At 32.7% G+C, this 144,179-nt stretch overlaps 10 protein-coding genes, 3 long non-coding RNA genes and 4 other non-coding genes across 28 annotated transcripts in view; 9 read left to right on the plus strand and 8 right to left on the minus strand.

Annotated features, from left to right (window-relative positions):
• Positions 1-1,528, plus strand: part of LOC133704765 (uncharacterized) — a 2,179-nt gene extending 651 nt beyond the window's left edge. For both annotated transcript variants that reach the window (XM_062129733.1, XM_062129742.1), the window contains exons 2-4: positions 1-348; positions 584-1,099; positions 1,199-1,528. The exon at positions 1-348 is cut by the window's left edge. In XM_062129733.1, coding sequence (XP_061985717.1) covers positions 1-348; positions 584-1,099; positions 1,199-1,342 — 1,008 coding nt within the window. In that variant the 3' untranslated portion in view covers positions 1,343-1,528. The remainder of the gene's footprint in view (positions 349-583; positions 1,100-1,198) is intronic.
• A 153-nt stretch (positions 1,529-1,681) lies between these two features.
• On the minus strand, positions 1,682-8,558 carry LOC133704758 (mitogen-activated protein kinase 19-like). Its single transcript, XM_062129721.1, has 10 exons — positions 8,118-8,558; positions 6,360-6,768; positions 6,033-6,160; positions 5,885-5,944; positions 4,057-4,206; positions 3,804-3,959; positions 3,381-3,592; positions 3,172-3,273; positions 2,880-3,001; positions 1,682-2,309 (listed from the first exon to the last, which is right to left on the minus strand). Exons 1-10 carry the CDS (start codon positions 8,139-8,141, stop codon positions 1,882-1,884), a joined length of 1,791 nt encoding a protein of 596 aa, XP_061985705.1. The 5' UTR covers positions 8,142-8,558; the 3' UTR covers positions 1,682-1,881.
• A 31,610-nt stretch (positions 8,559-40,168) lies between these two features.
• On the plus strand, positions 40,169-41,044 carry LOC133705146 (probable protein phosphatase 2C 80). The gene has a single exon (XM_062130296.1). It carries the CDS (start codon positions 40,169-40,171, stop codon positions 41,042-41,044), a length of 876 nt encoding a protein of 291 aa, XP_061986280.1.
• A 1,839-nt stretch (positions 41,045-42,883) lies between these two features.
• On the plus strand, positions 42,884-52,015 carry LOC133692140 (SH2 domain-containing protein A-like). Its single transcript, XM_062112863.1, has 12 exons — positions 42,884-43,262; positions 44,180-44,347; positions 44,557-44,763; positions 44,859-44,948; positions 46,619-46,696; positions 46,797-46,961; positions 47,956-48,300; positions 49,098-49,381; positions 50,247-50,409; positions 50,887-51,236; positions 51,484-51,561; positions 51,693-52,015. Exons 1-12 carry the CDS (start codon positions 43,098-43,100, stop codon positions 51,718-51,720), a joined length of 2,121 nt encoding a protein of 706 aa, XP_061968847.1. The 5' UTR covers positions 42,884-43,097; the 3' UTR covers positions 51,721-52,015.
• A 1,488-nt stretch (positions 52,016-53,503) lies between these two features.
• Positions 53,504-56,022, plus strand: LOC133702048 (receptor-like serine/threonine-protein kinase At1g78530). Of its 5 annotated transcripts, none has more exons than XM_062126241.1 (6): positions 53,504-53,649; positions 54,031-54,223; positions 54,307-54,645; positions 54,848-55,102; positions 55,191-55,324; positions 55,740-56,022. In XM_062126241.1, the coding sequence occupies exons 2-6, from the start codon at positions 54,085-54,087 to the stop codon at positions 55,956-55,958; spliced, it is 1,086 nt and encodes a 361-aa protein (XP_061982225.1). In that variant the 5' UTR covers positions 53,504-53,649; positions 54,031-54,084; the 3' UTR covers positions 55,959-56,022. The 5 variants fall into 5 exon arrangements, with proteins under 5 accessions (XP_061982225.1, XP_061982233.1, XP_061982209.1 ...); XM_062126249.1 differs by having other exon boundaries at positions 53,511-53,649; positions 53,939-54,223; XM_062126225.1 differs by having other exon boundaries at positions 53,525-53,649; positions 54,079-54,223.
• A 4,010-nt stretch (positions 56,023-60,032) lies between these two features.
• Positions 60,033-61,039, plus strand: LOC133680893 (glucan endo-1,3-beta-glucosidase). Its single transcript, XM_062103920.1, has 4 exons — positions 60,033-60,177; positions 60,400-60,428; positions 60,534-60,768; positions 60,855-61,039. Exons 1-4 carry the CDS (start codon positions 60,120-60,122, stop codon positions 60,878-60,880), a joined length of 348 nt encoding a protein of 115 aa, XP_061959904.1. The 5' UTR covers positions 60,033-60,119; the 3' UTR covers positions 60,881-61,039.
• A 2,075-nt stretch (positions 61,040-63,114) lies between these two features.
• On the minus strand, positions 63,115-65,986 carry LOC133697906 (uncharacterized). The gene is made up of 2 exons (XR_009842953.1): positions 63,771-65,986; positions 63,115-63,670 (listed from the first exon to the last, which is right to left on the minus strand). It is a non-coding gene; the product is annotated as an uncharacterized LOC133697906 (long non-coding RNA).
• On the minus strand, positions 64,339-64,436 carry LOC133681252 (small nucleolar RNA Z161/Z228). The gene has a single exon (XR_009836486.1). It is a non-coding gene; the product is annotated as a small nucleolar RNA Z161/Z228 (small nucleolar RNA).
• LOC133681258 (small nucleolar RNA R21) lies at positions 64,616-64,692 on the minus strand. Its single transcript, XR_009836492.1, has one exon. It is a non-coding gene; the product is annotated as a small nucleolar RNA R21 (small nucleolar RNA).
• LOC133681257 (small nucleolar RNA R21) lies at positions 65,346-65,421 on the minus strand. The gene has a single exon (XR_009836491.1). It is a non-coding gene; the product is annotated as a small nucleolar RNA R21 (small nucleolar RNA).
• On the minus strand, positions 65,786-65,870 carry LOC133681254 (small nucleolar RNA R21). Its single transcript, XR_009836488.1, has one exon. It is a non-coding gene; the product is annotated as a small nucleolar RNA R21 (small nucleolar RNA).
• A 12,602-nt stretch (positions 65,987-78,588) lies between the features above and the next one.
• LOC133702927 (solanesyl diphosphate synthase 1, chloroplastic-like) lies at positions 78,589-83,262 on the plus strand. The gene is made up of 6 exons (XM_062127263.1): positions 78,589-79,197; positions 79,694-79,818; positions 80,561-80,688; positions 80,769-80,872; positions 82,089-82,216; positions 82,410-83,262. The coding sequence occupies exons 1-6, from the start codon at positions 78,966-78,968 to the stop codon at positions 82,956-82,958; spliced, it is 1,266 nt and encodes a 421-aa protein (XP_061983247.1). The 5' UTR covers positions 78,589-78,965; the 3' UTR covers positions 82,959-83,262.
• Positions 83,263-83,652: 390 nt separating this feature from the next.
• LOC133702936 (mitochondrial ATP-independent inner membrane protease subunit 1a) lies at positions 83,653-87,627 on the plus strand. 7 transcript variants are annotated; one of them, XR_009843806.1, is made up of 6 exons: positions 84,552-84,863; positions 84,944-85,168; positions 85,289-85,399; positions 86,349-86,412; positions 86,641-86,702; positions 87,303-87,627. XR_009843806.1 is itself a non-coding variant. In XM_062127317.1 (5 exons), the coding sequence occupies exons 1-4, from the start codon at positions 83,963-83,965 to the stop codon at positions 86,385-86,387; spliced, it is 441 nt and encodes a 146-aa protein (XP_061983301.1). In that variant the 5' UTR covers positions 83,653-83,962; the 3' UTR covers positions 86,388-86,412; positions 87,303-87,627. The 7 variants fall into 7 exon arrangements, 5 of the variants coding, with proteins under 5 accessions (XP_061983301.1, XP_061983280.1, XP_061983259.1 ...); XR_009843808.1 differs by having other exon boundaries at positions 85,289-85,382; XM_062127317.1 differs by lacking the exons at positions 84,552-84,863; positions 86,641-86,702 and adding an exon at positions 83,653-84,028.
• A 923-nt stretch (positions 87,628-88,550) lies between these two features.
• Positions 88,551-91,379, plus strand: LOC133697820 (uncharacterized). Its single transcript, XR_009842934.1, has 2 exons — positions 88,551-89,020; positions 89,104-91,379. It is a non-coding gene; the product is annotated as an uncharacterized LOC133697820 (long non-coding RNA).
• Positions 91,380-93,663: 2,284 nt separating this feature from the next.
• On the minus strand, positions 93,664-96,682 carry LOC133690073 (large ribosomal subunit protein eL20z-like). The gene is made up of 4 exons (XM_062110235.1): positions 96,239-96,682; positions 95,796-95,871; positions 94,867-94,981; positions 93,664-93,923 (listed from the first exon to the last, which is right to left on the minus strand). Exons 1-4 carry the CDS (start codon positions 96,468-96,470, stop codon positions 93,864-93,866), a joined length of 483 nt encoding a protein of 160 aa, XP_061966219.1. The 5' UTR covers positions 96,471-96,682; the 3' UTR covers positions 93,664-93,863.
• Positions 96,683-97,943: 1,261 nt separating this feature from the next.
• On the minus strand, positions 97,944-102,067 carry LOC133686265 (persulfide dioxygenase ETHE1 homolog, mitochondrial). The gene is made up of 9 exons (XM_062106960.1): positions 101,678-102,067; positions 101,092-101,220; positions 100,885-100,992; positions 99,741-99,875; positions 99,363-99,404; positions 99,227-99,286; positions 99,076-99,129; positions 98,288-98,312; positions 97,944-98,204 (listed from the first exon to the last, which is right to left on the minus strand). The coding sequence occupies exons 1-9, from the start codon at positions 101,891-101,893 to the stop codon at positions 98,122-98,124; spliced, it is 852 nt and encodes a 283-aa protein (XP_061962944.1). The 5' UTR covers positions 101,894-102,067; the 3' UTR covers positions 97,944-98,121.
• On the plus strand, positions 98,198-99,881 carry LOC133686281 (uncharacterized). Its single transcript, XR_009839665.1, has 2 exons — positions 98,198-98,841; positions 99,720-99,881. It is a non-coding gene; the product is annotated as an uncharacterized LOC133686281 (long non-coding RNA).
• Positions 102,068-144,179: the final 42,112 nt, after the last annotated feature.

Here is a 144,179-nt window from a genome sequence, read left to right on the forward strand (position 1 = left end):
TTCCCACCGGAACCTGGATTTCCATGCTTCGGCCTTGGCTGTATGAACATGCCCTTGATGTACCATAACTATACCAGTCTGCAAGGGGATAATGACAGTAACTTGAAGGGAAGTTTCTACGGGACGTGGGACTTAAATGCCGATCATGTGTCGAAGGCAGCAGTGAGTAACGGCACTTCTTACTTCAACATCACTTGGGAAAAGGAGATTGGTAAAGGGAGTTGGGTTTTCCATCATTTTTTAAAGACATCATCAAATTATCCATGGTTGATGTTATACCTGAGGTCGGACGCCACAGAAGGATACTCCGGTGGATATCATTACGAGACTAGGGGGATGTCCAAAATAGTAAGCATTTTCCCCTTCCAATTTAATCTCTAGAATCGTGGCAATCAACATCCAACATCTTACATGTACCTAAAATTAGCATGGCTTGCTAGTTTGGAGTTGTGAGTTGTGGAAAAAAACACCGTGGAACTAACGGAAAATGATGCTGACGATATAAAATTATAAAATGGCTAGAGAACATTATGCTTATGAAGGATACCAGCTTATTTTCATGCACATCATAAATATCCTTCAGGTTCCAAAATCACCAGATTTCAAAGTGAAGTTCAGACTAGAAGTAAAGCAAGGAGGTGGTCCAAATAGCCAGTTCTACCTCATGGACATAGGAGGGTGCTGGAAGAACAATGGAAAACCTTGCGATAGGGACGTGACCACAGACGTTACACGATACAGTGAGATGATCATAAACCCTGAAACAAAATCTTGGTGCAAACCAGAAAGTCTCAAGTTGTGCCCACCTTATCATTTCTTTTCAAATGGAACCAAGATCCACAGAACCGATAAGGAGAACTACCCTTATGATGCTTACCACCTCTGGTGTGCTCCAGGCAATGCTGAGCACGTTGAAGAACCATATATTCTATGTGATCCACATAGCAATCCTCAAGCACAAGAGATACTGCAAATTCTCCCCCATCCTATCTGGGGGGAATATGGGTACCCTACAAAGAAGGGGGATGGTTGGATAGGGGATCCAAGAACTTGGGAACTCGACGTGGGCAGGCTGTCACAGGCACTGTACTTTTACCAGGTACATTCTCTCGTCTTTCTTCGAAGGTGGCCTCTGGTCTGGGATGCCGCCAAGTTAGGAATTGCTTACTATTTTATAGGCGTCTTTGATGTAATGCAGGATCCAGGCACTACGCCTGTGGAGAGACACTGGACATCGATTGACTTGGGAACCGAAATATACATCAGCAGCGATCAAGTGGCAGAATGGATCGTCAGTGACTTTGACATCGTTGTTCCAAAATTAAGAATGATACACGAGTAAGAACGCAAAATGCCCAAGCAAGAATATTATAGTAAAGCTTCATGAATTTCCTGAATTTTTTTAGCCTGTTTCTTTAACAGTACTGCCCTCGTTGGCAGGCACAATGCCACTCACCCACTCATATCAGCCTAATATTTTCCTTTGCTGAACCATGGTAAAGGAGAAAGAAGCAAAGTATAGTCGAGGCAAATTGTACAGACAAACAAGAGGCCTGAGTGCCTAAATTCAATCTAGTTGACAAGTACAGTTCTCTTCTAACCGCCCAGGCATCATTTCCCATTTTGTTGCTTAAACGATAATAGTGATTTACGACTAGTGTACTCATCCAAACCACAGAAATTCCTAGGAATGCTATTTTTATTCTGATCAACGAATTGAATTACATAAGATGTCTAATTACACAGCATGACTAGATACAGGACGTGGACTAAACCCTTAAAACCTATCATTCTAGAAAGATAAAACAACTACTCCACCTCGAATTCTAGACCTAAATGCATTTGCATAATTCATCGTGATACCAACTCAAATAAAATAGACTAAGTTAATCCATACTGAACAGCACCGACATTCCTATGAGCAGCTACAGCTACAGCAGCAGCGCCAACTGGATCAAACTGAGATTGTGCCTGCAGCAGTTTTGCATCAATAGCAATTCTCTCATTTAACTGTTCCATCCTAGCTTGTGGTTGGCAATATGGGTTGGCGTTCACATCCATGGCCATCCCAGAGGATGGCTTGGCAGCCATATTACACAGAGGAGGTTGCTGTTTGGTTTGTGAGTCTTTTTCAGGCTCGGAGATAGACTTCTCCTGCACCATCGTGTTTGTCCTGAAGAAGCAGTGCGGAGAGACAGTCTGGGGAGGCAGAACTGAGTTTCTATAAAATATCCTTGAATCATAGGCATCTTTGACATTTCTGCCATTGTCATAGGGTACAACCGATCCCACAACTCTCCCCGGCTTTGCTGTGCAACCAAAAAAAAATAAAGAAAATAAGGAGATGTTTAGTTGCCTTAATGGTTTCACAAAGCAAGCTGGAATCCAGCCTGGGAAAACCAAAAATTCCAGGAAGCAGGATAAAAGGTCTACATCTGGCGAATCAGTTCACAAGACGAATTAGGAAACTAGTCCTTGCTTCTAGGCTTCAAATGAAAACTGCTTTTTGCAGCAAGAAAATGGCATATATCTGCCAGGATAGGAACTAAATTGATCATGCATGGAAAAGAATGAAAAAAAAAAAAAAACAAGAAACCAGCTCTTCCATAAGTCACTATGTTATGATGATGACTCAACAATTCCCTACAGACCTTGATCATTCAAGTGAACCATATATTGCTGTAGTTATCAAGTAAGTCTATGCTTAAAAACAGTAACTGTTGAAAGATGAAGCCCTCCAACATCCAATTGACAGAGAAAAAACTTGCTGAGGCTTTAAGAGTCAAATACAAAAGTTTTTCACACATTTAGCCACTTGGCTTGATTCACGAAAAAAATTGCCTCTTTACAGAAAACAAGCAAAATAAGCAAACTCATACCTGATGGCACTCGTGGAGGTACTCTAAAATTTTTAGAAGTGTCTTCTGTAACCTGCCTGTTGTCAAATGAGGTTGAAGTTGATTGCATATTAGGAGGGATTGTGTTTGAGTGAACTGTAGACCTGCGAGCAAAAGAAAAGATTAAAAAAGAGAAATGTAAACATTTATGGTGGAAGATCACAAGCATTCCAGATAAAACAATACTCTATAGCCTCAAAACAAATAAATCAGAAACCATTTTATCATATCAATGACTCAGAGAGCAAAGGAAAAAATAATTGCAAAGTCATACCGTGGAAGTGAGACATGCTTCCTCTCTGGAGGTATCACTGGTCCACTTCTACCACTGTTTTCCTCAAGATATGCAAACTGCTTTCTAAATTGCCCTATGGCACTGCATTTCAAAGTATAGACAAAGTAAACATAGAAAGAATATGGAAAAGGTAATTCCTACTACTCAGAAAAGGGAACGATAAGCTATACATGTGAAGAATTTAGTACCTAGGATAGAGAAAATTAGTGCTTTCATTTCCATTCATGTAGTCTTTGAGTAGCTGTGGATGGTATTCCAGTATTTCACGGTATAGCAGTTCCCTAACATCTTCCTTTGTTACCCTTCTCCTTTCAAACTCAAACTCCAACTTTGAGATTGGTTGACAGGATGGTTCTCTCTCAACTTTAGCTAGGCCCTTAAAGTAAGGGTCGGCTAATGCCTATTATATAAAACTAACAAAAATCAGGAAAGCAGAAAATAAAGGTAGGGAGTGACAGATGAAGCTCCATTCATCTATCAACAAGAATTGAATGCCAGGACACCATTCTTATACAAGTAAATAAGACAAAGAACAGACCTCTTCAGCGGTCAGTCAAGAATTGAATGCCAGGACACCATTCTTATATAAGTAAATAAGACAAAGAACAGACCTCTTCAGCAGTCAGTCTATCTTTTGGATCAAATGCTAGTAGCCTTTGCAGTAGCCTGAGTGCCAACGGATCTACATTTAGAAATTTCTGTGCAAATGGCACAGGCTGTTTTTTCCTCATTTCAGTCAGGTATTTCCTTGCCTTGTCATTCCGTACCTGCATTTTAATCCAATACAAATTACCATCAACAACATGAAAGGGAAATGTTACAACTGACTGGGAAAGAAGGGAGGGGAAGAGAAATGAATCATACTCCAGAAATGGTTTCTGATGAGGGCGTCCCAAGAAGGTCGGTAATTAAATCCAATTGATGAACAACACTTTTACCCGGAAACAACGGCTTCCCTGTCAATACTTCAGCAAAGATGCAGCCAATGCTCCAAATATCAATTGCTGGAGTATACTGCGCACAAGCACAAGCACGAAAAAATTAACAAGCAGCATAATAGAGCTTCATAATGCAATTAAACCACTCCAGAGAAACAGACATAACCTGACACAGTTACCTGAAAGACAGATATTTCAACTTCCAGGAGAGTTCATAGTCCTCCCTGAACAACAATTATTTTAATCTAGGCATTACCAAGGTTGTCAAAAACGCTTTTTTGACACGACACGAAATATACAATATAAATTTAGATCGTAAACTCGAATCGTAAAATCGCAAAAAAAATATTTTAACTAATTATATACTGACAATTTCATTCAAGTAGTAAATAATAACATAACACAATTAAAATAAAAGTGAAATAAACAATACAAATGTCCAAACACCTTAAAATACATAATTCAAATAAAAATTCATACATGGTTTAAATAACTTAAAAATATGAAAAGAAAAAAAATTAGATTGAACAACTATGTTTTATTGATATGTTTTATTGATAGAGTTTTAGAACATTTTCTAGAGGACAGGTCTTGAAACACACTGCAGACAACTAGTGAGATAATACAACATTCTAAGGTATATCACCAACTTAAAAAAAAAAATTAATAGAGACCACTACAGTGAACCCGCGATAATGAGAACAAAAACGTACAAAATGACATCAATTTAATCTCATGCCACCTCACCTTCCACCTTTTTTATGTTAGTAACAAGTCCTAGAAATAATGTCCAAATATCCCACCAAGCAAGACATGTATTTCAAGTTCTCTATGATTATTTGTCGTCTCTCTTTGTAGTTAACAAATTGTTAGTCTAAAACACAATATTTCTCTCTATATAAGTATTCTTATCTCTTATTTTACTCATTTTATTCCTCATCATCTATCTCTGTCTTCCCATGGTTTCGATCCTCCGATCATGCCTTCCCGGCCTAAAATACAGTATAAGGCAACCATACTCAAGATCCTCTAATGCTGGTGTTAGTCTACTAAGATTGAAAATTTGAGATTTAGGCAACAGGGAAAGGGGAGACTGGGGAGTGGGGACTATATAGTGGAGTGTCAGGGGACTCGGACAAGGAGGCAGCAAATTTTTTAACTTTTGTGGGTTAAAACTCGAAATCGGTCAAACTCGGTCAAACTCGTAAAATCGGTAAAATCCGATTTTACCGATTTTGACCGAGTTTGACTGATTTCAAGTTTTAACCCGATTTGACACGTTATATACATGTTGACTCGTAAAATCATAAGATTTTAAGAGTCAATTCGCGATTTCAACAACCTTGGGCATTACTGCTTACTATAAAGCACTCAATCATTTTATAGATAGGTAAATATTTTGCTTCAATATTATGTCGTAGCTCATAACAAGGACAACCCATTGTACTATATTTTCCTTTAGCTTAATATCCCAAAAGCTTCTTGTGAAAACAAAGATATACCAAAAGGCTATTTTTTATGCTGGACAATAACATAATAAACAGAGTTTTATTCAACAAAAGAAATAACCTTAGCATTAACTGAAACAAGCTACCATTGTAAAGCAATACTTATTAAAAAAGTATCTAAGAACCAAGCACCAGTAAATTACATGTGAACCTATTCCAAATTGTTGGTCCACTATAGCATATACCATGTTCCAACCAAGTTGGCTCTGGAAAAGAAAGGCTACACGTGGCAGATATAAGACATACCTTGGAAAAGAAAGATCCGCACAACTCCGGCGCTCTATACCATCTTGTAGCAACATAGTCCTGCAATATGTATTTATTAATGCAAACTTATAAACTGAGAGATACTGGTAAAACTGATATTTGTTATAAAAAATGCTGAAATACATACCGTCCAAAAAACAGTTGTTGGTGTATCACTAAATGCTACTCGTGCCAGCCCAAAGTCACATACTTTAAGTTTGCAATTTGCATTTGCCAATATATTCTTGGGTTTAAGATCTCTATGATACACATTTGCTGCAGCCAAAAAACCTTAGTTCAGAACAGAGGTAGACCAAATTTACTTCAATTTAAAATTTAAAAAATTAGGGCAGCATTTACATAAGATACTGACTAGGTAGATAGGGACCCTTCTGCTACTTGAAAGGATTAGAGAAGGCAAATTTTGACACAAAGGTTGAATGAAAGACAGAATAGATAACAAAGACAGAGTCACCTGTGTGCATATATTTCAGTGCACGTAACATCTGATAAAGAAAGAACTGATGGTGTTCCCGTGTCAAGTCATCATTAGCTTTGATGACTTGGTGAAGATCAGATTCCATGAGCTCAAAAACAACAAATATGTCTTTGAATTCTCTCTTTGAGGGCGGCAACATGATTCGCTTGATCTCAACGATATCAGGATGCCGCAAAAGCCTAAGTAACTTTACTTCTCTCAAGATTCGAATAGCATCAGAAATATGCTCAAAAACATCATTGATTTTCTTTATTGCCACCTTGTCTCCAGTATGAGTGTCAATTGCAGCACAAACAACTCCATAGCTTCCCTTTCCAATAACTTCTAGAATTTTGTATCTATTGGCATCCCCATACTCGGTGAAAAAGTCAATCTCTTTTAAGTCCTGAAACAACACAAAAAATTTCGAATCTAAGCATGCAATGATCTAGCTGCAGGTATTGAGTATTGAGTAGGTAAAGAGCATCTAGAAACAAATTAACAAAATAATAGAAAACATGTACACCGATGGATGTACCCAAGAGCCTCTGGTAAAAAGAGGAGGAGAGGGAGAGGGGGCCTCTGGTAAAATGATGGTATAGATAAAGCATTTATTACGAATTATACATCAGATTACAATTTAATACAAGGCTCGCATAGCACTGAAAAATTTCTTGAAGAAAGAGCTGAGAGAAGATTTCACTAATCAATTCACGGGAAAAACAATAGGGAAGAAAAGCGAGGGATGAATGGCAGAGAAATTGCGCAGCATCAACTTTAGGGAACAGAAACAGGTTCCAGAGTAAAAATATCAAGAAAAACTCCTTTATTTTCTGAAGGGAAGCCACATCAGAGAAAATCAGAACCATTTACCTAACCGATAAGGACTAGGAACCAAATTTTCAAACATCAAACCTAAAATCAATCAATTAGGTTTTTCAAAGTTCGGAAATGGGGAATTTCAGCTTGGATTTGTTTCAATAAGTATTAAGACAGAACTGAAAACACGTTATAATCCCAAAGCAGAAAGGCTAAAAACAGATCGTACTTTTGTATATAACTAACATAAGCAGGTAAAATCCTAGTTAAAATTGATCTAGAACATCAATAACCTAATCTCCCCAGGTACATATAAGTGGCTTTAATTTTCAAAATTTAAAACATATCATCAACAAATCCAAAGAGTTAAATTAGTTAACTAGAAGTAGTATCTAACCGCATTTTAAAACCAAACCAATGGACCATGAACTTAATTCAAATTGAGTATAATAACCCAATCTTACACATTAACTTCCTGATCAAATTAAGCCCAATTTTCTCAATTTTCAAAAATAAATTCATTTTCCTACAGCATCTCACCAACCGAAAAGAGATTATCTAGAACCTAGATCGTAATTCAGAAGGATTATTTCCCACTTTCCCAGCCGAACAGATCACCATTAAAAAATCAGATCTTCATCTTCTCTGAAATTAAAAATTGCTTGCAAAAATCCTAAAACTCTTTTTTTTATCAATAGGGTGGTTGAATTTGAAAAAAAAAATCATTCAACTCCTTTCCCTTTAGTTTCTATGCCATCCCCAAAAAGAAAAAAAAAAGAACCCACAAATTTAAGAGTAAAAAAAATGGGCCAAAATTCAAATTTCCCAAATTGAATCAAAGAACCCAGATCCCAAATTCTTTAAAACAACAGAACTCAAAGTACGACACCAGAATCAAGATCAAGAGGGGGGGAACAGAGAAGAAGAGAAACTAACCTTCTTTGGATGATCTTGTTGCATCTTTTAGATTTTCAAAAATCCACCACAAAACAATAAAAACAAACAACAAAAGAACTTGTTCTCTTTTATCTCTTGTTTTAAACAAAAAACAAAGGCTTTATATTTATATCTCCTTCAATTTTACGGTTTTACCAACTGCATTTGCCTAACAAGCACCACAAAATCTATTGCCTTGTCCCTCTCTGCTTCGAAGTTATCTCCTTGTCAACAACCATCAAACCCCCACTTCAAATTCTTCACTATCTCTCAAAACCCAGCACTAAAAACTCAAAAAGACTTGAACTTTGAAACAAGAACCTCCTGAATTAGTGAGAATTTAGGAGTTTTAGAAGAGATCTGTGAGAAAGAGAGCAAGGGTTGCGGGATGGATCTGACTTCTGAGGGGAAGAGAACAAGAGAGAGCAACAAAAAGAGATTCAAAGGGGTGCTGCAGTGATTGTTTAAATAATAAGGAGAAAAATAATTTGTCTTGTTATTGTTTATTTACCAAATAGTAAATATTCCTTTATTTATTTACCCTTTTTTTTTCATTTTCCATTTTTGCATACAAAAGGAAAAAGAAAACTCTTTTGGTACTTTATGTCTGTACGGATTCTCGATACGGGTAAATGACCGTATATTTTTAAATAAATATTTAATTTGTTTCTAAACATAAAATTTATAAATAAATATTACAAACAAACATGATAATTAATATCTAATGTCATTGCATCAAATTTTATAGATTTTTTTAGAGAAGGTTATTGTTTACAAATTTTAATTAATATGATTTAATTATAATTTTCACTATATTGTTATTTTTTTCAAATTTTAATCAATTAATTTTGTTACTCTCTTTTCAATTCTTTCTTTGAGGTCAAGATATTCTTTTTTCATTGTAAAAAAAGATTTTTTTCTATTATTAAATTGAGTGTGTATTTAATAATTCTATTTTAATATATAATTATATTTATTTTATATGCAAGATCCTAAAATATCATATTTATATTTTGATAGTTTAATACTTTTTAGTTTTATCATATGATTTAAACTGATTTAAATTCTAAGATGAAATGTTAAAATATTGTTTTTTAATAAAATTAAATAAACAATGAAACAAACCCTTTTTATCTTTTTTATTATCATAATGTAGGATAAAAAAATCATTTTTAATTAAAACCAAATATTTTGATTTTATAAATTCTAAAAATAATTACTTATAAATCATTTAAAATAATCTAGTAAAAAAACTATAAAATAGTTGAATAATACTCGTGGAGAGCACATTAATGTATTTTCTTATCAATCCATAACTGAACTATATGTTGAAACAGTTATTTTGATAAAAAAAAATATTCTTAAATTTTAAAAAAATAATCACATGTATTAAGAGAACTTCGTTGTGAACACTAAATATATTTTCTTATCTTAAAAAAATTATACATGCAAAAATTAAAATGACTTTCATGAAATATTTATTATTATTTTTATATCACGATACAAAATATGTGTGAATACTAATATATAAATTCAAATCTATCTTTAATTAAGAACTAGATTAAAATATTAATATAGTTTCTAAAAAATTGGCTAATCTTGTTTTTATATTATATCCCTATTTATACATCACATAAACTTTAAATAATATAAAATCAAATTTTTAAATCACCTCTAACATATATATATATATATATAGCAACTTATTAATACTTTATTTTGACTTTTAAAGTTTTTTAAATACATAAGAATAGGTCAATAAAAGTTAACAATTAAACTATTAAAAATAATCAAAATCTATCAAGTTATTATTAATGTTTTATTCAAATTTGTATTTTATGTATTTGTATTGGATGTAGATGATTTTATTCAAAGTTTATTCCTGTATAGTATTTTATTGATTTTATTATTTTTTAAAAAATTATTTTTAATATTTTTTATAAAACTTTTAGTAATACACATGCGCCTTGTGCTAAGAATACTAATAAAAAATAAATTGTGGCCCTTTAAGGTTTTCAAGGCTAGATTGATTTTTTTTTTTTAGAGAGAGATTAGAGGCTACTTTGAGGTATAAAATTGATTTATTAAGATTTATAAGATATTTTTAAAACATGTTGAAAAATAATATTTTTTTGTTATGATTTGAAAACATGAACTCTTATTTTCAATGACTAAAATTTGAAATAAAGGATGATAGGTTATCTGTCACAACAGACAATCTGTTTTTCATTAAAAAAACTAGAGTAAATTACATATTATTTTAAAAAAAATCAAAAAAAAATATTTAACTAGACGCATTGAGCTTTTAAATATTTGACTAGCAGGTAAACAAGGGTAGCCTGCTCGGTCTAAGACTGCATAACTTTTTTTTCTTAACTTTTTTATTTAAATTTTAATTAATATAATCTTTTTATTTTTTAAATTATCCAGCTCACCTTTTTTAAAATAATAATTAATATTTTTTAATTTCATAATACTTTTAATAGATTATTATAATTTTTACATATTTTTTACATAAATAAATTGTATTTATATGATTTATTTATAAAAATAAAAACCATTTATTCTTAACAACCAAAACTAACTTCTAAGATAAAATAAATGAAAATATATAAATAAAAAAGAATAATCAAAGTTAAATATAGAATTAAAAACTTTTTTTATTAATTTACATGTTTTTTTATTAATCTTAAATAAAAATTAGTAGTCACCAACAAGAGACCGGTGGCAACAACATCACAACAGTTTCTGCGTTAGCTCCACGGGATGACACACTTCTGTACGCCAACCACAACCTGGTCACCTGGCATGGACGCAGATATTTGTCTATTTTATATAGGAATTAAAAACAAAAACTTTTTAAAATATTTTTTATTTAAAAATATATTAAAATAATATTTTTATGACTCATTGTCTTTGTTTATCTAAATTCTGCCTCAACCGTTCAGTGCAGAGAAAAGAGTCCACGTGGGTAATGATTTCCTCGAAATTTAATGGTCTAAGTGTCCAATTTTGTGACTCTCAGGCCATTTTGCAGAGATATTTGATATTTGTATTATGATAATAATTATTTTTTAAAATATTTTTTATTTTTAAATATATTAAAAATATATTTTTTATTTATTAAAAATTATTTTCAATACCTGTATATTAAAATAATATAAAAATTTAAAAAAATATTAATTTTTTTAAAATAAAAAAGAAAACGGAATATTCATGTGTTAACCTGGCGCGAAGAGCTTTAGCTAGGTAGCAGGATCGCAGCATTTTCGAGCTTTTGTTTGTGGATATAGTTATAACCCTGCCTAAATAATAAATACATATAATTAATATATACTATTGAAAATGAATTTATATCGAAAATGACTAAAATTTTATATATTAGATAATACATATATTCGATATAATGAACAGTAATTTTACCATTAAAACATATATTATTTCGAAAATGTATTTATTTTTAATATAAATATATTAAAACAATTTAAAAATATAAAAAATTTTAATTTAAAATAAAAGTTTCTTTTTTAAAAAATACTTTTAGCAAAAACAATCTCATCTTAGGTAACGTTTGGGAACGCGGTTCAACCCGCGTTCCTAAAAAATTTGATTTTTTTTTTTGCTAAAATTTAATATGATTTGTACGTTTTGGATCGTTTTAATGTGCTGATGTTAAAAATAATTTTTTAAAAATAAAAAAATTATTGGCATGTATTTTAACATGAAAAATTATTTAAAAAATACTCGCAACCACACTACCAAACAAGCTCTTAATCAGATATGTTGGCTGAAATAACCATAAGTTGGATTCTATTAATTTACAGAAGGCATCATAGAGGTATCCGATTGACCACTTATTTTGCATATGCCAATTTATTTGCCTTTTTCACTGTCAATTCAAATCTGGATTTAATCCACCCCCGTTTTGTGAAAGTCTAACATTTTGGAAAAAAATAATAATTAAACAAGCAAAACAAAATGATATTTAATTATGCTATTGACCTATGCTATGCTTGGTAAATTGACTCTAGGCTACTTGGTTGTTTTGAAATAATCAAGTGGACTACAACGCACGCGTAAGGTGAGTGGAGACCCTTTCCATGGACGGCAAGACAATGTCACTGTTTTTGTTTGTTGTTCTTATGACTGAACAGTGTGTGTTAGGCCTGAACATGGTCGGCTTTATTTTAGATTAACATGAATATTTAAGTTAATTTATATATTTTTTAATTAATTTTATAAATTTTAAAATTAATAAGTATATAAGTTTCTGGTAATCTGAAATTTATAAAATTCAAACCGATAATTTTTTAAAAAATAAATTAAAAATCTAACTAGTTGGGCCATACAATTAAATATTAAAATACTTTGTTGGACCACAGCAAGTAGAGGATTCCGTTCATCTTATTATAATATTTCTCAAGCTTACACTGATTTTTAATTCTGATGGTAATACTAATTTTATGGAATGTGTTTTCTGAAGTAATATATATAAAAAATTCCGTGCATTAAATGAATGGATCATGATTGTTTTTGGAGGTAGGTCTCCTGTCACAGAGGAGGATGTCTAGAAGCTTGTCGATGCAATTAACAAGGAAGCTTTCAAGGGCGAAGAGAGATGTTGATGACAATATATTCTTAGATATTATAAGACCTTCTCGATCTTTAATCTTTGATGACAATAAAGTTTTAACCTCATGCTCTTTGAAATATTTTGTCCCATCAATCTAGCCTGGTTTAATATTAAATAAAAAATTATGATTTTTTTATTAGGCCATCCATCAAAACTCCTCAAACCAACCATCTAGATAATGACTCAATGATAAGAGTTTGGAATTAAAAGATTTGATCTCTCTATAGTATTAGGTTCGAGCCTTGTGGTTACTCATATGATAGTCACTAGAGGGTTACATGGTCATTAACTTTAGTGCACGTAGGATTAGTGGAAGTACGCGCAAGCTGCCTCGGATACCCACATTAAACTAAAAAAAAACCTCCCCAAATCTAAAAAATCTTAATAATTAAATAAATAATATCATAAAAATAATAATACCATGAAAGCGGCCAATGGCACCACCTTCCCGACCCTCTTCTTTCATTTATTAGGGGCGAGTTTCAGAATGTGGTGGTTTATGGATTTAAGAGATTGGGTGTTTGTTTAGTTGTTCAAGGGTCATTCTATGTTTAAATGGTGGATATGTTTAGAGTTTGTGGTAGTGGTAGTCAAAATTCTTTCGGAAATGAGACAGTGTTAGTAGATATTATTCTATTTATTTTTATGCTTTAAAAATATTTTTTTAAAAAATATTTTTTTATTTTAAAATATTTTTTTATTTTTAGATTATTTTGATAGACTAATTTTAAAAATAATTTTAAAAAATAAAAAATATATTATTTTGATCATTTCCGAATAAAATCAAGCGCTACCATTATCATAAACACCCATAATTAACACTCTCGTGGTTAGCGGTAGTTCAAACTATTTCAAGCATGTGTGGAAACACGGTGCAAGTTACGTTCCTTTAAATTTTTATTTTTTTTATTGAAAATTATATTTTTTATGTTTTTAGATCGTTTTGATGTATTGGTCTCAAAAATAATTTTTAAAAAATAAAAATAAATATTATTTTGATATATTTCTAAATAAAATACACTTTAAACTATAACTACTGTCACAGTAGACTTTCACTATGATATTTTGATCTCGGTCTTTTTGTTTATTATTGTGCCTTTTGGATCGACTTCTTTAAGATGACACTCCCATATCGTCAATTGACCAGAGCGGATTTTTCATAATTTATCCAAACAATTCTCCAAAACATCCATGCATTGTGGTCATAATTGTATCTGTCGGAGCTTCTTAAAAAATGTTTAAGCAATAATTAGCTAAAATGATATAAATAGAAGAAGGGACAAATTGGGGATACGAAGCTATGGATGGAATGTCATGATCCCAGCAGCAGGGAAGTGACTTTCATTGTGTTCGGTCAACTTATTCCATGGCTTTCTACCAAGAAAACAAAATGATTAAAATAACTTAATGACTTCTTTGAAATTAGTCTTAACCTTCTTTTTTAAAAAAACTTTGATTTTTTTCCTCTTGAAATCAATTTTTTAAATATTTTTACATCATTTTAATATATTAATGTCAAAAATAAATTTTAAAAATATTAAAAAAATATTATTTTTTTATATTTTTAAATAAAAAATACTTTAAAAAATAACAATTACCACCCCTCTAAACACCACCCGAAAAAGTAGACATCAATCATTGGGAGAAAACAGAAAGAAAAATATATAATGAATTTAAAATAAAAAGAGAACAGCATAAGTGAACATGTGGGTTAGGTGCAAGACAGACCTTTTTGAAAACATTAAAGGTAATGCCACTTATCGCATCTTTAAGGGAGATAATGAACTGAAGGATACAACCTGCTTCCAAGATACCACATGCTTCTGTTTTGTTTGTTTGTTTTTTATTTATTTAACCACATAATAGTTTAATACATAAAAGAAGATATATATATATATTTTAAATTAGCACATTAATATTTTTTCTTGGTTAAAAATTTCTTTACAGATCATGATAAGTTTGGATTTGATATGATAGGCCATGTTTTTGATAAAAAAAAATATGTTTTTATTTAAAATAAAAAAGAAATAAATTAATAACAAAAAATGAGTTTTGGCTAAAAAAATACATTTTTTCTACTAAATTTAAACTTGTTTAATTTTAATAAAAGATTAATGGTTTTTTTTTAAAAAAAACAATGCATAAATAAGAAAAAAGAAATTTTGACTGAAGAAAAACATTTTTTATTCTAGAATCTAAATCATTGAGATTTTTTTAAAATATTTTAATTACCATAAAAAAAAAGATTTTAGACTGTGTAGTATCGTGTGATTATTTTCACTGGTAATTAATATCTAATTGTCTAATATGTCATTTTCTTTATCCAAAATGATAGAAATGTATCGTACTATAAGGATTTATTGAAGATTTATCCAATTATATAAAGCTATATATCCTTATTTTATTATAAAAATCTATTTCTTTTTTTTTCAAATTAATAATTGAGCTGATTTGAAACTTTTTATGCCTTAAATATTTTTAAAAATATTTTTTTTTCTGAAACATAATTAAAAGTTTTTAATGGCCAGGCGTTTTCAAAACTTTTAGTCTCAACCTTTCAAAATATATTCATTAATTTCCTAAACATTTTAAAAATTATAAGGCTTTTTTTAAAAAAATAATATTTTTTATTTCTCAAATCTTCAAGTGAAGAGGGAGGTGATCATCATTTTTATCCGAATTGTGAAAAAAAATGATTATTTGAAATAATTTGTTTTATTTAGCATTTAATCTATTAATAAATATTTTTTTTTCAAGGAGTTTTTTAGACTCATATGTTAGTGCAAGGAGTTTTTTAGACAATTTTAATTAATTTATTTTCTTGTATAATCTGAAAAACACATTAATTTTGGTATGTTTAATGGAATAGATTTCTTTTGAAATTGGTTTCAATATTCAAACTAAAAAAAGAAGAAGCGAACAACAAAACTCATTAATAACCGGATTAATTTCTTACAGTTTCTTTAAACAAAAAGGGCCAAGCACACAATATGTTTTTGCAGAAACAGAGACGAATTTACTGAAGTATAAAATGACGTATATATTGTTTTAATTCTTGAAAGTATCCGTAGCCTTATTTGTTTTTGCATTCTAAAAATATTTTAAAAAATATTTAAAATTTTTTTATTTAAAATTAATATTTTTTTTGATATTTTAATATATTAATTTTAAAAATAATTTTTAAAAAATAACAAAACATTAAGCCATTAAGCCAAGAAAAGAGAGAGAAAATATGGAAGGAAATCGTCACACTTCCAAATCCCGTAATTTGTCTTCTCTTTCAACAATGATTCATCAAGGGCTTCTTGGTCGTGCCTTAAGTCAAGTGTCGTCACTTGGACCACTGTCCTTTTCATCCGCGATTATACCTCAGTCTCTAAAACCGAGGGTGTGTTTGTGCCTTTAACTTTTGAATATTTTACTTTTGTTTAAAATAAATTAATTTTTTATATTTTTAAATTATTTTAATATGTTTATATTAAAAAAAATTAAATTTTTTTAATATATTTTTAAATAAAAAAACACTTTAAATTACCGCTCCACACAATATTCTTCTGATCAAACGAATAGAGCGCCAGCATGCATGGTCCTACACGTCTTCCACCACTTGCTCACACAGTCAACGGCCTCTCTGTACCAATAATTTCATTTTCTTCGTTGCGTGCTGCCCTCTTTATTTGTCACAGCCGTCAGTTCAATCGATCGCCGCTAAACAAATGAGAACCACTGTTGAGAAACGCCGACACCGATAGCTGTCAACATATTTGTCAGGAAGATTTCGTGGACCACGTAAAAATATGTGTTGAATTCCCAACTACGGTGACGAGAAGATGATGAAATTACGATGCAACTTATCATAGGGCCATTACAAATAATGGCCACCACCAATGAGGCAATAATATCTGGATTGCTAAAAAAAAAAAAAAAAAAAATAATATTTGGATTGCAAAGCCAGGTGGTCAATAATACATGCTAGTGCCCCACTCCATCTTCTTTCTCCTCAAGCCACAGTCCTCACCACCATCTCCTCATGCTGTGACTCGTTCTGGACAAGCTGCTCCGACCTCCATTCTCCTGGTGCTACTTCGGCTTCTCCCGGCCTCGACTTGGTGATGGATTTTAGTGGCTACCACATTGATGCGCGGGTTAAATATTTTTATGTTTTATAAAATTATATATGTAGATTTTTTTCAATGTATTTTTATAGTTCAAAAAATATAACAAATCAAAAAGTTTATACAAATATATAATCAAATAAACGAAGAGTTATATGTGTTAATAAATAAATAAATGATCATTAATAAAATCTAAAAACAAAACTTGAAAAATCAAGAGACAGATGTATATCAAGATATTTAATATTAAAAAATAGAATATTAAATTGATTGAATAAAAAAAATGAATAACATGTAAGGCTACACATATTAAAAATACCATCTAAAAATAAATATTTTTTTATTTAAAAAAACATAGTTTATCTATATAAAAGATAAAAATAAAACCATAGATGAACCAGAAAAACCTCACCAAAAATTAAACGCATAACAAAAAAAATCAATATTATTTAAAAGAGGAGGTTTTGTCCATCTTTTTGGTGTTTAGTTTTTTAACTAGTCACATCACTTTATCTCTTTTCAATTGCATTCTTTAAAGTTATATTTTTATGATAATCATGTCAGACCCAAACGTCTTGGGTTTGACAGCCATGCCAACATCAGATGACGCATTGCTTGTTTTGCCTAAATTTCGGCCATTGTGGTGTCCGAAAAATTAGAGCCTATGCTCTTTCGACCAAAAAACCTATTTTGCATCTTGTTTTTTTTTTTTTTTTAACAAAAAACACTTATAAAACACCATAGAAACCATGACAAACCCCTTTATGGCCTAAAAAACCCTAAAAAAATGCTCAAAAAACCGAACTAAACCAAAAACCAAAAATTAACATGAGCTTAAATATGTTTTTTCATGAACTTTTAAGGTATGAAAAAACCTAATATGAACTCCCCGCATCAAATGGAATAATTTAACACAAAAATCTCTTCTTTTGGTGGCCTAAATTGATGCTGACGACAAGTTTCTCTCTCCACCGCCGGAATCCAGCAACCCCTCTCTCTTTTCTCTCTCAACCAGAGACAAAAAAATAACAAAAATAAACCTTTATATCAAAATAGAATTGGAACAATTTTGAGGGATCACAATTGTATAATTTGCGTGATTGTTTAAGTTGGAGGACCAAAGTGAATGCTTTCAAAACTTATGATACGTCACTTATGTTTGCTGTATTTTTCATTTCGGTCTCTCATCTTCCAATCCCACCCTTTCATAAGGATTTGAAATCAATTGCTCCTTGAATAGGACTTGATCGCCAAAAAACAAAGTTTGAGGATCAAACTGAATTTTTTTTTTTGCATAGTGATAAATGTACAGTGAATCCCACACGTTTTAGTATATAAGTAATGATTTTTCTACCTTTTCTATCAATTCTATTGCACCTTCAACTGCAGCTCCTACCTTTTGGTCGTAAGACTATAAAACAAAGGAAAATGCCTCTCTTGCTCAACATTCTAGCTGTCCTACAAGTGCAATCCTTGTTTCTGCTACTACGTAGGACTCTTGGCTGCAGGTTTCTCCTATTTTTTAACCGAAAAATTGCAAGAAAGCCAACATATTCCATTGTTAGAGATCAATCCAGATGGATATAAAAGATTCTTATTGCAAATCAACAGTAACATTAAATTGCACCTACAACCTTGGCCTCAACTTTGTCACACCAGCTTTATCTTCACATCCTATTTTAGTTGGATTTGAAATTGAGCATTTAATTTCAACTAATTTGATCTTGGTATGTTACTTGATTTAACAAGCTTTTAAACATTTAAAGTATGTATATACTATGAAAGTACTGTTAGAGGTTCAACGGAGATCTACCATTATGGATGCATAAAGATGTAATGGGCATTATGATATAATTATTGATGATACAGAGGACGAGACAGTCAATTGTCTTATAAAGCTGGATGTTTTATAGAACTTAAGATGATACAGAGGACGAGGCAGTCAATTGTCTTATAAAGCTGGATGTTTTATAGAACTTAAGATGATACATAGACATGACTTTTATTTTTTAAAAAGTTGCTAGCTACTATTACAGTCCTCAATGATACTACCACATTGGAGTTTTTTTGCATTGTAAAAAACAATGCCATGATTTTTATTTTGGTTTTTTTTCAGCATTCTTGTGTTTCTTGGTTATAAATCAATTGGTTCTCTATCTTCTGCAGATCCTTGATCCCTGTAAATTTATTTTGGTTCTATTGTATGCCTATTATTAGGTGTTTTCATACATCTTATTGCCTATAAAAAAAAAATACATGCTAGTGCTTTTTTATTAAGTAATGTTTAATAAGATATTGTTATATTTTCTTTTCCATGTCTTATCCTTCTCCCTATATTAGTTTTTTAATCTTACTAGAAATTTATGCATAGCCAGTAGAAAAAATATAATATTTAGCTAGAACATGTGTAAAAATATGAAACCAAAATTAACTGATATGTTAATGATATGTTAAATCATTATGTTTTATATCAAACCATGTAATCAAACCTAAACCAAATATGATCTAACCGAAATTTAATGACTTGGCCACCCAATTGATTAGAATTGATGCATAAAATTTGATATGCGAATATTCAATTGAACTAGATTAATCGGTAAAACCCGAGTTGGTTTTTATAATAAATGAGAAAATTAGTATCTTATAAGGCTTGAACTTATATCTCTATATAGAGATGAGAAAAAAAATCATGATATTCAACACATTTGTAAAAACTAACTCAAAATTAACTGAGCCAAATGGCTTTGCAAAAGTGGTGGATATTCTCAGTTTGAAAATTAAAAAAATGATCCGTTTCGGTTTAGTTTTGGTTTGGAATTCTAGAAACAAAAAATCTGACTATATACATGACATTATAGCACACCCATAAGACATATCCCTAAACCTAAATTTACCTTATCCTCTCAAAAGCTTCATTCTAAAAGTTCACTGGTTGGAATCAACCTAGACAATAAATATACGATAGGAATGACAAATGCAAAATATAGCAAATAGAACTCGCTCCCAATTCGATACTTAGGACTTCACTTGGGAGCAAATACGAAATGGCTCTTAATTTGGAAACCTATAATAAATAGAATCCAAACAAGACTAGATGGAAAGGACGTTTATTGAGCAAGATATGAAGAATGTGTCTTATTAAAACGGTGTTGTCCTTCCTCCCTTTATATTATATGTCTGTGTTTCTTATGCCAAAAGGAGTTGCTAGTGTCATTACTTCAATTAGAAGGAGATTCTTATTGTGTGGGGATTTAAAAGATAATTTTTTTTGTATAAAATTGCATGACAAATGGTGGTCAGGGGAAAGAATAAAGAAGATTTATGTGTTGGTTCACTGGAAGGTAAGAACAAGGTGTTGCTATTTAAATGGCCATGGAGGCCAAGAGATAATAATTTGGGAGGCTGGCAAGAGCTTATCAGTAAAAAGTATCAGGTTTCCTTCACTAATAACCTACCAATACTTCATCCACCTCTTTCATAAACATGGCAATCCAGAAATTTTCTCATCAACATAGACTCTGAAGCTGAAAAGGCTTTGAAGAATCATTATTGGTATCAGGTTGGCAATGATGGATATATCCATTTTTAGACAAACAAATAGTGAAAAGGCTTTAAAGAATCATTGTTGGTATCAGGTTGGCAATGGTGGACACATCCACTTTAAACAAACAAATAGTTATCTAGTGAGATGTTAAAAGATCTTTATCCACGTCTATTTTTCTTATCTACAACACCTTCATCATACTTGCTAGATATAAGGGAGTACATCTTAGCTCAGTGGCAGTGGAGGCCATACTGGAAAAGATTCTTATAGCCACTAAAAAAGGAGCAATTATAGAGTATGACTCAACTGCTAGCAGGTATAACTATGTATGAAAACAAATTTGATACATAAATGCATGGAGGAGAAGCAACTGGTGCTTATACTATCAAGTCCGAAAGTGAATTAATTGATAACATTGTTGATCTAGAAAACTTCCCTTACTTTTCTTTTGTGTGGAAAGGATTTCCCCCACCAAAGATCAAAATGTTCATATGGCTACCACTACATGGCATAGTGTGCACTAGAACCTTCCTAGCGTATCGTCATTTGATACATCCCAGCCAAGCAATATATCCCTTCTGTGAATATAAAATAAAACATGATAATCATCTTTTCCTCTATTATTACCACACGTGGAGACTGTGGCAACAATTTCAGAACTGGTTTTGCATCTTTGGGTGCATGCAAATAGAATAGATCAAATCATCAACTAATGACATGACATGAAAAAAAGCAAGTTCTAGCAAAATACTTTAATGACGGTATCATATGACATTTTATGGGGGTATTTGGACTGCAAGGAATAAGCTAATCTTTAGGATAAGATGTCGGATTGGAATCTTATTCTTTATCGTCTTACACTTTGGTTAAAATGTTTTTTTATATATACATTCATTAATGTTTTGAATTTTAGTTTACCATAGCTTTAATGGTAAACTGGTTTCATCAATAATATCTCGATTATTATAAAATAAAAAGTAAAATAGTTCATTAATTTCTTGAAAGGTAATACATTTGAATGGTACACTGACTTGAAATCTAGGTCAATCAATAGTTGAGAGCATTTGAAATGTCAGTTTTTTAACCGCTTCTACAACACTTATCATGCGGTTAACATGATTGAACTCACCAATACACATCAGTGAAAGGAAGAGTCTGTCATCGACTATATTTATTGGTGGAGAAACCTTAGCCTCAACTATAGAGATTGGCTCACTAAAACTTCTGCATTAGACATGTGTATTCAAAGGATGGATTGAGGACTATGCTATATTTTACAAGGCATCAAACCAAAGTTTTGTGAAGAATTGGTTACTTGAGCACACGATATGAAACTTAGCATTATGGTAACTGAAAGCTTATTATTACCTATGCAACAGCCCAAGAGAAATAAACCTGACGGTCATAGATTTAGAAAGAGTGATTTAAAGGTCGAGGGAAAATAGTCTTTAGTATTTAAATCTACTATTGTAAAGGTACCAACTGGAGTTAAGAGGAATGATCGTGAAACACCGATTACTTTTTAAAATGATGAAAGAAAGAAACCATCCCTAAAAAAAGAGGTCTTGCTTTTCACCTTTTCACTCATCGAATATTGTTCCAGTAACATGGCTGAATATCAGGCCTTGATTTTTAGGTTGGAAATAGTGGTGAATATAAAGATACCTTATTTTAAAGTTTTTGGAGATTCTCAATTAGTCATCAGACAACTCCTCTCATTTTATAAAGTCAAGAAACCAGAATTCATCCCATATCATAAGTATGCACTAAAATTGATGATATCACTTGATCGTGTCACTTCAGAACATGTACCTCGAAAAGAGAATAAGCAAAATAATGCTTTAGCAAATCTGGCGTCAACATTAGCATTATATAGTGAGGAAGTAAAAGTCCTTTTATGTCAAAAATAGGTCGTTCCACTAATAACTTATTACGTAGAAAAAAGAACAAGTAAGTGCAGTTTCTGTTTATAAGATTGAACAAGAAGATTGGTGCCAACTTCTTATCGACTATTTGAGACATGGTAAGCTACCTAAAAAACTATACCATAAGATGAAGGTGAGGTGAAGAGCTTCTCGCTTCATATACTTCTAAGGCACTCTTTATCGACACTCTTTTGATGAAGTCTTTTTGAGTTGTCTCGGAGAAGAATAAGCTACAAAAACACTAAAAGAAACACACTCGGAGATATGTAGAGCACACTAATAAAGTCCTAAACTTCATTTACAAATCAAAAGAATAGGTTACTATTGGCGTACAATGGTGAAAGACTGCAGAGATTATGCTAAAAAATGCCAAAGTTGTTAATTGCATGCTAATTTGGTCTACCAACCACCCAAACCTTTACACCTAATAATTGCTTCCTAGCCCTTTGATTCTTGAGGACTTGATGTGGTAGAATCATTGCCGAAAAGCTCCAGAGGGCATCTCTACATATTGGCCACAACAGATTACTTCTCAAAGTGGGCAGAAAGTGCAACATTAAAAGAGGTCAAGAAAGAGACAGTTGTAAACTTTATTTGAACGAACATCATATACCGTTATGGGGTATCGAGATATATCATAACTGATAATGGAAAAGAGTTTTACAATACAACCATGAACAAGTTGTGTACACAATTCAATTTCAAACAACATAACTCTTTTATGTATAATGCTCCAACTAATGGCTTGGTATAAGCTTTAACAAGATCTTATGCAATATTCTCAAGAAGGTGGTGAATCGATCGAAGAAGGATTGACATGATAGAATTAAAGAAGCGTTATACGCTTATCGTACTTCAATCCGAATGCCAACTCAAGTTACTCTATATTCTTTAGTATATGGGGTTGAAGTTGTTCTTCCATTAAAATGTTAAATTCCATCTTTAAGAATTGCAATCCAAGAAAGACTTTCTAATGAAGACAACGTCTGTCCATGCTTTGAAGAGCTTGAAGCTTTAGAAGAAAAACATCTTGAAGCTCAACAATAATTAGAATGTTATCAAGCCCAACTTTACAGAGCTTCCAACAAAAAGATGCAACCGTTTTTATTCCAAGTAGGAGATCTTTTCTTGGTAGTGTGACGCCTGATAATCATGTCAAAACATATGAGTAATAAGTTTCTTTCCAAATGAGATGACCCTTATAATAAGTTTCTTATATGGTTCAAGAAGTTTACACCAATAGAGCTTACAAAATTGTCAATGCGAATGGATTAAGGATTGGGCCTATCAATGATAAATTCTTAAAAAGATACTATGCTTGAAATCTGATGTAGCTTCTCGCCTACACAAGCTAAAACTACAAACAACACAAAAAAAAAACAAAGAAAATTGAACTACGTTATGACTTGATCATTTATCCGCAAAGATACATAGGCAACTTGAAACTCTTTTCGAGTACAATCATGTAAAAAAAAATAATTGATAAAAAATCCTATAAACTACGTTGTGACTTGATCCTTTATCCATAAAGGTATGTAAGCAACTTAGAAATTATTTTAAGTACAGTCACACCATCCTTTAAAACTATTCAAACTCATATGATTGTTCGCGTATGAAAAAAAGGGTAAATAAACCTGACAATATAATCATGACATGGAAACCTAGGTAATAAGATGCAAATGTGGGCAAAATGTAAATTTTATTAATTGAAAAAAGAATTCTACTAAATAAAGTGTGTATTCACAACATAAAGTCATAAGCTAATGTTACCAAAACTAAAAATCATTCCAAAGCATAAGAAACTATCATATACTATGGATTCCAACTATGTCTTTCTAAATTTATTTTTTTGGTCTCCAAATAGTCCTTTTAATTTTTGAAGAATGACTACATTAGTTTCACTTATCATAGGGGAATTGAATATTATAGTGATCACCGCTCGAATACCAGATGTGATTACTTTTCTCTTAAAAAGCTCTTCATCATGTGCCTTGAGAGATGACTCCAACTTAGTCTTTCTGCTCTGCAGCTCCATTAATTATTCCTGTATCTTTACTATCTTAACATGAGCGGTGGAAATAGATCTAGATGCCTTCTCCTTAAAAGCTTCAGAATTTTTAAGCCGTACTTCAAGCTTTTTAACGTATAAGGCTCACTATTCTAATGTCATTATAGGAGATAGTGAAGACTCTAAATGGATAAGATTTTTAGCATATTCAATCACCCTAGTCACCATTTTTCTAACAGAGGAGCGATCAACCTTTATATCTTTTATGGAGTGAAGGATCTTCTTAACTTCACCAGTTAAGTTAAGAATATAATGGATCGGTGTATGAACAAATTTATTTCTGATGCTCTTCCAACACTTAACAATAAATTCAGATCTTATCTCGCTTATTATATCATCAGCACAATACCTAGTAACTCCCGAAGGCTTAAAGGCAGTTGTAGGTCCAAAAGTATGCAAGTTAGTCCATATATTATAAGGACTGGTGGAGGTGATGCTATAGATCGATATTTAGACTACTCATGTGGTAAACTAGATGAAGGATGAGAATTTCCAATCCCAGCAACTAAAATATTGAAGGGATTATGGTTAGAAATAGAAGCAACATTCATTTTTGGCCTAATATACATATCACAGCCATTCCTAAGATCCTGTTGACCAAGCTGAAACAAAGAACAATAAAAAAAAGGTTAATATATGATAAGTAACATGAATTGAAGAAGAAAGAAAGTGTCAAACCAATTCATCAACATTATTTGGCATGATTGATGCACTAGGGACTTATAAAAAAACCCAGTCCACAGAATTGAAATTTTTTTTGGTATGTTTTAAATCTTTTCAATGATGATCATTATCTTTTTGTTCACCATCCTCAACATTTAAAATTGCTTTAATAACATCTTATTTCATCTTCTACACAGATATTGTTGTGAGCATCTTAGTTAAAAAAAATTAACAAGGCACATGAAAAAAAACAAGTGTTCATTTACTAATCGTGGAGAAAAGGATTGAGCAATCCCTTCTTGTGCCCCTGAGGAGTTAATGGTTTTTTTCTTGAGAGGATCTTCTGAAGCACTCACTTTCTTTGCACTAGGAATCACAAATGATGTCTTTTTTTATGTGGGCACATATTTGGGCACCATCATCCTTGCCTAAATCAACATCAACTGCCTGCTTGTCTTTTTTTTTGGGTGTGAGAAATTCTTTTCTTCTTTGGTAAATTAGGGTCATTCTTTTTTTCTATTTCCTTCCGAGGTACTACAGAAATATTAATAGGATTTTTTAGAATGATTTTCATCTCTAAAGGACAAATTTTCGACCATTTTGGAGTGAACCAGTCCATGTAACTTTTAGTAACCAAAGGAAGTCCAGCACTTGGGGGTAGTAAAAGCTTGCACTGAGAATGAGTGTTGAGTTTAGTAAAGCTATGTCAAAGTTGAAACGCATCTTCCAAGGTTGGAACCCAAAGTTCTCCCTCTAAAGTCACGGGGAATATGTTGGCAAAATCCAAATTGTTTACTGAATCTATCAGAACAATAGGGCTCAATACAGTCAAATAGACGAATCAAATACACATAATGTAGTCACTCTTAAGGACTGATAAGTTTCCATCATCACACAAGACAATAACTTTAGCCAGGGAAAGTATTGTAGGAGATATGATTCTCTTGAGATTTTTGAAAAAACAAAATTAGCTTGAGATTTATTGAAATTTTTTGCTAACCTCTCACCGGTATATTTTGTCATCTTAACTAACTTGATGGGGCTGATAGCTGTTTGATGAGTGCCAAATTTTTCTGCAAGCCAACTACTGAGAAAATGAATAGGAAAAGGGATGTCTCGTGCAGTCACATTTAATCCAGATTGGATCTCCTTTAGACCTTTGAAAATACTTGCTAGAACTGGTATTGCAACAGAGAATTGCCTTCCAGCTGCCATAATAGATGCTATTTTGAAAGTAATGAGAAAAATAAAACCAACATCTTTGATAGGAAATACAAATTTGCATAGCCAATATGAAAGAAAAACTTCTAAAGAAACTTCATCCTGAATATGAGAAGGGACATTAAGCTCTTTAAATGGATGCATGAATTTGCTAGACTGAATACGAGACTTGTCAATTGAACTAGATGGATAAGTAACCTTATTTGATTCTTTAGACATACTTATAGAGAAAAACACCATATACTCAAGTCATCTAAGAATTAAAAATCTACTCAATCTTGAAGAGTCATTAACATTTATTTGCCAATTATGATTAAAAAAGGATGCAAAAATAGTGTCTCGAATATGTGCCCTCTCGAGGATAAGCTTGTAGTGTTTCAAAATATCTTCTGTCCATTCCCAATACTTGGAAGTATACTCAAGTACATTAGATATTGGGAAGTAATCTTGCAAGTAGCATCTCCTGCACGTTTATGGTAGTCTAATATGGCAGATCAGCTGGAAAAGTTGTTGAATTTAGAAAGGAGAACTAAAGTTGTAAAATTTCTTGAGATAAACTATCATGAACATAAAGTTTATAAGAAGTCTCTAATAATCAAGAAGTTGAATGCTTAATACTTTCAGAAGATTATTTTTTAGTGAATGAACCAATGACATGTTTATATGCACGAAGACTTGTTTGACTATACTTGTTCACAATTACAAAAAAAAATTTAAAGAAAAAGGAAGAATTTTTATAATTGACCTTCTAACAAAAACAATAAAGCAAATAAATAAATATTTTATTTGTGTTGTACATCAGATATTACAATATTTTATTTTATAACTCAACTTTGAATAGTCGAAGTGACTTCTAAGGGGAAATATGAGATGGCATCGAAAAAGAGAAGGCAAATGAGTGTCTCGACAAAGTGTTTTGATGGAATTACTAGTGTGGCAGTAGGAACTCTTGGTCTTTACGAATAATCGTTGCTTGAGTCACTGACGTGAGATAGAAGACTGCTATAGAATTAGAAGAAGTTGTGGTGCACGACTGCTGCTTGAGTCACCGGTGAGAGATAGAAGACTGCTAAAGAATTAGAAGAAGTTGTTGTGCACGACTGCTGCTTGAGTCACCGGTGAGAGATAGAAGACTGCTATAGAATTAGAAAAAGCTACTGTGCATGAATAATCTCTTTGTGAAAGAATAGCTCCTGATGGGACGTTAATCAATAGGGAGAATCTGCTGCATCGAATGGCATCTTCTTCTATTGGCCTGGTAAGAGCAAAAGTGTGTATGACTTGCCTCGGTTCCCTCTGAGAAATCCTGTTCAAGAAGATGGTAATATTGGTGTTATTAGCGCAAAGAGAGCTTGTTAAGGAACACTAAATCGTTAACAGGGGCACCAAATTCTAAATTTGTTAGTGCAAATAAGCTGTTTTTTTAAGTAATTCTAAGAGAAATTGGCAAAAAGAATACACACTCATCAGAAAGAAATTTTTTTTGAAAAAGAGCCATGCATACCTGCTAGGACTGGTGGAGGCTTTGCAGACAGTAATGCTCTCTTACATCCACCTCAAGGATCCTTTCCTCATCTAAAACAATAAATTTTTCTGGTTCTGTGTGAGCAAAGTCGGCAAAATGTGAAAAAATTCGTTTCCTCTTCTAAACTAAAACGGGCACACGGGGAAGTCAAATTTTATTTCCTGTTGCAAGTATAATCGCAGTAAAAGCAAAAGGGCACAGTTCCAAATTGGTAAAGGTCGGTTGACCTATTCTGGAAATCAACAAAAAGAGAAGAAAAAAAGGCCTAATTCGTGTAAAAAAAAAAAAAAGTTTCCTAATATGTGCACAGGACAGCCAGACGTTGTTAGCTATTGTTCCTTGTAAAATTCAAGAAGCACCATTTCCTTTTTCTTGTGTTTTTCTTAAAGCGAGGGAAAGAAAGGAATTGTGAGTGGAGGCACGCAATCCAAGGCAATGGAGGAAAAGGGAGTCAAGATTTTCATCGGTTATACCTCACCCACCATTCATTGGAATTACGCAAATTGTATTCGAGGCAACGAAATCTTTAAAACAAGATGTCGCAACAACTATTCTCAGTGAAGGAAAAAGTCCCGAATGCCCGTTAAAATTATTGGTTATTATTTATACACGACACGACAACTTTTATTTGGATGCATGTATTGTTGTTTCAAATTTTACATTTTATTATTTGATATTTGATTTTATAATTGTGAAAATTTAGTATGATAAAATCATATTTTATTTTAAAAAATATGTTCAAATTATTAAATTTTTTTAACCATATTTTCGAGATGTACCCATTTATTTTTAAGTATAAGTAAACTTGTCTAAAGGAGGTGGTATATGTAGAAATAAAAATTTTCTATCAATTAAATTATACCATGCATTATTTTTATTTTATTTTTACATGAATGGATAAAATAAAATTAAAATAAATAACAAGAAAAATAAATAAATCTTCATATATGTTTTGGTCAATGAAAGGTTGACATTTGAAATGAGATATTCAAGATATCTTATCATAAAACAAGATCCTATTAATAAAGATTAACTAATAAAATCATGCAATGTAGTATTGAAAAATAACTTGGAAACCCCTATAATCCTTTATAAATAAAGGGTCTTAACCTAGTAAGAGAAAAAAAAACTCTTGGAGATACAAATCTTATTTAAAACAAACTTTTCAAGTAAGAAAACTCTCTCAAAAGTTCTCAAGCCTTCTCTATTTGTACTTGAAGTCTATAAAAAATAAAATTCTGTTGGATCAAGTCTAAACGCTCCTTGAGAGTTCTTCAACAACACTTTGAAGACAAATCAAATGTACTTTTCAAAATATCAAATCACTAAATCTCGCTTTACGATACATATCTAAATTCGAGTTCTTACAAAACAAAAATCTTGACTTGATTCCACAAATAAATTATGTTACTATATATCAAATTCAAGAGAGAAATCATAGGGTTGTCTTATTCTTTTAAAAGAATATTTTAGATAGAAATTTTATCCAATCTTATTTTATGTATGTATACTTGTTTAATTTCAATTGATCAAAATTATATATACACATACATAATCAGATTCTATTTTATTTGTCTTTGGCTTGTAAATTATATGCTTAACCAACGTGGTCGAGTTTGTTGGCTTTAGAAAAGCCACTTGCATTTGTGTGCATGCAAGATGGTTGGTCTATAGCTACGTGTAAAATTATTAATTTTGCAGAGCAATGTCGATGATGGTTTTGAACATAAGAACATGCATCTTCTATTCTTCATTTAGGGCGCGTCTGTGGAGAGTCTGAAAACCCAGTCTTAAAGACCTTTTGGATTGTCCCCAGCTAATGTTGCTTTGTCTCTTGGGATTTGCATGCAGATTTTATGCTTTTTGAATGCCCCCATCGGTTTTTTATTTTCACCGCATTTGTGATGAAATTGAACTGGCATTCACCTTCCCTTTTGATCTGCTTAGTTTGATGCTTGCTTTCACTTTCCCTCGTTCAATACCACTCTGCTACCCAACGTGAAAAAATACCCCCTTGGGCAAAGTAACTGGTTACTAGAAGAACAAATACTCGGCCTCATTTGACCACAGTTCTCATCAAAACAGGTTTTAAGCACCCTTTTTGGATTGCTTTTTAGACTTCTTTTCCAAAAGCAAACAGCAAACAAAGGGAATAATATGCTTTGTTTTCTCAGAATTGTACAATAATGCCACCCATAATGCTCATATTCCCTCTCTTTTAGTTGTTTGAAAGATTAGAGGGCCAACAAAAATCTGTACGAAAAAGCTATCGGATGACATTTTGAAAGACTTGGGAAACAAATGATAAACACATCGCCTCATGCTTTTCTACAAATGTGATCTCTTGTACACGTCTTATTTTATTTTCCAAAAACAAGAATCCATTTAATTTTGTTAAGTTAAATCAAAACCCTTTCTTGCGTCGTAACATGTTATTTATCAATGGGAATTTGAATGTCTAGGCTTTTCCACTGCTAAATAAGGGTGTTTAGTTCCAAACCTTTTCTCTCTTTCTAGGAAACACTCTAAGGGATATATATATATATACACGCACGCTGAGATATTCAACTCCGAAGACTACTCTTCCTGTTTTTACTTGTGTCTTCTAATCATTCAAGCTTTTATAACCCACTGTAAATGCACATCCCTCTGTGTTTAGATCCTATACCTAGCAAAATGGTTATCCAATTAAAAAAAAAAGAGAGAGAAGAAAAATTCCCATAGAGCAAATCTACAAAGGACGCGTGAAATCAGGTCTTACTCTTAAATTAATTAGAAAAAGTCTTGAAAAGAATTCCTTTTCCTCCAAGTTATTAGATTAGTAATTTCTACAGTGAATCGATCCCAATTATTTCTGGATTGAAACTAAGTTGCATTCATGCACATATACAAACAAGTTTCACCTTAATTAAATCAAGCTATAGTGGAAGAATATGCTTTTAAGCATGCTTTTAATAAAGCTAGAAAAAGGTAACCCTTTTACTTTCAACGTTTCATACATTAACTCAAACGTCAGAGAACATGAAGCAAACTTCATGAACGTTGATTGAGCTACATTGTTTTTGGTCAACATTGTGCATGGGGAAGTGCCATTGCAATGCGTTATTGGTGTACCTTAAATATGCCATCCTCAATTTCGTAAGGACTGTGCATGCCTGCATGGTATTCTTAGCTTTTCTTTTTGGAGATTAATTTGTGTCTGTACGTAGGCCACCTCATGAGTACTTGTATTGCTTTGCTATACCTCGTTTTGTTTTTTCATGTCAGAAACAATACTTCGCGACACAGTAGATTAAGTAAAATTAGTGCTGGCCATTTCTTAGTAACTAAATCAACCCTATAAGATGCACAGCAATGCATTATTTTGGCATCATTGCTTCAAAATTAATACAGTACAGCACGACTATATATGTTGCTGGGATATTGAAAACGTTTGAATTACTATTGTTTATCAGCTCAATTCAAATGATAGAACAAATGATGATGATGGTGATTGTTGCTGTAATGATAGCAAGTCAAAAAGGCAAAAATAAATAAACGATCTGCTAATGTTTTTCCATAATGTTGCAAATCTAGTTGACAGAAATGATGAAACGAAAGAATTTATGGACTTCCCCGAATCCTTGTTTTCCACTTTTGTGGAGGAACGGAATTACTGATAGGATTCGGCCCTGAATGTACTTCATGCAAGTATTTCCTTTGAACACGATCGCCTTGATCTGCAAATGACTGAAAATTCACCAGAAAGAGTATAAGAAAAACAACGAGTATTTAAAGCTTTGATGATTTCACTTGGACAAATGAGAGTAGAATATTAGATATGTTACTTCCTCTACTGACCTTGACTTTAAGATTTGATGATTTCATTTTGGTATTTCCGGTATCTGAAAAAAAGATAAAGAAAAAGAAACCAACAATTTTAGATGACAATTACTATCACACTCAGAGAGAGAGAGAGAGAGAGAGAGAGAGAGAGAGTTAAAAAAACCTTCAAGCTTTTCCATGGCCAAACTTGAATGAAGAATGAGGTGGGAGAAGGAGACAAACAGTAAAGTGAAAAGAAGAGTCAAGGGCAAATTCATGGTGTATCATAAGGAAGGTGAACGTGTATAAGGGATATAGGTTAAATTCTAAACGAGAGACCAACTCTTTAATGGAGAGCGAGTCTAAGCGAGACAGATAGGCTTTGAAAACACAGCTTAGATAAAAAGGATTGGCTCATTGATGAAAGAAGATTAAGATGATGGATCCAGTCAAGTAAGAGAGATGCTTTCTTGTTAGCACAGTTCTAGTCCGTACCCATGGCCAAGTAAAGGAAATCAAAGGACTGCCGAGGACCAACATATATATATGCACTCGTCACTTCAAACCAACATATGTGGGCTAATGGCTAGGAAATATTCCGTTTTGGAAACAAACAAAGGGTGGCCGGAATATGTTATCGGAAGGAGGAGGACCGTAGATCATTATATTATTATAATTATATTAACAACAAACACATAAATACACGGAGGATTTACTATTCAAAATTGTAATATGGATCCTATTCACGGTTAATATCCCTTTATATAACCTTTATATAACCGTGTTATAGGCAAATTTAACTTAATTTATTAGAAAAATGGTAAGATTAAAAGATAGGGAATTAACGTGAAAAAAGTGAAGAAAATGAATGATTTTTTTAACTTTAGATTAAATATTCATTGTAAACCTCATACTTTTTAAATTATAAATTCTGAGTCCCTTCAATTTTCAAGATTTAATAAAAAAATCAATTTTAATCCAAAATTTTAATTTTTTTATTTTTAAATTCATGGTTTTAGAGAAAAATGAGAAAGTCACCAGATTTCAGTGATAGAGAGAGAATATCATCATTGACATCAATCTTAGCCACCAAAATAATTGAGTTTGGTGTCAAATAGTTTTATTCGATGAGGGAAATTTCACTTAGGTGTTTTTTTTTATCTTAAAATGCCTAAAAAATAGATTTAAGCTCAAGAATATTTTTTTGTTTCGAGTTGATTTTAGGTTTTTGTATGATTTTTTTAAGATCATTAAAGGGTTTATCAATGTTTTTAAAGTGTTTTCTAAGTGTTTTGGATAAAAAATAGATTGAAAATTAAAATTTATGAAAACAATACCTAGGGCTTGATTTTCTAGTGACCCTTAGTCACGGGAAACTAGGCCAACAAATGACACATTATTTATTGCTTTTTTTAAAAAATAAAAATAAAAGGACAGAAGACGTGTTGTTTGCTTTTAAAAAAGAGATAAAAGCCATGTTATTTGCCTATAAAAAGAGGAGTCGATGACGCGTTGTTGGCAAAAGTAAAGGGCAAGCCAGACCTCTTTCATAGGTCTTGTACACGAGCCATGCTTTTTTTGGGCTAGGCACATAGGTAGGCCCATACATTTGGCCTGTTGTTTTTATTTTATTTTATTTTATATGTTTTTAACCCCATGAATTTTTTTAAAAAATACATTGTTTCATCATTTGTTTGGTTTTTAAAGATTTTTTTATTTGACTTGAAAAAAAGCCTCATTTTGTTATCGATCTTTAAAAAAATTAAGGTTGTTTTTTTATTTTAGTTTCATATGCAACCCCTATTTTTATTTTTTTTAAAACAATTATTGTTTGATATAAAAAAATCTTATGCACCTGGTTAGTGTATAATTAAATGAGATGTATGATCCAAATCACGAGTTTGACAGATTAATCCTGATTAGCTTTTTTTGTCATTTTTTTTAAAATTGAGTGTTTTTATTATTAACTTCATCCTTCAACTTTTTTTTTTTGACATATACTATAAAACATGTTGAAAGAGCTTGCATATTCATTCTTTTTTCTAGAAAAACAAATATTGGGCATGTAACGAAGCACGAGTCAAATGGCTAGTGAACACTATATACTCAATGCATCAAAAGACATTTAAATGAGATTAAAAGAAGGATGTTGTGTTTGGTAGCTTGTCATACCCATGTTCGATTGGGCTCAACAAGTAGCTCGTCAGATCCATGTTTGCCTGAGCTCAGTATGTAGTTAAACCTAATGATGTTGGGTTTGGAAGCTCTTTAGATCCATGTTCGTTTGGACTCAGTATGTAGCTGACATCAAGAACGTTGGGTCTGACAGTTCATTAGACCCTCACCCATTAGGCTCGGCCCAGGCATTGGGCTTCGAAGCATGCTAGACTCAAGTCATCTCGGTCTAAAAGTCTACTAAGCCTAGGGATATTGGGTATGGATGCAAGTTCCACTCACATATCATTATATTATCCTCTTAGTTCATCAGTTGTCTCCTGAGTCTTTATGTGTTTCATATGAAAAGACTTAAAAAACCTTATGAGAATCAACTGGTTAGTTTATCTTGTCTTCCCTATAAATATGACGCCTTGTCATATTGATTACACACTGTCGAATTATCTTTTCAAAGAGATTTATAACTTCCTTTTGGTAGCTGTTGTAATTAAAGCAGAAGGCACTTAGCCTACCTGGGATTCTAGGGTAGAACTACATGTCCTTCATTTATTAATGGAAGTGAGAAACCATGGCCTACCTCTTCTCTTTCAATCCTATTTTTCATTTTTGCCAAAATCTCTCTAAGATTTCTGCAACAAGAGACCTAAACGAGAAGATAAAGTCTCTTAGTCATTTTAAGAAGAGTTTTCTTCTAGGTAAAAACATAAACACTTTATTTTGTTCTTTCTCTATCGTACTGAAATGGGATTTTGTGTTTTGTTTCCTGAAATGTAAAAGTTTAATTATTTCATGGATTTTATAGGGTGTAAGTGATTACTTGATGGGTTGGTGATTATAGTGATGCTCTATGTTAAAAATTGTTCCTTTTTTTATCAGTGGATGGTTATTGATTTGTTTGTGAGTGTACTGGCACCAGCTAACTAAATCTCAATTTCAAAGTTGTTGGGGATGGTGGTGATGTTTGATAGATCCTTTTTCTTCTTTCTTTTCTGTTTCAGGTCCAAATAGCATGTTTATTAGTTTGATTGGATGAAATTGTTTCTGTTTGTGAGTGTATTTGGATAAAGTTAATTCAGATTATTGCTGGGGAATGATGAAATTGCGTTTTCTTTTTATTTTTAGGGTAGAAATATTTTGTTGTTTTGCTGGATCACAAGTTTCTTTGAGGTTATGGTTTAGCAGATGTTTGTCAATGAATGTTTGAAGTAAAGGGAAAAAATAATAATTTCTTAAAAAAAATTTTAAAATAAAAAAACAAAGAGGCTGTAAATCAAACGTGTTCCACCGTATACCTTGTGTTGGCCAAAGATTTGTTGAAAAATTGAAACTATTTTTATTAAAATATACCATTTGAAACGTATTTTTTTTTAAAAAAAAAGTGGAAAAGATGACTAAAAGCTTGTTTGATTAATAGTTGATGTTGTTCAAAAATTCAAGAATATAAAATAAAATGTTATTTGGTGTTAAGGATAGTGGTTAATACGTTAAAGTATTTGGATTTCTTGTTAATCTAAAGAACTTTAAATTCACTACGAAGGTTTGGAATACCTATAATAAAACAAGTCCAATCAAGGGGATTTAAAAATCCTCTAATAGTAAAGAGAGAAAAAAAAACAAGAATATTATAGAAAAAAATGCTCTGGAGATATAAATGATGTAGAGAATTGGTGATTGCAAATTTTTGTTCTAAATATCTCGTGGTGTATTTATAACCCTGTCTTTTTATGAAATTGAGGGTATGCAATGTAATTACTCTAATAGCATTTAATGAGGGATAAATATCTCTTATATCTATATTAATGTTTAATGGGAATATGGTGGGTCCTTGAATGACTTTTATACAACTAAAAAGATATAGAGAGATTTAGAGTTTAAGACGTCAAATATAGTTAAGCCTGTAGAAACTGAGTTTTTCCTTGAGGTTTAGATCCAAGAGAGATCGATCATTCCCCTAGACATGCCAAGGGATGGTCGTCACCTTGGACCTGGCGGATTGCCACGTCCAAGTGTCTTGGATCTTGTATGTTTTCCAGACCTATGTCATCTTAGATTTGGCTAACTGTCAAGTTCAAACGTCTTAGGTCCAGCATGTGTGTCATACCCAAATTAACTTGGACTTGGCTGACTACAAAGTCCAAGTATTTTAGACATGGCTGACTACTAAGTCCAAGCGTCTTGGGTCTGGCATGTGTGCTTGGACGTGGCTGACTGTAAAGTCCAAGTGTCTTGGATATAGCTGACTGTTAAATCCAAGTATGCGTGTTAAACCCACTTTCCTTGGACTTGGATGATTGTCAAGTTCAAGCGCCTTGGGTCTCGCAGGCGTGCCAAACCCACGTTCCTTGAAAGTCCAAGTGTCTTGGGTCTGGAAAGTGTGCCAGACCCACGTCATCTTGAGCTTGGCTGACTGTCAAATCTAAGCGTCTTGGGTCTAGTAAACATATCAGACTCACATCACTTTATACTTGGTTGACTTACAAGTTCAGATCTTGGATCTGCCATATTTATCAGATTCATATGTTTTAAATAACCAAACAAAAACTTAATAAAAAGTTGAATTAGTAAATTGTGTAAGGTGACCCTATTTCCTAAAGCAGTTGTATGCAAAATCCAAAACAATCAAATGAAATAAAGCAGGAATTAGCATGAATTGCACCTGTTGACAAAAGAGAAAGAACTTACATATAATCATTGGATCAATCCCCAAATAATAGAGTTTGTTTGTTTACATGGTTACTTCTGCGTTTGAAGCAACCACAACAAAACAAATATTTGGTTACATTAGAAACATAATTTATTTTTAGTGGGGTCCATTATAAATTGCATTCAAAACATAGGATTTGCCGAAGCAGCTCCAAGCTGCTTTTCCTCTTCATTGTTCAGTGTTTTAGTGAACAGTGCAATTCACTCACGTGAATAGTCGAGTGAATTGCATTGTTCATTTAAAACAATGAACAGTGCAAGTGAAATTTAATTCACTCGTACTATTCACGTGAACAGTTTTTTCCCGTGTTTATTTTTTGTACAGTTTTTTTTAAAAAAAACTAGTTCAAAGTGAATTAAATTCACTCGCACTGTAATATCAATTTTATTCTTAATAATGTTTTATATAATTTTATTGCACGCTTAAAAAATTATGGAAATTGTAGTTCTTGTCGGATGAATTTTATACGTAATGAAATTGTAGATGGTTTAATGGAATAATAAAAAATATTTTATATAAAGTATTATTTATTTCATGATATAATAGTAGTAATTAAATCTACAATATATATATATATATATATATATATATATATATATATATATATATAACCTCAATTTATTTTATAACCTCAATTTAAAAGGCATTATTAACCAAACACATTAAACTACTTTTTATTCAACCTCAATTTCAATTTCAATTTTAACCAAACATACATAAATACCAAATCAACCTTTATAAAATAATTTTTTTCAAACCATAATCACAACAATTACCGCAATACAAAACACAATATTGAATGCGAGATAAACCAGCACACAGAAGCGAGGACCTCATGCATTTATAATTTAATCTACTTTTCTTGCCAGACCACCTCACTCACTCCATTTCTCCATCCCTCTTCGATCAATGAGAAAGCATAAGAAAGCAATCTCTAGGAATCCTGAAAGAAATAGAGCACCAAACCTAGAAAGTAGCAGTGCAACAAATTTTTCAGGACACAGGAATATGTCAGGGAAATGTGATTGCAGACAACCTAAGCTTTGTTTTCGCTCCGGGATATTGTGCAGGCAAAAGAATTGAAGATGTGAAGGTAATAATTTGTGATCTGGACATGTTATTGTTCTCACCTTCTTGTTTGTTATAACTTTATATTGTTCATGATACATCGGTGCACTGCAGATAGGGGCGGAATCAAAAACTAAATTAAGAGGGTCAAAATACTGTGATTTGTGTGGTGTCTTATAAAAATACTAAAAATGAACTCAATGGAGGCTAGAAAAAATTTTTCCTGCCCCTGACTGCAGACAAGTTTGACAGTTTTCATATGCAACTTTCTATGTGTGTTGCATGCATTACTTGGTGCCTTAATGCAAGGAAAGCTATAGCTCATCAAATCCTCCTAGTTACTTGTAAAAATATTCATATACTGGATGTTTTCAAACATGAAAATAGTAGTCACAAAATCAATTCAAGCATGATTGGCGTAAAAAAATCAATCTAAATCAAAAAATTAAGTAGTCTCAATCTTTTTTTTTTCTAACATATTTAAAGGGAACAATCACTTTTATTCAATTATTCTCTTTAAGACAAACTTGTTGACATTAAATTCGGTTTTTTTTTGTAGCTGGAATGTGATCGATCAAACTCTCTCTCTCTCTCTCTCTCTCTCTCTCTCTCTCTTTTCTAGCCACTCTCTTATATCTCACCATCCAAGGACTAAAACATAAAAAATAAAATTTATGACTAAAATATAAAATTCTAAAACATACAGGGACCAAATATTAAAAAATATAAAAATTAAGAGATCAAATTGAAATTTCCGACTTTTTTTGAACCATGCATATTAAAAAAATTGTTTATGTTAATTTTTGTTCTGTTTTTTCAACTTTTTTAATAATAACTTAAAATTCTAATTTGTAAAATCGATATTTCATTTAAAGTTGGGATTATTTTGTAGCATTTCGCATATGCAAGACATGTAAACCATAACAAATCACAAAATATAAAACCACCATAATATAATTTTTAAGGGACAAAACAATTAAAAAATAAGTTTAATAATCAAAGCGAAAAAACTAAAATTTTAATGAATCTACAAAAGAAAAATGACTCAATGAATAGTGATATTATACAAAACTCTAAAATGTTTAGGAAAATCTCTATGCATGCACTCCCATAGTGAAATTATTTTTTTGCCTTTCATTGCTAATTGATGTGTTGCTTGCTTTGCCTAGTTTTCCTTGATCAATGATCGTCGAAAAGTCAGACTTGGGGTGTTCAACACTCGAAAAATCTATTTAAAGCTATTTTTAGATCAAAAACACCTAAAAAATACTATAAAGACTAAATAAACCCGTTTATGCCTTTAAATAAAACAAAAAATGGTCCATAAATTAAGAAAAATCAACCTGAAACAGAAAAAGCTTCCCGAAATTCAATCTATTTTTTTCCATGCAATTTAAAGATAAAAAAACATCTTATTAAAACTTTTATCATAAAATGAAATTTGTAAATAACAAGATATAATAACTTTTTTTTGTAACATCAAAATATGGTGATTGTTTTTCTACCTCAAATTAGAGACGAAATAAAATACTTAAAAATAAGTCAAATGAATAAAACTAAAATACAAAAGTAATGTAATGACATTTTAATACGTGGGATCCTTGATTTTTTTATAAGAGAATTTTTGTCGTAATCTTACATTATTTGAACTTTTTAGACGAAAAGATTCATAAAATTTATATTATTTAGTTTGACAATTTACCAACATTCAAAAAGAATATTTAACAGAAAATGATTAATAACATGTTTTTTTATTCCTATTATTGATTTTTATTAACATCATATATAATTAAAAGAATGCTTTGAAATAACCGAAGCTACAATTGTCGCACTCTATATTTCGTTAATAGGTTCTTGGATAAAGTTTGTGTTCATATCATGCATCTTAACTATTTACATAAAATAAATATATTTTATTTGGATTTAAAGTGATGACTTTGTTGATAAAAGAATTTAAAAATATTATAATAATGATGACAGTCCTTGTGAGAAAAATATGAAAAACTATTAAAATATAAAAGAATTTAAAAGATTTAAAGGACAATGATTTTTTTCTTAAAAAAAAATTAAGAAGTCTCAATAATTTTGTTGGAATATTTCTTTTCTTTTTTTAATCAAAATATATTTTTTTATTCTTAAATTCACTTGCAATTTAAAACTAAACTTTTTATATATAGTTAATAGAGCACGTGTATCACACTCGTGCGACCAGTTTGGACTTCGCTTGAATACAAAAACTGGGCTTCTTAGAAAGTTCCCTGATCCTCTTTTAAGACCAAAGGAAAATTTGAAGGATGGCGTCGATTTCTCCGACCTCGGCAAGGAAAGGAAAGTTCCGATCCTCCTCGCCTTGCCACTTTACACTATATATATATATATGTATATATATATATATATGTATGTATTGCTACTTCTGACTGAAATAACGCGTAATCAATTTTTCTTTCCAAACAAACCCTAACGCTGCTGCTTAGATTGTTTTCCTCTCAGATCCCTCTGTTTATTGCTTCCGAATTCAGTAAGGAATTAGTAACTTTCTTTTTATAAATTGATAAACCCTGAGATCGAACTCCATCAAAGTTATATTTCTTTAGGCAACAGACGACATGATTATCAAAAAGAGAAGAATAGCTGTGCGAAGCCAGTCAAATTTTCAAGCCACGGTTTCGGTTTCTGATGATGATGAAAGCGGTGAGAAGTTGAGGATGAATATGGGAACCTGTTACTTTCCTAAAGATATCGAGTCGAACCCAGAAAGTCTAGGCCAAGACGCCCATTTTATTTGCCAAGAAAGACAAACCTTTGGAGTGGCTGATGGTGTTGGTGGTTGGGCTAAAAAGGGTATTGATTCTGGGATTTTTGCCAGAGAACTCATGTCCAATTATCTTACTTCTCTTCGATCCTTAAAGCCTGGTGGGGCTGTTGATCTAAAGAAGATATTGTTAAAAGCGCATTCCAAGACCGCTGCTATAGGATCATCCACTGCCTGTGTTGTTAGCCTTAAAGGAGACCATTTGTGTTATGCCAATGTGGGTGACAGCGGTTTCATGGTTTTTAGAGGGAAAAGGCTTGTTTACAGGTCACCAACACAGCAGAATTATTTCAACTGTCCTTTTTCCTTGGGGAATTGGGTTGGGGAGGGTAAGCGCCCGGTTTCGGTTTCTCTTGGTGAATTTGATGTAGAGCAGGGGGACATTGTGGTTGCTGGTTCTGATGGAGTGTTTGATAATCTTTTTGGCTCTGAGATTGAGGAAATTCTTCAAGAATCTGAAGGTAGACCTTGGCCTCAGGACCTTGCATGGACCATCGCAACTGTTGCATCCATGAATTCAACCAGCGAAGAATATGACTCTCCCTTTGCAATTGCTGCTGAGTCTGAAGGAATCGAGCACGTTGGAGGCAAAACTGATGACATTACTGTCATTGTTGCTATGATTGAGTTGGAACAGCCTAGGGTTAGCCAGGAGGAGGAGGAGGAGTAACACGCATTCATTCATGACACGAGACAAATTAGTTTTGTAGTCCCTGATCTGCAACTGTAAAAATTAAAGCTAGTATCTTTGTTTTTTCCGTTTCTTCTTTAGACTTGACTAAATTCACTGATTCTTTGCTACATCAAAGATTTTAAGTAAACATCAATCAGTGATGCAGTCAGGTACAGGATCATCACCATTGTTTAATGTATTTGCCCTCCTTTAAAGGCTCTTTGAGAAATCATCTATGTGGTCGAACTGATCAATTCTTTGAAGGGCACGATCAAATTCTTTCCATTTTAATTTGCCAATTGAGAATGAATATACACAGTTAAAACCTGAGAGGGTGGAAAAACTTTCTAGTTTGAAGTGCTTTGTGTCATGATAGAATTCTGTGCACCTAGATCACACACGCATGCTTGTTCTTGAAGCACCATTACGAACGCAGGTTCACCTTTCTTCCTCTTTGACAAATTGATTGCTTAATCAACTCCAGGGCCGGCCCAGTTTAATTATATTTCTGCTAACCAGAGCATATTCCAGAATTGGACTAGGAGTGTTTGGTTCTTATTTTTCACTACTACTTTCTTAGACTCGATCATTCTTTCTTCAATCTGTGCTACCCTATATATATATATATATATATATATATATATATATATATATATATATAGTGCTGTGATTAAGAGACGCTGTCAAATAAAAAATATCATCAAGAAGCCAAGTAATGGGCAATCAATTTTTTCTAAGAAAAACAAAATCATTGAATCATTGAACATTCAATGATTTTGTTTTTCTTAGAAAAAATTGATTGCCCATTACTTGGCTTCTTGATGATATTTTTTATTTGACAGCGTCTCTTAATCACAGCACTATATATATATATATATATATAGTGCTGTGATTAAGAGACGCTGTCAAATAAAAAATATCATCAAGAAGCCAAGTAATGGGCAATCAATTTTTTCTAAGAAAAACAAAATCATTGAACTTTCAATTTCAAGTCAATGAGCCTTAAGTTTACCACTATCAATGTCAAGAAGAAAAGAAAAGGAAGAAGGAAAAAAAGATGTAATCCAAAGAATTGAGGACTATACTTTTGGTCAAATAAGTGGGATTTTCCCATTTATTTTGAGGAAAACTGAATCATTTTCCTCACTTTTTATTTCTTTGATAACTTTAAACAAAAGTTGATCAAGGAAAAAACATTTTGGCTTTAAACAAAAGTAAGTGTTTTTATTTTAATTTTCTCCAAAAAAAAACCCTCTTTCCAAGACTTTCAAAAAACAAAAAACAAAAGAAATGATTAAATATTTTTTTATTTGATTGTTATTTATTTTATTTAAAATTAATTATAAAATTAATTTTGTTTTTTAATTTAATCCCCCTTCAATTTTTGTATCTATTAAATAAGATTTTTATTATTTTAATTATTATTTATTTTATTTGAACTAATTTATAAATTAGATTTTTTTAATTTTGTTATTATTTATATTTTAATTGTCAAATTTAGTTCTCATTATTTCAATAAAATTAAAAAAATATTAATAAATTAAATTTTTTTATATAACATAATCGAACACCAGAAATGCTCTTTCAATTCTTTTTCTACGAGACAAAAGTAATTTGCTATGTATAAATTTATTTTTATAAAACTATTTCCCTTGAAAATCACTTTATAAAAAATAAAAATTATTTTCCAATCATTTGTGCCAAGTCATAGAAACTCAACATTTAACTTCTACATTTCCTAGTCTAACCCTCAAGTGGTTGTGTTGGGATTAACGCAAAGTACCAGATTATTACCCACCTACTTTCCTTTTCATTAAAACAAAAAACAAAGAAAAAACGGAACCCACCACCGAACCAACCGTTAATTAAAACAGAACAGCCGTGTCTGCCTCCCTGCCTTTTTTAGTAAGAGAAACAAAGTAATTAAGTGTGAATTAAGAGAGAGTGCAAAAAATTTCAGTTTCTCTGTCAGTTTTTAGAGAGAGAGACAGACAGAGAGACGGTGGGGTTTGGGTTTTTTGAGGTTTCTTCTGATCAAGAAACAATAATAATGGGTAGTGATAATAATAATGTGATAAACAGAAAAGATTACATTTTGCTGAAAGATTTCAGAAAGGAAATTGAAGTTGAAAATGAAAAGGATTTTTCTATTTCTTTTTGGGTTTATCTTATCAACTCCTCCACCGCAGCATTTCCTGCTACAATCATCAAACAGGTTTGGAAAACACTGCCCTTTTCTCGCTACATTGTTTGTTTGTTTTCCTGCATTTAGGTATTCAACTGAATCTTCAAGTTTATTGCAACTTCTAGCATCTATTCCTATCACTTTAAGTGTAACCCAGGTTTAAATTTTTGTTCTTTTGATGGGTTTAGTGTATTTTAGTGGTGGGGCAAAGCTTGTATCTTTTTCAATGTTTGGATGTAATCATAGGCCAAATCTGTGTACGTATTCGGTATGTTGTCAATTGGAGTGGCATCTAAATCCTGAATTTTGTGTCTTTTTGATGGACTTGTGATGTTGGTATTGGTCAAGTACATTACAAGTTTTTTGCTGGCTCGTTATTTTGTATGGTTTAAATGTAGCAAAGCTTAGCTTTTTCTTTATGGTCATGAGCCGGAGTAGTGTCATTCCTCATTAAATTTGATAAGTTATCTGCTTGATAGATTTTATGATTTCCAGAAATCAGGCATATAGCTACTCACTAAGATGAAGGGAAATTTTTTTGGCATTGCCACGGCTGATATCCTTTTTGTTTGAAGATTTTTCTAGGTTCAGCTCTCATCTACGTATAGTGAACTTTTTCCAAATTCACCAGCTCATTCCACCTCTTTCTTATAGCCCTGTAGTCCTCTGTCAAGTCTAATTAGTAGATATTAATGAGTAAGCGAGCTTTATCAGCTCTAGTAGAGTCAGTCAGCAAAACCAAGGAGCTGAATAATGTTTTTGATTTTTCGGATATTGACAATCATCTTTAATGCTATAGCATAAGGGTGGGAATTCTGCATAATCCATAAATCTTTGTTAATCAGTGATTTATGTTTTAAAATGTGGTGTACAAGTGTGTTTTGCTTGTTTGACAATTTTTTTCTTCCTCTAAAATGAAATGCTGAACTAAATAATTCTGTTTGCAGGTTTACTCGGATATTAGCAGCGATGCTCCTTTTCTTGTTCTAAATGAGAAGAAGATAATGACACTTTTTCCATTCCTCCATGCTCACAAAGAAACTACAAATTTTAGTAATTCTACATCTATGGAGATTGAGTTTCCTCTGGAAAATTGGATTCATGTTGGATGTGAGGTATGTTTTAGAAGTCAAGTCACACAATTAGTCATTTATGAAATTTATAGCATGGGGGTTACTTTTCCATCATTGAGTTTTCATTTGTTACTTGTAATTTGCCTTTATTTGTATAATATTTTTGTTCTCTCCCTTCCTCCTTCTCTCACTTTCTCTCACCAGCTCTCTCTAAAGTTAAGAAATGCTAAATGTTATCTTGCTAATTATAGGTTGTTACCGATATGTTGCGGTTTCACATTAATGGGAAGATTGTAGGAGAGCAGCCTCAGTCATTCTCCCTTGACAAAAGCTCGAACTCCAATGGACTGAGGAAGATAACATTAGCTGGTGCTGGTGGAGATGATGGCTTGCAGGGTTATGTTCACCATGTAGAAGTCTTGCCTTTAAGCATGTCCATTAAGGAACACTATGTTAAGGTTCATAAAAGATATTTTTTTGAATTCTGTTATTCTTTTTTATATCTGCCTATAAATTAACCGAATACTTGACAAATATGCTTATGCTATGATAGGACCCACCTGTACGATTATCGATTGATCTCTCTTCAACCTCTGAAATCGATGAAGACAGTGATAGAATTTGGAATATTGTTGGAGGCAAGGTTAGTAATTATAGGGAATTTTGATATTATGTTTTCCTAAGGAGTCATGTTACATCTTGAAACCAGCTGGCAAGCCACTGGGGCATGGGTGACTTGATTGTCACTCTTTGTAGGCCTTATTTTAAGGTTGCTGTTTCTTTTCTTTTCTTTTATTTCTGCAAGCAGTTTCTAATAGTTGTATGCGAGAGCTAGGCAAGTAATTCATCTAACCATTTTCACTGTATTCGCAAATTGAAGAATAATAGTTGTCATCTTGAGTTAGTAAGATGCTTCACATATCAACCTTCCTTTTGTGTGAGAAAATGATTCATAGGCAGCTTAGGCATAAAGGCTAGGTTTCAATGCATGTATTTGCAATTCAATCTTTCATAGGCAAAGAGGACATGTCTTTGCCCTTGGTTTGCTAAGTTGGAAGGGGAGTGAACAAGTGAAAACTTTTAAAATTAATTTTGTTCTCTTGTTTGGTCTTAAAGAAAAGAAAACAAAGATAAATAGTTGGGATTATTTACAGTAAGATTTTATCTCATGCAGCGTAGCAAGATTTCCGGCCTAGATAGGTGAAACTTTGAAGGGAAAATCTTTTAAAACAGAGTACATCTATAAACAATGAATTTGTAAAACTTTCCTTCCCTTGCCTCTCATCCTACTTACATATGCTTGGTTTTAATATAAGGTCAGTGCGTGTGATGATTTTTGCCAGTTAGAGGAAGAAAAGGATGGTGTAAAATTCCAAAGACTGGTTAGTGAAATATGCCCACGTGTAGGATTGGGGAAAAATTGCTGAGATTAGGACTGTAAAGCAAGAAATTGTGATTTTTTTTGTCCAACTTACATATATTCCTAGATGGTAAACACCTGGAGATTAAAAGTAGTCTTGTGGGAAATAATTTAGGTTATACTAATGATCATCATTTATTACATATGAATCTTATCATATCATGTTCTATTGTAATTGAAAAAAGAAATCATATTAAGGAAATGGAAGAAAGGAGATCCACAAATTTAAAACTAGCTGCTAATACTAGGAGGTTTGTCTTGAAATTTGTTTGGTCAAACAACTTGTGATCTGGCCCAACAAATTAGGTGAAAACCTTAAATTAGGATTTATTACTTTTGGTTGTATACAAATGTGTTTCAGGTCGTATTGTGGTTAATTTAGAACCTCCATTGTATTTTCCATTCCCCTCCTAATTTTATGGTTGAATCAATGCTCTGTGGTGAACCATGTAAATTTTGTGGGCATTTTCTGCTTCTCATTTCTCATTTCTATTGCTTTTGTTTTGCTGTGAGGCGTTCTACTAATGTTAGCCTTTTATTACAAGTAGAAAACTGCTTCCAGTCTCACAATATATCAGGTTAGAAAGCGCTTGGAAAGCTTCAGTTGTAGAGCACCATAGGAAGCCAAGAAAGCCACTCTATACCAAATTAACTGATTAGATAAGAATTGATTGCTATTTATCTCGACATTTTCTCTCCAAACATAGTTTACCAAATAATTGAAAGCATCGCACAACACCATCTCTATCTCTCTCAAACTCATAAATTGGGTTGAATAAAATCCTCTAGAGGTTGTGAAGTGTGGACAAACAGACAATTAATTTTCCTACAGGTTATGTTAACGAATCAAATAGCAGCATTCTAAGATTTTCTTCTCATATTTCTGTTTGCAGGCTTCATGTCGAAGGATTTTTTCCTTGGATGTGGTTTTATTAAATGCAATATGCCAGGCTGTAAACAAGGAATTGGAGGTCTGATCTCTGGGTTTCCAGTAGTGCATTTTACTATATTTTACTTGTATTTTTAGCATTTCTTCTTGCACTAACATTTGCACATTACTTGCTTTAATAGATTGTTGCTTCACTGGTTTATGCGGACAGTGGGCTTCCTGTGGAGAAAACATCTGATGATGAAGATCCCCTTTTGGCAAGCTGTGATGGGATAGAATTTGCTTCTTATGATAGACCAGGCAAACTATTGCATGGGCATGCATCCTTGAAGCTCAAAATATCCCAGGTAGTAATGTCAGACTTGAAAAATGTTTCTGGTCACATATCCAGTGTACAAGTGCTCTTCTTCTATGCATGGACAAGATGAACATTCTTATGTTCATTTCCACTATTATTTTCTTCCTCTCAGTTTTCCCAGAAAATGTCTTTAGCATTCTATATGCATTATTTTCCCACAAGACTGAAAGTTTAAAGAACACTATCATATTGCTGTGGTTATCTGAAATAACTCTGCTTACCATATATACCTCTAATGGAGATTGCAGCAATGGGACCAACCTTATCTGCAGCTAACTTGCAGCTTGCAGTCTGATGCAGTTGGCAGCTGTTTCTTGACCTTGATCATTCCGTGAATTTGCATTATAAATAAGCATACAATTATTATGATTTTCCATCTGGTCATGTTATATCCTAGACATCAATCTGTAGATAATTCAAATGCTGCTGCATATTTGCAAAAAGTTTGTGTTGCATATTCACAATTTGATGAACACTGTATTAAAGTAGAGTCGTTTACATGTAGCTGAAATAATCATCATTATTGTTCCTGAATAATAACGTAGATGTTTCCCATGTTGGGTGTACTCAACTTGAATGAGTCTGTGAGTTACTATTTTTTTTTTTAATTAAAAAGCAAAAATATATCTTATTTAGGCTGATCTTACCTTCTTGGCACATCTTGTTCTTTTTTTCCATTGTTACAAGTATATTTTAAATGCATACAATGCTGGTCTTGGGTCTCCTTGTGGTTCATGCCCCTGCTCTGGTAGGCAAGGCTATTAAAAGTCTTAACACCAAAGCAGTATGCCTTTTGGTTTGGTACCTGCCCATGTGCCACGAAGCAGTATTCTGCTTATGGTGCAAGGAAATTGTTAATTTCCAGAATGGGATTCTGGATTCGCAAATTCACAGGAGATTAAATTTGTTTACTTTGCAATTTGGCTTCTTGCTATCAATATTTATGGAATTTGCTAGTGATTCTGCTTTCATTCCCATGTCAGCTTTCATCGAAGTGTGATAATAGGCTTTTCCGCATTAAATTAGAAATTCCAAAATTCAGTGGGTATCATTTCCTAGAGGCATTTTCCCATCCAATCCGTTGCATCTCTCGAAGTCGTAATCCTCGGACATCTCTGACATGGAAAAGGCCAACCTCTGCTGCTGACCCTTTAAATAAATATCAATCATTTGGACTATGTAATGGATCCTTGGAATTGCAGCAAAACTCTATCCACAAAATAAGACCTAGTCCATCATCAAAACGGATCAAACTGGGGCAAGAAAGGACATCTGCAACGGGGCAGCCAGATGCGGCATGCTACTCTGATACTTGGACAACTAATCAGGTATAAAATGAGTTTACTTTTAATTTTCATTACAATCATCATTCTTTCTTGTATTTCTCATTGCAATCATCATTCTCACCTTCCTTGTGATTGTAGTAGTATTAGTATGAATAGTTGAATGACTACTGGAAGCATAACTATCCATCCATAGGATATTTGTGGAGATCACCTTGTATCATTTATTTGATTGTTCAAATATCTGGCTCCCATATCATTAGAACTTTTCTACTATGTTTTTTGCTTAAGGTATCTTTCGCTTTTTACTCTTGTTTTTTCTGTCTTTTTTTTTCTTTTTTTTTCTTTTTGTTCCACATGATTTACAGAAGATTGTTTGGTGCCTGTTTTTTATCCATGGGGCCCACTGTTGACATGACCAAAGTTGGTGCTTGAAATTATGTCTTTAGGTAAGAGAAGGACAAGTGATTTTCAGAAAACATGTAATAACTGTGGATGAAATAAGCATATAATCTATGATATTTACTTTTATTCTCCAACTCTCAACTCAGTACCATGAAGTTGGGTACTTTGTTTGCTGTATGTTGTTCTGGATACAGAAATCCCATACCAAATGTGCAGCATGGGTGGTGGATGATATTTTTTCTACTTGGAAAACATTTTCCTTGCAGGCCCTTTCCTTGAGATATTGTATAGTTTATCAATTTTTTTTTTTTAACTGTGATGTTGGAGAGACTCATTTATTAAGAAATGTTTGGTTGGAGGTTGAAGTTTATTCTCCCTAATTTCATTATTGTATTATGTTGGCATGATTCTAACTGCATCACCATTTTTTAATCTAGGTTGCAAATGCAGTAGGGACACAATTAGCCAGGGGAGCAGAGAATATTGAAGAAGCAGACAATTCACCATCTGTATCAGACAGTATTGAAGAAAGGTTATCGGATTTCAATATTATGTCAAGTGGCGGCTATTCAATTTCTGATGTGATCATTTTTAAATACTGCCTGGGAGGCTTGACTGACAGGGCTCTTCTGCTGAAGGAGGTTGCAACCTCTGCCTCTGAAGAAGAGCTTTTTAGACTTGCAAATGAGGTTTCATTGTACTCAGGATGTTCACACCACAGGTATGTAAGGGTTTCGTTCATTCTGGACACAGTTTTGTTTGGGTATTCTATGCCTGATTAGTTATTAGTAGGTTAATGTAATCATAATCTTGGTGCCTGTACTATATCAAAATCTCTATGAGTTCTATGCTATATTTTTTATAAGTTGTGTTCTTGTACTCTTGAAAAATGATCAATCAAGTACATTTTTAAAAAATTACTCTGTTCATGAGTATTTAAACCATTGCCATATCAAGGGTATTTTCAAAATAAATGTCCTAATTAATCAATGTTTAAATTTATAGGAACTCAAATTGAAAAAGCTGTGGTCTAGGAATGGATATCTGACAAAGTACAGGAACTGATTTTGTGATTATCTCTTAATAGGTTTGTTGAAACGTGTCTAGCATGATGATCCTTTGCTAATGTTTTTTGATGACAGCGATTTGGATGATTTTAGTTACAAACAATTCACTTCACATTTTCATGTCAAACTCACTGGATTTCTTTTGTCTGCTCATGTGTGGGCCAAGTTTTTTTCTCTCTTCTTCTACGATTTGCAAGTTACAACAAAAAATCATGGTAGCCCTTTGCACTGGATTGAAGTAAGGCTGAGCATTGCATTGTTGCCTACAACTCTGAAGTTGACCAATCTTACCTGTGTGAAATTAACTTGGGGAAGTGATCCAGCTTCATGTCCTCTTCTTCATTATCTTTTATAAAAGTTAGAATAGGGGATAGACATTTTGAAAGCTCAATGGCTCATAATTTGACTAACCTAGTGGTCATTGCTAACTGTTGCCGCTCCACACAAGTAGAATTTCTCAATCATTTGATATGTCTATTGTCTAGTTTTAATACTCACAATACCATCTTTCTTGTTCAGGCGACAGATAGTGATATCAAAGAGGTTGATAGAGGAAGGAACCAAATTTTGGAATTCAATCTCACAAAACAACCGCCACATTCAATGGAAGAATGTGATTTTTGAGATTGAAGAGCGATTTATGAGGATTACTTGCTCCAGTACCAGATCTCTTACCGAACAGGTTGCCTTTTCTTTTCCTTCTTCATGTCCTCATTATGAGAACACACAATGCTCTGCTTACAAATTGAGGTTCATGTACTGGTGGCTTGGAAATAATATTACTAGTTTTGGATCATTGTTAGGGGTGCAATGATATGGCCTCATGCATGAGGCATGTGTATTTTCTGGCTCATTATAATTTGAATCTAAGACATCCAATTTGAAAGATTTACTCTAACATGCACTCTTAAACTTAACGAGCCCCTTTTCATTCGAACTTGTAGTCAAGGTATAGTTAAGGTTATTCAGGCAAGCTCCTGCCCTACAGTACTTGGGGAGAATAATGGGAGCATGTATCTTACTGTTGATTCACTAATTGTTGAACCAATGAACTCCAGAAGAAGCTTTTTTTATGCTGAACATGCTATAATGGTGCTCAAGCGTGACTTGTGCACAACTTGGAGACATAGTAACTATTCGGAGTTAATAATTGTTTCAGGATTTTGAGCTCTTGAGGAGAATTTCTGGATGTGGGGAATACATGGCTCAAGAAAATTTTGAGAAGATATGGCGTTGGTTGTACCCTGTTGCTTTTACATTAACGAGCGATTCAATAAACACAATATGGAATTCTACATCACCAAAGTGGATAGAAGGATTTATTACAAAGGAAGAAGCAGAACTGTCACTTCAGGGTCCTCGGGGTCTTCAAGAGCCTGGAACATTTGTACTGCGCTTTCCTACTTCAAGGAGCTGGCCCCATCCTGATGCAGGTTGCTTAATTGTGACCTACGTTGGCAGTGATTACACTGTTCACCACAGGCTTCTTTCCCTTGATTATATCTACAGGTGTGTTCTTCCATTCTTATGTCTTTCTTCCTTTCTCCCCCCTATCTTAGGTGATAAATTATTGAATATATTCATCCCTTTGGTTATTAAATTATCCAGATATTTATGTGTGCATTGCATCTATATGTCTAGCTTTTGTGTTTTTTTTTTTTTTTTTTTTTTATGGGGGAGAGAGGATAGAAGAAGAGAAAGAAGCCCTGTTTGTTATTGACTTGAGCATGCGGTTGCCTTTGTTGTGTCCTTGCAGTTGTGAGGAAAGCGAGATGAATGGGAAATCACTAGAAGACATGCTGTTTGCCGAGCCTGAGCTCTCTCGATTAGGAAGGCAAGATATTTTGTTCTTGATTTATTTTTTATTTTTTTTATGATGGAGATACCAAGTAATGCTTGTTCTCTCGGTGGAGGGGGCATCATATTGCCTCTCATGGATTAATAATTCATTAATTGAAAATGCAGGATAGTAAGACAACGTCAATTAACTTGATTGAGGCTTAGAGGAATATCCTTCCGATTTTGCTTTTTGGTGATATGGAATCATCATCTCTGTATATTCTTAATCCTCTTCCTGGCTGCTGCTGCTGCTGCTGCTGCATCTTTTTCCTCTTATTTAATATTTCTGCTCCTCTCTTAGATTCTTAGATGCATGTCTGTGATGCGCATGAAGCAGAGGGGGGAATGCTGTATTGTCAGCCGTAGGCGTTTTAACAAGATATTCTCCAGTCAACTTTTGGCTTTTGTCAAACCAGGCCTTGTCAATTCAATTCTTTACATTTCAAGTATGAACCAACACGAAACCTGTCTAGTTCTTAAGTAGACATTAGAATGATTGATCCTTTAATTTCATTTTAAAAAAACAGCGGTAAGAAATCAAGATGAGAAAGGATTTTGGATCCTTGTATAACTTCTCATCTAACCGAAAGAAAGGAAAAAGAAGAGAAGAACAATAAATTCATTAAACAAAAAGTAAAAGAAGAAACTGGAAGTGGAGAAGAGCAGAGCAACTCAACCACTTCAAAGCTCAATAATTGCTTCGATGATAAACTCAGCTCAACGCACAGCTTTCGAACTGATCCACAACAAGATTGCCAATGCTGACTTTGAAAATTCCTAACTCCCTCCCACTTTGAATGGTAAAGGCTTCAAGACAGGTGGGAAAGATTACATGGAGAGAAAGCAAGTACTGAGTCATTCTTCGCTTTTGTTCACATTTTTTTGTCAGCTTTCTGGTTGCCAAAACATCCGCAATCAATGACCTTAATATTGTCTTTACGATTTCTTCAATTTATTTTTGAAACGATTTAAAAATATTAAAAAAATTAAAAACACTGTTTCTACGGGAAAAAACAAAAATGCATTTAGTTTTTATTAGAACTATTTACACGTTAATGTCGAGGGATTGTGTTTTATGAGGAGTCTGTATCAAGATTTTCTTCTACATACATCAAAAGTTATTAACATATAAGCTTCAAGTGCGTTATTATATTAGTAATTATAAAATAATTATAAAATTTAAATTTAAAATTATATAAAAAGTAAATCTTTTGATTTCAAACTCTTATCATTAAACCATTTTCTAAATAATTTATCTATTTACAACTTAATTTTTATTTTTTTTTCTTTTAGCAATTTAATTGATTTTTTTCATGAAACATCCTTCATTTCTAATATAATTTTTCAACCTCGTCAATTAATTATAGAAAAAACAACATTTAAAAGTGATAACTTAGATTGAAAATAAGATTTAGTAAAAGAAATAACTTATAATTTTCAAAACTAAAAAAAGATAAACTTGTAAAATTATAAGAAAAATATACAAGGAAAAAATTATAATTTTTGAAGTATTTAAGTGAGTTTTAAGGGTGTAATCATCATTGTTATTTTATTAAGAGGTTTTCTTAATGAATTAATTTTTTATTCAGACAAGACAATTGAAAAGCATAAAATAGGGTTTTGGCTAATATATCGGCGATCTCCCCCTTGAGCTTTCCTCTGCATGTGAAACAACAATAACAAGACGGGGAACTAACTTCTTCAGCCTTTACCGACATCACATCTTTCTCTCTCTCCACGAACAGGATCAAAGTTAAGCACGTGTCATAAAGTACATAGATACGCATGATGTGGCAAGCCACAAAGTAGAGTCACGAGTCAAAGAATGAGTTGTGAGTGAATGGAAATGACAAAATGTCAATAAAAGTATACACGAAAAATAGAAAGAAATTAAGAAGAAGCTGTCGAGGCAAAGTTAGAGCCTTGTAATAATGCTTCTCATGTGTGTCAACAATCCCAATCACACTACAATCTTCCCTCCCTCCCTCCCTGTCCCTGTCCCTTTCACCTTCGTTTCTTTCTTATCTTCCTTCTGAATCCTAATGGAAATGCCATGACGAACAGAATCATCTCTGCTTCTAAGGTCAGTTAGTGCATGGCTCCTTACCTTACCTTCTTCTCTTTACTCCCAAGTTACTGTTGGTGTTTATATCTGATTCTTCATTTTACTTTGTTTTGTTTGCTCTTTAGACTTTCTTTGTTTAGATTGTAAGTGGTTTTGTAGTTTTTGGTGGGTTGAAGCTATTTGTGAAGCAAAAGAGAGTTCTGTAATAAAGATTTGCGTTGAGCTTAAATAACAGCGTCCAGAGCTTGTTCTAGCTTCCTATATAGTTTACTTACTTTCATTCTCTAGAAATGGATTCTTGTTGTAGGTACTCCACTGATGATGAATCTCTTACTGTTATACCTGTTAGCTGGCTGCCTTTTGAGTGAACTGATTTTGGTTTCTCATTTATGGTGGAAGATTTACATCTCAAAGCTCGGTTGACATTTATCCTAGCTGCCTTGGCAGGCTCAAATGGCCAAGGCTCAGTATATCGCATTCTACATCACAGTATGCTGCATTGCTTTTATAGTATCAAAGATAGTTATTTCAGTCCTTCTCTACAAGCGATGGAAAAGAAAGCACTTGATTTATGAAGAAGATGGCTTTTCAGGTACACTGACCACTACATAAATTTAATTGCTTGGAACTTAAGATAATTAAACAAAGATTAAAATGTTATGATGACAATTCCAGGTGGGAAGATGGTGATGTTCAAGTCTGCAATGATGCAATCTCTAAAATCCCATGAGCTCTTCAAGAAGACACTGAAATTGAGCTACAAGGACATAATTGGATCCGGAGGGTATGGGACGGTGTACAAGTTGATGCTAAACGAGTCTACTGCATTTGCTGTGAAAAGACTAAACAGGGGTACTGCGGAAAGAGATCGAGGATTCGAGAGAGAGCTGGAGGCCATGGGGGATATAAAGCATAGGAATATTCTCACTCTTCATGGATATTGCACTACGCCTCAATATAATCTTCTAATATATGAGCTCATGCCTAATGGAAGTTTGGACACGTTCCTGCATGGTATGCACATAATATAGCTTCAAGTAAAACCGCTAATCATTTTCTTCCTAAATGTTTGTCAGCACTGAAAATATGATATTCTCTAATTGAATGCCTTGTTCAATGTTCATAGCCAGTTCTGTGATTTCCTTATAGACTAGAGTTTTATCTGAAGTATGCTCGATTTCAAAGGTATTCAATACTGAAGTGGATGATGATGCAGGAAGATCAGTAGAGACTAAGCTTTTGGATTGGCCTTCCAGATATAAGATAGCACTGGGTGCAGCAAGAGGAATATCATACCTGCATCATGATTGCATCCCCCACATAATTCACCGAGATATCAAGTCAAGTAATATATTGCTGGATCAAAACATGGAAGCTCAAGTTTCTGATTTCGGATTGGCCACATTGATGGAACCTGACAAGACTCATGTTTCCACGTTAGTAGCAGGAACTTTTGGATACCTAGCTCCTGGTATACCAAAGCACCAGATAACTGTAAATCCAGTCTCTTCCCTTATTTTGATTTAACAATTAACATATTCAAATATGTGCTTCTGCAGAGTACTTTGATACAGGGAAGGCGACCGTGAAAGGGGATGTATACAGCTTCGGAGTTGTCCTGCTCGAACTTCTAACTGGAAGGAAACCAACAGATGAAGAGTTTTTCAAGGAAGGAACCAAGCTTGTAACATGGGTGAGTCTACTGAATTTAATCTAGACTCTCTTGTGGGTGAGGAGAGGAGATTATATGAATTCCCAAAGTGCTTCTGCAGGGAATGCCCTTTTGATTTCCATGATAATTAATCATTCAAAAATTGCCATCTCAAACAAATTTAAATATTAACTAACACGTGCAAGAGAATGGTCCATGGAAGCCATATTGAATACAGAAAACTCATCTCAAGTGCATCAAATCCTGTACTGTAAAATAAATCAAGTTTCATGGTACAACCAGACATGCCTGTCAAGTTTTATGTACATTTAGAACAGGCTATTTAACAGGGAAAAGGGTGCCTCGACTACTGGTTTCCTCTAGTATTGGTCTGAAAATACCTGATATTACATATATTGATATATTACCTGGTTGTGTATGTTGAAACTTGGAACAGGTGAAGGCAGTTGTCGAACATAAAAAGGAAGAGTATGTCCTTGACAGTAGCTTAAAGTGCAGTCCTGCTGATGAGATTAGCAAAGTATTCAGAATTGCATTCTTGTGCCTTGAACCAGAGCCCTCCAAGAGACCTACCATGGCTGATGTTGTCAAGATGCTTGAGCAAGCTAAATCAGAGAGGGTTGTGGAAGAGTATTATTATTTATGTATTGACTAATCCTTTCTCTAGAAAATTGGATGTGTACTTTATGGCCAATTAATAGATGTTCATTAACAGACAACTTGACTTGCTTTAAGTTGTTTCCGAGCATTACGAGTACCAAGCCTAATATGAGCCAAAAACCTAGAAGAGAATCTCCATGGGAATAATGAGATGCTAAAAGGATAATAATGTTTGTTAGAAAAATACCAACCCCTGCATTGGATTCGTAGGACTACATTTTACTATGGTTCAAGTAAGAACTACAAGGAAGGAGGCCCTATAAAGATAATTCAAATCTGCTAAGCTTTTTTTCTTTCAGAGTCTTTGATGTTACAAACAATGCAGAGACATCAGGTTCCCAACAGTCTTAAGTTACAATTACACGAGATTAGCAAGATTTACCAAAGCCTCAAGTAATCAAGAAGTTAACATGCAACAATGAGAAAATACAAAATTGAAGAAACTAAAATGCAAAAAATTGAAGTGACATAAACTTCAGGAAACCAAGTCACCTTATTCACTTCAGGATTGTTTCGAGGCCATTAGCTACTGAGGTTTTCAAGGAAGGAGAAACTGGAGCATCTCCAAAAAATACGTCAAAAAGGGCAGAAGTAACATTTTCCGACTCAATCGTAGCATCTAGACTAGATGGAGTTCCATCAGATGAGACATAAACCTACCAATCACAATACAGTCTGAATTAATACGCAGAGAAGAAAAAACTGAAACAGAAGAAAAATGAAAGTAAAATCCTGTCACCGAGAAACAAAGAAGAATTACAAAAGTGCTCATGATGCATGTACAAATTCATACTTACTAGCATTTTGGAGGGGTCCAGCCCAGTGAAAAATATTGAAGTTCCCTTTTTAAGAGGTCGACCTTGGAAGATGCTTCGAAATGTGGATAGAGCAGACTTGTCAAGTGAAGTGGCTTCTTTGAGTCTTGGGGATATGGCTTCATCCAAGGCACCCTAGAAAGTTTTACCATCAACAATCTGTATTGATTTTTCCAAAGGAGCTGCAATCAAGGAATAAGGTCAGTTATATTAGCGAAATGCATATGCTCTTCCTCTTCGGAGTAGTACGTATCTGATGAGATCAGTTACCCCGGAAAATCGAACTAAACAAAGCTAAGTTCTCTTGAATCTCACTAGCTGATTCTCCTTTCCAATTGCTCAACGTACTTAATATGGACGGATTTACATATATCCCTGCAGCATGGACCTTAACACCAATTATTGCAAAAACTTTCTCCCTGTATCCTGAATTCAGTGAAGATCATAGTTACAACAACAGGAAGACATCTTAAGCAACAAAAGCCACGATTAGTCTTCAATAGACTTTGGCTTAAATATCACCTTCAAAATTATAATAGACCCATTTAAGTTTTAGGGTGAGTGAGGAGGCTAAGATTTATATTATTCTCTAACATAATTTCTCTAAATGGAATTTTTATTGTTGAAATCCATACCAAAAACATCAAGGTTCAGACAGTATCAGCAGCAGGAGATTTCAGTCACTAAAACCATTAGTTTTCCAGTTATATTTGAAGCACCTCCTCAAATAGATGCATTAACTAATTTAATCTTGAAAGCTGGCTTTTTCCACCTGAGAGTTCTCCCATTGCCATTGGAAGACAGAGAATCCTCCACCTCTAAAGGGAGGTCTTTCCACTGAGCTCTCCTAAATGATTACAATTGGAGGTAATTTTACAAAGCACCTCTATGCAACCACCATCATAGATACTAATGGTTGTACTAGGATGAAGTTTATCGATATGCATTGGCAATCGACACCAAAGCTTTCGGATAGAGATGAAGGTTCTATAAATAAGCTCTTAAAGTTCCTCCACCCATTATGAGAGCTGGGAATTGTTGAAATAATTTCCTTACAATAAGTGTGAAATAAAAGGAAAAGGAAAAGAAAAAGAAAAGGCTGTTTGAGGATAATACATCAGTTAAGATAACTTCTTTCTATTTTCCTAGATCCATTTTCCTACATTAAGTGATAATCAGATCAGCTCTGACAGTTAGATAGATGCTAACACCAAATGATTTTTAGATAAGTTCTACATAGTCTCTCTGCTGGAAATAAATTCTTACTAAAGTAACTGACCAGTTCCAAGCAATGATAGCGAGGTAGAGCAGCCGGGTAAGTTCAAGGATGTCTGAAATCTTGCTTTGGTTGCAGGTTCCTCTGTGTATTCTGCACTTCCAACTGCAGCAACGGGTTAAGAGAGCAAAAGGTGTCAGGATTTTGTGATGATTGCAAATGTCAAGAAAAAAGAAACTAAAAGGAAAAACAACCAGCATGTTTGTATAAACTTTTTTTTTGTCTCATACTTTCAACCTGCATTTATGTGTTTCTTTAGCACAGAAAAAATATGGAATCTGAATAACCTTCACTGATTTCAGCCTGATTCCATTTCCTTATCTCTTACTATTATTCTCTCTATTTCATTACAGCATTAGATGAAACCACATAGAAGGTGTCATAGTGATAAATGTCTAGTGTTAAATAGTGTAGGTACAGTGGCCCCGACCCACAGAAACACTTGCAAAAAAGAAAAGCTCACGCTTTTTTTTTTCTTTTTGACAAGCAACATCAATTCTCATTTCTGCTCAGTTCTCCCTTCGTTTTTTGCTTTCGAAATTTTGATATGCTGCCGATGGCTCACTTTAAAAAGGAAGATGATGTTTTCCGAGGTCTTAACTGTCTAATTTAAGGTTTCAACAGGCACTATTCTGTCATCAACTTACAACAAGAGAACTTCAAAAATCCTACTCTAGTGCTCTTGAACCTTGATCTCTACAATTATTAACTCGCTCAGCCCCATAAGTTCTCCTTCATAAAGAAGTAAATCTTCATAAGTTCAGTACTTTGATGTTTTTTTATTATAATTTCTCCATAAAAAGAAAACTGACAACCATATATTTCCTCTCTCCAATTCCATTTTTCCCACGGTTTTAAAGATTTTCATTGTCAAACCTTTTCTTCAGATTTTATTATCAACTTGGAAACCCTATCCTCGATGTCCTTAAAGCTAGGCGACATTTTCATCAGCTTACTATTGATACATGAATAGAGCAAACATAGATTCTCGAGTTAGATTGGGGCTCATGTAACTACATTCGCCAATTCGATTCACAAAAAGCTACTGTTTCAGCCGTTGAGCAGGAACAAGTTCCTCAAGTTTGGCCTCTCTGCCATTAAAGCAACAACTATAGAATGGCATTGAGAGAATGAGAACTTAGAGTGGGTTTTATAGAATGGTAACGAAACTGGACGGTATGGAGATTTGAAGGGAAAATGATGGGTTATGGGAGTTGACCGCATCGTCATTGCCCCGACCATGTCTCAGTTCTGCTGCATTACTGGATGCCATGCAGAAAGAAGAAAAAGGTAACAAAGTGTTCAAAGAGATAGTTAGGAAAGGGGCTGGGGGGTTTCTTAATTCTCAAACAGTTGATGTTCCTCATAAATTACTGTTACATGTTTCCCTCACTCAATTAATTAGATTTTTCAACTTTTCTTCTCCCAATTCAATCCCTTGATGTGTACTCGTATTGATGTGTACTCGTATAGCTGTGCAGCACTCACCATTATCATTTTTCACTCTACTCCAAAGACAGCAAAAAAAGAACCCTGTGAATATTTTTTGCCGGTGGGTTCGGATCATTCCATTTCAATCGAATGGAAGAAACGTTTTGTTAAATAAAAAAAGACTTCACCCGTTGAAATAAAATAACTTTTTTAAAAAAAATGTGTGTTTGGATTGAAGAACAAGAATATAATAAGAGAATGTTTAAGATGAAAATAACAAAGATAATATATAAAATAAAATAAAATAAACTTTATATCTTTCAATTTTATTTTACTTTTTCTAATGATCGCTTTCTCAGGTTATCCAATCATCAACAGCAAGATAGGGTTAAAGCGGGGTTGGAAAGGTGGAGTTAGTGATAACGTCACATGACGCCTGTCGGACTTTTCTTCATCCCAAGAAATTCCCCACCTTTCCGATTTTCATAACGGCTATGCAATCAATATAGCCGTTATACCTTCATTTTTATTTAAACCTAACTGCCTTTCATTCCTTTGTACAAACCTCAAAAAATCAAAATCATTGTTACTCTCATTACAAAAGTCAGTTGCGAGGTACAGCAGAAACAAATCAATGGCTAAAGCAATGGCAGCTCTCTCTCTTTTGCTCCTACTACTTTACCTCAGCTCAGGTATAATGTCTTGTCTCTAGGTACTTTAAAGGGATGATGCTGTAGTCATTGCTTCTCTTTCACTTTTATGCCTACTTCCTTTTTTGAAAGCACAATGTGGTGGGATTTCTTGTGTCTTTAGATCTGAGGTGGGTCTATATATAATGATTACATCAATAAACTGATCAGTTACTTGGCAAATGGCCTGATTCTGGGATTTCTTCTCTGTTCATATTTTTGCAGGGGGGGATTCGGTCATGGCTAATGAACAGGTAGTTAGTACTATCAACTTCTTTCTTCACACAACACAATACAAAGTATCCAACTGCGTTGTCCTTATTCAGAGAAATTCTCATTGACCATAAATAATATTACAGAAAACTTGGTGTGTGGCCAAGCCATCGTCAGACCAAGCAACTTTACTAGCGAATATCAACTACGCATGCGCTCACGTGGATTGCCGGATTCTACAAAAGGGTTGCCCTTGCTTCTCTCCAGATAGTCTCATAAACCATGCATCCATAGCCATGAATCTGTATTACCAATGTAAGGGAAGGAACCACTGGAATTGCGATTTCAGGAACTCTGGCCTCATTGTCGTGACTGATCCAAGTAAGAACTACATGAATGATGCAATATGTTAACCTGCTGGCAATAATCATGTCATGCTTACGACAGTTTCTTGTGTCAACTTGCAGGTTATAGTAACTGCATCTATGCCTAATCCTTGGTCCAGGAAGTAGCGTTTAGCCAATTAGAAGTTACAATGGTGGTGCCTTTTCTTTTCTTGTTTGAACTTGTAATTCTCATTTGCTGCTACTGGCAATATATGTATTGCTGCAAAGAAGCAACAGAATTAAATCTGATATACTTTTTTTCCCAATGTTGTCAAGCCTCATTTAGTTGCTAATCATCTTTAAGAGTGCATGAACCTCATAAGGAATCCAAGCTTGAATCACAAGCTCATCAAGGATGTAAATACGTGAGTGAAATGAGAAAAAAAATCACAAATTCACAAGTGCTTTGCCTGAACATAAACTATGATAAGCGTGCAAGGGTGTGGGATACAATTAGCAACTAGCGATGTGTCTTTGGTTCAGGGTTAGGTCTGATGCATCTAGACTGTTAATGGAATCCATCTAGGTCCCTGTTTGGCATCATCCACGCTTTTTGAATTTTTTTTCTTCTAATTAATATTTTTTTAATGTTTTTCAACTGTAAACTGTGTTCTTGCAAAGACATTAGAGGCCCGTACAAGGACGTTAATGGAACGTAGAAAAAGTTAGCTTAGAGATTTAAATTCTAGTGATTCTTTGGAAAACGATGGTGCCATTAATGTACTGGGAGGTCTGTCAAGAGAGCAGTGTGTAACTGTTGCAAGTGTGGCTAATGCATAATTGGGCCAAGTTGCATTGATCATTTACTCCAGTAATGCTGGCTATGATTTTGTCTCGAAAATAAATAAATGGCAAGGATGTATAGGCTATGGTTTCAGTTACAAACCATTTGTGACTTTACATTTCTTTTTATTCAATAATATCTGATTTTTTGAGTTTTTTTTCGAACTTTTTTGGTGAAAGAAGTAAATTATTTCTAATTTGCTATGTTGCCTAAGTGATATTTCTAGATGTTTTAGCCTAAAACTAACTGAAGCCTACGTTGAAGGTTGTACTAGGTTTTTTTTAATGTATAAATTCTAAATGAATATTATTTTAAAATATTGAGATAGTGATTTATTAAATTAATTAAGGTTAATTTGTATTATAAATTTATGAGTCAAATAAAAATAATATATAAAGACTAATTCAAAATCAAATAAATAATGAAAGATAAAATTAAAAACATATTAGAAGCTGAAACTAAAAAAAAAAAAAAACATGTTGGGTCTCCCATGCAAACAAAATGAAATTAAATATTATAATGTTGAAATAATGTATGTAAGAAGTTATTTATAATTTAATTTTTATAATTACTTGAAACTATTAAATAATGATAATTAAATCAATTAAATGATGCCTTATTCATCTTTTTTTGCCCATGCATTTGAAGTGGTGAATATATTGATTACTATATTTTAATTTTATTTTTAAAAAAAATTATGTCTTAGCAACTTAAATATATCTTTAATTATTAATTTGATTGCAAATATATATTAGATTGTGTATTTTGTATAGCTGTTTTTTTATATAAAGAAAAACAAAAATAAATCTTGATTAGAAATATATTTATATTTTCTCTTGTACGTTGTTTTTTATATAAAAATATCCCTCAAAAAACCAAAACAAAAATTAATTTTTTAAAAAATAAAACATAAAATTAAAAAACTTGAAAATCCTATAAAACAACAAAAAAAAAAAAATCAACCAATAAATACAAGAAAGAAAAAAAATAAAACAAATCTAGGTTTGTGGGATTGCCTTAGGTGGCTCAGCATATAACCTTGTTTTTTGAGTTTTAAAAAGAAAAAAAAAAACAAACAACAAATTATATGTTATTTGAAATCCAACCACCAAATAAGTGGCCAAAAACTCAAAGGAGATATTTTTGGGATTAAAATTTTATTTTTATCTAAAAACACCATAAAATCATTTCTAAATAACTTAATAACCCTAAAAATGCTAAAAAAAAAACAAAATCAATAAAAAAAATCCAAACTGAACCTAATTTTATTTTTCATGAATGCTTAAAAACAAAAATCACCATCATGAGTAAAACCCATCGACATTAAAAACAACGATTATCATTGCTAAAAAATGATTAAACCGATAGCTCTCTCTCTCTCATTATTTTCAAGAAACTTTGTCTCTTTTCTCTTTAACTTAAGTACTAAGATGCAAAGAAAATGAATCTTTGAATCAAAATTGAAAATTTTAAAAATATAAGGATTGTAGAGAAATAAACAGGAGAGTGCAAGAATTAAAAAAAAAAAAAAAAAAAAAAAAAACTTTTTCGTTTGAATTTTAAATTAACCATGTTGTTCTCCTTGTTTTACTTCTAGATCCTTTTTCTTTGAATTGTCTATCCACAAAAAATTTATCATGAAATTAAGCCTATAAAGCTACAATTGAAAAAAAAATAAAAAGTTTAAAGACAAAACTGGAAAAAACACTGCTACAGTGCTTTGCCCAGTAATGTAACAAATACCACCATCTTTGTAATTCACTTCTCTTCTTTTCAGACCTCTCTAACTCAGAAGCTGGAACTCTTGAAATTCCAATATTTTCGGATTGTGAAATCATATTCATGTTATCACCATGCATTGTGAAAGTGTACCACAGCGAAATTGGTGAACAACTGCAAATTTATTTGGAGTGAATTTTAATCATTCTTATTTTTTCCTGTAGCTATGTCAAATGAATATCTGGAACTCCCGCCCCTATAGCATATCAGCAGCAAGGAAGACCCAGGTAAATTATCACAGGCGCCATCCACTTGATTGAGGTGACGGGTTCCAGCTAGAAATCCCAGACTGGCTTCTTAACCATGAAACACTGCAGCAGGAGTGCTTAGGAACCTGATAAAGGAGAGGAAGCATGGCAGCATTTTGAATTAGTAATCATTCATTGCATGAGCGATATTCTGGAAAAGAATTAAAATATGAAGTTGAACACGACTTTAAGATAATGGCCTGCTTCAAACTTGTTCAGCAAATGCAGAAATGTTCAACAATAAAACTCCGCAGTGCATAACTGTAAAGGAGAACTGGAGATGTCCATAAGAACAATTTCAACCTTCTCTATAACAACTTTTGTTTTTCTTTTTTTGTCATCATTAGCAGTTCTTCCACCTTTAAAAACCTTTCACTTCCAAACTGGCAGCGCCAGCTGAAATTAGTTCACACAGGAATGGTGTGCAGTAGTGTTGCTTCCCGGACATATAAATAAATTGTCAGTGAAGAACATACAGAAGCGAAGATCCTTGAAAGAACTAGACACAGATAAGCATGTAAACTCAACACACTAATGGAAAATATTGATTATTTAACAGCAGCAAAACCAAGAAGGCATTTAAAAATAAACATGCTTGAAGAAACTTTTGCTAATGTTGCTGCGTATTAAGCACAATTAAACGTGAACAGAGAAGGAGAAACAAGTTGAAGACCATTCAGAATGCAGTTATTTTACTTGCTATCATTATCAGTATCATTTCTTCCTTGAATTAGTTCTTATACTGGAGAGATGAAACCATCACGAGCATTGGGTAATTGAATCAACACTGAAACTTGAAGAGTCTCAGATGACCATCGTGAGAAATTTGAATCCAAAATCATCATTTGGTTTCAACACATCAAGAAGGACTCTCCAAACATACATAAACAATCACAACAGAGGAAGTGGAGTGTGTGAGGGATCAGACCAATTTACTAGTAGCACTGCGTAAGAACAAGGCTTGAGTTTTTTTTTACACTAAATTACAATACCGGCAAATACTTTGATCAGGTTATTTTAAAAGAAATGCACATCTCTCAGAATTATTTTCTTCATTGACAGATATCAGTCCACTACTTTTAAATTTCAAATCGTTCATCATGCAATGTTCAATCTAGCATTGAACAATAAAATTCTGATGGGCTCGACCCCAGAAAATGAAAGCACGCGTAAGCAACCGTTTGAATCTACCATGGAAAACATATCTCAACTTTCTGAAATTTTTTTCCTGAATCGTTTTGATACGAGAACATATCCGCTAAACTTTCCTTTGGTCATAATACCATAATTCCACAAAGGCATTTCAGAATCTGTCGGCAAACAAAGTCCCCTGTCCCAACCTAACCTTTTCCATTCAACAAACTCATTTAACAGGACATGATTCAGCAATGAATATCATATAATAGTATAATACTAGAGTTTTTTGCCCGCTGCGTTGCAAGGCGATTCATTTTTTTCAAATATAAAAAAAAAATATTTAAATAATAATAACCGAGGCCATCACACACCTCCCCACCGTATAGAGAATGACGTGATGCTTTGGACATTGCCGTTAAAGGCTACCAACGACCACACTGTGCACAATACACAGCAGTAAAACATTGATGAGTTTTAGTTTTATTTATAATTTCACATGGAATATGGATACGAAACAGGAAATTGCAAGCCAGTATGTTATAGCAAACAAGCAAGAGTGTGTGGATCTTCTACGACTTAAGATGTTATATATAACCTGTACAAATAAACAAGAAAGATCAAATGTATCCCTCAGATGCATTATTCATCAAGCAGAATCAGTCCACTACTTTTACTTTTAGTTCTATTCTTCATAGGGACACAAAGCAATATCACCAGAAAACCAATAGCAAATGGAGGTATATGCACATACACAATTTCATTCAAGAAAACCACACGTTTTCCACGGTTTATCTTGGACAAGCAAATATTCCGTATTGGGAAACAATAAAATGATTCACCAATCCAATTCACATTGTAAAATCCATCAAAGCAAACGATAGAATCTAAAAGTAAAAAACGGACGTTTCCAATGGGTCCAAATCATGAACTTTTTATGCTATTTTGAATGAACCCAGTAAAGAAAATCCGACTTAAAGCAAAACCCAAGACTTTGTTTAACAAGAAAGCTACTTTGCAAACATACTGAACAAAGAAATGACATAAACCAAACAGAAAAAGTGGCACATCCCTCAGAATTGGTTAGTGATCATCAATGGAGATCAGCCCACTACTTTTAATTGAAAAATCAGTTCATTCTTCATAGGGATACAAACCAAATGGAAAATCTCACTAGTAGAGTGTTAGCGAAGAAGATTGATTAGCTTTTGTATTTGAAGATAGAAGTACACAAATGGCAGCGCTGGTGAAGAGAAGCTGAACTAGGTTTTAGGTTTTAGACTTTAGAGGCACTATATACAGGGAGTGAAATAAGAGGATAACCTCCATTTTAGTCCCTAAAGTATGAGAAAGTTACATTTTAACATAGAACACTTGTAAGAAACTTTTTTTAATCATTATATATAAATAGAATTTAAAAATCTGTTTATATATATATAAAAACTCATTATTTGTGTGTAAAAATCTCCTGGTTTTTGGACATTTGGGAACTCGAAAAACAGGCTATGGAGTCACAACTGAGAAATCTGGTATGTGGTCTTTTTTCTTATTGTCAGCAATCTTGGTTTCTGTTGTACCTGAGATCAAGTTTTAGAAGGTCTCTCCCTCATCTCTCCTTCCCGCTCTCTTATTTGGTTTTGTATGTTGGACTAATGTGTTCTTTAGTTCAATTTTTGAAATGGGATTTTGTGTTTTGTTTCCTGAAATGTAAAAGTTTAATTATTTCATGGATTTTATAAGGTGTAAGTGATTACTTGATGGGTTGGTGATTATAGTGATGCTCTGTGTTAAAAATTGTTTTTTTTTTATCAGTGGATGGTTACTGATTTATTTGTGAGTGTACTCGCACCAACTAACTAAATCTCAATTTTAAAGTTGTTGGGGATGGTGGTAATGTTTGATGGATTCTTTTTGTTCTTTTTTTTCTGTTTCAGGTCCAAATAGCTTGTTTATTAGTTTGATTGGATGAAATTGTTTCTATTTGTGAGTGTATTTGGATAAAGTTTATTCAGATTGTTGCTAGGGAATGATGAAATTGCGCTTTCTTTTTATTTTTATGGTAGAAATATTTTGTTGTTTTGTTGGATCACGAGTTTCTTTGCGGTTATAATTTAGCAGATGTTTGTTTAATGAATGTTTGAAGTAAAGGGAAAAAATAATATTTTTTTAAAAAATATTTTTAAAATAAAAAAACAAAGAGGCTGTAAATCAAACGTGTTCCACCACATAGCTTGAGTTTGGCCAAAGATTTGTTAAAAAATTGAAACTATTTTTATTAAAATATACCATATGAAACATATTTAAAAAAAAAAGTGGAAAAGATGACTAAAAGCTTGTTTGATTATTAGTTGATGTTGTTCACAAATTCAAGAATATAAAATAAAATGTTATTTGGTGTTAAGGATAATGGTTAATACGTTAAAGTATTTGGATTTCTTGTTAATCTAAAAAACTTTAAATTTACTAAGAAAGTTTGGAATACCTATAATAAAACAAGTCCAATCAAGGGGATTTAAAAATCCTCTAATAATAAAGAGAGAGAGAAAATATAAGAATATTATAGAAAAATATGCTTTGGAGATATAAAGGATGTAGAGAATTGGAGATTGTGAATTTTTGTTCTAAATATCTCGTGGTGTATTTATAACCCTGTCTTTTTATGAAATTGAGGGTATGCAATGTAATTACTCTAATAGCATTTAATGAGGGATAAATATCTCTTATATCTATATTAATATTTAATGGGAATATGGTGGGTCCTTGAATGACTTTTATACAACTAAAAAGATATAGAAAGATTTAGAATTTAAGACGTCAAATGTAATTAAACCTATAGAGATTGAATTTTTCCTTAAGGTTAGACCCAAGAGAGATCGGTCATTCCCCTGGACATGCCAAGGGATGGTCGTCACCTTGAACCTGGCGGATTGCAAAGTCCAAGTGTCTTAGATCTTGTATGTTTTCCAGACCCATGTCATCTTAGATTTGGCTAACTGTCAAGTCCAAGCGTCTTGTATCCAGCATGTGTGTCAGACCCAAATTACCTTGGACTTGGCTGACTACAAAGTCCAAGTGTCTTAGACATGGCTGACTACCAAGTCCAAGCGTCTTGGGTCTGACATGTGTACTAAACTCACATTACTTTGGACGTGGCTGACTGCAAAGTCCAAGTGTCTTGGACAAAGCTCACTGTTAAATCCAAGCGCGCGTGTCAGACTCACTTTCCTTGGACTTGGATGATTGTCAAGTCCAAGTGCCTTGGGTCTAGCAGGCGTGCCAAACCCACGTTCCTTGGACTTGGCTGACTGGTAAGTCCAAGTGTCTTGGGTCTGGAAAGTGTGTCAGACCCATGTCATCTTGAGCTTGGCTAACTGTCAAATCTAAGCATCTTGGGTTTAGTAAACATACCAGACTCACATCACTTTATACTTGGTTGACTTGCAAGTTCAGATCTTGGATCTGGCATATTTATCAGATTCATATGTTTTAAATAACCAAACAAAAACTTAATAAAAAGTTGAATTAATAAATTGTGTAAGGTGACCCTATTTCCTAAAGTAGTTGTATGCAAAATCCAAAACAATCAAATGAAATAAAGCAGGAATTAGCATGAATTGCACCTATTGACAAAAGAGGAAGAACTTACATATAATCATTGGATCAATCCCCAAATAGTAGAGTTCGTTTGTTTGCGTGGTTGCTTCTGCGTTTGAAGCAACCACAGCAAAACAAATATTTGTTACATTAGAAACACAATTTATTTTTGGTGGAGTCCATTATAAATCGCATTCGAAACATAGTATTTGCCGAAGCAGCTCCAAGCTGCTTTTCTTCTTCACTGTTTAGTGTTTTAGTGAACAGTGCAATTCACTCACGTGAATACTGCGAGTGAATTGCACTGTTCGCTTAAAACAATGAACAGTGCAAGTAAAATTTAATTCGTTCGCATTGTTCACGTGAACAGTTTTTTTCCTGTGTGTTTATTTTTTGTACAGTTTTTTTTTAAAAAAACTAGTTCATAGTGAATTAAATTCACTCGCACTGTCATGTGAACAATTTTTTTTCCCGAAAAACTAGTGTAGAGTGAATTAAATTCACTCGCACTGTAATATCAATTTTATTCTTGATAATATTTTATATAATTTTATTGCACACTTAAAAAATTATGGAAACTGTAGTTCTTGTCGGATGAATTTTATACGTAATGAAATTGTAGATGGTTTAATGGAATAATAAAAAATATTTTATATAAAGTATTATTTATTTCATGATGTAATAGTAGTAATTAAATCTAAAATATTTAAATTTAAAACTATATATATAACCTCAATTTAAAAAGCATTATTAACCAAACACATTAAATTACTTTTTATTCAACCTCAATTTCAATTACAGTTTTAACCAAACATACATAAATACTAAATCAACCTCAATCAAAAACACTTTTTATAAAATAATTTTTTTAAAATCATAATCACAACAATTACCGCAATACAAAACACAATCTTGAACACGAGATAAACCAGCACACAGAAACGAGGACCCCATGCATTTATAATTTAATCTACTCTTCTTGCTAGACCACCTCACTCACTCCATTTCTTCATCCCTCTTCGATCAATGAGAAAGCATAGGAAAGCAGTCTCCAGTGATCCTGAAAGAAATAGAGCACCAAACCTAGAAAGTAGCAGTGCAACAAATTTTTCAGGACATGGGAATATGTCAAGGAAATGTGATTGCAGACAACCTAAGCTTTGTTTTCACTCCGGGATATTGTGCATGCAGAAGAACTAAAGATGTCAAGGTAATAATTTGTGATCTGGACATGTTATTGTTCTCACCTTCTTGTTTGTTATAACTTCATATTGTTCATGATACATTGGTGCACTGTAGACAGGGGCGGAACCAAAAAATAAATTAAGGGGGTTAAAATACCGTGATTTGTGTGGTGTCTTATAAAAATATTAAGAATGAACTCAATGGAGGCTGGAAAAAGATTTTCCTACCCCTGACTGCAGACAAGTTTGACAGTTTTCATATGCAACTTTTTACGTGTGTTGCATGCATTACTTGGTGTCTTAATGCAAGGAAAGCTATAGCTCATCAAATCCTCCTAGTTACTTGTAAAAATATTCATATACTAGATGTTTTCGAACATGGAAACAGCAGTCACAAAGTCAATTCAAGCATGATTGGCGTAAAAAAATCAATCTAAATCCAAAAATTAACTAGACTCAATCTTTTTTTTCTAACATATTTAAAGGGAAGAATCACTTTTATTCAATTATTCTCTTTAAGACAAACTTGTTGACATCAAATTCGATTTTTTTTTTTTGTAGCTGGAATGTGATCGATCAAACTCTTTCTCTCTTTTTTTTTCTAGTGACTCTCTTATATCTCACCATCCAAGGACTAAAACATAAAAAATAAAATTTATGACTAGAATATAAAATTCTAAAACATACAGGGACCAAATATTAAAAAATATAAAAATTAAGAGACCAAATTGAAATTTCTGACTTTTTTTGAACCATTCATATTAAAAAAATTGTTTATGTTAATTTTTGTCCTGTTTTTTCAACTTTTTTAATATTAACTTAAAATTCTAATTTGTAAAATTGATATTTCATTTAAAGTTGTGATTATTTTCTAGCATTTCACATATGCAAGACATGTAAACCAAAACAAATCACAAAATATAAAACCACCATAATATAATTTTTAAGGGACAAAACAATAAAAAAATCAGTTTAATAATCAAAGCAAAAAAACTAAAACTTTAATGAATCTACAAAAGAAAAATGACTCAATGAATAGTAATATTATACAAAACTCTAAAATGTTTAGGAAAATCACTATGCATGCACTCACATATTACTATTCACTTCAATAATGAAACTATTTTTTTGCCCTTGATGGAGAAAATTTGATGTTTTTTGTTTTTTTTTTTTTTGTGTGGGGGTAATTCAATCTTTTTTAATGGCCCATTAGTAATTAAAAGATTGTCTAGAGGTATACGTGTCATTTCAACTTTTATACAATAGTAAAATGATTAATTTATCCTAAAAGATAGAACTATTGACCCAGGGTCTTTCTATAATTTTATTTTTTAAAACAATCAAATGACATTTTTGCCCCATGAATCAGGAAAAAAAAAGGCCGTACATATAGGGGAATTTAATCTACTCTTCTTGTTAGACCACCTCACTCACTCCAGTTCTCCATCCCTCTTCGATCAATGAGAAAGCATAAGAAAGCAGTCTCTAGGGATCCTGAAAGAAATAGAGCACCAAATCTAGAAAGTAGCAGTGCAGCAAATTCTTCAGGACACGGGAATATGTCAAGGAAATGTGATTGCAGACAACCTAAGCTTTGTTTTCACTCCGGGATATTGTGGAGGCAGAAGAACTGAAGATGTCAAGGTAATAATTTGTGATCTGGATATGTTATTGTTCTCACCTTCTTGTTTGTTATAATTAACTTCATATTGTTCATGATACATTTGGTGTACTGCAGACAAGTTTGACAGTTTTCATATGCAACTTTCTACGTGTGTTGCATACAGTACTTAGTGCCTTAATACAAGGAAAGCTATAGCTCATCAAATCCTCCTAGTTACTTGTAAAAATATTCATATATTGGATGTTTTCGAACATGGAAACAGCAGTCACAAAGTCAATTCAAGCATGATTGGCGTAAAAAAATCAATCTAAATCCAAAAATTAACTAGTCTTGTCTTTTTTTTTTGACATATTTAAAGGGAAAATTCACTTTTATTCAATTATTCTCTTTAAGACCAACTTTTTGACATCAAATTCGGGTTTTTTTTTGTGGCTGGAATGTGATCGATCATACTCTTTCTCTCTTTTTTTTCTTTTTTTTTTCTTGGTGCCTCTCTCATATCTCAACATCCAAGGACTAAAACGTGAAAATAAAGTTTAGGATTAAAATATAAAATTCTAAAACATATAGGTACCAAATAAAAAATATATAAAAATTAAGAGACCAAATTAAAGTTTACGACTTTTTTTGAACCATGCATATTAAAAAAATTGTTTATGTTAATTTTTGTCCCTGTTCTTTCAACTTTTTTAATAATAACTTAAAATTATATTTCTTTTAAAGTTGGGATTATTTTCTAGCATTTCCCATATGTAAGACATATAAACCAAAACAAATCACAAAATATAAAACCATAATAATATAATTTTTAAGGGCCAAAACAATAAAAAAAATAAGTTTAATAATCAAAGCAAAAAAACTTAAATTTTAATGAATCTAGAAAGAAAAATGACTCAATGAATAGTGGTATTATATGAAACTCTAAAATGTTTAGGAAAATCACTATGCACACACTCACATATCACTATTCACTTCAATAGTAAAATTATTTTTTTGCCCTTGATTGAGAAAATTTGTTTTTTTTGTTTTTTTTGTTTGGGGTACTTCAATCTTTTTTAATGGCCCATTAGTAATTAAAGGATTGTCCGGGGAGATATGTGTCATTTCAACTTTTATACAATAGTAAAATGACTAATTTATACTAAAAAAATAGAACTATTGACCCAAGGTGTTTCTATAATTTCATTTTTTTAAAACAATCAAATGACATTTTTGCCCCATGAATCAAAAAAAAAAAAGTCATACATATAGGGGAATTTTAGTCCTTTCATAGAGGCTTTTTTTTTTTTGTAAATTACATATTTATTGAAGGTTTTTTAGTCTTTTTCACTCAATAAATTAAGATTTAATTTTGAAAAGCCTCTTAGTTAACAAACTTGTCCTTCCACCATGTTGTTAGAATTTAGAAGCGTTGTTACATTCTTTTCCTCCTAATATAGCGCATATTGGCAGATGATAGGCGGTTCATCACCGAATGATCTTTTTTTCTTCCTATTCTCTATCCTCTCCATGTCGGTCCCATTTGTTTTTTGTGTTTCAATTTCAATTCTTATTTTTTTTCTTGAGCCTTTTTAAAAAAAATTATTTGTTTTCAATTTAGTACTTTAGTTATAATTTGTTATATATTATCCTTTTCAATTTGATCCTTATTCTTCTGATCTCTATTTTTTTTTTCTTGGCCCTTTATTAAAGCTTTATTAGTTTTCAATTTTATCTTTCATTCAAAGTTTATGGTGAATTATTTTTAATTTAGTCCTTAGTCTTCTAATTTTTTTGTTAAAGTTATTTTTTTTTTCAATTTAACCATACAATCAAATAATTTTGCTTGCCCTCTTATTTATTTTTATTTTTATTTTCACCCTCATTCTTTTAAATATAAATTTTTTATTTTTATATATCCTTTTGTGTAATTCATTTTTTTTCTCAGTTTTGTCCTTCAAATGTATTAGGGATTGATCTTTATGATTTTTTCATTTATGGTTTTTCCAGTCTAATAACTCAGGTCACGAGTTTGAAATGTTAACATGGGTTAACCTTTTTTTTTTGCTTATTTTTTTTTGGTTTTATTGTTCGACATTTTTTTTATATAAAAGAAAAGATTGGCTTTGTGGTTTTCTTTAATTTTTTTTTTAGCGAGTTATCTCAATCTCATAACTTGGACCACAAATCTTATAGGTTAACTCGGGTTGGCTAACCCCTTAATACTAAGTTTACATGTCTATTACGCTAACTCGGGTTAACTTAAGCTTTTTCTTTTTTTTTTCTTATCCAATTTCATACTTCCAAGTTTTTTTTTTATCATGATCTTATTTTATATTAAAAAGAATTGTCTATTTACTATTGTTGTCTATTTTTTTATCATTTAATTAAAAAAACAACTTATTAAACCTGATCGAGCTTGTAATCTAAGTTGTTTGTTTTTCTTATTTTGTTTTTAAATGCGCTCGTGGCACCTAGACTATTGTTTCCTTTTTTCTTATTTTTTATTATAATTTTGTTTTTATTATAATTGATACTTTTTTATGTCTTTTTTAAATGCTTTTTAAATTTATGTCTCAATTAATATCCCTCCTCTATGGTTTTTTATTTTGCTTGTTTAACCTATTTTTTATAGAGATTTTTTTAATGTTTTGTGTGTTTAATTTTTGAAATATAATTTTGATTCATCTATATTTTTTATATATAGATGAAATTTATTTTTAAAATAAAAAAATATTTATTTTTTGATAATATTTTTAATATGTGCAGCCTTGCATAATGGTTTTTTTCAATCAATTTCATATGTATGTTTATTTCTATTATCGTTTCATTGAATAAAAATATTATTTTAATAAATAAATTCATTAAACATAATCAAATAAATGTCTCATGTTGTCAGATCAAATATCTTAATCTACTTTAAACTCTTGATTTTTCAAGTTTTGATTTTAGTTATTGCTACTAATATTTTTTATTTATTTACTTATGCAGATAGTTATCAATTTATATAATTAGATACTTACATAAGCTTTTTAATTTATATTTTAAAAATTTTATATAAAAAATACTTTAAAAACAGCTTACATATCTATATTTTTAAAAAAATCAAAATGGCTAGTAAATAATGAAATGAAAGTGAATGAATCGGTAAATATATGCTTTGTTTTACTTTGTCTCTGGTAATGAACAAGGGACTAATTGTACGTCCTTGGAAAAACTAAGCTTAAAAACATTAAATTTCAATCAGGAATTCCCTTTTCTTTTTTACACAATAATCAACCAAATTGGAGCCCCGAAAACATCAACCATAAGCCAACGATGATTGATTCTAGTCACATTTCAATTAGAAACTCACTTTATAATTCCTCGTGTTATGTCATGAATTGAATCAATTTTTTATTAAATGTACAAAAAAAATATTCAAGTGTTGTTAATATATTTTCTAACAAAAAAAATTTATAAACAAGTAAAAAAAATTATATTCAAGTCATTAACTCAACTAAATCTAATAAGATCGAGTAATTTAATAATCTGATTTAAACTATATATAACAATAATATACGAACTATAAAAAAAAATGACAATAATCAACCAAAATAAATGAGTAACTGATATTACAGTTGGGAGCAAAAAAAAAATATATTGAAAACCACTATCATTCTATCATGGACATCACTCACCACAAAAAAAAAATTAAAGCGAACAACTATCTATATTAAATAAATCAATTCTAGTTAATTAAATATTAAAATTTATTTAAAATAAAACATAATAAAAAATAACAAATAAAAAGACTTTGTTTAAAAAGAGCACAATCTATAATTAAATAAACATTAAAATAAAAAATAAAAAAATCATTAACTTTTAAAAATGTTTTTACTCGTTAATAACTTTACCCCTACTCCTTAATAAAAAAAAATCATGAATAAAATGACAAAAACACCCTTCAATCTAAGAATTAAATCATTTGACATAAAAGGTGCAAAGGTGATTTGACTGTGCAACATGGTTGGATATTATGGAATGGCCCTCCCTCTGTTTTTTTTTTTAGCTTATAAGAACAAGGAGGTATTTTTACGGTGAAACAAGCATGTAAAAATTTAAAACTAACCTTGATAATAAGGAAAAAAACAAAAAAAATGTAAAGGTTAGTGTTGTAATTTCAATGGATAAAAAAGCAAATTGCCCATATTACCCCGACTCAATTTTAAAATATCAAAATTGTACACGTGGAAGGATAATTATACCCTTAAAACTTGTGCAATTTTTTTAAAAAGGTCAACGTTAGAAAAACTTGTGCAGCATCTTTTAGGTTTTTTTTTTTTTTTAATTTTCCTTATTTATATTATCTGCAAGGAGTGGCTAGACAAGTCTAATCAATTCCCCTTTTTTTTTTTTTTATTAATGTTACTGCTGCACATGTTTTTCAGCTCTGCAAATCTTATAAAGTATCACAGTACAGGTCAGCAGAGATCCTGCCCTGGGGGCTCCAGCATGCAGGCATCATCAACCGTCTATTATATTATTAGCTTAGATTTTTTTTTTAATTTAATTTTAATTGTTCAAAATAAAAAATTGCCGATGGCTTAGGTTTTACCATATCTTTTATATTTATTTGGGAATCCGTTGAGCGATGGTATGATGGAATTTTTCTCTAATAAATAAATAAGGATGGGGCGTCATGTTCCATGGAGAACTCAACAGAAAATTATTGAACTGACTATTAGGATTAATATAATACTTTATTAATTATTATCAGATTAATCAGTCCAGTTTGATCCTTTTATATTTTAAAAATAAAAGGAAAATACGTAAGCCTAGTCTCCTAAGCCTAAAAATAAATATTTATCTAAATTAACAATTACAATGTTATTTAAAAAATCCAATTATACTTTTTAAATGAGATGAATACTTTTATAGTTATATTTGCAACAACTTTTTTTATTAATTATATATGATCCTAACATTTAATAAATTGTATAAAAATGAATATTCAATGAGAATTAAATATATTTTTATTGTTAATCTTATATGGTTTTTATGAACTAACTATTCTTTGATTTTTTTTTCATACAACCACATACAAATTTTATGAAGACATTCTTTTTTTTTTAATTTTTATTTAAAACTTGCCTTTTGGATTATGATAATTATTTTTCTGTAAGAAATATACTATTAATAAAAAAAATCATCCAAGAAAATAAATTAATAAGGAAACAAACACCCATCACAAATTCTTTATCCTTATTTGTCCTCGTGAAATCACCCACACAAGAATTACAGTATTAAAAGAGAAAAATCTTAATTTGATATCTAACTTTTTATTATTTTTTTATTTGAGTTTCTCACTTTTTATTTTACGTATTTAAGTTAAATTATCTTTTTATTCCTTTTTAATTTTGACATCTATCATTAATTCATCTGATTTATTCGTTATCCTGTGACCCGTGACACCATATCTAAAAAGCAACAAAATTATTTTTTAAAAAAACTTTTAGGGACTAAACATTGAAATTCAGCTTTATTTTTTTAAATGTTTTTTCCTCAATTTTTTAATTAGAGTTTAGTTTTTACCACGTGATATAAGATAACAAATATATTAAAAAAAAAATTTCGTTCTTATCTTGGTATCTTCACACCTTTTTAAAAAGTAAAACTAGTTTCGTTTGGGGTTCGTGACTGTATTTTTCAATAAGTACGCTTTCTAGGGATTGAATTTGTGTTCTCTTCCTTATAAAGATATAACAATATCTTAATTATTAGACCAATACTTCATTGATACAAACATATCAAGATTAAGTTAATAACAATCACCCATCTACTAAAGAAAAAACAATAACTCAAATAAAAAAATAAAAAATAAGATAATAAAATAAAAAACAATAAAAAAAACACAGGTTTCTTATGGTAGCTTACTTTTTATCACATGTCACAAGGTATAAATACTAAATATAGAAATATGGTGGTAGTAATTCTTCTAATCTGGTATAAGAAAAAAACAAAATAAAAGTCTTTTCACAATTTTGTTATCATAGAAAATCTCCAACAATTCTTTGAAAAAAAATTTAAAAATTGATGTTGATAAAAAAAATCTATTTCAAAGAATTGAACCTTCTTGAAATATTTTATTTTAAAAATTAAAAAACTTTATGTTAAAGTAATAGATGCTAATAAGAATAATAATACTCGTGGATCCATTTTTGTTTCTCTCTTATCAAAATTATTGACATCAAAATTATTTATAATAAACTAAATTAACAACAAACATTAACAATAACTCAAATACACAAAATTATAAATGAGATACTTAAATATAAAAATAATAAAAAATTAAACACCAAAAAAACATTTATTTCATATTAAAACAAGCCCATCCAACCTGGCAAAAGGTGCAGAAAATTAAATAGTACTCCACGTGTTGTCGATCAGTATCTCCATAATAGACGGTAGTGACTTGCCCAACTAGTTATTGAAGTTTATATATATATATATATAACTTGCAAGTATTTTTTTTCTTCAGAAGAATTATTATATACTAGTTTAGTTTGTATGTCTTTGTTATACCGTTGAGATCGGTTTTTTAAAGTAAAAAAAAAAAAAATTAGGTTTTAAATTTTTTTATATTGTTATTAAACATTAAATATTCATCTTAGAATATAATAATTTTAACATAAATTATTGTTTTTGTTAAGAAAACATTTTATGATTATTAAAGTAAATTATTAAATATTATTATAAATTTTTATTCTGTTTTTATTTTTTTGTCACTCAAAAAAGTTTTTTACCAAATTCACTTACTCTTCAATTTAAACATAATTTTTAAATACTATTATAATTTTTTATTTGAATTATAACATGATTGTATTATATTTATGATTTTTTTAACTTTCAATCACATATAAAATACAAAAATACTATAAATTAAGCTTTTAAATTTATTTTTTTACATGCCATTGTTATTTTCCTTTTTTTTTAAATTTAATCTATTGACAATCATTATTTTTAAAATCATATAATTAAATAAAATTATTTTATTGAAACTAGTATAGTTTATAATATAGTATTTTTTTAAGTTAAAAAAATTCAACACAATCCACGATGAAACATGTGACACCAATCTTGATAGGACTTGCATAGATGGCAAAGTGCGGTGTTTTTTTTTTTAAAAAAAATTAATTTTTATATGTTTTTAAATTGTTTTAATATATTAATGTTAAAAATTATTATTTTTAATATATTGAAAAATATCAGGGATATAAGAATTTATAAATTTCATTTAACTCTGGTTATTAAAAATAAAAAGAAATAAAGAATAATGTATTTTATAGGTAAAGAATATCCTAAGGACAGTAGAAATCATTCAAGTGGCAAAAAAAGTATCTAAGCCTTTTCTCGAAAAGAAAATGAAAAAAAGATGGTGATTAATATGAGGTTGGATCTGTGGCTCCCATTTTTTTGAACGCCCACAGATAAGCCCTTCCGTTGCCTCCTTTCATAAATCTTTCTGCTAGCTACATCATGAACACAAACGAGACACAACTCTCTTGATGTCCTGACAACACTGACCTCAGAACTGATAAAGAAATCAAAGACAAAACAGTGTCCTATGTGGGCTTATTGGATCCACTCAAATGCGTACTCCAACTTGTGCTCTCAATGAAATGAGGAACTTCTAAAAAACTGAGCATCCATTTCTTTCTTTCTCTTGAGTTTTGAACAAGACCCCTCTTGTTTTTTTTCTCGCTTTATTTCTCGGTGGCTGCTGGTTGTAATATGGCAAATTGAGCAATACTTGCTACCTGGATTCTCCAATTTGAGAGCAAAATTTTGTCTCTTTCTTGCTTTTTTGGGGTGTTGCTCTTGAGAATGATGTCAATGACATGCCATAATCTTGATTTTGGAAGGGCTAAACTTGATTTGGTGGCTTGTGGCTGCTCCTCCAATGCTTCAATAGATAGGTATTCAGTGAGGAATTATGCTAAGTCTGTTTCTAAGAGCTGTAACAGAGATTATGGTTCTAGGAGACTGGTTTGTAGCAGGCGAGATATTGCTAGGTGTCGAGTTTCCCCAACAAAGACCCCTGAGACTTTACCTGCGGGTACTTTTCTTATGGCCAAAGCACCTCTCTCTCTCTCTCTCTCTCTCTCTGTAATTTGGATTTTTTGTTTTGCTAGGTCTTTTTGATATTCACGGGTTTTACCTGTATCGATAGGAGCTGTATTTGCTTTTCATGGTTTGGTTGACAATTGCTCATTGTGACATCTTGCAGTATTGATTTCGTGTCTTATTGATACTTGAACGTATTTGTAAATTTGTTGGATTATAGTTTAGTGTCTGTACCCAGCAGAACTAACAATCAGTAAGTTGTCTTACTGATACTGATTGGATTTGCTTTAGTGTAGCACAATTTGGTGCCTTTGATTAACTATTTCTTGGCTGGTCACAGTTTAGTGCTTATCTAATTCGTGATGATTGTGGTGTACTTACATTTAAGAGCTTGGTCTCCATTAATGAAGCACCTGCCATTGTTGTAATGATATGTTGTAATGCTTGAAATGCTGGTATTTTTGTTCATTTTTTTTGGCTGAATACAGGAGTTGCTGAAGGTCCTACAGGACTTCTGAAATTGAAGAAAGATCCGAGAGAATCAATTTCAATAACAAATTTGTTTGAAGTGGTTGCAGATGATCTCCAGACTCTTAATCAAAATCTTCAGTCGGTGAGTAACCATTATAGATTTTTTGGTGTTGACATATGTTAGGACATGATTATTGCACACTTTTGAGTCATCCATGCCAGATGTGATACCTGCTGAATTTTCATATCGAGTTTTATATCAGTTGATGGTGTTTTATGGTTTGTTGACTCTGGGAACACAAATGTGGTTTTGCTTGAAAATGCTATCTAGCATTGCTGTGTTTGTCTGTGGCTTTGGTAGTTGTCTTTGTATGTAACTTATTTCGTTGGGAATCACAATATGATTTATTTGAATGTTAGGACAATGCTTAATCTCTGAATAGTTAATATTTGCTTGTAGTAGGATAAGGTGCCACTAGATATTTTTTGTATTTTAAAAAATAGTTGTCAGGGCACTTACACCATAGTAGATCTATGCAGAATAAACTCTTACAAATATATTAACCATTGGTTAGCTGATTGACCACTACAAATGGTCTGAGTTGATATAAGTTGGCATAGCAGGTAGTTGGTAAGAATTTAAAGTCGGCACCGAGTCCGCACTGTGGTACAAGTAAACATGGTTATTTTGGCACAAGATGAGCTAACAAAAAAGGGTCACTACATTCAGATTTTTACCTGCTTCCGTATTCTGCTATTGTCTGTTTTCTATTATCTGTTGCCCTTTATATAGCTGAATTGTGTACCGTTTTGCACCAAATCAGAATAGTTTGTTTCGTTCCTTATATCCAATTCCTGTATTTCTGATGAAGATTCTCTCGTAGATTGTTGGTGCAGAAAATCCAGTTTTGATGTCTGCAGCTGAGCAGATATTTGGTGCTGGTGGGAAGAGAATGCGACCAGCTCTGGTCTTTCTAGTTTCAAGAGCCACGGCTGAAGTAGTAGGGATGAAGTAAGTTTTACCCAGTATGTGAGGGCATTATATGGTGCTGAGTGGAATAGAAAAAATTATATTGCATTGCTGCTTTGCAGGGAACTTACAACTGAACATCGACGTTTAGCAGAGATTATCGAGATGATCCACACTGCAAGTTTAATACATGATGATGTACTGGATGAAAGTGACATGCGAAGAGGTAGGATTTCAAATTGATAGTATAATCATTATGATGTATCAAAGCAACTTGAAAAATCTCATTAATGTCACTTTATCATTCACCAACACATGCTTATTAAAGAAACCCAAGCTATTTTAAAACTTCCAAAGTATATGAGGACCTAATGTTTCCCCAAGCACCAGCAAACCCACTTACAGTTTGCATACCCTAGACTTCATATCTGCAAATCTTCCTTGGTGTGAAATGGTAACAGATTATCAACCTCTATTTGGTTATTGTAATATGCTTACATATACTCTTGTATAAAATGCTTGATTAGAAGAGTTCTCGATCAGGTCATCAGCATTATATTCTCTATTGAATTAGGTCTTGTGTTTTACAACAACTAGAGGATAAATTTAGTTTATTGAACATGTATTGTTATTCTGCTCCTTACATTAGCTACAGTTGAAGGATTTCTAAATGAGTACGTTGGACATATACAAGAGTTGAATATGAAGGCTCTCTGAAATGTATCTATGGATTATACGTTTTAATTTCATTTGCCCTGTTTAGAGTTTTACAGAACCAGTCCAAGGCTGAAAAGAGAAGTGTTCTTGTAGATGGATGACCAACAGGTCACATATAGTTAGACCTACTTTAGCTGTGAGATGGAAAATATGATTCTGTGAAGCCAACATTCTATTGTTTGGACTTGTGCATCGACCTGGAATCCTACTCCCCTTTAAAAAGGAAACTGAAACTATCTATTATTCTCCCAATTAAGGATTGTAAAGCAACATTTGATTGTTTTTATATGAAGATCTAATGTGCTATGTTTCCCTTCTTTCTTAAATGCCTATAAACTTGTGGGACTGATACATCACTGTATCAGAGAGTATGTCATAGATGAGTGAGAGCTTAAGCTTTCTTTCACTGTATATCACTATGCTAGAGCCTATTGACATGACATGAGCTTGAATGTGCACATCCAATGAGATGTAATACACTGCTTCAACTTTTGAATGAATTGCTACCTAAGCAGAGATTATAGACTGAAGGAAATATACTATAAGTAGTGACTGGTATTATTGAAGCTCTTATTTATCACATCAAGTAGGGTCGCGAAACTGAAATATTTATAGAACAGTTTGTTGCATTTTGCAATTTCTTTTGTTTTCTCGTTTCATAATTTCCATTATGGGCCTACAGTAAGACCTTCTCTGACTTTCTGTTCACTGCTGCTAATTTGCAGGGAAGGAAACTGTTCATCAACTCTATGGTACAAGGGTAGCGGTACTGGCTGGGGACTTCATGTTTGCTCAGTCGTCATGGTACCTAGCAAATCTTGAAAATATTGAAGTCATTAAGCTTATCAGCCAGGTAGGTCTGCAATTCCATTCTATACATGAGCAGTAATAGTCCGGTCCAGTGTTTGATATATGATATGGAGTTTTTGCACCTCACTATATATTGTTAGTTTTACAAATTGAAATCTGAGAAACAGGAATGGGGTCAAGATGGTGTTATCCTGGTGAATTGAAGTTGATTTACAATTATACTTGCTCGATGGCAGGTTATTAAGGATTTTGCTAGTGGTGAAATAAAGCAGGCATCTAGCCTATTTGATTGTGATGTTGAACTTGAAGAGTATTTGATCAAGAGCTATTACAAGACAGCCTCCTTGATTGCTGCTAGCACCAAAGGAGCTGCTATTTTTAGCGGGGTGGACAGTAGTGTTTCCATGCAGATGTATGACTATGGAAAGAATCTTGGTCTCTCCTTCCAAGTTGTGGATGACATACTAGATTTTACACAGTCAGCAGAGCAGCTGGGGAAGCCAGCTGGGAGTGACCTGGCTAAGGGGAACCTGACTGCTCCAGTAATATTTGCTCTAGAGCAATCACCAAAACTAAGAGAAATAATCGAGTCTGAATTCTGTGAGAGTGGTTCCATTGATGAAGCTATCGAGCTGGTTAAGAGCTCTGGGGGCATTGAAAGGGCGCAGGAATTGGCGAAAGAGAAAGCTGATCTTGCAATTCAGAATCTCAGATGCCTTCCTCAGGGCTCCTATCAATCAGCTCTCGAGGAGATGGTGCTGTACAATCTCGAACGGATTCATTAGTATGATACTTCTTGTTGTACAAGCTATTCGTTGGTCATCGGAAACAATAAATAATGTACAACAGCAGCGGAGCCATGTAGCGAAAATACTATGAAACAAGCCTGTACCGGGTGCCGGAATTCATACTAGTCTTGCAGAAGAGAAGTCCCTGAAGACTCATCATTCTATATTCTTTAAGCTACTGGGCTAAGATTTCAGCTAATAATACTGCGTATTCAGCTACAGGTTGATCACAGTTGTCCCCAGAAAAATCACTTTCTACTATTGTGGTAGAATAAAGGAATTTTTAGGCCGTCTTGCTCAACTGTATCATAATCTTTTTTGTTTCTTTGTTTAGTATTTTTTTTTTACTTTTTTTTTAAATTACACTTTAGGCAATCCAATTCATAAATTTAAATAAAAAAACAAATCCATCCTTATATATAACATTACGCTGCTCTCTCGAGTAAAAATCTCAATTTTTAACGCTCAAATCTTAATAATCCAAATCTTATAAACTAATATTCAAATATTGTTTTTAAATGGTTTTTTTTAATATATTAAAATATATATATTTTTAATTTTTTTAATACTAGAATATTAAAACCATCCATAAATACTAAAAGATTTAATTTTAAATAAAAAAATCTAATTTTTTAAAGACGGGGGTTTATGCTGAAAAAAACAATTAAGTCTATTTCTCACTCACCCTCTGTTTTTGATCATTTTGTGAGTAAGCAAGTGATGCAACCTCAGAAATCTGGTTCTCATGGTTCAGCTCATAAATAGCTTCAACTCTCTCCTCTTCATTTTACCCTCACGATAGAGTGAGATGGGAGGAAAGCCGTACTAGCGCATCTTCTCTCTCCAAGGCAGGGTCTCCAAAAATGTAGCTTCAAATGGTTTTGATTATAAATCTAACCATCGAGTTGACAAGGGATGCGATTCAAATATTGTGTCTTTGGCTGCATCTTCTTGAAGGTGGCTTGATGAAAATCAAATCGGAAGAAAGAATTCAGTAATTGATGACTGTGATGCAAAGTAGTCTATACATGTTCTTGGATGCAAAGATTCAGTTTTGCAGATCCAAGGTAATTTTTATACCATGTGAGAATATACAAGTCATCTGTGGATATTTCGTAATATCATGTTCTTTGTTTAGAAATCCACAAGCAACTCAATTGATTCTCACAATTTGCAATGAAAACAATATTATAATCGACAAATTGTCGGGGTTGATCGGGCAGACAGTATGGGTGGTGGCTGCTGTTGTGGTTGAAGGAGAGGAGCTGTTGCAACGGTAGTGGAGGGGCTAGTTCGCTACTTCAGAAAAAAACTATTTTAAGTTTTTTTTTTTAATAATTTCTATTTTTTAATATAGATAAATAAAAAAAATTGTTATGATTGTCGTGATGTATTTGAGAGAATAATAAATATTATATTTTAAAATATTTTTTTGATATTAACTTTTTTCTTCTTCTTTGTTTGTTTTATAAGAAATAAAAAACCACAACGAAACTAAACGACACCGAAAATAATGAAATATTTTGGATCAAGTTGTAAAGCGGAATTAAAGTATATTAAAAAAAGGAATAATGCTTTTTACTATGGGTAATACAGTCATTTCACCTATTTCATGCCAGACACTTTCCTCCTCTCTACAGGTCCACTCCGCCGCCGCCGGTTCACCCTTTCTTTCTCCCCAATTAACACCAGCACCGCACAGCACCCATATACATATAAAGAAAAAGAAGACGCGATAGAATAGGTCACTCACTCAGTCTCCCCAAAGAAACTAATTAATAATTGAAATCCATGAATGCATGGAAAAGCATAGCCAAAGAAGCATTCACCCAAACTTGTCTAGTCGCCAAGTTCCTTGGCTTCCTTCACCTCACCAACAACTACCTCATCTCTCCCACTCTCGTCCGTACCGTTACTTCTTCTTGCTTGTAAACTCACTTTTGGGATTCTTCATCTGACTCATCATCGTCCTCTGCTTTCAGGTTTACGGCCCTAGCATGCTCCCAACGCTAAATCTAACGGGCGACGTCTTATTAGTGGAGCACGTGTCTCACCGCTTCCAAAAGGTGGGTCCAGGAGATGTGGTACTGGTTCGGTCACCTTTAGATCCTACAAAGATGGTCACTAAACGCATTGTTGGCATGGAGGGTGATCAAATCAATTTCTTGCCCGATCCCTCCATTACTGACATCTGTCGCACCATCATGGTATGGATATGATAACATTAATTTCTTTTTTCTTCTTAATCTCATCTCATTGTTGTGGTTGAAGCGTGCGTGAATCTGGTTAATGAGTTGTTTGGTATTTGGGGTAATTGGAATTGGTAGGTACCAAAGGGGCACATTTGGATTCAGGGCGATAACATGTATGCTTCCTGTGATTCACGGCATTATGGGCCTGTTCCATATGGTCTTGTTCAAGGCAAGCTCTTTTTCAGGGTAACTTTTTGTTCCTTTACTCCTTTGTTCGTTTTTTTTATTGTGTATGTATGATTCAGATCAGACGAGAGTTGATTCTTGAAACAACCATCAGCGTATGAAATGATATTTCTTGCTTGAGGTTTTACTTTTATAGGGTTAAAGTTTAGGTTTCATTTCTCGGTTTACATGCATTGCATGCATGTGATTCAGTATTTTTAGGCCTTATTTCTAGGTTTATCGATTGCTTGGTCTAACTGCTTCAGACTTCCTTCTCAGGATCGTACTTGTTGGGACCGGACCGTAATCAGACTTAAATTAAGACATCTGTCTTGTAGATGTGGATTTCAATTTTAAAGAATGGGATATGAGTCTTTCAGGGGTCTAGGAGGATACTCCAATGGCTGTCTGACTTAGTACTATTTCTGATATTAACTTTCTTTCTTTTTAAGCTTTCTTCAACACTACGTGACGGAGATACTGGTTATTTACTATTGCGAGTTATAAACCTTTTTTTTCTAACCTGAGATCCCATTGGCATGGGGGCTTCACAATGAGAATCTCTTTCTTGTTCTCTCAAAGGGTTCTTGAAAAAAATGAATTTGCATTCAAGAGCCGTTTCCGAGTGTATGTTACCAAACCTTGTGAAGTTCTATATTCTTAAGTAAGAGTTACGACTCTGTTCCCTGAGCGTCACTTGAAGTTGCAAATAGTGTAGTTGTATGGTTGTAGCTCTTGGATTCAAATCTTGAATGAAATGATTTCCTTGCAATATCAGGTGTGTGTGCATAATGTGGGTCCTGATCATTTGATGACAAAAGATTTTTTTCAAGTTAGGTTTCAAGTGATCATTAATGGTTTGAGTGATAGTTAATACACAGTTTCTTTCTTTTTCTTTGTGATTTTCTTTGGCTAGTTGAGTATTGGTAGTGTTAGTGAATCATTTTGTAATATCTCCGTTTGTCATTAGGTATGGCCACCTTCTAGCTTTGGATCTTTCGGTCAGTGACCAAAATGAAGAATATAAGTTGGAGGTATGTTTATTTCCACAGTTCCACTGGACTATATTTAAATTCTGTGCTTAATATCCATTTGTTATGCTGATAAATCAATGGAAAACTTGTTAATATGCTCATGTAAGAATCATCATAGCCTTGGGAGCACTGAATATGATTATTGCCAATTTATCTTATGATATTTCGTTGTCTTCAGATCTAAAGTTTTTTCCACTTTTTTTTTCCCTGGTTGGTGATGGTTTATAGCTGGTTCTGCACAACAAGGTCATGCTCTGAATTTCTAAAGGACATCGATCATGACTAGTGAAGTAATCAGCATCTCTCTTTCTTTGCCATGTCATCTCAAATTGGAGCATTTTGTGCTCTTGTAACGAAGCATTTAAATAACATATGTCCTCTTGAGCTTCTTCAATCATGTCACCAAGTTTGTGAGATGCTAATTTACATGTCACGAATGGAATGTGGACTACCTGGAATATAGAAGACTGGAAACCATAGTTGCTGATTATGTCCATGTGTGGCAGCATTGCAGTGAGTATTCATTGCTAGCAACCCCACGAATCATGCAATATGTTGGAATGCATTTTCCTTGGCACACATGGTTCTGAGGTTCAGGAGGGGTGTTGGTAGTGATCCCAGAGTTTGTGCTATTCTTTCAGAAAAAGAATCTCATGGTTGCAGGTTTAAATGGCTTCAATGCCATTTTGTAATCAAAACTACGAATTCTTAAAGGGACCAAGCACCGAGTTACTTCATCTTGATATACACTGTCTGTTTTTTGAAGTAGCATTGCTTTATGAATTCTCATTCAGCAGCCAAATTTTTCTGATGGTTACCCTCCCTTTTGTTGAGTTGATGAAACGCCTGTGTATATAAAACACCAATGCTCTTTATGTTTTGATTTTCAGGAATTCCGTGAAGCAGAGGATCCCAATTTTGCATAACTTGTACATGACAAATCTTTAGCTATTAAACATCATGACAGTTTTCCAGCTGTCATTTCGCCGGAGATGCAGTGGCCAGAAGCAACAAATGGATCAAACTCCAGGCATCCTCTTATGTACATTTTTTTTGCGAGAGACGAAGTTGGCCTGCTTGTGGATTGTTACAGTTAGTAGTTGATTAATTATCGCCCATACACTGTTTTTCAATTTGAAACTGCAACATACAGTTGACCTGCCTGTGAATTTATATTTACTTAGAAAAAAACTTGGGAACAAGTCTTTGGAAGCACTATTTCTTTATTCACGAAGCCACTCTCCTTACAATGAACGAAATAAGCTTAAAGAACTGGGATGAGATTGTGTACCTGCCTTGCTAAAAGAAGCTAGCCTTAGAGCAGGTTTGACAGTATGGTTAGGGTGTTTTTTAAATAATTTTTCATGTTAAAATATATGTTAATAATGTTTTTTTATTTTTTAAAAATTATTTTTGATATTAATATATTAAAATGATAAAAAACATACAAATCATATTAAATTTTAACAAAAAAAATATATAAATATTTTAAAAACACAGCTGTAGCTACATTCCTAAACATTCCCTTACAAGAGCCCAGAATAAAAATTACTGTTGTTAACTTATATTTAGGAGAAAAGTTTCTAACTTTCCACCTAGATTTTGTAAGATTTACTTTATTTTATATTTTTATAAAAAGAATAATTTAAACAGGTAGCATTCCCAAAGAAAAATAAAAAAATAATATTATTTTAATTTTTTTAAATTAAAAATTCAATTTATTTTTATAAACTTAGATCTAGACTCTGAGCTTAGGGTTAAAAATGTAAAAAATCTAGATATATTATTAAAGATGTAAAAAATTTAGATATATTAGTGTTTAAAAGTAATAATAATTTTTTTTTAAAATATTGTTTAGTTTAATATTAACATTTTAATCGACTCAAAAACATAAAAATTATTTATAAATAATTTTTTTTTAAAAAAATAAATTGAACTACCTAACCAACATATTTTTAGACGGTATAATACCAATAACAAATTAAAATAAAATCCAGGAGGTCAATGAGGCAGGATATTAAATGATTAAATTAATGAATGTTTTAAGGGACTAATGGCAAGATGGACAATTCGTCCCGAGCCGAACTAGCTATAAAAGGAGAAGCAGTAGGGTTTTGGATCTCACTGCCTTTGAGAGAACAGAGCGTGAATATCCTTCGTGCCGCTCTTGTTCCGTTGCGGGCATACAGCAATTCCCATGATTCCTTCCATTGATCTTTGCAAGCAGATTGATTCTCTCTCTTGCAGTTGCATGAAAGGTGTTATACATCTCCATCATTATTTTCTTGTTGTTTTAGAAACTTTTGCTTTTCAAAATATGGCCGATCCAATGGGCTCTCGCTTAAAAAATGGCAGAAATGCGCGAGAGCTCAATTTCACCCGGCCTAGAGTTGAATAATGGGGCAGCCTCAAGGTTTTTACATGTTTTCTCACTCGTGTTTTAATTCAGGAAATTGCCCTAAATATTTCTTTCATTATTTCCTCTTTTTTCAAATCCAAACATTTATTGACCATGGCTACTCTTATAGATCTGAGCCCCCCTTTTTTTATTTTCTGGATTTGTTCAGCTCTTCAGTATATTAATGGATTCTCGCCCTCGTATAATCATGTTGGTATCTTTTTATCTTACCTCTCATTTAATTTCTTAGTTTCTTTTAACTAATTGTGGTGTTATTTCGTCTCCACTTACAGAATTTTTGCTAGAGCTGTTTTGACTTCAGTCATGTCAAAGTTTTGCAGCACGTCTTTAACTTTCCTCTGCAGACAGTTGCTAATCTTGAGGATTAGACTCAGTAAAATGAGTAGATGCGGAGTAGGATTGCTTCCAATCTGGTTACCTGAAAACTCGATGTCCGAGTCAAGGATCATCAATGGCAAACCCCAAAAATGACGGGAGCTAAGTTTTCCACTGCTGTTGAAGAAACCAACTAAACATCGACTTCCCTAAAATCAGGTGAAAAAGAAGAAACATGGATAAATTGGGCAAATAAATGATGAAAATGACTTTAAATCAAAAGGTTACTTTTTGATGAAATAACATTTTTTTTAATGGGTTTTTTTAAAAAAAAATTATGATAAAATTTTAATTATATCACATTTCAACATTTCAAAATCATGATAACAATGAATTAGTTTATTATAAGGATAATCTAGACAACTTTCAAAATTGCTAAAACCAGGGATCAAAACTGTTAGCTATACAAAATTTGTTAAAATCAGAGTTTTAGGACACATTTTTAAAATTTAAAGGTTTAATAGTCAGTTTGGTGATTTTAAAAATTCAATAATGGTTAGAGTAGTGATTTTATAGTTGCTTTTAAAAAATTAATCTTTAAAAATTTACATGCGATTAAATAATTATATAAAAATATTATGGTTTTTTTAAGTTGATATTTTGTTGGTGTGACTAAATCTTCTTTAAAACTTAAATCTATTTTATTGGTCTATAAATAAATAGATATGATAAATTATTTTTATAATTTATCTAAGATATATCTTTATTTAGATATAATAGATCATGTTGTGATTACTTTTTAAAATTTTAATTGAAGTTTGTTTTTTTTAGTTTATTTATATTTTTATTTATAAAATATATTTAAAAAAAAATCAAAAAATTATGGTTTTTATATAAAAAGATTGATGGGTTATACAATTATATTCAACCGTTCGATGATAATTGTGCTTTAAAAGGACAACATATTTAAATGTTGATATTCAAAAACGCGATCATTATGACAATTATCATAATAATATTTAATAAATATTATATTTTAAAAAATAATAAGATAAAAAGATACTATTTCACTACATCTTTTTAAATTGTATTATCCTATGAAAGTTTCAATTTACTATGCAATTAAAACAAGAATTCCAAGAAACAGTTCAACAGCTACTAAAATGGTTGTAATGTCTCTTTGGACATTGTTGGCTTGCAATGGAATTACACTTTGTGCCCAAAAGGCTACCATTGGCAAATGTACAGAAAAGCATGTTTCATGGTTGAAAGTTGAAACAAAATCCAAGACCAATTAACTGGTCTTGCTAGGAAAATCTCAAATTGAGTAAGGAAAGATGAAGCATCTGGTTCCCTTGCAAGTCCACTATCTGTTGCATGTCAGATCAGAGGAAAGCTAGCTCAGATGTCATCTCCAAAATGAAGAAGATAAGACATCATCCTCCACTTGGAACATGAACTGAAGTCACCAAAGAAATTAATGCTTGTATACATTCTGTTCAGTGCTCTCCAGAAAAGTTTCATGTCAATTGTAGTATGGTACTGATATTCAGCCTTGAGTGGAAATCCAGAGAAGCGAGCTCGATGTTCTAGTTTGGCATCCGTTGAAAGACTGCAGTTTATCCGCGTTCAAAACTATAAACCACCAAGTTCAGTTTCTTGATTATACCTTCAACTCTTAAAGACATGGATCCTTCATGTTCCCAGAGATCTTTGAGAATCATGCATAGCTGTTGTTGGAATGCTGCAGATCGTTCTCTTTCGCGCTGAAGCTCATCATATATGCCCTGGATCTTCTTATCCTTTTCCTTCTGCAAACATGGTTGAACATATCGAAGTTAGGCGAGTGAAGAGAAGGAAAATCTTGGAAGAATCCAGTACTGGAATCTCATCATAAATACAATTTCACAATCAAAGATATTTCCTGTATGGCATGCTACAATGTCACATTGTTCAATCTTGGAGCCTTCAAGATGAGGAACTGTGCTATATGTATCGTTTCAGTAGGTTTAACGCACCTGTAACATATCTTTAAGTTTCGTCCATAGGGTAAGCATCCTCCCCACCATTTGCGAAGCAGACAAGTACCACTCTAGCTTAAATGCAAGTTTAAAGCTTTGCAATCTTTTTATAGGCAGACAATAATTACTAACTCACTCGAAGAACTTGTATACATGGAGTTATCCCCAATTTAATTACAAATGCAAATAACACTGTTTTTGTATTTTTCAAATTTTTTTATAATCAAAACTATATATTTATTGGATTACAAGCCTACCGATTATCACCACCGACAAGATATAGCTTATAAGCAACCATCTAATAAATGATATAGTGGTAAAAGTTTGGGATCAAGAAATATGTATCTTTTATGATTTCAAATTCTATGTGGTTGCTAATATAAAAATCACTAAAAACTTACATGGTTGTTAACTTCAGAACCCGTGGGATTAGTCGAAATACATGCAAGCTAGCTCGAACACCTATATTAATAAAAAGAGAAAAAGAAAAAGAAAGATATAACTTATAAGCTATTTGCCTACAAATTATCAGCTCTTGAGATTACAAGCCTACAAGATTACAAGTATACTGACAAACAAATTATGAAGATCTTGCACACTTGAATTAATTGCAGAGCAATTGTTGTTGATTTGTTTATTTATTGTTGTTGTTGTTTTTTATTTTTTACTGCCTTTAATCCTTCTTTAAACTTTTGGCCTATTAAAATAATTTTCCATCAAACCTCGCCGCATAAAAATTTTATATTTCTCATCAAACTTGAAAGCTGGCCCAAAAATACACTGTATTGACATAGCCATTACGACAGCAGCAATGCTCTTAATTATACCAGACAGACATGGGAAACCTAAAGTAGCTTACTACCTATTACAATAAGAGGTACGTAGCTTACTAATTTTATTGTGGTTATATACGTTGGCATAACAATTATTACACTAGAGATAAACCACTATATATTTCGAGGATCAATTTGTATGACTTCAAAGATTGAAGGGGTCAAATTACACAGACCAAGACTTTATTACACTTGTTTGTATGATCTCGAAGATTGAAGGGATCAAATTGCACAGACCAAGACTATATATGTCGAGGATCAATTTGTATGACCTCAAAGATTGAAGGGATCAAATTGTATAGACCAAGACTTTATTACACTTGAAATAAACCATTATATATGTCGAAGATCAATTTGTATGATCTCGAAAATTGAAGGGATCAAATTGCACAGACCAAGACTATATATGTCGAGGATTAATTTGTATGATCTCAAAGATCAAATTACACAGACCAAAACTTTATTACACTTGAAATAAACCACTATGTCGTTGGCATAAATTAGAAGATTTTTTCTTTATTACATTGTAAACTCTTGTTACGTAATTGTTTTTTTTTTTTTGGCTATAGATTAATTTTTTCTCAATTTTTATATCATTTTAATATATTAATATAAAAAATAATCACTCTATCAAAGGCCAGGAGCCTGCGGGTTTACAAGCTTCTATCTTGATATTCTATCTAGCTAATTAATCAAGACTATTAGTCAAGGAAAATACTATTCTTGCTTAATTAGGATTTTGTTTTACTTGGTCAAAGCTCAGGTTTCTCTATAAAAAAAGAAAAAAGAAAACCCTAGCTTGTAACAGACCATCTTCACATATCAATAAACATGCCTTTCCATCATACAGTAAAACAAAAAAGATAATGTTTATTTAGGAATTAAAACATGCCTTATCATTGTAAATAAACTTAGAATGGATCAACGTAACTCGACAGAGACTCATTGAATGTGAGTGGTGAGTCCATTTTAAACATAATCAAAATAAAATAAGTCAAAACCCAATTTAAAATTCACCAAACTCTTGAATTCAACACAAGTGGGAATTGAATTTTATTGCCGGTCAAGATCCCAAATCATAATCTTGGATTTTAATAGTCTTTTACCACAAACTATATTTATACTAATTTAGGCAAACTCTCTTCGTGTAAGTACAAGAATCACCCTCCATTTCCCTCGACTTTGATGACTAATAGTTCAGGTTCCGCTTCATTTCCATCATTTTTAAAAACCCACTTATCTTTCGAGATCTGAAAGATTTTAAATTAAAAATAAAGTTACGCTGAGCATACGTGGGAGGGGTCTATTCCAGTGAGTTATATCAAGACATTCAAGAAAATCATCATAACGTAAATTTCCAGCAATGTAATATACATTTGCGAGCTCTGCAACAGAGAAATCTATTTTGTAATCTTTACTGGCACAGGAAAAAACCGGACGCAAAGAAACTGTCCCAGGATGCGCAAGGGAAGGAAGAGGCACTCGAGGCATTATCTTCGTCAGTTATTCATCTAAATACCTAGCATAATAACAAGAAATTTCTTCGTGCTCTAGCTGCATTTCTATACCAAAGACCTGAACAGATGAACTAACTGCAACTCTACCATAATCCAGTGACTCTTCATTCTTTTATAATGCAACGATTCATTTCTATAACAAAAACTGCATCAAACAATTACGGAAATCTTCTTGTAAATAACTGGCAGTTTCCAAAGTTTACGGCACTCATAATAAACAACATATTTCACAAGCAACCATGATTCTGTTCACAGTTTCAGTCTTTCACCTTTAAAATATAATCTTCAGGAATAGAAACATGTTTATACATCCAGTTTGCAACCTATAAAACTCTTGCCCAGTAGATTACCACTCATCAGCTCCCTTTGTTGCACCAAGAATAATTGCAATTGTTGCAAGAATAGCCTGCACATAGAATTCTTATAGTTTTAGCCGAGAACAGGCAAAAAGACTTCATATTTGATTGTTGCCCAGGAAACAATTAACAACGCACACCAACAGTGGCAAATTACATGAGAACAAGACAATCTTATCCACAGAGAGATATAGTAGTTGCAACTACGCATGAAGTATCCAGATGAACAAAATAATATAACAGTTTGACGGCCAGAATTTTATCAAGAGTAAGAGAAGTCATGGCTATATATATAGAAACAAACAGGGAACCTCATCCTCCATCATTCATATAGAAGGAAAATGATTCTAAGTTCCAAAGTAGATAAAATATCATTCAGGAAAAAAGTATTTAATGACTAGCCAAGCCAAGAGGGATCCGATGGAGGTTTATTGAACTGTTGGCATTCCCATGAGAAAACATGCTAGCATCAATTCTGAGTAATAACATTTTAAATAAAAAACATTATGCACCATGAATTAGAGCTTCCCCTAACAAATGTTGGCTTGATATACAGGTCCTTGCAAAGAATAAGGTCCATTTAAAATTACTCCTGGCTCTTTCATTGTCAAAAGAGCTACTGTTAAGAGAAAGTGACGGACAAATGACTGATAACATGCATAATAAAATTTTAATACGCTAAAATAATGTAGATGGAATACTTTATTCAGTAAAATAAAGGTGTAAAGGCAATCTTACTAAAAAATGAAGGGTGGATGGTTTTTTCTTTCTTTAGTGGTTTCAAAGGGTAAAAACAAGCATCAATCGGGATTCCCCTAAAGGGTGTCCCATGTTTGTTTACCTTTACACAGAAACTGTGCAATAGACACCTTGTTTCAATGTGGCACTCATGCTCAACAAGATGTTTCCTTAGCTAATTCAAAAGTTTTCTACAGAAACAGCACAGCATAATAGTCCACAAAATAAAAATAAATGATAGAAGAAGTTACTTACAGCAATGGTGCAAGCAACATATCCAGGTTTCTCTCGGGGATCTATCCTCATACAAGCTATGATAAATAACCCAATATACCAGGGGATGGCACCCAGAAAGAAACCGATGATAAACCTTCAGAAAAAGCATACAGCTCCTCACAATCAGTATATAAATAAATAAACTATCAGAATTATAATTTACAAGTGGAAATCTGAACCACAAAATGATAAATATGACACCATTTGATAATCAACATGAAAAGCCTAACTTGTAAGTCCAGCCATTTCAAGTAGAAAATCAGAGTCAATTGCTTTTATTTGAAATTTAAAGTCTTCTAAAGGTCATTCACGTTCTGGGATGAATATTTAAGCTTGTAACCATCTTCTATAACCCACAATCACGATACAAGCTTATAAGAAATACTCAAAAAAAAAAGAAGTAATAATAACATCAGAAGTTAAAAGAAACAAACAAATTAGAATATGTTCAAATGGATTGACTTATCAATTTAAACTGTGGTAACATAAAATGTGGCACTAAGGCATAAATAAAACTTCAAATCTCCAATTTAAGAATCTAACAGCATTAATTGCAAAATTATTCAGACACAAAAAATGAACTGAGATAGAGTCAGTAGCATGTAAACATGATGTGATTACGAAATTTGGCACTCGACTTTGGGTTCGGCAAGCTAACCCAATTTTAATTCATTAACCAATCAAATCTTCAGTGAAACAGTTATTTTAATCCAATTCCAGTTACATCACAGTCAAACCTATACTTTCTGTGGCAGCTATGTAAAATCGAGTTTGCACATTGGAAACCTAAAAATGTAAAGCCAATGTGGGAAGATAAATATGAATAATTCCAAAAGCCGAAGCAAACAAACTCATTTAAAAACCAAGAAAACAGAAAGGAGCAAATGTCATATTGATAGCAAACTTACAAGAACCAGCCAACACCACAACCGCAACAAGGTAGGCGACGTTGTCTCACAGGTCTTCCTTCAGCAACAGCATAACCTGAACAAGCATCACAAACAACCATAAAGCAACAAACTTTAATCTAAGAATAGAGAAAATTAAATAAACATGAATATCTTACTTTAGAATCAAATAAGGTCCTGGTCTTGCTTTACCAAAATCTAAGCGCATAACTAAGTCAATCCTTGTAAACCCATTTCACAAGGATTCTTTGATGGATATAAAATAAGCTCTAAATGCCTAAATCTTTATGGTTACCACATAGATCAATAAATCCTCTTTCCAAAAGGAACAGGCCTTCATAGTGACTTCTGGTAAATTAGCCAAGAAACGGCATAAATTGAACATAACACTTGATGGTCAATTAACATACAACATATATATCGAACATTGATTGTTGTTGTACCTGGGACGGTTTGGTAGCCCTGAGCATAAGGTTCGGCGGTGATACCAGGAGGAGGGACAGGCTGAGGAAAGCCGATGACATGGCTTTGAGAAGGCGGTGGATAATTGGCAACTCCTTGAAAGGTACCATATTGGGGCTGGGGTGGTGGCGGTGGCGGTGGCGGTGGTTGGTCTTCATGGTGGCGGTGGTCTACAACAACTCCCCTGTTTTTCTCTTGGTCGCTCATTGTCATTCAATTTGGATTTTAGAAAGAGGAGTGAATCAGAATCGAAATCAATGATTGTGGAAAGGTTCGTTTGTTGATGAATAATTAGAAGAAGAAAAATACTATAATTGGCGTTGACTTAATTTCCGCTGGGTGAACAAATTACTCCCAACATTTTCTTTGTTACCTCTCATTTACTTAAACCCTAAGCTTTTTTTTTTATTATTTGTTTTTAATAATGATAAGACCATGTCACCTCTTTAATCCATTCATTCATTAGTGATGATAATTACAATTTTCTATCCGTAAATGCTTCCATCCACGTAATCAAAATAAAGGTGGTCACGGTTTCGCCGCCTAGCAGTCCTGATGAGAAATTTTCTGTCTCTACACTATAGATTTTAATATTTGTGCTTACCTGTTATTCTCCTGATTTTTTATATATTTACTAGGCTTGCAAGGTATTTAATAAATTTAAAAATTAATTATACTATGTGTAAACTAGCATAAATATTCTAGATTATAAAAAAAATAAATAAAGATGGTCAGGTAAGAGTTTAAAATTAATATATTTATTTTTTTTGTGATTTAAGATTTAAACTCTATTATTATTAATATGTTCACTGAAAATTTATTTGATCGTTAATTTCAAGATTCATGAGGATTAGTTGAGGTTTACGTAACTGGTCCTATCATCCCCACGTGAATTAAAAAAAAACTTAATTTTGTTCTAAAAGATAATTTATAGTTCAGACTGTAAATCTATCTCTAAATACATATCCATGAAAATTAAAAATATATATCCTTCCTCTGAATGTTTATAATATCAACAAAAAATTTAATTTAACCCAATATATCAAACTTACTCATTTCTAAAATTAAATTAAATTAAATTAAATTAAATAAATAAGGGTTAAATTTATAATTTATAATTTATAAAATATACTCAATTATAAAAATAAAATAAAATAAATTAGAATTAAATTTATAATTTATAAAATATTAAAAATTAAATTAGACAAAATTATAAATTTCAACCCAACCCAACTATAGTAATAAAAAAAAAGCTTTGTTGTGGTGCGCTCTTATGAATTAGAGATACGGCAAATCTTTCAAGTACCACTAATCTCTATTCATTAAATATAATCTTTTAACTTTTTCACAAACCTATATAATATACAATATATCTAAATTATGTTCCTTTTTCATTCTATGAATTCACCGACACGAACATGAGCACAGAAATAAAATAATTATTATAAGTGAACTCACTAAAAATTTCTTGAAATTTAACTCACTATTTTGTTTAACATACTTATATATAATATTAAATATTTTTTTAAATGATTGTATTTAAGAAATCACCGACACGGTTCATAAAGTAAAGTTAAAAAAAAAAAAACTTTCTGCATCAAAAAATGAAAAAGAGTAAATTCTTCTTAGTTTAAGGAGGTTTACTTCCTCAACTTATTATATCTAAAAAGCCAACACCTCATAGAATTATTAAATTTCTTAGGAATACATGATCACAACTTGAAATGCTCAAGAAACATTTTCTGTTCATCATTCACCTTTTGTTCTTCGTTTATTCAATTGTTCAGTCATTTATTACATTTCTTCTTACATCAAGGGCCATTTTATCATCATCATGTCACAGGTTAAGGAAAGTCCATCAGGCTTAAGAAGTCGTATCTTGCAAGCCACAAACCATGTTTGCAGGGACTGCAATGCCCATCATCTTCGGATATGCCAGGTTCAGATCTGCAGTTTCATTATTATAGAAGTTAGTGTTCTAAAAAGTCGAGTTATGATTTGAGCCTACTGTAAAGAACTCCACTACTTACTTTCCATGATGCCTTTGAATGTTTCCTGCAAAAGAAAATGGAATGGAGCACATTAATTACTATTGCAATGGAATGAATACTGGAATTCTAAGAGAAAAGGAACCTTATGTGGGAATACATGATCACAACCGGAATGCAAAATTGACTTGCCTAGTTTAGGACATTATGTTCCAAGTCAATTTTAGAATATCGATCAACACATTTATTCTCATCTGTCTTTTTTGCATGAAAATGGACCTCTACCTGTATGGAGCATCGACATGAGAGGTCTGGGCTCATGTAACAAGTAAAAGGAAAGCCAGGCGAGTCATGGTTGGTGGTAGGATCCAATCCATGACCAAGCTTCGGGTCATTGGGATGATTAGAGAGATTTGGCATGGAGGGTTCACAGCAGGGTCTATCAAGGATGGTCCATTCATACCTGACCTTCTTTATAGCAAGTAGGAGAGCATAACCACGTGTCTCTCTAGAAACAAGGCACCATTATGATCCTGGGTTACTAAGCAATTGGTGTCGCCAATAGGATGAAGAGCATATTTCAGAAAAGTGGCTGGGTAACCCAATCTTTCCTTTTCCCTGTTCCTTAAAGAAAGACCTTGTTTATCCTTGTTAATTTTAAGAACAACACATAGCTTTTACTGAACAAATTATTATCCATTCAATTCTGCTGCAAGCATAAATGCTACTGTGAAATCCCTAAATTCATTTCTATAATTATGATTTCACTACACTTTCAGCCATTTATACAGTGAACATGTTTCTGCATAGATATAGCACCACAGAATTACCTGATTCTTTGTTAGGCGAGGATTATAGAGCATTTCTTCTTCAACTGTGCTTACCTGCAACCAATAGACTTCAGCTGAAGCAACCACCTAACATTGAGGTGCTAAATATTTGCTTTCCTAGTAGAAGATCAGGTATTAAATGTATCATTACCGAAAACCCTTTGTAGTCATGAGCTGGATAGATCAATGTGTCCTTGGGCAATGTAAAAATCTGCTCACAAAATAAAAAACATAATTCCATCTATTTCTTTTCCTCTAGATAAGAATAATAAATCTCAAAGACTTGCCTGCGAATGCACTGACTTGTAAAGCTGCATTGAACTACCACCCTGTGACAGAATTTCCGGTATTAAACCTTGATGCATAAATATTCTTCCTCAAGAATATAAATGCCATAGCATCACTACATGCAAATTTGACACTGTAAGAGGAAAAGGAAATTCAGTATGGTCATTCCTATCACTACAGAATTTCAGTTTCCATAAACTGTCCAAATGTGAAATCAGAATTTGCACTTTGAGAACAGTTTAGTCAAACTCAAAATGAGAAATAAAAGGTGAATGAAATCCTTATTTTATACATTTTTCAGTGTCTTGATAATTTAACATTACAAAAGGAACTGATTACTTCTTTCCACTCTACAGATCAGTTTCAAGACACAATACCTGAAAATCTGTTCTCCCACATCCACGTATCAATAGAGCATCACCAGTGAATGCCATCCGAGGTTGAGGCTGATCAGGTCCATCTCCTGTGACATAGGTAACACAACCCGATGTATGGCCAGGTGTGGCACGAACCTGAAATTATAGATAGATCATAATTCAGGATGCTAAATATGTTGTATCCTTATAATATTGTCATACAGAATAGGTTTACTATGCAGTCAAGTGTCAACAATAACAAAGTCTAAACAAAATCATATTTACTGCATTAGTACTGGTCCTGAAAAAAAATCAACTCATTATGCATAAGAAAATGTCAGGAATATAGGCTTCAAAATTATAATGAAAAACATCCCCAACCCAGTTGAGCATTGGAAAAAGAAAGAAACATCGAGGGTGGGTGTAAAACATTACTGTGCCCTTCAGCCTAAAAATTCAGTTTCTATTATAGAAGCTTAAAACATCAAAGAACTTGCAACAAAGACCAGCTGTGACAATGTTTTGATACCACGATACACATTCCATGCTTGCTTGTGGTGCATAAGAACATGCCATATAAGCTTGTCAAGCATCCTTAAAAACAAAGACACAACTTCCAAAAGTATATCAAAGATATAGGCATAGTTAGACCGTTAATTTACAATTTTGTCTGAAACTTTAAGTTCAACCTAAACATGGAATGGTAAGTTACATAAGCCAAATCTTTAGAAGTTTTCTTTAAAAATTGGATCAATGCACAGTTATGAAATCCATCAAGAAGTTGTTATTTCTATATTCAATTAGTTTAAAATTTTCTGATATGAAACCCTAACCATGTGCTGGGACTAAAGTAATTCTATTCCTCACACAGAAGTCCAATCTTTACTTAGTACCTTTGATTTAATCACTTTCATCACGTAATACAACTTTTTGCCTCAAATTATTTTTAGGCACAGAGACTCTGGTAATCAGTGAAGTTAGAAATTTAGAAATTGTTCTTGATAAAAACGAAATCATAGATTTCCTTGTGAAACCTTAGATATCCTAGTCTATAATCAACCATATATATCATTGCTTTGTTAAAGGAATAGCTCACCATCAGCACAGCACACTCATAGATCCTAACAAAAAGCAAATTCAATGAGACAAGCATCATCATGCCTACCTCAAGGAAAAGATCCCCAAAAGATACTTTATCACCAGGTTCAACAAGAACATCAGCTTTGGATCCACTTGCTTTTGAAATAATAGATTTCACACCTGGAGATTTAGTCTGCAAGAAAGAGTAGCATTACAAAGAGAAATACTACTATTACAAGGCAATAGCAAAGATATAGTAAACAATTGATGACAAAATTGATCTGTGGCAAACCTTAATGAGGCCTGTTCCAGTGATATGATCAGCATGAACATGGGTGTTCAGGGCATAGATTAGCTTCAATCCCAGTTCTTTAACAAGAGACAGGTCTCTATCAACAGTCTTGTCTACAGGGTCAATCAACTGCAAGATAAACCAATACAATTCCACATCATATCTAAAAGTCCACCCAGTAAATTTGAATCAAAACTAGGACCTACCCTTAATTTTTTTCAATCATATGTTCCCTTCTGAATGCAATAATACCATTCAAATTTGAGATTTGACCATGTACATCAACAGAAAAGAAAGTCACGACTTCATTTTTCTTTTGAAATAAGAATTTGCATATGGCATGATCTTATACTCACTGATCAAACACGAAACCTACATAGGCCTGACATGAGTTCCGCTAATTGAAGCAGTCAAGGAAATGGATCTACCAATTCAAAAAAAAAAAAACTGACTTTCTTTAAAACCCCATTAACGTTTGAAGATTCTAACAAAAACGAATCAATTCCATTCAAGAAATCATGACCATAAAAGTTATTCACACGCTACAAAACAAAAGGAAAGGCAATATCAAAGTTAAAGAACTCACAAGAGCGGGTTTGTCAGGATGAGAAACATCAGCCAGAAGGTAAGTGTAGGTGGAAGACTCCTTTTCAAAGAGCTGGCGAAAAAACAGCTTCGATGACTGAGAAGAAGCCGTGTAAGACCCCATTGCTAGAAATCTGAGCTTCGTAACCAGAAAAAGAGTTCGTAGAAGATTTTTTGGTGATGCAAACAAAGAGGATCTTATGAATTGAATTGGCATTAGAGTTTTTTATTGTTTTATAGATTACTATCCAACAAGCAATAAGAAAAGATTAGTGGGTTTCATTTACTTATAGTTAGTTGTCATTTGGTTTTTTCTTCTTTAAAAATAAGGGTTGAAGATAACGTCATTGGCGGGTGATCATGGTTTCCTGTACATTGTTCTTGTTTTTTTGTGACGCAAGAAATATGATTTGAAAGTGAAAGTCTGTTTGCAACGAATATTTATTTATTGTTCTAATGGATTGGTTCGTTGATTCTAGCTTTATTGTTTTTTTAAAGTTTTTATTTTCATAAATATATAAAAATAATATTTTCTTTTTATTTTTTAAAAATTATTTTTAAATAATTTGAAATGTAATTTCAAATGACATATATCATAATAGTTATTGTATTTTAAAGTAATTTTTATTTAAAAATATATTAAAATAATTTTATTAATTTTTTAAATGTATTTTTTACATCAGTAAATCAAAACAATTTAAAAACTTAAAAAATTAATTTGAAGTAAGAACAATTTATAAAAAAAACACTTTTACACCGTAAAATTAAAAACACACATTAATTTAGTATTTTTTTAAAAAAATTATTGATATTTTTATTTATTTATTTATCTATTATGGGAGGTCCAAAGGAAAGCATAATAAGCAAGAATGATACCAGACTTGCGTGGTAATAACCTGCTTTTCAAAAGAATAACTCCCTTTTGTAATAAAAAAGGACTCAACTTGCAGGAATTGCACATCTTCTGCCATGCCTTTCGAATAATTTGTTATCCTCGTAAAGAAGACATAAAATTACTGAAAGCCAGTTAAAAAGAGCAATTTTTTAACCCAACATTCTGTATAATCCACGGTAAATCAATGAAGCAAAAATCGTAATTTTCTACATGAAGCTTGCTCTGTTTGATCAAGCATAGTAATATGAATTAATCTATTGTTTGATATTATGGTAGTGATTATAGTTTAAAATATTTTTTTTTATTAAAAAATATTTTAAAATAATATTTTTTTATTTTTAAAAATTATTTTTAATATCAGCACATTAAGACAATATGAAAACATTAAAAAAATAATTTTTAACAAAAATAAAAAATTGAATTTTAAGAGAACGCGGTTTCAACCACATTCCCAAACGCACACTATTATGGTCTTCATTCAGCTACTTGGAGGTTTTTGGAATTATAATGGAGGATATTTTTTAAAATAGCTTTTCGTTTGGAAATACATTAAAATAATTTTTTTATTTTTGATATCAACACAACAAAACTATTAAAAACTACTAAAAAACATTAATTTGATATTTTTTTCAAATTAAAAATATTTTTAAAAAACATCTAAAAATAAAAATAAAAGTTGTGCCACCACCTCTACCCAAGAAGTTGTGGTTGGAATGGGTTTGAGGTACAAATCTCAAATACAATTATTCTTAAAATGTGCATTTCCCCATGGTATCCTAACATTACACTATCTTTTAAAATCTAAATTTCCATGTTAGATAGTATGGATGCAATTACGTATTGAGAGCATAACATTACTTGTAACTTCAATCACATGGTTAGAAGAAATTTGCCGTTAGGTTCGTAGGCCCAAATCATAGAAGAAATTTCTATATTTTAGAATCTTTGAAAATTAAAAAAAATAAATAGATTTCGTTGATGACAAGCTTGTATTGGAGTTTATTTTCATCAATCCTAACTCAAAGGTAGTGAGTTATTCGTTGATAAATTTGTTTTTAATTTCTTTTTATAGGTTGAAAAGTTAATATTTTAAATTAGTTAAAACAAAATTTCAATATTCAAATGTAAACTACAGTTAAAAAAAATAGTTTTTAATTATTGTTTCAAATATGTCAAGTTTTATGGTAATGAAAATCAAAAGTATAATAATTTTTATTTTATTTTATTATCTTATATCCACCGTCAACCAAATAAGATATGAAAATAGTTATTTTATCTTGTATATCACTACTAAGCACAACTTTATCTCTACCTCCTATTCTATCTCGTCCACTCTATTATAACTGTCTTCATTTCTTATGTATTGAGGTACTAACCAAATGCTATCTTAAGCCTTTGGTCGTGACTGTTGAGTTTCTGAAGATCATACACGTAGCGAAAACTATGAAACAAAATTATTTGAGAGTTTCTAAGATCTTATTAGATAGATCTAGAGTTGTTTAAGGATTTATTACATGAAGATATGGTATTCTTTGGCTTTGAATAATTCTTTAAATGCTGAGTTGTCGTATACCACAAGTTGTCAAATTGTCTGATCTTCAATGGTAATCCATACGAACCACCAATGAGAAATCTTCTAAATAACTCTCATTTTGTGTTTACAAAGTTTTTCTGTCTAACCGACAACAACTCTTAAAAATATAAAAGGTATGGCTTGCTATTTATAGGGAAACATGAAAAACCCTATAAATTCACAAAATATCAATTTCCCCCCTTAATAATATCCACATATTAATTCAGGATAATTTTAGAAATTAACTCAATCAAGTCCTTACTTGATTTTTCTAGGTTTAGAAATATAATCCATGTATTAATTATATTCAAGTACTTAATTTCTAATATATATTTTAATCAAGTCATACTTAATTAAATCATCTCAATTTAATTTTTGACTAAAAGTTCTTAACATGTGTGGCCCATTAAGTTCCTAATGTGTTAGCCCAAATATAAATTATAATTATAATTAAATAGAATTTAATTTATTATCAATTCAACAATTGATTAATTTATATATAAAGATCAAGTGCATCGTCTAACAATGTGTTATGATCCCTTAAATATTAGAAAAGTCATTAGTGGTTTGACTTAACCTTTTAGTGACTAGTTTCTCAGTATAATTAATATCCTTTTATCAATAATGTTTCGATTTAACGTTAAAGCATGAAGTATGTCTACTATGTTAAATCATGTTTGTTCTCTGCATAATAGTCGTTGATTGTTTGAATAAGATTTTATACTCTTTTCAAATCTTATTCCACCTTTCTCAATGATTTCTGAATCAATACTATTTGAGAACATATGAAACATTTTTCCTAATTCACCTAGGGTGATGAATCATCTCTTTATCACTTAAGAACTTTCATATAATTCATGTTATATCAAATGTCTGTCCTTTCGTTACCTCGATTAGGATAACGTGTAATATGATCAAATGATAACATTATTTATAAAAGATGACCCCCCCCCCCCACACACACACACACACACACATATATATATATGATCTCTCTATATGAAATTCTCATACGAGTTAGTTCAATGTATATGTCTTATGACAAGCACCTCCATATTAGTTATATGCATCACTTATACCTTAACTTATGAGAACAACTACTTCATTTTATAAAGGAAAGAATATAATATGTGTCAGTCTCTATGACTCTAATGAATGCCCAATATTTAAGAGAGCATCGACCATGAATATTTTAGGAACAATGCTTTGATGTAATAGAAATCCCATAATTATAACAATTTTGTAATTTTCTTTGCAAAATATTTTTGTTCCATGGACTTTATCTTTACTCTAAATTCATTAATCTAATATTATATGAATACTAAAGATAAATTAAACCTTTATTAATAGTAAATATGTATTTACATGAATATAATAATACCACGTGTAACTAATCGATTGACTACACGGCATATTAAACTAATAGTAACAACCTGTAAGTTGTCTAATTATCTCACCTCTAGAGATGATCCATGCAGGAATGAATATCAATTCCCATTGCCAAAAATCTTTTGTATTAGAAAAAAAGTTATTCTGGAGTTTATGCTAGTTGTACTCCAAGAACGATCAACATATAAAAAAAGATTAAAAGGACAACATGCCTTTTTCTTTAGAGAAATAGTAGAATAGGAAAAACTATCTATAATTTTGCATGTTTTTTTCCCATTCTCTTTAAAATTTTGGTTTCTTCTTTATTTAAACCCTTATAATCTAGTTTTTTACTTTTTGAGTTTCAATCATATTGAAACAGGTTGTGTTTTGTGCTAATTCAAGTTCCTCTTAAGATAATACATTTAATCCTAATTGGACTGAGGTTATATATAAGCTCAATCTCTTGGGATTGTTCTTTCGACTCCAGATGGGCTCTTAAACCTATATGGATTGTGATGAGACAAAGTTATCATATGAGCTTAACAGACCTATATGGATAACAAAGTCTCCAGCATAGCATGTGGGCTTCCAAGGCCTATAAACCTAACTAGTTCTAACTAGGTTAAATAGCCTAACATATCAATCATAAAATCCTACTTATATCTAAAGTCTTTTTTAGAGTCCTAGTCTAACTAGGAATATAGGAATGAATCTAAATTTCATTAGGATTCTAGTTTCATATATAAAACTATGCTTCTAGTTTTAATATGATTTCTAACCCTAATCTCATTAGGACTTTGATGTAGATGGAAACAACATAAAAAAGAAAGCAAGCACAAACAACACATAATTTTATCCAATAGGGCCACCACATGAAAACCTTAATTCAAAATTTTATTGCTGAATATAATTCCTAAATTGAGTGATTCCTAAACTAATTAGAAAGAATAAAAACACCATAAAGGAAAATATTTTTTTCAACTAAATGAGAATAAAAATAACTAAGGAAATAAATAATCTCCCCTAAAAATCCTCCTGCATGATTCTCCCTGGTTGGAAGAAACTCATCCTCAAGTTCAAATTGTTCTTGCCTTGATCTTGTGGGTGTCCAATCAAGACTCTCCAACCTCTATTCTTTCTTCGTTTTAAGTGTATAACACTTTTAGATATCAACTTTAATCCTTTCACATTAAACTTTGGATAAAAAATATCAATTGAGAAATGATTTCTCCTCCATTAGCTTTTAATGTAATGAATTGCAACCTCATACTTACTTCATCAACATATATTACATCCATAAAACCCTTGAATAAATCTTTCATTGTAATAATTGTAAGCTTGTAATAAAAGGATCATTACAACCTAAATAAAAAATTTTCTTTTATTGAGCTCATTTCATATTCTCTTTATACTCAACCTCTAACTTATTAATGAGCACACTATTAATGACATCACCACTGCAATTATCATTATCAACAACTTGCCTCTATAATTTTATCTAATTGACAAGTCAATTCTGCAATCTCCATTCACATATCTTCTATCACTAGTTCTTGAACATCTCTTTTCCTAGGAAGAACCTTCTCATACCTTTCTATATGAGCATGTCTTGTTATGCAACCACCTTTCCTAGCCATGGACATTTAACAACACACAACAACTAATCACTAGGAATCGTTAAGTTCTGATACCAACTAACTCATATGAAAATAACACAAAAAAAAAAACAAGCTCAAGTAACATAAAACTTTATCCAATATGGTCATTACATAAAAATCCAAACTTAAAATTTTATTACTGAATATTTCTTTTTAAAATGTCTACTAAAATACAAGTTAAAACCCCTCTATTATACTAGTCCTAGGCCTAAACCAAATAAAGTAAAATAAGATTCCTAAACTGAATGATTCCTAAACTAAATAATTCCTAAACTAAATAGAAAGAATAAAAAGGCTATAAAAAATATTTTTTGAAAATAAATAGGAAAAAAAAAAAACTTTCCTTAAAAATCCTTCTGCATCAATCTTTTTAAGTTAGAAATCACATGTTCTCAAGAAAATTGTTCTTGCTTGCCTTGATTTCGTGAATGTCTAATCAAGACTCTTCATTCTTGTTTCTTTCTTCACTTCAAGTGTATAAAAGTTTTAGATATCAACTTTAATCTCTTCACATTAAATTTTACGTAAGAAATATCAATTGAAAAATAATTTCTCTTTTACTAGCTTATAAAGTAATGAATTGATCCATCAATATGTATTGTATCTATATAACCCTTGAAAAAATCTATCTTCATGATAATAATAAACTTGTAATCAAAAGGATCAACATACCCTAAGTTAACAATTTTCTTTTCTTGAGCATTTTCTATATTGTCTTTGCACTCAACTTTTAACTTATCAATAAAGATACTATTGATGGCATAATCATTGCCATTATTGTCATTATTTATACTATCATTGCATAATTGTCATGAAAATCTTGATTATTCATAAATTTTTATATGGCTCAACATATACCTAATAACTAATGTATGTGTAACCTTCAAAGTATATCTAAAGAGTGTCAAAGTACATGGTTTTCAAACAAGATAACCTAATAACCTCAAGTCAAAGAACTAATTACACCCATCTTTATAAGATTCCCTATAGGCAATATGCAAATGCCAAATGGGTTCTCATGCAGACCACATTTTGATAAACTAATTCCCTAACAAGCATCTACATATTATTCTTAGTATAATTATACTATAGAAATGAGAATCTCTACTATCATCATATGATAAAGATATAATGCATACTAATTTTACCGTTTATGTTGATGTCTAGTCTCAATAAAGTTATGAATAAGGATATATAATAGTATTATTCATAGTGTATGAGATATGTCTCACAGCACATATCATACATATATCAATATATGGAATTTTATAAAATAATAAGTGCATAATGTAATTAAAATAAACTTAAAAGATGAAGGAATGCCTTAGTAGTCTCACAACACATATCATACATATATCAATTTATGGAAATTATTATTTTGCCTTTCTAAAAAAATAAGTTGTCTATTATGGATAATTGAGTCTTTTCACATGGTTCATTGGTAATTTTAGAATTGATTGGGACAAATCAGTCTTTTCATATATTATTTTTGCACAATATAATTACTTAATTTCATTTAAAACCAAAAAACTCTTTAACTTGGGCCTAAGGGATTTTTTGATATTTTATTTTTCATAATACATAAAAATGACTTATTGCATTTAAAATCAAAATTTTTTTATTTTAGAGGAAATTTAGTATTTTAATAAATATAAAATAACAACAAAAATTTATTGGTGTGTTTGTTGCATGCTCCAACAAGTAAGATGCCCCACCATGTTTGAGAGATGCATGCAAAGACTTATGATGATAAAAAAATAGCATTTCTTGGTGTTTTCAATTCGACACAACGGGTTCTACCTCTCTAGGTGGTGTACGTGGTGTAATCCCATCTAGTTTGACATCAATTTGCTTTTCTTTATTCTTCTTTTCTCTATCCTCCTAGATTTTAATGCCTTACTTTTTAAAATTTCACAGTAGCCTTTCAATTTATTTTTCCTTTGAATTTGATTCTTGTTCTTTCAATTGATATTTTTTTATTTGAGTTATTTTATATAATTAAAATTTATTTTCAATTGCATCCTTTTTTTTAATATGTCAAATTTGGTTCCTATTATTTTGATTGCTACTTATTTTATTTGAGATCATTTTTAAAAATTATTTTTTTATGATTTCATTCTCTATTTTTTATTGCTATTTTTTCACTTTGATAAATTTTTTAAATTGATATATTTTTTTCTGATTTTATCTTTCAATATTAAATTGAATTTCTTAATTGAGCACAAGTCTATGATTTAACGAATTCTAAATTTGAGATATTGACACAAGAATTCCATTATTAATGCATCTGTTGTGTAGCCAGTCGACTTCTGAAAGTTTAGGCATGTGCCAAGATTAAACAAAAACCATACAAATAAAATATAAATATATACTGAGTCTTCTATTAGTCAATTTCTGCAAGCTTAGGCTATTCAAATAGTTTTTAATTTTTGAAATTTATATTGATTATAGAAAAAAAATTAAAACAATTATAAAATAGAATTATGACAACTATTAAAGAATTACTACTCATTCTATTCCTAATCAACATTATAAAGGTTCATAAATTTCCAATAAAAATTCTTAACTATTTTTCAAATTAAGAAAAAAAATTAACAATATAATTATTTTTATATACAAGTACTTTTTAACAATGTAAAAAATTAAAATTATATTTTTTACATTTTTACATTTAGTTAATGTTATAAATTTAATTTTTATTATAAATCCATTGTAAATATGTTTTTGGGTTAACAATACAACTTCTTTTCATGATAGTATTTAATATGAAAGAAATAAAATTAATATTTTATAATTAAATTATCAGGAATAAAAAATATTAAGATTACTATATATTATGGTTTATATTTTTTTATATAAAAAATAATTATAATTTTTATGTATTTTCTATGGTTTTGTAAAATAAATAAATTGATTTTGTTTTGTAATAAATGAACTTGTTTTTCAATTCTTCATTGAAAAACAAATTGAAAAATGAAAAGAAAACTAAAAAGGTATATAGTATTTTGTCACTAGACAATTTTTGCTAGCTTAGAGTTCCTAATAGTCTAATATGTAGGATTTTGTTTGTGAGTTTTGATGGAAGGAATGCTTTTTTATATACAACTTTATTTTCTAACTTTCAAATAAAAAAAAGCTGGAATAAACTTAATGCTGCAATTATTGATGCTAGGACAAACACTAACGATGATCCAAACAGGAAGTCAGGTTATAGGCAAGTGTGAGATGTTGATTTTGAGAAAACATGAAAGGTAGATGGATGTATTACTCTAGTTTCTAGTGGTGTGGGGCTAATGACTGTCGCAATGCTGCTTAATAACATTTTGAATGTTGCAAAGTAGGTTATTATCCAACTATATTGTTTGTTCACTTATAGTTGATGGTTTTCTTATTTTATAACTCAAGGTTCATTGGGTAAACAAAATATTTCCTTATGTTCATAGGATATCCTAGCTAATAATTATAACTTTTATGATATAATATATTCACGTGAGCTTCACAATTGTTTATACTAAAATAAATAACCACATTGATTAAGAACAATATTTATTTATTTTATAAATCAATGATGAAAAATTAAAATAGCCATTGATCAGTAAAATTGATCATTAATTAGTAAAGATAATGATGATCAATCATTCATCATCGACTAAGAAGATCAAAATTCATCAATCAGTTGATCATATGCAGAACATAAATATTTTGTAGTTAAACTGGTGAAAGTTATAAAAAAACACATACAACTATTAAAAGGATATGCACAAATAAGAAGTGTTAGTATTTAGATAGTAAAGTTCTTACTTGTTGTAGACAATTTATGTAGGAATAAGATTTAATATCTACATGGAATTCTATCTTTATAACATTATAAATATTTCCGGTTTAAAACAATACCCACCTTTTTTATAAAATTTATTATATAATTTATTCACAACTTTTCGCTACATTTTATTTTTTATTTTTTTTGCATATCACAATTTATTTCTTGACATCCTTTATCTATAACTTCTTTCAAATTGTAGTTTTGAATTTTTTTTAACATGTTAAAGTGAAATAAAAAACTTCACATTCCATGTAATTAATTATGATAATGAACACTTAAAAGCTGCTTAGATAGAGATGGAAAATGAAATTAATGCAATTTATCATAATAATATTGTGATAGTCAACAAGACTATATATGGTATGTCTAATCAGTTTAACAAATCTAGAATGAGCTTAAGTAGAGTCGATCAAACATTCTATTTATTCAAAGAGCTTAGGGGCAAATCTTAAGATATACTAAAATAACAAGCACTCCAACATAAATGTTTGAAAGTTCTCAAACTCATCCTAGATATTACATGTCTACACAACTAGCATTATAACAAGCTAAACCCAATTTATACATGATATAGCTAATGAAGTATCACCTACCCTACAAGCATATAGGAAAGTTAAGACTAATTATATTACCCAACAACCTTGCATATAACCATAATAATCCATAATTACACAATTTAAAGCCCTTTCCAGTAAGGCTATCTCAATCTTCCTCTAACTTAGGTACTTGTTGTTGACTAAAATCAAAGGGAAGAATTAATAGGGTCAAATAGTTCAACATTTAAGAGAGATAGGCTTAAAAGTTGGACATATAACCAGACCTGCATATAATCATCCATACCTTGAACGGATAGACATGTTATATCCTATTCTTAGAAGAATCAATGTAGCTAACTTTAAATAGTTTTATAAGAAAGATAATTAATCAACAAGAGAGTACTTTGAAAAGATCACTAATCAATACGGTGATCATGTTGTTATTCCTTTAGAGAAATTGAGGTTATTTAGTTCATCATTAATCAAAATTGTCGTTTATTGGTTCTTTACATTATCACCCAAGTCTATCAACAGTTGAAAAGAGATAAAGGCTTATTTTCATGAACATATTTATAGAACAAAACCATAAGTAACACTAGTTAACTTGTCCAAGATAGTTAAAGATCCAAGAAAGTCTATAAAAATCTACGCCCTTCATTTTAGAACTTTGAAAATAAAGTACACAACATCGGTAACAAAGCATGAATACATTAAGTTAATTATAGAAAAGATGAAATGAAATCTTAGGAAATGGTTTATAGAGACCAAATATTCCAATATCTTAACCTCTAAAAACAATGTTACTCAATATAAAAAGATGATGACAAAATGAGCAAAAAACAAGCCAATTAAGGAAATATATTAAGTTGGCTATTTAAATAAGATCTAATCACGTATTTAATGATTGATTCTATTTTTTATTCTCATAAATATTTTAAAGAACAAAAATAGCTCATATCAATCATAGAACTTAAAAAGAAAAACCATTTTAGATTATTGAATTAAAAAAGACAAAAGAGGCTAACAAACTTATTAGTGAAAAAGAAAAAATGATTAGTGTTGTAACCCAATTTTGGATCCACCAAGATTTTCTTGAATGTTATTTTATTTCTATTATTATTTACAAAAATCCAAAAAAATTAAGAAAAAAGTTTAAAAAAATTCAAAAATATACTTTTCTCGAGTCAACCGCATCTTTCCATCAAAACCGAGTCCACCGGGTCAATACGGGTCAAACCATGTCGACCAGGGTAAAAAATGAGTTTCGGGCCGTTTCGGGTCAAAACCGTCATTTTTGGTCAAAACCGAGTCCACCGGGTCAATACGGGTCAAACCATGTCGACCAGGGTAAAAAATGAGTTTCGGGCCGTTTCGGGTCAAAACCGTCATTTTTTACCAGAACCAAGTCCACCGGGTCAATACGGGTCAAACTATGTCGACCAGGGTAAAAAATAAATGTCGGGTCGTTTTGGGTCAAAACCGTCATATTCGGTTAAAACCGAGTCCACCGAGTCCATACGGGTCCAACCATATCAACCGGGGTAAAAAATGAGTTTCAGGTTATTTTGGGTCAAAACTATATTTCAAAAACAGGTAAGATGAACGATTTGTTAAGCTTCTTAATGATAAATCAAGCAACACCACACTTGAGGGCATTGTCAAGCTTGATAAACAGTGAAAGCAGTAATTATCGCGGACAGCCCAAAATGGACACTGCATTTACAGCTGAGTGGATGGCTAGCACATGAATGAGCCAATGCATTAAAACAATTCTCCTTTAGATCCGGTGGCGCCACGTCACGCGGTGTACCGAGCTTTCGGTGCACCGCGCCACACCAGATCAAGGCTCATCTCATCCGGACCGTCCGATCAACTTGTAGATCCATCCAATCGCAGCCGCAGGATCAGTTCAACGACGATCCAACGGTTCGCAGCCTTCAGATGCACCGGTGAACCATGCGTGCGTTCACACCATAGCACAGCTCAGAGTCTCTCCCTCCTCTCGCCGGCGACTCTCTCTCTCTCCCCCGATCTCCCATCTCCGACCGTCTCCAGCCTCCGCACCACCATAGAAAGGTTTCTCCCCTGATGTAAAGAAAAACCCTGGTGGTTTTCATTGATTTCGCTGCCTCATTTGGCCGGAAAAGGGTCGCGATTGTCGGCGGCCACCGAAGCTTCAAGTCGTTGATTCTCCTTCGTCAGCCATCAACGGCGGACGATACCACCTCCATCAGAATCCTCGTTCTCAGATCTACCAGGATCGACCGTCGGTTGGACAGAAATCTCGCCGGGAAATCTCGCCGCCGCCACAGTAACCGCGCGTGTGCCACACGCGCCGCCAGTGGCATTTTCGTAATTTGTCGAGAAATCCGAGGGTATTTCAGTCTTTTACCTATACATTGACACTCAGGTAATTTTTTGGGTTTCAACTGGTATTTTTGATATTTTTTATATATAAATGCTTGTAAATTTTCTTGTATGTTGTAAAAAAATACAAAAACCAAAGTTGACAAGTCTCCTAATTTTTAGGGACTGATATCATTTTTAACGCGTCTGCTATTTTTAGGGACCGACGTTAACCATTTAAAAAAAACAAGTTACCAATAAACCCAAAATATAATGGATTATATCCATTATTTCTTTTGGTAATTCAGACGTAATTCTCCTTTTTAGGGACAAGCATCAATATTTTAGACGAGTCTCCTAATTTTTAGGGACTGATGTCATTTTTAATGTGTCTCCTATTTTTAGGGACCGACATTAATCATTAAAATTTTTTTACAAATAAGCCCAAAAATATAATAGCATTTGAATCAAATAAAAAACACACAAGTAAGGGTAACCTTTCTTTTGAAAGGATGTTTTAAGGGTGGTGTCTACCTTCCCTTAATCATAACTAACCCCGTACCCGAATCTCTGGGACCAGTGTCTAATTTAGGATTTCTAGTTCCCTCAAATTACTAGATGGCGACTCCAATAAAATCTTTGTTTCCCCCAATCGAGAAAAAAAAACCCTTTTTGTTAAAATAAACAAAAAGCGGGAGCCGTCGCCCGACGTCGTGTATCGACAGAATGGCGACTCCGCTGGGGACTTAGGGTTGAGCCAACTGCTTGTGTTTGCTTTTCATTTGCTCTTTCTTATTGCTATTTATTTTTGGGCATTTATTTTATTTGCATTATTTATTTTATGCAATATCTACTATGATTCTTTTCAATTTTCCATATTGCCATATGCATGCATATTTATTTATTTGTGTCTTCACACACTTCACGGTGAACCTAAAAAAAAAAAGGCTCTAGACCCGAGCTCGTCCTGTTTAAGATTAGAAAAGAAAGATTCAGGTGGCAAGTGTGACTTATGTCCACTGATGCTCATTTGGACTTTCGCTTGGATTGTAACTCACCCTATGCAACTAGTATTGTGGAGTCTTTCTCCCCTACTCATGTTGTATAAGGTTAAGAGGCCGATTACTTCACGAGTAATTCGGGCAATCTAAGAACCAAAAAATATCTTTAAGGATAGACTAAACTGAGCCAAACCTTATGAGCTAGATCCTATCAAGTAGGATATACCCATTAGGACACGAACAAATGTCAATGCATGAACATACATGTTCATATACATTTCATATGCTCATTAAATCTCCACCGATCCTTACAGGAAGTGTGAGATGGAAAAACCCATTACTATTAAGGAATTTTTGACCAGATCAGAATTGAGCCAACATGATGAAGGGGATTGTTTGCCATTAGAATTTGAGTCTCAGTTGCCAGAGCATGTTAAATTAGATGATAGACCACTTGGTACAGGACAACTGCTAGACTGCTGGGAAAAGTTATCCTCTCATGATCAAATCACTTTCCAGAAACAATATGGGGATCTGCCACAATTACTGAAAATTAGGGTCCAACATGCTTGTTTTGAGGCCATGATAGGGTTTTGGGATCCAGAATATCGGTGCTTCACTTTTGATACTGTGGATATGACTCCTACTATCAAGGAGTATGAATCCCTGCTAAATTGTCCCAAGTCAGAAAAGGTGTACTTTTACACACCTATAGAGCATGCACTTTCCAACTTTGCTTGGATTACCCAGACAGACTGTCAACTAGCAAAATCACATGCAACTAAACGAGGAAATAGCCAGGGTTGGTTTTGGAATGAACTAGAAGCCATATTCAAGAGGAGATTACATGATGAAAGCAATGAAATCCGATTGAGAATTTTGGCCTTAGGCATATATGGTTTGGTTCTTTTCCCATCTGCAGAGGGAATGATCGATTTTGAGGCTGTCAATGTATTCAAAAATGTGGTGACCCTTAAAATTAACCCTGCTACAGCAATATTGGCAGAAACTTTCTCATCCTTGAATTATTGTAGAAAAGTCGGAAGGGATCGTTTAAGATGTTGCTTGCAGTTGCTGTTTGTCTGGGCTGTGAGTCATATGATTGAGGGGAAGATTTCAGGTTTGGTTGGTACCCCATGGCATCTTTATTCTCAGCTGGAGAATTTTGCTGAAAACACTTGCATGAAGTAGGAAGAACCACATGGGAATCAATGTTCTCGAGTCTAAGTAAATCTCCATTTCATTGGAGAAGTCGATACTCTTATTTCAAATCTTATCTGGCATATTGTGGTGAGTACCCATGGGTCCCGTTGATAGGAGCCCGCTGCTGTATTAGTTACTGTCCCAACATGGTCTTACGACAGTTTGGATTTGAGCAGTTTATTCCAAGGACTACCAAACTGGGAACATTTTATGAAGATTTCAAGACCTCAAAGAAATTATTGGAATCAGTGAAGAAGGCATGGAAACATCCTGGTAGGGTTACTTCTGCTAAGAGAGTAGAAGGAAAAACAACTGAAGGATATCCAATATGGCAAAAGAAGAGAGGGAAAGGGTACAAAGTTCCTCCTTTTGAAGGGCCACCCAGGTCTTTGATTCAGTCTGCTGAAGACATACACGAAGAAGTCCGCGCCCAACAAGAATCTTATAACCTAAGTTTGAATGCTGAAGTGGAAGAGTTATGGGCTAAAAAAAGAAAGTTAGAATCTAATCTCGCCGTTCGAGAGAAAACTTTGGCTATCATACAACAAGAAAAGGATGACTTGTCAGCTCAGCTACAACATCAACAACTTCAGTTCCAGCAATTACAAGAAAAATATGTACTTTTGTCAGAAGATAAAAGGAAGCAAGATGTCAACATGAAGAGATGGGTTAGAAGAGCATCAAAAGCTGAGAAAATGGTATTAAAATTGGAAGAGAAAAATGAATCACTTCAAGAGCAACATCAAAATCAAGATTTAGTCATTGCCAATTTAGATGAGCATGTCGACCATTTGCTTTCTGTTGAGCAAACCTTATCATCAGAAAAAGAAAATGCAGAAAGAGAAGCAGAACGTTGGGCTTCTGAAGCTATGCGCTATCATGTACAAGCAGATGATGCCAAGAATTATGCTTTAGGATTACGAGGCCTAGCCCAACAAGTAGCAGATGGTGAGCCAATGACCAGAAATGAATTCCATCAGTTTTTTGGGTTGATCAGAGATGGAATTAATGAGATCTCAGCATATGACGGTCCAAGGTTTTGGAAAGATTGACTTGTTGTACTTTTAATATCAATTAATAAAAGGCAATTTCATCATCTTTTTGTTATAAGAAATGTTTATTTTGATTCTGATTTATGGCATCAAATTTCTCCCCCAAATCGGTTCAAGTTCCTGTAGGTTTGGAGTCCTCAGTGAGAACTTTCTTAAGAGAATCTGATCTGGTCTATTCCTCGTCATAAGGAAACCTTGAAACAAATAACAAACATGCATAAAACATATGGCATTTTACATCCATTTGTGCATTTCATTCATTTATCGAGCATGCACACGGTTGAAACATACGTTTCCCTACCTGAGGTCTAATGGACTGATAAAGACAGAGGTTAGACAGAGGTTTGATAAAGGAAGTTGAGAGCAGTAAAGTTGGAGTAGCTCAACTCATAAATCTGTTTGAATAAGTGTTGAGCTTCAAGAATGGAAATGGAACGTTTGCACAATCTCTTGCTGGGAACACTACTTGCCCACGTTCCATTGAAGTTGCACCTCTCCTTTTTTGTCATGAACAATGACAGCAATGCCTTCAGTCATCAATTAATGACGACAACCCTTGTTCTCGTTCAACTGCACTGATAGTCGTTCAAAGCTTTCACATATTCTAAGAGCACATAATAACTGCTAACTTTCTGTTCCTGGTGTATTGGCCTTCTTTCCAGACATCTCTATTGTGAACACCATTCCGGTCCCGCAGCATCGGATGCTGCTCTAAGAAAAAACAAGAGCGGACATTGAAACTTTAACAAAGCAGAATTCCCACTATAGGTGTTTGTTTGCTGCACTGCTAGTGAGAAATCAAAGAGGAGACAAAAGGGTTTCAGATTCATCATTTTCTCTTCCAGTTGAGACAACACGTGATTCCACACGTCGGCAGTGGTGGTGCTGCATATTTCTGTGCGTTCCTAAGATCACTGGCTGTTGGAAAGTTTCTATCAATCCACAAATAACCACAATAACATTGGAAGATTGACATGATGTTGTGAGGATTGTCGAAAGAATTGAACAAGCTATGAAGAGTGGAATGATTGAAGATTCTACCAAGAATTCTAGAACAATAATGAGAGATGAATCAAAGGATGACCCTGACGATGGGAAGCCTTAATTATGTGGTCCACCCAGGTCTCACTGTAGCATTAATTGCTCAAATACATTTTCTAAGATTGACATAACTCGACCACTCGAGTTTGTCTACCAGTATCTGTTAGACTCTAGACTTATTGCCCTGACTCCACCAATTTACCTCATTTTGAGTGCGCCTTTGTGCCCTCAACTCCATTTTGAGTGCGTCTTTGAGCCCTTATCCCTTAGGTAGTATGTTTTCTAACCCTACCTCCTTTTGAGTGCGCCTTTGAGCCCTCAACTCATTTTGAGTGCGCCTTTGAGTCCTCAACTCTTTTTGAGTGCGCCTTTGAGCCCTCACCTTTATTTTTGGGTGCGCCTTTGAGCCCTCATCCCTTTGGTAGTGCATTTTCTAACCCTACCTCGTTTTGAGTGTGCCTTTGAGCCCTCAACTCATTTTGAGTACGCCTTTGAGCCCTCATCCCTTAGGTAGTGCGTTTTCTAACCCTACCTCCATTTTGAGTGCGCCTTTGAGCCCTCAATCCATTTTGAGTGCGCCTTTGAGCCCTCATCCCTTAGTAAAAGATACATGAAATCATTAGGGGATTTTGTGCCATTCAGTTGAACAGTTGCAAGAGTTTAAAGAATTGAGTTGAGTTTGTGAAAAATGACATCATCGGCCATATTGTCACCTCAACATCCTCAGAATGACAAGTGATCGAAATGCTTGGCAAAACACAGATATCGCCAGAAAAGCTTATCCAAGAAGAGTGTTAAACTCTCGATCCTTTTTGTTATGAGTTTTGTCATTCTGCATTTTATTTTGGGATCACATCTCATCTTTTAACGAAACATGTCTTTTCTTTGTCCCTTTGTTGTTCTGAACGCATGAAATGTTTCTTTCAAAAGGTTATTTACAAAATATTTTGATCAAGCTCCAACATGCGTTTAAGATTAGTCAATCCTGAAGATTAAAATTATTTTGCTTGAATGACTCGATGCTTGTTGAAATGACATGAGGTGACCAAGAAACTTTTGAGCTCACACATGAATTGAACCATACACCATGTAGCTAAGTTTTAGCAGTATGCATAATGACATATAGTGGATTCAGTAGTTATGGACTCGTGAATTATGATTTTTACAAGTCTAAATCATTACATTGGATGAGGTCAAAATTTATCGGTTCTAACCGACCTTGCTTGAAATGAGAAAAGGCCATTTTTGTTTCATCCTTTCACAATTCTTGAAATATATATCCCTTGCAGTCCCATTTTGAGCTGATAGAATATTTCTTTCATAAAAAACCCTGACTAGGATCACACCCCACACTGGGGGCAATGAGAATCTTTTCCTAGAAAAGACGAAGACAATGTTAGAGTCGGTGGATAAAGGGAAGGCTTAGAACAAAAGTCCAATGATTGAGAAAGGGCTAGAAGAAGAAAGCTAAAGATTGATAAAGACACAACAAATACCAAAAGTTAACACGAAAAATCAAGCGTTATGTCTTTTGATGTGTCTATGGTAAAGCCTCTATGATCTTCAAAAGTTTAGATTGGCTATTCATCAAAGAAAAGTTGGATTTGCGTTATGACCTATGTTAAACAAATTTTGATTTTTGAGATTAACAAGGTTATATGTCACTGTCTCTACAAAAACAACGTGAGGAAAAGAGATTGATGAGTAATTGATGGTGATCCTAGGTTCTTGAAACCCTCAAACACCTTTTGAGATTGTGAAATTCCTTTCTTTCATAACCATGAACCATAGCCTACATTACGTGCTTTAGAAAGTCCTTTTTAATCAAGTAGCAATCTGAACCGATAAATGGTGATCTCAAAACTTGAAGAGTTATTTCATACAGGTCGTGACTTCATGAATCAAGCTACTGATTATTATGCATGCTGATAAAATTGGTGCTAAGAAAAAGAAACAATCTTTCTTGATTAAGCCTCAAGTTTTGACTCGGGTACCTTGTTTTTCTTGAAATTCATAAAAGGTCACCTCATCACAAACAATCAAAAGATATACCCAAAATTAGAGTTTAAAATGGATACAAAAAACCATGGAAAAATCCATTTTAATCTTACAACGAGTCAATTTCTTTTCTCTCAAAATACAAGACAATCAAAGGACTACATTGAATAACGTGTGTTGGATCTTTGACCAACAAAGCTTGATTTCCAAAAATACTTTCAAAAATTGACATCTCTCTGATTTCATTTCAACAATCAGACTTGAATTGACATGATCTTTGAAATGTGAGATTTGATTCCAAAATAAGAAAGATTTTCAAATAGGAGAAACATCGACCGAGTTCTCAGATTCCTGACAGAAATGACACTAATTCTCCTCGACACTCCTGGGGGCAATACAATGGACCTTCGAGAAGGAAAACAAACAGTATTTAAATCAGCTGGGGGGTAAAGATTGATCAAATGATGAATCAATGAACTGAGGACAATATGGTTCAAAGAAAGATAATCAGTGAATGAGCACATGCAGATCAATTAAGGGCAATGATGTTCAAGAACAGTTTATGATCCAGTAAACCCCGGCAACAATTGAGAGCAAAGATGTACCTGAAGGACGTCTTCATATCTTCATCTTGGTTTATCGTCTCCAATATGGCTATGACTATTGAAAGATATTATCACATGATTGCCTTTGAATGCATGTTGGGAGAATGCACCGCGCCCACCTAGACTGACCGTGGGACCATCTGATTTAAAGCTCAAATGAGCATTGCACCACATGAGTATGGGTGATAAAAGCAACATCATTGATGAGGCTGAGACACTTCTTTTCACAATCTGGTTAGATGAGTTGAGAAAAACTTATTGAGAAAGAAGCTGTGCATACAACGATGAGCTTTGTACTGCAAAGTATGAAATACAGGTCTGAATAACATGACAGTTCCATGAAAGTGGATGACCGCATATCCTTGAAGGGTATGTTTCAACTGGAGGTGAGTTCATAGCTGATTGACAATCTTGATGGGTGTTGGCACGATGCGCATAATCAATCAGAGAACAATTCTTGAAAGAATCCTGGAGATGAACGATTTGTTAAGCTTCTTAATGATAAATCAAGCAACACCACACTTGAGGGCATTGTCAAGCTTGATAAACAGTGAAAGCAGTAATTATCGCGGACAGCCCAAAATGGACACTGCATTTACAGCTGAGTGGATGGCTAGCACATGAATGAGCCAATGCATCGAAAGAACAAAGAAGATTTTGGAATGCAAACAAAGCCACCCTATGACGATGAAGCATCAAAAAGGGGGAACCTATATTTCAAAAACAGGTAAGATGCATTGCATATCATCTAACTTCACGAGCATTGCATATTTGTTTTGCAGATATTTCACGAAACAAAATTCCCACTGGGATCCAACGAGACTCACATGAATTGAAGTTCTTGTAAATCACATCAAATATGGCAATTCCACAAAAGCAAAATTCATAAATGAAGACAAGAAAGATGGATTTTTATTCATGGAAAAGGGGTTTACAAGTACAAATGCTAAACAGTGCGAGGACGATCAGGGATATTTTCATCTTGATGGTTAATCATGCCTCGGAATTCCTCAAATTGTTTATGCATACGCTCCATCTCTTCCTCGAACTCAAGGTGTCGTGTGTTAACATAGTCCCTCCAAAAGTCAACACGTGTATTCAGCTCTTGGTTTCTCCTCTCCAAGTTGTTTCTGTGACGTCTCTCATCACGGAGTCTATTCCTTAAATTCTCAATCTGATGATGGAGATCAAGAACCTGAGTATTCAACTCAAGTCTTCTGGCATGAAGACGCTCTGCAACGTTCACCAAAGACGAAGTAGCTCTGATACTGAGAGCAAGTGACTGATTCACCGCTTCAATATCGGTCCTGGCAGCTAGCATTATTTCATCACGAGGAAGGATCATGTCTCTAGCCACGACTACAACAATATCTTCATTGTCCATTACAGTATCCTCTATTGTAACCGGACGACCATTCACTTCAAAGGTAGTACGCCAAACTGCAGGCTCTACTGCAGGAACAGGGTTTGGGTTAGCATTGGAAGAAGAGGAAGACATGATTAAAGCTTCAAAAGTTAAGAACTTTGAGAGTATTGAAAATGCAAGAAGTTGATGATGTCTTCTGCCAAATACTGCGTGATTTATAAGGAATTTACTCCTACCATCGTTTTGAACGGCAGCTCAAATCTCAACCATACATAGATGACTTCCTTAAGAAGCTTTCCTCATTTTTGAGATTTACAAATCAGATCTCAACCGTACATACAAGACTTTCTTGAGAAGCTTTCCTGGTCTTTGGGATCCAATTACAAATCAAATCCCAACCGTACATACAAGACTTTCTTGAGAAGATTTAATCATCTCTGAGATCGATTTACAAATCAGATTTCAACCATACAGGTATGGCTTCTTTTAGAATTTTTCATCAACCTTAAAGCTCATTGCTGAAATCACTTTCATGTATTTCACAAAATTATATTGAAATCACTTCCAAGTACTTTCAATTAGATCACTTGCGAGTTTCCTCGCATTTTATCATCGGGCAGGTCGCCTGGAACAATTAGACCACCTGCGAGTTTCCTCGCATTTTCACTATGGGCAGGTCGCCTAGAATAATTAGACCACTTGCGAGTTTCCTCACATTTTCACTATTGGGCAGGTCGCCTGGAACAATTAGACCACTTGCGAGTCTCTTCGCATTTTATCATCAGGATGGTCACCTGGAAAATAGGACCAATGTTGAAATCACTTTCATGTATTTCACAAAACCATTGTTGAAATCACTTTCATGTATTTCACAATGCTAATCTGAAATCACTTTCATGTGTTTCATAAAACAAATGTTGGAATCACTTTCATGTATTTCACAAGACTAAGGTTGAAATCACTTTCATGTATTTCACAAAAAACTCAATTTTGAAATCACTTTCATGTATTTCACAATACTAATCTGAAATCACTTTCATGTATTTCACAAGATCAATATTGAAAACACTTTCATGTTTTTCACTTGGGCAGATCGCCCATAAGAATTAAACCAACTGAAAATCTGTGCATTTTTCAACACTTCCATCGTTTTTCTTTACAAAACTTACTATGCAAAGTCAAAAGAAAATGAATTTTTCAATGTCTTTGCACCGTAAGCATTGTAAAGAGGGGGCAACTGTTGTAACCCAATTTTGGATCCACCAAGATTTTCTTGAATGTTATTTTATTTCTATTATTATTTACAAAAATCCAAAAACATTAAGAAAAAAGTTTAAAAAAATTCAAAAATATACTTTTCTCGAGTCAACCGCATCTTTCCATCAAAACCGAGTCCACCGGGTCAATACGGGTCAAACCATGTCGACCAGGGTAAAAAATGAGTTTCGGGCCGTTTCGGGTCAAAACCGTCATTTTTTACCAGAACCAAGTCCACCAGGTCAATACGGGTCAAACCATGTCGACCAGGGTAAAAAATAAATGTCGGGTCGTTTTGGGTCAAAACCGTCATATTCGGTTAAAACCGAGTCCACCGAGTCCATACGGGTCCAACCATATCAACCGGGGTAAAAAATGAGTTTCAGGTTATTTTGGGTCAAAACTATTATTTTTGGTCATTAAAATTGATTTTTAGCGGTTGAAACGAGATTTTTCTAATACTGATTTGTTTATTATTATATATAACAAAACAAAATTAATAATACAAATTTGTTATATTAGGCGGGGCAGTTACACTAATTGTAGGCGGAGTAGTTGGCGTACACAATTTTTCTTAAAGCAGATCCGTGTTGTCCCCTGTCATTGGCTATAAATAGCCAGTGACAGTACGCCAGAGATGGAGGAAAAAAAAAAAGAAAAGAGAAAAAAGAACATCTTTACTATTCACGTTTTTTTCACTATTTCTTCATGCGAGTGGGATATTGATTTAAAAAAAAAACAATTTGAAAAATACCAAATATATCCTAACCGTTAGATCTATAGTGTTTAGATCTGAACCGTTGATTTAATAGGGTACAATAGAGCTTACCACACCAAATTAAAACCCAAATCAATCTCAGCCCTTAAAACAATTCTCCTTTAGATCCGGTGGCGCCACGTCACGCGGTGTACCGAGCTTTCGGTGCACCGCGCCACACCAGATCAAGGCTCATCTCATCCGGACCGTCCGATCAACTTGTAGATCCATCCAATCGCAGCCGCAGGATCAGTTCAACGACGATCCAACGGTTCGCAGCCTTCAGATGCACCGGTGAACCATGCGTGCGTTCACACCATAGCACAGCTCAGAGTCTCTCCCTCCTCTCGCCGGCGACTCTCTCTCTCTCCCCCGATCTCCCATCTCCGGCCGTCTCCAGCCTCCGCACCACCACAGAAAGGTTTCTCCCCTGATGTAAAGAAAAACCCTGGTGGTTTTCATTGATTTCGCTGCCTCATTTGGCCGGAAAAGGGCCGCGATTGTCGGCGGCCACCAAAGCTTCAAGTCGTTGATTCTCCTTCGTCAGCCATCAACGGCGGACGATACCACCTCCATCAGAATCCTCGTTCTCAGATCTACCAGGATCGACCGTCGGTTGGACAGAAATCTCGCCGGGAAATCTCGCCGCCGCCACAGTAACCGCGCGTGTGCCACACGCGCCGCCAGTGGCATTTTCGTAATTTGTCGAGAAATCCGAGGGTATTTCAGTCTTTTACCTATACATTGACACTCAGGTAATTTTTTGGGTTTCAACTGGTATTTTTGATATTTTTTATATATAAATGCTTGTAAATTTTCTTGCATGTTGTAAAAAAATACAAAAACCAAAGTTGACAAGTCTCCTAATTTTTAGGGACTGATGTCATTTTTAACGCGTCTTCTATTTTTAGGGACCGACGTTAACCATTTAAAAAAAAACAAGTTACCAATAAACCCAAAATATAATGGATTATATCCATTATTTCTTTTGGTAATTCAGACGTAATTCTCCTTTTTAGGGACAAGCATCAATATTTTAGACGAGTCTCCTAATTTTTAGGGACTGATGTCATTTTTAATGTGTCTCCTATTTTTAGGGACCGACATTAATCATTAAATTTTTTTTACAAATAAGCCCAAAAATATAATAGCATTTGAATCAAATAAAAAACACACAAGTAAGGGTAACCTTTCTTTTGAAAGGATGTTTTAAGGGTGGTGTCTACCTTCCCTTAATCATAACTAACCCCGTACCCGAATCTCTGGGACCAGTGTCTAATTTAGGATTTCTAGTTCCCTCAAATTACTAGATGGCGACTCCAATAAAATCTTTGTTTCCCCCAATCGAGAAAAAAAACCCTTTTTGTTAAAATAAACAAAAAGCGGGAGCCGTCGCCCGACGTCGTGTATCGACAATTAGTTAGAGTAAAGAGTACTTGTTTGGCAACAAGAAAGCAAAATATATATTTGATTAATGCGAGGAGGGAAATTGAAAATCCTAGGAAATCATATAATCCCCACTACTAAATATATAAAAAGAAAGAAATATTGTAAGTATTGTGAAAACATGATACTAACAATTGTGTCATTTTTAGTAACCAGATTTAGAAGATATTGGAAGCTGGTTGAATTCATTTTTTAGAAAAAGAAAATGAAGATGGATAATAACTTATTTTCTAAGATGATAACAACAATGACTACTTCTAAACCATAAAGACTTTTTCGTACAAAAGAAACATAGTATACTAGACTTTATCAATCATTAACAGAGGTTCAAATTGGTCATTGATATAACCAATAAAAATAGGTATATGGATCATGGTAAGATAATAAAACAATTTCACTAAAAGATGAAAAAAATCTTTGTGAAGTATATAGCTACTTCATTTATCATACAATTCTACCTAATAGAAAACTTGAAGGGTAAGGCTGAACATATTATCACACAATGAAAGACAAAGAACCTTCAAGCCTAAAAGGTCCGTTGATAATGAATTGTATACATATAAGTCATAATAAAAGTTATCATAGTAATGTCACATCAACAAACATAGTGTTCACCTTGTTATACTTGTTTAAGGCCAAACCTGGTCAATTGCCCTATGTTGATAATGATTGTGAAGATAGCGTGGACAAGAGAGCAAGAATTATAGAAACTAGCCGGTCATAAACTATAATAGATCAATGACTAGGTGTAAGCTAACGATGGCTATAAGTAATATTAAAACCCTATTTATAAAAACAAGTTTTAATTGTGTGCTACTATAAAAGGTACTAATTGATAATAGTGCAACACTAAACATAATTCCTTAGCATTAATAAAAAAGATCGATCATCATAAAGCTCATATGTTACCTTTTGAATTGGTAATATTAGATTTTATAGGAGTTAGGGATATTACATAAGTGTTGTGATTAGATTTAATAATTGGATCGAAGACTCTCAATATAACATTCCTTATGGTTAAAGCAAAGAAAGGCTATAATGCCTTACTTGGTAAAGATTGGATATACTATATCAAGTTTTAACATTTTGGCTATTCGATGTATTCACTAAAATTATCAAAGTTAATGACAAGTTATTTGTGGTAAATATAGGAATTGTAGATACAAGGCTTTATTGAAATTTTTGTAAGCAAGAAAACAATATAAATAAAGTGTTTAACAAAAAACTTTATTGGCTTTATATTTAGAAGATGTTGACTATAAGTTTAACAAATTGGATTAAAAGAGTCACAACAACTTATTTACTTTAAAAAAGGCTAACAATAACAATATTAGGCATAATAACACAATTGATTCATTGAAAATAAGCAAAGATGGTCAATCAATCATGCTTAATATAATACATCCTCCCTACAACATCAATAAAAATATATAATAGAAAGACTAAAGTTCAAGATCTACTAATAGAAGTCAACTTAGGAATAGAAAACAATCCTAGACCAACACATAGAGTATGAAAATCTTCTAGAAAAATATAATAAAAATTTGGTACCATTGCTATATACTTACAATAATTATTTTGATTTGGATTATGATGAGATTCTTAGGCTAGATAGAAGCTTGATCGAACATATATTACCAATCAAACTTAGATTTAAACCATACAAGAAATCTTTAATCATAATCGATCGTATAAAGAAGGAAATAAAACAATTGTTAAAAGATGCTTTCACTAGATCAACAAGATATGTTGAGTGGATTTATAACATTATATTAGTGTTGAAAAAAAAAAAGCAAACTAAGAGTTTGTATGTATATATATTTTAGAAACCTTAATTTTGTAACTCTAAATGATGAATATACAATTTTAATGGTTAATATATTGATCAAATAACTATTAGCAATAAGATCCTCATCTTCATGGATAGACATTCATGCTATAATAAGATTTTCTTTGTTGAAGAATATGTTTCAATGATTGCTTTTAGATGTCATAGATCACTAGAAATGTTTAGGTGAATACTAATTTCATTTGGTTTGAAAAAGGCTAGTGCTACATACTAGAGGGAAATGAATTTATTCTTTTATGACATGATCAACCAAAATATGAAGGTATATACTGATGATATCATGGTGAAGTTAAAATCTAAAGCAACTTACTTAAATGAGCTATATTATACCTTTAAAAGAATATGAATGTATAATTTCAAGATGAATCCATTAAAATATGTCTTTACTATACAGGCAGGGAATTTCTTGGGATTTCTATTATGTTAGCATGACATAAAGATAAATAAACGGCCAATCATAGAAGCATAACCTCTATAAATAAAAAATAGTTACAAAGCTTTATTGGTAAAATCAATTTTCCAAGGAAGTTCTTCATATCGAACGTTATAGGAAATATCAGACTATGTAATGCACTACTAAAAGGAAATAACATAGATAAGTTCTAATGGAATGAGAAGCTTTAATTTGCATTTGAAGAAATAAAAACTTATATGGTCAAGCCTTTAATATTGGACTATATATTTGAGTTATGCAAGAGCCGATTAGTAGCATTCTAATATAAAAGAATGAAGTTGGACATGAACATATCATGTATCATCTCATCCATATCCTTACAGAGGTTCAATAGCGATATACTTTAACAAAAAAAAGTTCATTTATCCATATATTTTGTTATGTTTAGCTACTATGGTGCATATTACCAGTCAATTTATATGTAATTTCTAAAACATATTTAATAAAATATATGTTATCTTAACCTTTTTTCAGAAGTTGAATTGGTAAATGAACATTGACATTATCTGAATTTGATTTGCATTATATGCCATAAAAAGTAGTTAAAGGCCAAGCTTCAACTTATTTATTAACTAATCACCCATGTTTTGATATCGACCATAAACTGGAATAAGATATTAACATTATTATTATGGAATTTGTTTCATGGAATTATGATTTTAATGAATAAAAACCAAGATCAAAGTTAGAGTTATTGCAGAAGTGATAATAACTTCTCTAGTAGGTTATAATATGAACTTATCATTTTGGCTTGATTTTTCCTTGACTAATAATCAAATTCAATATGAGGTTTTGATCATAGGCTTGGAAATACTTTTAGAGTTGGGAGTTCAATTAGTTATAGTAATAAGGGATTTATTACTCATTATAAACCAATTAGCTAGTCAATATAAGCATGAACAATCTATTTTAAATCCATATTTTATAATGGTAAAAAAAGATCTTATTAATAGGTTTTCTAATTTAAATTATTTTTTTAAGTAAAAGGAAACAATATGAAAGCCAATGACTTGATTCAATATGGATCGTGACATAAAATGGTTATCAATCAGTCATAAAATATATACAACTAGGATGCCATGATAAGTAAAAAAACTTCAGATTTTATGGCCAGAAAAGAATAAAAAATAGTATAGATAAAACCATTTGGCAAAAAGGTGTTAAGAATGCTAATAATATAGCTCAATATAACATATGTCATTAATTGAACTCAATATAATGATTAAACCATTGTCTTTTAGGGGCTAGATAATAAAAATTATTAGCAAAATACACCCACCATCTTTAAGAGAGCATAATTACATATTGGTTACTAATGATTACTTCATTATTGGGTTGAAAATATTTCTAATCTAATCAATAGATCAAGAAATTATAATCAAACTCTTTAAGGACTCTAAAAAATAATCATGATTGATCAAGGGGCAATATTCACTAAAAAATATATGAAGGAATTCACACAAGACTATTATTGTACCCGACTTCGCGGTAACCAAAGAAAAGAATAACACCTTTTGGTGTGTTCTTTTGGGAAATGGTCTAAACTTATGAAATGCAATTGCCACCTAGTATTATAGTTAATTGACACGACCAAAAGATTGATGTCTTTTCCCAAGCACAGGAGTGTCAAAGTAATAAATAACCCGGCAAGACCGGGGTCAAACCACAAGGAGGTTAATTGTATAAATTATAGATAACAATAATAACAACAAAAGCAATAATAATAAGTTTAAAGAGAGTTTTGAGATGTGATATTGATGTAAGGATTAAACAAGGATAAAAATAATTGTCAAGGTTAGAGGATCCACTAATGGTATTTCAAACAAGTATAGTATAAACTCTTTTTATTACTCAACTAGAAACCACACACAAAGGAGGTTCCAATCGGATTTGTTAACATGATTACATTAATTATCTTATTCGAATAATGCTAATACTTGTAAATGTTGTCAAGCATTCATGATTATAACTTATGTTAATAACAAATCAAGTTCCTTTCATAACTCAGGTGTCGGTTATACCATATAGTATGGGCTATGAAAGTGCCAAGTATTTGTTGTACCAAGTGTTATACAACATAAATCTAGATTAACCATTTAACAATCAAAGTATTAAAAGTGAACAAGATAACAAATATAAAGCATGTTAGTATCCAACATTAAGGTCCATGTTAAGTTTATATTATACTTATTCTTACACCATTAGTGTACCCTTTTCACCTTGATATAATTAACTTAGCAACACATAATGAAAGAAAGAAACATAAATAAACAAGGAAAGGAAATGAAAAGCATAAGCAAGAAATTAATATAAGCAAAACTTAAGCATTACAAAATATAAAGAGAGAGTAAGAGCATGATCTTGATCTGAAAACCAAGATGCCTAAATACATGGCAAATGCCTCCTTTTATAGGCTAAAATTTGGAACTATTGATTTGTTGACTAATTGATGAGTGGGTGGCCACATCTTGACTTGGTGACAATTCTTCTCTTCTTGTCTGCCGAAAACGTCATTGATGACGTTATAATTTGAACAAACTTAAATCATGAAAGTTCTAGTAAATTGTCTCATCTTTCCAGGGTACAAATTTGAGATCATTTGGACTTCTAGAACTTGAGATATAGGCTGAAAACTGAACAGTGTCTGGGTTGCATGACAGATTCGGACTTCTTCTTTGTTGCTACAATTTGGACTTGAAAACAACCTTGTTAAATCTTGGGCTCCATATGAAAGTTGTAGGCCTATGTCTTATCTTTCCATCCATATAAAATGGACCTAAATCCAAGATCTACAGCTCTAGATATAACCCAATTACCGAACAGTGTTTCAGTTTGGACTGCACCAGCATCTCTTTTCTAAGTTTGGCCATCTCTTTGTCCTTTCAAGTTCAGTACTTCAACTCATCAATCAATTCTTTCATTTATGTGATAGGCCTGCATTTAAGATGAACATTTACCATAAATTAAAGGTATCTTATATAATTAGATATGTTATTATAAAACATGCTTTAGTTAAGGAGTTATTGATACTTCAAGTGCAAAATGATGATATAAAACCTTGATGAAAATGCACTTTCAAGTACTAATCATTAATACAAACTCTAACTTGTTTTTAAAGATCAATGGTAAGGGACAAGTTATACCTAATGGAAGATAATATTACTCTTAAAGAATCCTACCTGAGATAAACTGTATTATTGATCTTGTCTTAAATTGCTAATAGTATGTTATGCTATATTACTGTGGTTTATTTACATGGTGATGATGAGTTTATCTCAATGGATTAAACTCTGGTTGAATGTTAGATTCTAATCATTATAAGGTTCAATTGGTTTTGCCACTCCTAATTACTTGATGAATTGACAACTAAGTTAGTCACTCGAGGTCATAACTCAATTCATGTCCATGAATATACCAATAAGTCTACATTGGGCTCATTAAACCCATTCTAAATCATAGGAAACGTCTATGAAAAAAGCTTCGATAAGGTTCACATAACTTATGATACCTCAATACTCTTAACTCTGACGTCATTAAATATTGAACTACAAACTTTTATTATTTTAATGCCAAACAATTTTTTTTTTATTTTAGATTTTTATGCTAAGACAAGTATTTTTATCGAATTCTAAAACATAAAAAAAATATGCCTTTTTCTTTTTCTTTTCTTTAACAAACAAACTAGAAAGACAAATGTTTGTTTTTAATGATAGAATATGCAAAGAAAAAAAGATTTTTGGAAAGACTTGTCTATAGTGGTCACAAAATACTTAGTCATATAAATTTGATGTTTTTTTTTTTTAACTTACATCACAATCAAACACAAAATTTACACATGAAGACAAATAAAATTCTTCCAAGCTCCAAAATACATCTTCAAGAATTTGAAAGAGTTAGGTGAAGTTGTTGGGATTTAAATGAAGGATGTAGAAACGGTAGTGGCGTATGGAATGACGTGCCACTACGTCTAGTGGCTCTTGATCACTAGTGAAGGGGAGTTGATTTTAGGAAATGGTTGAAATGAAGGAGAAAAGTAGTCGGGATAAGGATAAAAACCATCCAATTCAAACTGGATAGCTTGCAAATGAGAGGGCATTTTATCTTTTATTTAAATCTCATGTAATTTCTATCTCTTGTAACAAACACATAAGCTCTATCTCTTATCTGCTGTAACAACTTTTGATATATATAAAGAAGAACATACATGCATATCTCTAGTAGGTTTTTCTAGAATTCTTTCATGGTATCAGAGCCAGTTATAGGTAATGCTTTTGTCAATCCTATGGCAGCTACTATAGACGTTTCCTTTTCTTCCACCGTCTTTCATCTTTCAGCTTAAGTTATCTCCATCAAACTTGATGGAACTAACTTCCTTGCCTGGAGTGCTCAATTAATTCCTTTATTACGAAGCTATGGTCTCATGGGAATCGTTGATGGTTCCGAACCTAGTCCTCCTTAATTTTCTAGTGATGAACAAAAAGCCCAAGGTATTCTTTATTCTGCTCATGTGGTTTGCCAGTATAAAGACCAAATGGTACTCGGCTAGATTATTTCCTTTTTATCTCATGCGGTGGTTTCCACCATTTATGGTCCTGAGACCTCTTAGTTTGCTTGGCAAGTTCTTGGTGCACGGTTTGTTATACCCTCAACATCTTGAATTTCTCTTATCAAGAGGAAGTTGCAATCTTCACAACAAGGCTCCATATCTTGCCAATTTTTTTTGGATGAAGTTAAGTCCCTTGCTAATGATTATCTGTTGTTGGGAAACTTATTGATGATTTTGATTTAATTTTATCTGTTCTCAATGGTCTTAACTCCTCATTTCACTCTTTTGTGACAACATATATGCTGCTTGCTAAGGAGAAGCCTATGTCATTCTTTGATTTTCATGCAGAGTTGTTGAACTATGATCTTATGCAAAAATTTCATAGTCAATCCATTCAACCCGAGGCAGGACCATATGCTCTATTCACAGATAAAAATGATTCCAAACCTAGATCTCAAAACAACACCAACAAATCCTATTTTTCTGGACCTTAAAAAACTCGGGTACCCCCTCTTCTTAATTTTACCAACCGTTACATGACTTACCGCCTCTATTATCAGCCATACCTATTGTTTTGAATTCCTGTTTGCAATCTCCATGTCAGATTTACAAACGAGAGGGACATAAGACTTTAAACTGTTTTAACCTTATGAATTATTCTTTTCAGGGACGTCACCCTCCAACTAAATTAGCTGTTATGGTTGTTGAAGTTAATACCACTTATCTCAATCAACATCAATGATATGTTGACAATGGTGCTAATATTCATGTCACCTCAGATATTGCTAATCTTGCAACCTCTCAACCGTATGAAGGAGATGACTTCGTACGCATAGGTAATGGGACAAGTTTTATCATCTTTCGTGCTGACACTGCTTCCTTTAAAACTCCTTTTTTATTCTAACCTTAAACAATGTTGTTTATTGTCCTCAAGCCTCGGTTCATCTCCTTTATATTAATAAATTTTTAAGGATAATAATGTTTACTTTGAACTCATTAGTTCTATTTTTTTTTTTGTGAAAGACATCCTAATAGGGGACACACTCATGACGGGGCCAAGTGATAATGGATTGTACCAAATCAACCTTCATCAACTAACGTCATCAAAATTTCATGCTCTTACCATGACTGTTAGCGTTAAGGCTTCTACCTTCACATGACATTGTCGTGTAGGACACCCCTCCTCTGCAACCCTTCATCGTGTCATTTTTAAATTTTCTTTCAGTTATTTATTCAATCAATAAGCAGGCTATTTATGTGTATTATCTACTCGGTAAGTCTAAACCATTGTCATTTTTGGAGTCGTCAAACGAGTCAACAACTACTCTAGAAATAATTCATTTTGATGTTTGGTCCACTTCCATGCCTTCGTTAAGTGGTTGTCGATATTATGTAATTTTTATTGACGACTATACTAACTTTTCTTGGCTATTTCCACTTTTCTAATAAATCCAATGTTTATTCACATTTGTTAAATTCAAGCTTTAAGTGGAAAAACAATTTAATTACACCATTAAATAATTTCAAAGTGACAATGACGGGGAATATTGTTCTACCATCTTGAAGTGATTTTTGAGTGCCAACGGTATTTTTCATCTCCTATCATGTCCTCATACCTTACAACAAAATGGCCTCGTCGATAGGAAATATCGTCATATTATGGAAATAGGACTTACTCTTCTTGCCCAATCTGGCTTACCTAAGAAATTTTAGGTTGATGCGTTTCTAACCTCTATTTTTATTATTAATCGTTTACCTACCAAGGTCTTTGATTATTCATCACCCTTTGAACATCCTTTTCACATTCCTCCTAACTTCACATATTTTCAAGCCTTTGGATGTCATTGTTTTCCATACCTCCTTCTTTACTCAACTAATAAATTATTTTATCGCAGCATACCTTACATTTTCATTGGTTATTGCTTTAATCAAAAAGGTTTTTAGTACTGATCTATCATCCAGGCGTGTGTATATCTCTTAAAATGTGATTTTTGAAAAAGGTAATTTCCCAGCTCTAGTACAATCTTTCTTCACTGACTTTGCCAACAACGTGTACCCCCTAGGTAATTCTCCTAACTTACTTTTATCTCCTCCCTCAAATATATTTATTTCTTCACATATTACTGCTCCTTCCTCATCTACCATCTCTTATAATTCTACCTCACCTGACCATGATTTCCATTCCTTTACACCAATTTCCACTTCTAGCCATTCTGATATTCCTTTGGCCTCTCCTGTTTCCTCTACACCTATTCGCCAACTTCTTTCTTCCTATAATAGAGAACCTTCTGATCATCAAGATAAAACACCTCCTCTTCTTATACCTTTCTCTCATATGATCACCAAATCCCAGATTAGCCACCTTAAACCCCATAGCTTTCCTAATTTCCACTTATATTACTCTACCTATCACCTTTTCCAAGCTTTGCACGCAGGTGCGGTCATCTCTGAGCCTTGGACTTATGCTCAAATAACCTTTATACCCGAATGGCATGTGGCAATGAATAGTGAATTTTAGGCATTATTAAAGAATGACACCTGGTCTTTATATTTTTGTTCTTCTAGTAAAAATATGGTTCTTTGTAAGGGGTCTTCAAACTAAAATGATGACCTGATGGATATATTGAACATCATAAGGCTAGACTAGTCGATGTTGGCTATTTAGAGAGAAGTGGGATTGATTTTCATGACACGTTCAGTCTCATTATCAAACCTTCTATTATTCATATAATTCTTACAATTATTGTTTCTTTCAACTGGGATATTAGGCAACATGATGTCTTTAATTTCCCAGCTCAACTTGATGGCTTTGAAGATCTGATGCACCCCTAGTTTATATGTAAGCTTCACAAATCTCTCTATGGTTTAAAGCAAGCTCCTCGGGCTTGGTTTAATTGTTTATCCATTGCATTGTTGCCTCTTGGCTTTCAAAGTTTACAAGTTGATCCCTCTTTGTTCACTTATCACCATGGTTCAGTACATATATGTTTTTTTTATTATTATCAAAATGTAAGTATATTAATGGATAAAAAATTTACAATGCTAGAGAACTAGCAAGATCATATACAATAATATACAAAAGTAGGGAACAAACTCCCTGAGAAGACTTTACATTAAAGTTGAAGCTAGCAAGCTAAAATTAGCAAAAAATGGTTATATGAGGAATCATAAATTACAAGGTTCCTAACCTAACACAAAGAAAAAGTTAAGACAAGTAACTATCCTGAGCGCTAATTAGAGCGTGAAAAAGCCAGGATGCAAAATCACACGAGCATTATGCAACATAACAAATCTGCAAGAGAGACATCAACAACAATGCCTAACAAGAAGCATATGCATTTTAAGGACTGCAAACCGAAAAGAAGATAACTTCCCACAAGAAAGTTCATTTAGGACAGCCACCATGCAGTTAACTAACAATAATGTGAGGGATATTGTGTTCATGAAAGTGCAATATCATGTAGAATAAAACTTGAAATCTCCGAAATAGAGTTTCAACCAGTGAGCAAGAGTTCTTAAAGACTCTTCGATTCCTTTCTTCCTATATCAAGTACACAACAATTTTGAGGGAGACTCTTTTCATTATGGGAACAATGTTTTTCCCCTTAATATTAAGGCCTCAAACAACACTGCTAATGGTGGTCATACCCCTGCAGAGCTGAAGCCAAGATTTAACCTTTGACCACAAGAGGGATGTCCAACTATAAACAAAGAAGAGGTGACAGAAGACACAACTAGCATCAGTATCAATAAAGTGCAACTTGTCTCTTGTTCTCAGCCTCCCAAGCAAAGCAAGCCAAAGGATGAAACTATGCCTTGGTAAACACCAAGGTTCCCAAACAACCTTAACCTATGACACTGGGGTTCATTTGAATCTCAAAAACTCATAAACATGACCCGAGAAAGGTTCAAAAATATTGTCCTAACTTTGCATCATAGAGATCATTTCTGATTGACCCCTACAATCTACAAGGAGCTGATCTCCAAGAGTAAGAAGGGACTTTCATATGGGAGAGGAGGTTCTCTGTAAAGGGATCAACTAGATTGAATTATCTGGCAAGTAAAAATGGTGTACCCATCTAATCCAAATCAAGTTAGTTTTTAAATGGATATTCCATAGCTGCTTTGTAATGAAACAGAGGTTCCTTGCCTTGATGTCATGGAGCCTCAGGCCTCCTTCATCATTTGGCAAAAAAATATGCTTCTAGGCTACTAAGGCAGACTTGTTTTTGGCTATGTTACCAGTCCATAAGAAGTTCCTGCAAATGCATGTAATTTGGTTGATGACAGTATCCAGTATGGGGAAAATGCTGAGCCAAAATTACACCATGCCAAAGAGAATAGATCTAATTAATTCCAGTCGCCTAGCATAAAATAAGTGCTTGCCCATCCAGCCTTGTATAACAGATTCAAGTTTATACAGGAGAGGGGAAAATTGGCTAGAAAGGTGCCTGTAGGGGCTAAGGGGGACACTAAGGTTTTTGAAGGGGAAACTGCCTTAAAAAAAAATAAGAATATTAGAGGATACCCTGCTTAATACTGTCTCCAACTCCACCAAAATATATGAAAGATTTCCCTGCATTGATGTGTAATCTGGAGGATCGACCAAAGACATGGGACTACTTCAAAAGGATCCGAATAGAAGATCTGTCCCCCCGATATAATAGAAGAATGTCATCAGCAAAAGTAAGGTGATAGATATTATAAGAAGCACACTTCGGGTGATAATGAAAGCCTGACTATTGAGATGTTATCTTCAGTATACGTGAGAGATATACCATACAGATGAGAAAAAGATAAGGAGATAGGGGATCACCCTGCCGAACTCCATACCTCCTAGAGAGAAACCCATAAAGGCTATCATTAATAGCAACAGAGAAGGAAGATGTTTCCACATATAACATTACTAGATGAGCAAAATGGTGGGGGAATCCCAGAAGATGAAGAAGCTCTTTGAGAAAGACCCATTGCACCGAATCAAAGGCTTTCCTGAAATCTATTTTTATGAGGCACCAGGGAGAGGTTCTCTTCTTGCCATAATGCCTGAGGAACTTTTGAGCTAGGTTAATGTTATCGATCATATTCTTCCCTCCAAGGAAAGCATTCTGAGCAGAACCAATAATATCTTACAGGGCACGACACAATCTACTGACTAGAATTTTGGATATCACTTTATAAATCACATTGCAGCTAGAGATTGGACTAAAATCATTTGCTAAGTTGACAATAACATATTTTAGAACTAGAGCAATAATGGAATGATTAATCTGCTTTAGGATCTGGCCAGAAGAAAAGAAATCTTGAACTGCTACACAAAAATCAACTCCTACCATGTCCTAAGATTTCTTGAAAAAGAGAGATGAATATCTGTCAGGACCTGGAGCTTTATCAATACCAATGCTGAAGAGAGTTTCCTTGAAATTTCATTGGAGACAAGCGCCAGAGAAAATTATAGTGGGATTCATCAAGACAAGGATCACTATGAACAACAACAGCATCAATAGGAGAAACATATGATGAAGTTCCAAGAAGGTTTTGGTAGTAATGAACAAATTCAGCACCAACTTTATCTATAAAGGTAGTAAGAGCCTCATTACTACGCAGGACGATAGGGATGAAACTCTTCTCGTGCTTATGATGCATCAAAGCATGAAAAAAACTTGTACCTCTATCACTTTCTTTGAGAAAATTACACTTGACCTTCTAGGCAAATAACGCTTTCTCAACAGATTTGAGGTTGAAGAGATTCAACTTCATTTGTTTAACTCTGTGCAAAAGAGAGATGTCATCTCTAGAATTGTGTAGGAGGCATTGTTGTTGCTCTAAGTCGGCCTCAGCTCTAGTAACTCTCTCTGAAATATAGCTAAAATAAAGCTTATTTAAATACTTCAGGGGACCCTTCAGAGACTTGAGTTTCCTGCACAAAATATATATGAGAGTACCTACCACCAGGGATTGCCATCCTTCAGAGATTAACCTTGCATATTCTAGGTGATCAACCCACATATTAAATAACTTAAGGGGATGACGACCTGGGGATATGTTGTTACCAATCTGAATGTGAGCTCCTGAGTGATCAGAGAAAGCCCTAGAGGGTAAGTGCACATGAGACATGAGCTGAAGATTGCACCATAAAGGATTGTCCAAAACACGATCTATTTCAGTCCAAACAGACTCATTGGACCAAGTATAATGGAAACCAGTGTAATTCAAATTAAAGAGGCCCAAGACAGAACAACATGCTCTGAAATCATAGACTTCATAGGATGAGACATGGTTACCATTGTACTTGTCCTCCTGTGAGAGAATGGAATTAAAATCATCCAAAACAAGCTAGGGACTAGTTAAAGCTTATGACTTAAGGTTGTCCCAAAGAGATCTGCGAGCAATAATAGTATTGAAACCATAAATAAAAGTAGCAGCAAAAGTATGGTGAATAGACAAGCTACGAATAGAAACATGGATAGCCTGGGGAGAAGAATCAATCAAATCAACGTGAACAGTAGAAGGATTCCACAACACAACAATTATGGCAGTACCAACAGCTTCTATATTTGAAACAATATTCCAACGCTTCAGCCAAAACCTATGCATGAATTGAAGCTTAGATGAAACCAACTTAGTCTTCAAGAGACCACACATATCAAAATTATGCTTTTACATGCAAACCAGCTCATGCTGCTTCAGAGGACTGTTAAGTCCTCTGACATTCCAACTGAATATGAGCATTACATAGGAGGGGGTGGAGGGGGAACCCTTCAACTACCAATTGTTCGAGATGTGCTCCTTCTCTGATCACGCACAGTGGTTGGACCAACAATAACTCCATCAAGACCTTTTTTGCTTGGGGGTGCCTTGACTGGTTCTTTACCTTTAGAAAGGATGAGGGGTTTTAATAAGTGGTGGGTATGGTTCCTGAAGGCGAGACAACATGTTCTTTACCTTTAGAAGGGATGGTGAACCCCTGATCAGTGGTGTGCACGACTCCCAAAGATATGCCAGGAACCTTTCTTGCTTTCTTGCTTTTGATAATTGCCCATTCTCCAAAGGCAACAGTGACTTCAGTGGACATAGGATCACAACTGTATGATGGCTCAGCAACCTAGCCTTCAACACTTCCTAGACTAGGTTCTGCAACAGGGCCTAGCCGATCAAAAACACTACGGGGCTTATCAGAAGCCTCAGAGGAGATACCTTTGTTGCCCATATGTCTAATCACTGTTGAGGTAGTAGCAGAGGAGCATACTCCTGTTTTGTGCCCAAGAACTTTACATAACTTGCAGAATCTAGCTAGTGGCTTATGTACAACCGGTTGAGTCAAAGGGGCACCATTTGGCAAGATAATATCAACAGAGGACTTAAGATAATATCCACAAGGACTCTAGCATAAGAGAGTCGTGACATGTTAAAAGTGAGTTGATCACTTTTTAGTGTATGTGGATGATATTCTTGTCATGTCTAATGATCGGGACTTCATTACATCTCCTGTCTCTAATCTGCAACTTGAGTTTGCCATAAAAGTTCTTGGCCATTTGATGTATTTCCTGGGTAATGAAGCCACCTGTTCTCCTTCCGGGTTGCATCTTCAACAAATAAGATATATTATTGACATTTTAGATCGTGTACAACTCCTTGGCATCAGACCTTATCGAGCTCCTTGTGTCTTGGGCTTCAAACTATCCATGTTTGCTGGGGAACCACTTCCAGATCCATAAGAGTATAGGCAAACAGTTGGTGCCTTGCAATATGTCACTCCCACACGTCTCGACATCGCATACTCAGTAAATCAGCTTTGTCAACACATGCAAACTCCAACCTTTGCCTATTGGACAACAGCCAAACATGTACTGCAATTTGAAGAATACAATCGATCATGGCCTTTTCTACAATCTTGGTTCCTTCTCTATTAATGCCTACTATGATTTCAATTGGGTTGGTGATCCAGACGATAGACGATCAACATGTGGTTATGATGTTTATATGGGTTCTAACCTCATCTCATGGTCGGCTAAGAAACAACTTGTGATTTTCAAATCTAGTACTGAGGTGAAATACTGTTGCTTAGCTCTTGTTACGACTGAGGTGTATTGGTTGCGTATGCTTTTTTTGTGAACTGAAAGTTTCACTTGAGTCTGCCTTTGTTGTTTGGTGTATTGGTTGTGTATGCTCTTCTTGTGAATTGAAAGTTTCACTTGAGTATGCCTTTGTTGTTTGGTACGACAATATCAGTGCTTTAGCTCTTGCTTCCGATCCAATTTTTCATGTACGATCTAAACACATCCAAGTCGATTACCATTTTATCTTTGAGAAGGTGGCAAACCGAGACATAATTTGACAACACGTACCCACTTCATTGCAACTTGCGGATGTCTTTATCAAGGGATACACAGCTAATCGTTTTTGTTTGCTACAAGACAAACTCTCTCTCTCTCTTGGATCTGGATCTCCTTGCTAGTTTGCAGAGGAATGATAAGGATAAGAACTGGATAGCTTGCAAACAGGAGGGGATCTTATCTTGTATTTAAATCTCATGTAATAACTATCTCTTCTAACAAACACATAAGCTCTTTCTCTTATCTGCTGTAACGAGTTTGGATATATACAAAGCAGAACATACATGCATGTCTCCCGTAGGTTTTTCCAGAGTTCTTTCAGTTGGGTTATGTGGAAAAGGGGAGGCTGCAGGTGATGATGGAGGGCTGATCACCGGCGGTGGGAGATGGAGAGAGAATGGATTGCTGGTAGTGAAGAAAGAAAAATAAAAGGTTGGTGCGTGGGGTTGGATACAGGTGGTTTTGACAAGGAAAGGAGGGGACGAAGGTCTTGGGTTGGTTTTTGTGACAGTGAAAAGTAAAGAGAATTGGGCAGTCACCTTGATGAGGAGTTTTGACAGTAGATGAGGGAGACTGGTATTGTGTGGTGGAGACAGTACTGAGGGACGAGAGGGCTGGAAGGCAGTGAGGTGTTTATTTGGTATCTTGTTCTAGCTTGTCTCAAAACGAGTGAAGGGGAGAGAAGCCTCCTGCAGGTTATGATCTCCTGAGGAATTATTTTCTCTGTTTTTTTAATAATGGAAAAAGGCCCCTTCATAACTGCCCTCTTGTTTGTTCTTATTACGTGAAAGTCTCCTCTCATTATAAATGCCCTCTTTGTTTCCTTTCTCTCCTTCTCAACTATTACTCCCCTTTTTCTTTGTGCTGGAGCCGGTGTTAAAATTAAAATATAAAAAAAATGCAGAGTAGGCATTTGGTTCCCTGCTTGAACTAGCTGCTGACGTCCCCTTAATTATATATTTCTTTTATTTTGTTATTTTTTTTTAGAAAAAAATTGTAAACAGAAAAATAGTAGGCAAATGGGTCCAAAATTATAAAATAGCTAGAAATTAGCATAATAGTATTGAAAATATATATAAAAAATAAGGGTACAAATTAAAATATGATTTCTCATTCTTATAGAAAAATCTTCTCATTTTCTTCTACACAAGCATGCTATATTCTACAACCATTTATTCCAATCATAATTATTTAATATCACATGACAACTAACAACAAAAAGAATTGTTAAGTCATGTTACCAGCTAACACAAATGGTAATAACAAAAAAAAAAAAACATTCAAGTATAAACAGTATAAAATTTCTATCAAATAGGGTCATTGTATAAAAATTCTAATTTATAATTTTATTATTCAATATTTTTTCTAATTAAAGTCATTATTAAAATTGTTTAGGTTATTTATATACTAGAAGTTTTTTTAAAATAAAACTAGAAAAATAATAAAAAATTATAAATTAAATAGAAAAAAAATAATATATTAGGAAATTATTGCTAATCATGAATAGTAACTTCTAGACTTTATTTGAAGGCATTTATAATCTCAAATTAATTATAAAATTATAAAATTATAAAAAACAAGACTTTTATAATCTATTAATAAAATTCTAGCTTGATTTAAAAATCAAATTAAAAGTTCTACTCTTTAACATAATGACGCGTGTTAGGAAAATATCTCCCACATCATAGTTGTACTAGGGTTTATATTATAAAATTCTTATTGACAATTTATCTAGAAATAGAATATTACATCTATTGATGAATAATCATAGATCCAATTTGCATGTTGTTGAACAATTCATGCTCTATACATGTCAATGTTGAATATTATTTCTATTAATGACTCAATCTATCTAGTGATTTATGATCTTGGGATTGATATAATATAAATTTTAAATTAAATCAATTATTTTAAATCGACATATAGATTAATGTAAGTTAATTTATTCAAACCATGATGCAAATCCTGAACCAAAATATGATAAACTTGATCCAGACTTTCTTTCTCAAATTATTATCCCATTTTTCAAAATCAAATGAGAAAAGATATCCCTTTATTTATCATAAATTAAATAATATAGGAGCATTTTTTATACTATAAATAAACAAAACTTGTCATAATTCATTAAGAATAATAGTTGTAATTAGTTTTATAAATCAACGAAGAAGGATACAGTCAATCATCAATTAGTAATATAATTGAGATTAGTCATCAGTCATCAATCAAAGAGATTAAAATTCAAGAATTGAACAATTAAATTCTATGTAGAATACGAAAGAAATTATAATACAGCAAGAAAACATACAAATATCTAAACGATACACGCAAAGACAAAATACACGTTATGTTAGGATTTAATTAGAATATGTAAAGTCTTGGTCTTGGTCTTCTGTAAATTGTTTGCATGGGAATAAGATTTGAAGTCTGAATAAAATTCTATCTATCTAATATTAATATTATAAGTGTATTTTTGAGAGAGTGGTTGTGATTGATTTTTAAAGTATTTTTTTATTAAAATATATCAAAATAATATTTTTTTATTTTTTTAAAATTATTTTTAAAATCAACTATTCAAAACAGTTCAAAACATATAAAAATTTAAGTTTTATGATAACACGGAGCATGTATCATCTAACAACTTATAATTTTAGCCAAAGTCATATACACAATTTATTCATAGCTTTTTGCTATGATTTTCTTTTTGTCTTTTTCTGCTTATTTCTTTACAACTTTTATCTACAATTTTCTATAATTTATTTACCTTTCTCTTTTTTTGCATTACCTTACCCTTTTTTTTTAATATGTTAAAATTAAGTTAAGTATTTCATATTTTACATGATTAACAAGGTGTTGCAATCTGTCTTCTTTCAAGATTAAGTTTTTAATTATAATTTTTTCTCATTGAAATGAATAAACGAAGAACATATATATATTCATCGAGAAATCAATGATAAATTGCAATAGGTTGATGATGATCGATCTATTGTATCAATTTTTTTTTTTAATCTTTCCAAGAGTATCAAACTGAACAACTTTTGTTGTGTTTGGGACAAAAACAAAACTAATTGTTTGGATCTGTTAGTAATTCTCTCATGTCTGCTGATTGTGACCTGAGATTATCTGTTTTCAATTAACATACGGTAACTTGTTCCAGTTGTGAAATGAATTTTGGAAAAAGTATTTAAGAAGAAAACTCTTTCTATTAAACAATTGAAAGAGACTTCATTGCTAGACACGTGAGTAGGAAAAAAAAAATACCTAGCTCAAATATTTATATTAATAATAATATAAAAAAAATTATTTTAATTCTAAAAGGTAAATCCTGAGTTTCTTTTTTTAAAATCATCCATTTGAGTGATATAAATTTCAGTATTATTAAAGATTTTCATGATT

This window comes from Populus nigra, chromosome 1 (genome assembly GCF_951802175.1).
Source record: "Populus nigra chromosome 1, ddPopNigr1.1, whole genome shotgun sequence".
In the NCBI taxonomy this organism is placed as follows: domain Eukaryota; kingdom Viridiplantae; phylum Streptophyta; class Magnoliopsida; order Malpighiales; family Salicaceae; genus Populus; species Populus nigra.

Excerpts from the sequence above, each read along its gene's own strand:
- LOC133702936 (XM_062127275.1), top strand. The coding sequence starts at position 84,753 with ATGAATGCATGGAAAAGCATAGCCAAAGAAGCATTCACCCAAACTTGT. Across the intron at positions 85,169-85,288 it reads ACATCTGTCGCACCATCATG|GTACCAAAGGGGCACATTTG; the intron begins GTATGGATATGA and ends TGGAATTGGTAG. Across the intron at positions 85,400-86,348 it reads AAGGCAAGCTCTTTTTCAGG|GTATGGCCACCTTCTAGCTT; the intron begins GTAACTTTTTGT and ends GTTTGTCATTAG.
- LOC133702048 (XM_062126225.1), top strand. The coding sequence starts at position 53,620 with ATGACGAACAGAATCATCTCTGCTTCTAAG. Across the intron at positions 53,650-54,078 it reads GAATCATCTCTGCTTCTAAG|GCTCAAATGGCCAAGGCTCA; the intron begins GTCAGTTAGTGC and ends CTGCCTTGGCAG. Across the intron at positions 55,103-55,190 it reads TTTTGGATACCTAGCTCCTG|AGTACTTTGATACAGGGAAG; the intron begins GTATACCAAAGC and ends GTGCTTCTGCAG.
- LOC133692140 (XM_062112863.1), top strand. The coding sequence starts at position 43,098 with ATGGGTAGTGATAATAATAATGTGATAAACAGAAAAGATTACATTTTG. Across the intron at positions 49,382-50,246 it reads TCAGGATGTTCACACCACAG|GCGACAGATAGTGATATCAA; the intron begins GTATGTAAGGGT and ends TTTCTTGTTCAG. Across the intron at positions 51,562-51,692 it reads GAGCTCTCTCGATTAGGAAG|GATAGTAAGACAACGTCAAT; the intron begins GCAAGATATTTT and ends TTGAAAATGCAG.
- LOC133686265 (XM_062106960.1), bottom strand. The coding sequence starts at position 101,893 with ATGCCAATTCAATTCATAAGATCCTCTTTGTTTGCATCACCAAAAAAT. Across the intron at positions 99,405-99,740 it reads GTGGGAGAACAGATTTTCAG|GGTGGTAGTTCAATGCAGCT; the intron begins GTATTGTGTCTT and ends ATTCTGTCACAG. Across the intron at positions 98,313-99,075 it reads CTCGCCTAACAAAGAATCAG|GAAACATTCAAAGGCATCAT; the intron begins GTAATTCTGTGG and ends TTTCTTTTGCAG.
- LOC133705146 (XM_062130296.1), top strand. The coding sequence starts at position 40,169 with ATGATTATCAAAAAGAGAAGAATAGCTGTGCGAAGCCAGTCAAATTTT.
- LOC133690073 (XM_062110235.1), bottom strand. The coding sequence starts at position 96,470 with ATGACAATGAGCGACCAAGAGAAAAACAGGGGAGTTGTTGTAGACCAC. Across the intron at positions 95,872-96,238 it reads GGGCTACCAAACCGTCCCAG|GTTATGCTGTTGCTGAAGGA; the intron begins GTACAACAACAA and ends ATGCTTGTTCAG. Across the intron at positions 94,982-95,795 it reads TGTGGTGTTGGCTGGTTCTT|GTTTATCATCGGTTTCTTTC; the intron begins GTAAGTTTGCTA and ends CTTTTTCTGAAG.
- LOC133680893 (XM_062103920.1), top strand. The coding sequence starts at position 60,120 with ATGGCTAAAGCAATGGCAGCTCTCTCTCTTTTGCTCCTACTACTTTAC. Across the intron at positions 60,178-60,399 it reads ACTACTTTACCTCAGCTCAG|GGGGGGATTCGGTCATGGCT; the intron begins GTATAATGTCTT and ends ATATTTTTGCAG. Across the intron at positions 60,769-60,854 it reads CATTGTCGTGACTGATCCAA|GTTATAGTAACTGCATCTAT; the intron begins GTAAGAACTACA and ends GTCAACTTGCAG.
- LOC133704758 (XM_062129721.1), bottom strand. The coding sequence starts at position 8,141 with ATGCAACAAGATCATCCAAAGAAG. Across the intron at positions 5,945-6,032 it reads CAACAACTGTTTTTTGGACG|GACTATGTTGCTACAAGATG; the intron begins GTATGTATTTCA and ends TACATATTGCAG. Across the intron at positions 3,593-3,803 it reads ATAGACTGACTGCTGAAGAG|GCATTAGCCGACCCTTACTT; the intron begins GTCTGTTCTTTG and ends TTTATATAATAG.
- LOC133702927 (XM_062127263.1), top strand. The coding sequence starts at position 78,966 with ATGATGTCAATGACATGCCATAATCTTGATTTTGGAAGGGCTAAACTT. Across the intron at positions 80,873-82,088 it reads TGAAAGTGACATGCGAAGAG|GGAAGGAAACTGTTCATCAA; the intron begins GTAGGATTTCAA and ends GCTAATTTGCAG. Across the intron at positions 82,217-82,409 it reads TCATTAAGCTTATCAGCCAG|GTTATTAAGGATTTTGCTAG; the intron begins GTAGGTCTGCAA and ends GCTCGATGGCAG.